Source organism: Lacerta agilis, chromosome 14 (genome assembly GCF_009819535.1).
Source record: "Lacerta agilis isolate rLacAgi1 chromosome 14, rLacAgi1.pri, whole genome shotgun sequence".
NCBI lineage: Eukaryota > Metazoa > Chordata > Lepidosauria > Squamata > Lacertidae > Lacerta > Lacerta agilis.
Window position 1 is genome coordinate 6,863,318 of NC_046325.1, and position 103,221 is coordinate 6,966,538.

Consider the following 103,221-nt stretch of genomic DNA (forward strand, 5'->3'; position numbering starts at 1 on the left):
TGAAGACCTCCATTTTCCCTATTGTCCTCTTGACTTTGGATTCTTTAATGTCTTCATTGTCACCTTCTGTTTCGGAGTAATCTCTAACCACCTGGGAGGATGTGTACTGAGAAGGAGAAAAATACTGTGCATGCTCTGATTCCAATCTTAAAGCATGTCTGGGAAGCAGAAATCCTCCCAGTGATTGCTGGACCCGCATTGGAAGGCCCCATCTGTGCTTAGCCACCCTCCTCCTCTCATGAGCTTCCAGGCGATCTTTTGTGTGTGGACATGGGAAGAAGGGATCCCAGACAATCTCTTTCACTTCTACCTTATCCCATTGGTGTGCCTTAGTCATTCTCTCGTCTAAGCTTTGAGACCCATGGAGAAATGGGGCAAAGGCATGCATGGACTTCAGCACAGAGGAGGGTAGACCCCATGTGTGTTGGAGTTTCTTCTGTCTAATATGGAATTCCAGAAGATCTTGCACTTCATCTGTGAGGAAGGCAAGCTTTGCCCCAGTCCATAAGAAAACAGTTTCTTCAAAGTTCACAGCTGTGGTTGCTCCCTGCTTTCCTTGAGGAATGCCCCATCCTTTCCCTGCTGTCCTTCTGTTGCCTATTTCCTCCTCCACTAAGTCTTCTTTGTCATCTTCAGTCTGGGAATCAGCTGTAGGCACTTGGAAGAATTTGCATGGGGGAGGCTGCACATTATCCTGTCGAGATCCGAAAGGCTGTCTGCGAAGCAGAAATCCTCCCAGTGATTGCTGAGTCCGCTTTGGAAGGCCCCACCTGTGCTGTACCACCCTCTTCCTCATGTGAGCTTCCAGGTGCTCTTTTGTGTTGAGACTCAGGAAGGAGAGACTTGGGATAATTACTTGTACCTCCACCCCATTGCATTGGGTTGCCTTTGTCATGTTCCTTCTTGTGTGTTGCATCTGCTTCTGTATCTCAAGGGGGTATGGTCCAAAAGCCTTCAGTGACTTCAACACAGATGATGGTAGACCCCATGCATGTTGGATCTTCTTATGCTGGATGTGGAATTCTAACAGGTCCTGGGTGAACCTTGTGAGAAAATTTAGGTTCCCCTCAAGGCTTGTTAAAGCAATTTCTTTAAAGTTTGATGTTACAGCTACTCCCTCCTTCCCTTGGGGAATGACCCATCCTTTTCCTGCTGTTGTTCTGTTGCCCATTTCCTCCTCCACCAAGTCTTCATTTTCATCTTCAGTCTGGGAATTAACAGAATGCTCTTGGAGAAATTTGCAATAGAAAGGTGTTAGAGAACTTGATTCACCCAACTCACATTGGGAAAAGGGTCTGTGATGCCGAAATGCCCTCATTGATTTTGAAACCTGATCTGGAAGGTGCCACCTATGGTGTGTAGTCATCCGCCTCACATGAGCATCCAGGTTCTCCTGTAAGTCTGGGCTGAGGAACGTGAGACTCCTTGAAATAATATGGGCTTCTTCTCTCTCCCATGGGTATCTCATGGTCATGCTTTGCTTGTGTTTCTCTGTCTCAAGGTGAAATGGAGCAAAGGCGTGCAGGGACTTCAGCACATTGGATGGTAGACCCCAATCATGGTGGAGTTTCTTGCGCAGGATGTGAAATTCCAGAAATTCCCAGGTCTCATTGGTTAAGAAACTAAGTTTTACTCCAGGCCACAAGAAAGCAGTTACATTGAAGTTCATAGGTGAGTCTTCTCCCTGTTTCAGTTGCTTGAAGACCTCCATTTTCCCTATTGTCCTTCTCTTGACTTTGGATTCTTTAATGTCTTCATTGTCACCTTCTGTTTCGGAGTAATCTCTAGCCACCTGGGAGGATGTGTACTGAGAAGGAGAAAAATACTGTGCATGCTCTGATTCCAATCCTAAAGCATGTCTGGGAAGCAGAAATCCTCCCAGTGATTGCTGAACCCGCATTGGAAGGCCCCATCTGTGCTTAGCTACCCTCCTCCTCTCATGAGCTTCCAGGCGATCTTTTGTGTGTGGACTTGGGAAGAAGGGATCCCAGACAATCTCTTTCACTTCTACCTTATCCCATTGGTGTGCCTTAGTCACTCTCTCGTCTAAGCTTTGAGACCCATGGAGAAATGGGGCGAAGGCATGCATGGACTTCAGCACAGAGGAGGGTAGGCCCCATGTGTGTTGGAGTTTCTTCTGTCTAATATGGAATTCCAGAAGATCTTGCACTTCATCTGTGAGGAAGGCAAGCTTTGCCCCAGGCCATAAGAAAGCAGTTTCTTCAAAGTTCACAGCTGTGGTTGCTCCCTGCTTCCCTTGGGGAAAGCCCCATCCTACTTTAAAGTTTGATGGTACTGTTCCTGTCGTTTCTTGCTTTCCTCTTACCCTTCTCTTGGCATGTTCTGGTGAGTGTTCATTGTCATCTTCAGCCTGGGAACCATAAGTTTGCGCCTGGAAAGATTTGCATTCAGATCGAGGAAGTGATCTGGGCCGTTGAATTGCCCTCAGTGATTCCTGTACCCGCTTTGGTATTTCCCACCTGTGCTTTGTAGTTATACTCCTCATGTGAGCCTCTAGTCTCTCCTTCATTTCCGAGCTGATGAACATAAGATTATTGATTATCGTTCTCACTTCTACCCTATCCCAGGGGTGAATATTTGATATGTTTTCTCCCCGATGGTTCTCTGGATCAGGGGGAAATGGGGCAAAGGCACATACGGACCTTTGGACAGTGGAGGGAATACCCCACATGTGCTGGATTTTCTTCTTTCCAATGTGGAATTCCAGAATATTCCAAGCTTCCTCTGTGAGCAAAGGTGGCTTCACCTCAGGTGATACAATTGTAGTCAGTTCCACACTTGATCCTGTGGTTGCCACTCCATGACCTTGGTGGATAGTAGCTTTTGGATGACCTCTGGCTCCTGCTTTGGGTGTGAGTAGCTTCAAAGGCTCTCTTCCCTCAGAAAGAGTAGGGATTTCATCTTGCTCGTAGGACTTACAATGATCTTCTGAGAGCTGTGTATGATGCTTTTCTTCTTTGAAATGGGACTCAAGTCGAGTGGGAGCAATTGCCCTCAAAGAATCCTGTATCAGTTTGGGAAGTCCCCACTGGTGTTCCATGGCCCAGCTCCTCATGTGGGCTTCGAGGCCATTCTTGACATCTGGACTTAAGAAATGCAGGGCCTTTGGAGGAGGGATGACCTCTGACGCAGATTGTGGTACATGGAAGGTCACCTTCTCTTGATATCCCAGTTTCTCAACAGTGACATGTGTTGATGATCCTGCTTTTTTACTCCTCTGTAGCTCAGGTGGAAGGGGGACAAAGGCATGCAAAGATTTCTGCACAAGAGATGGCATACCCCACTCATGCTGTATTCTTTTGCGCTGTGTGTGAAATTCCAGAAGATCGCAGGCTTCCTTTGTAAGAAATGTTGGCACTGGCTCTTGGAATACTTCTGGCAATTGGAATTTAGCCTCCATATTTTTTTTCTTGAGATGGTCTTCCAAAAGATTCGTATCTGAATGTTTAGGAAATCTTACATTTGAAGCAGGGGCCACTGATGTCTCTGAAGAGGGCTTGTGTGCAGTGTCCACAAACATCGGCTGAGGGGATCTAGCCATAAGCAACAACCTCACTTCATTCTGGAAGACTGGGGGCTCCAGCTCCTGGACCCTAATGTTCACTTGGCTGATTTGGAATGGGGAGCATCTTGCCTGGAACACTGTAGCCAAAGGTTCCAAGTGCATGCTGGGCAACTCCCCCAAGAAAGTGAAATCTTCCCCTGTTGAAGAGAAGCTGGCAACATTCGGAATATCTCTCAACTGCATCTCCCTGTGCTTCTTGGCCAAGTGGTGGTTCATCTTGTCCAAACCATGGGGCTTCAGCGTAGAAAGAACTTGAGCTGACTGTGGGGAGGCAGCCATCGATCCAAATGTTTTTCTGTTGCTTACTTCTTGGTGTACAGTACTCAATCCTGGGTGCTTGTATGTTATCCAATAGCAAGGGCAGCGCCAGTCTTCCACTGCTGCCCTGTCTATGGCATATTTCCTATTCAAGATTTCACTCTGTTGACTAGGTAAATGCTCTGGATACTCGTGCCTGATGTTCAGCTCCCCCTTATCCACTGCTTCACCTTCCACAAAGGGCCGAAATGTGCTTCTGGGCTTCACTTGGCTGTAAAGAGGGGCAAACTTCTGGAGAGGGTCATCAAGTGTGACCCTGGAGCTTCCCATGGGTTGGAGATCAGTTTCTGTGGACTGTCTCCTGAGGCTATGGTGATCTGTAGATGCAGCTGATGATTCAGAAAAAGCTCTTTCAGGGACTTCTCCTGCCTCTGTTTCCTGGTGTGGGCTGACCATTTGCTGTGCCCTGTAAGCCTTGGGTCCATGTGTGAAGATGTTCTCACCCACAAACGTTGCCTGCCTTGCCTCTTCCCAAGAGCACAACTCTTCTCTGGCTTCTGGGATGGCAGGGGAGAATCTGCCCAGAGAGTCACAGCTTTTATTTTGGTACTCTGCATTTTGTTGTTCCAAGGGACCTGTCCCAAATGCAGGGTTGAAATGCTTGATAGATTCCAAAACCCTCTTAGGCAGGCTCCATTGCCTCTGTAGCGTCATCCTTTGAATGTGGAATTCCAACTGACTGTAGGTGCTTTGGGGAAGGAACGATGGTTTCTGTAGTAGAATGTAGACATGGGCTTCAGCCCTTTGGAGACTGGGCAGTGGGGGAGCCTGTGACTTGAAGCCATGCAAGGATTTCTGAATAAGACTAGGCAAGCCCCATTCATGCTGTAGCTTCTTTTTTCTGATGTGCAGTTCCAGATACTCTCTGACCTGAGCATGGAGGAACTCTGTCCTCACTTCTAAGAACTCAACAGCAACTTCTCTAGCTCTAGGAAATGTGGGCAGCAGTTTGGGCTTCATTGCACTCATTGCCAAGGTGGGGAAAACGTCCAGCCGTTTTTCATCCATGTGATCCCACCTGTGGTCCCTTGGGTGCTGCACCTTCTTTTTAAGCACATGGGATTCATTAGCAGGAAGGAAAGGTGTTCCTGTGTAAACAAACTCAGTGGTGGTATGCGATCGAAGTCTCATCTCATGTCTGGCCTCAAATGACTTCTTCCCAGTTGTAGTCTGGGGTTTTGATGTGGAAGGAGGGGGAGATTTGAGGGCTGTTTCTCTGGCTGTGGATTCCAAATGTAGAACATGCCTGTGAAGTTTCCTTTCCCTGTGTGCATTTGATACCATATCTGTGGTGAGGTGAGAGTCCAGCTTCGTGTGCTTGAGGGCCTCTTGGACTTGCTTTGGCAACACCCGACACTGCATGTGAATCATCTTTTTCATGTGTTTCTCTAGGGTCCTCTTCTTTGCCACACTCATGAAAGGAAGAAGCCGAGTTCTCATCAACACAGTAAACTCCCTCTTTGGACGGCATGGGCTAGTGAAATCCATACCAAGAGGCAAAAAGGCCCTGAGAGACCTGAGGACGACTGAAGGAAGACCCAATTTGTGCTGAATACTTTTCACAACCAGATGCCACTCCAAGGTCTTTCTCACAGCCTTAGCCACAAAGGGAGTGTCCTCGGTAGCGAATTCAACCCTAGGAGACTTGATATTTGCTTGCGGGATCACTGGTAAAGAACTGGGGAAATGCCCTGTTCCTTTATGGTGGAATCCCATGCCCTGGTGTTTCTTCCTCTCACTCAGAGAGGACCCTTCATTTTTCTTATGCCTCAAAGGCATGTTGCTCTTCTTGCTGAAATTTGATAACTCGGACAGGTCAGAAGAAGGACTGTAACCTTCCCAACTATTGAAAGACAGCTCTGATGATTTGCTAGAAGAGAAGCAAACGGGATCACTCATATTCCCACTGCTGTATTCAGAGCTGTCATAACATTTATTTATACTAAACATGGAATGGCTGTCGGGACAGCTGGGACTTATGCCATACTCCCTGGAGATGGAAATATCTTTCTGTGCAGAATGGAGTGGCTTCTTCTTCTGTCTCTTGCCTTTGGGAAGGTGTTGCTCCTTTCTGGATGAAGGGGTTGTTTCTGTGCCCAATTCTGGGTGGCCACAATTTGTGGCAGGTTTACTGCTGCTCCATGGGGAAATTGTGTCATCTCTTTGAGCAGAAATGGCTGGTAGGCTGGAGCTCCCCACATAAGAGGCAATGGGAAGTGATGACATTTGCAAAGCAGGAAGCCTAGGCTTTGATCCATGGAGACGCAGCACTTCCTCAGCCTCCATGGCTGCCCTGTCACATATTGCACAGGCCATGTTGTCACATAGCAATCTGCGGATGGTGGAATGGCGACTGCCTCCATTTTGTGGGTCTATCTCCTGGTGTCTGGAACCTGTAAGACAAACGAAGGCACTGGTGAGCTTTCTTTCACCTCCAGGATGGTATGGAGCCAATTGGTATGGAGACAATTATATTTTGTCAGGAACTGGCTGGATGAGGAGGACTGGTGGGAGCCTCCCACCCAGGAGCTCCGCAGGGTAGACAGAGAAGACGAGGACTTTAGACCCTGGGTCCTGGTGGTGGGAGGTGCTGGAAGCAGGAGGGTGGAGTGATCAAGGGAGGGAGCGGGTCAGAGGAAGAAGGCCCTTCCATAATTTATGCCCCAAAATGGAAGGAAGAAACAGTTCTAACAAAGGAATGCTGGCAATTACAGCTAATGGAGTACACAGACATGGCGAAACTTACCAGAAGAACAAGAAACCAAGAAGAAAGACTTTTTAAAAATGGAATGAGGGAAAATTATTGACTATCTGAAAACACATTGTAAACAAATCAAAACATTAGCAGGACTGATATAAGCATGTGCAGTAAGAGAAAGCTAGAGAGAACATAAGGGGAAATTAGTAAATAGATATGAATTGGATGTGCAGTATTAAAAATAAATAAAACTAGAAAGGAGGGGAAGGAAGTCAAAGGGAAAGTACATTGGATTTGTAAAGTTTTTTGTTTTCGTTCCTGTTGAAAGTATTTGTGAAATGTGAAAATGAAATTTAAATTTTAAAAAATAAAGAAATAAAGCACATTCAAAGCAAGAAGAGAAAGAGGGGAGGCGAGAAGGGATGGAGGGTACACTGACCATTCCACAGCAGGACAATTCCAGTCTTGCTGGTTCTCCTCCTCTCACACCCCCTCTTGGAGTGTCCTACATGTTGTCGAGCAATGAGTCTGACAGAAGCAGAGGAGGAGCTCACTGCCACATTGCAGTCCCCATTGGTTGGGACGAGCTGTAGAGGGGAAAGGCAGATACGAAGCTCAGTTTCCTGCAACTTCTCAAGCTGAAGGAGTCGAGCAGGGAAGACTTCGCTGTGTTACTTTCTGTGAATAAAAAGCCAGTTGCATTCCAAGCTTCCTGCCTCTTTTTGACCTGTGGGGGCCTGATACTTCCCTGTCAGCACTCGTGACACATTTATATATTTATTAGAAGTATTAGAATACATATATACCAATTTGGAGACTCAAGAGGCACTGGTTTTATTTCAGAGCAGCAGTGGTGAACCTGTGGCCTTCCAAATGTTGTTGGACTTCAGTGCCCATCCACCCTAGCAAGCATGTCCAATGGTCAGGGGTAATGGGCATTGAAAGCCAACTTCTAGACTGCAATTACTAACTCAACTCTAAGTGCTTTTGTTAGACGATCCTCTGCAAGTTCTCCTGGGTGTATTTCAGTTTTAAATAAGGTTGTTGCTGTTTGAGATTTTTAATTTGGGTTATATTACCTTGCAGTTATCTTATTAAAAAAAACCCAAGCAACAAATGACAAGGGTGTGTATGTATACTTTCATAGATGCTAAGAGAAGACCATGTGAATTATCAAACGTCAGCAGTAGTTTTTATGCTCTCTCTCTCTCTCTCTCTCTCTCTCTCTCTCTCTCTCTCTCTCTCTCTCTCTCTCAAATCACCAGGATGAGATGGTTCCTGCCTCAAGGGCTTACCTTTTTCTTTTCCAACAGCTGCTTGGAGATGGCTTGTGTTCCACATGATCCTTCTAGGAAGAGAGGAGGCAGTGGAGTTATTCAAAGGGAAGAACAACCAATTGGAAATGCCACCTTACCAAACAGGGAACAGATCCATCAGGCAGAGTGAGGCACGTTCCACGTTTCATCAGGGTATCCCTAAGTAGGACCAGGAAAAATCCCATTCTGAACCCCCAGAGAGCTGCCACTGGTCTGCATTGACTTTACTAAGCTGGATGGACATACAGTCTGGATATGTATAAGGCTACCTCCTGCATTCCTGTCTCCTGGTGGCCAAAGCATGCAATACCGTCAGGTCATTTTTGACCCCTCCCATCTCACTTAGAATTTCATTCAGTATGGAAGTTTGTGTCAATGCAAGACTCAAATGGCTCGTTAAAATGCCATGGCATCACACTGCCCATTGAAGGCCCCTAAAACATGGAACCCCATCCCCATGAATGCTCAGGCAGAGTGAGGCATGTTCCAAGTTTCATCAGGGTATCCCTAAGTAAGACCAGGAAAAATCCCATTCTGAACCCCCAGAGAGCTGCCACTGGTCTGCTTCGACTGTACTAAGCTGGATGGACCAACAGTTTGGATCTGTATAAGGCTACTTCCTGCATTCCTGCATTCCTGCATTCCTGTCTCCTGGTGGCCAAAGCATGCAATACTGCCAGGTCATTTTTTACTCCTCCCATCTCACTTAGAATTTCATTCAATATCAAAGTTTGTGTCAATGCAAGATTTAAGACTGTTAAAATGCCATTTTCGTTACGATCATAGCACCACATTGGTGCTTATCTTCCCTAAAACATGGAAATCCATCTCCATGAATGCTCATTTTCTCAGCCTTGCCTTTGACAGTTGAGAAGCGTGCCATTTCTTTGAGATCATCTGTATTGTCACTTAATTGTTTTATTTTGGATTTTGATATTATTTGATTATATAGCTGTAACTGCCCTGGGAATCTTTGTGCTGAAGGAAAGGTAGGAAATCTCTTAAATAAATTTGTAAGTACATATTGCTGTTGAAAGTTGGGGGAAAAAACCAAATGTGGTGGTGGGGGGCTGAGTCAACTTCAGACATGAGCAAAGGGGTCACTGAAACTCACCATTGGTGTGCCAGTCTCAGAAGGGAACCAACTGCCCAGCTGTTGCTCCAGGGAGTGGGGATTCTCAGTGACTTCAGGTTCGACTGAAAAGGACAAGATGCTTCTCTATGCTTGGTCAAGCCTCTTGTGCTATGCAAAGGTGCTACGTTGGATCATTTGGGAGAGGCTGATGAACAGAGCCAGGGCTAGAGTAGTGTACAAGTTGAAGTAGCAGTCCAAAAGGGAAAAGCGATTGATGAGGGAAATCAACTCCATCTTTGTGAAACAGATCTCAATGTAGTCTTTGCACCCAAGAGATGGTATGTATCCCCCAGACAATGGCAGTTAGCAGTGGTTTAGAGCAGCATTCCAAAGAATATCACAAAGAACTAACAAAAGAACCTTGGGAACACCCTGGGTTTTCTCCAGCCATGGATGCTGCTGCTGCCGCCTCCTTCTTCACTGTCCTTCAGAACATGCTTTTTTCTTTTTATTCTGGAAGCTACAGTGATACACCTCCATACATGAGCCTATGGTTTTTTTTTTGGGGGGGGGGTGTTAGAGAACTAGATAGATACTTCCAGAGAGACGGAGGGACGTGGGTGGTGCTGTGGGTTAAACTACAGAGCCTAGGGCTTGCCGATCAGACAGTCGGCAGTTCGAAGACCCCGTGACGGGGTGAGCTCCCGTTGCTCGGTCCCTGCTCCTGCCAACCTAGCAGTTCGAAAGCACGTCAAAGTGCAAGTAGAGAAATAGGTATCACTCTAGCGGGAAGGTAAATGGTGTTTCCGTGAACTGCTATGGTTCACCAGAAGCAGCTTAGTCATGCTGGCCCCATGACCCAGAAGCTGTACACCGGTTCCCTTGACACCGCAACCCCAGAGTCGTCCGTGACTGGACCTAATGGTCAGGGGTCCCTTTACCTTTACTTTTACCAGAGAGATGAATAATGTTTGCATCTAAAGTTAGTTCTACTCAGAGTACACCCAATGAAATCAATAAACCTAAGTTAGTCATATCCATTAACATCAACAGCTCTGCTCTGAGTGGATTAGTATTGGACACAACCCAGAAACTTGTAATCTTAGATTAACATTTATTTACTTAGGATAGGAAAGGCTGTGTAGTGCAGTTGCATGTACTGCTGTAAAACGCTGTGGTAATTTATCTTGTTAGGGAAAATTCCAGCCACCACCTTCCCCCACCGCGCAGCCTCCTCGCGGGACTCCCGCGCTGCCAAATGCGGGACCTGGAAGCCTCTTTCTTCTCTTTGCCCCCCCGACGATGAGCGGGTACCCCTTCACCACACAAGTCGCACAAGCACCACATAAAACCCTCGCGATAAAGGGTTTCCCCTAAATGTCCCGATCTGCGCCCCCAAGCCTCAATCTGCCTTCGGAGAAGCGCTCCTGTCAAACAGCGCTCCGTACGCGCTCCATTTTCTCAATGAACGGCAAACCCACCAATCAGGAGCATGCATTCAGCTCGACCTGCAAAATGGAACGTTCAGCTCAGCTACTATGATTCAATCATCACCTTCACGCTTGACTGAACGCTAAGTGGGTATTGACAGGCTCCCTGCTGCGAGAACAATGGAACCGAAACCAAAATGTATCCAGTTTGGGAAACTATTAATTATGAACTGCAACAATGTTGCAAGTGGACTTATTTAGATTGTGGGTGGGCTGTCTGACAGCTCAGACAGTAAAATAACATAAAAATCAATATCTCAGCAATGCATTATCCGATCTGCTTGGTTCTAGTGTCTATCTGCTCCTTATGAAATAACCTTTCTAACCCCTCGGTCCCCGCCATCCTCCGATCATCAGAAGTATATTATTTCGATACTGCATAATTTTTGGACTCTCCACTCAGTGGCTTTCATAATCCCCTAAGCAGCGAGTCACGTCCTCAGGAGGAAATACACCCCTCCCGGTAATCCATTCAAGCACCCATCCATCAGTTACCATAGCAGCAGACATCCTCCTAGGAGCGTTCTATTGTCCCGACGCAGAGGAAACCTTCAATGTGTATTACACCCACCCTAGATCCATTCACCGGTTCCTGCCATCCTTCCTGATATGTAAAAACTTGTTTTTCCTATATGTAAATTTTACTGTAACCTCCTCTCCCCTCCCCATCTCTGACGTTTCTATGATGTATTTCGCTGTGTATTCTGGGCAATGGCGGGAAGTTTTAAAAGTCCGTGACACCTTTTGTTCGGGGTTCGGATCCTCCTGAACCTTGTTGCGCAATAAACCCCTTTGCTTTTGCTCCAATCTCCGGCTGGTCTCCATTGCCTCCGCAGCGAACCACGGGCTTCCTCCGTAGGACCGGGAGCTGAGCCTTCTCGACCCGGTAATTTCCGTAACAATCTTAATTTCAGGAAAGCAGTTGCTTCATACATTCATGGTTCCTGCGTGGTATTACACTGATAATAATAATAATTCTATTTAATGTCTTCATTCTGGGATAAGTGAGCAGTGACTCTCTTGCAGGATAATGTACTCAAGCATTATGTGAATGGAACAGACAAATTTGAGAAGCTGCAATGTGTGTGCAGTGGAATGACCAAGATGATCTGGAAAACAAGCCTTATGAGGAATGGTTGAGGGAATTGAGTATCCTTAGCCTGGTAAAGAACAGACTAGAAGGAGATATTATAGCTATCTGCACTTACTGTATACAAATGGCTGCCACATAGAAGATTATTTTATTATTATTTATTGGATTTATATACCCAGAGGTCTCAGGGTGGTTCACAGAATAAAATCAAAACATAAAACTACAAAATACATAATCAAAATAAAAACAACAAACCAATACCACCCCCCAAAACCCCACATTTTAAAAGGGCATAAAATGGAGCGAGCTTGTTTTCTCCTGCTCTGGAGGGTAGGACTTGAACCAATAGCGTCAAGTTATAAGAAAGGAAATTACAATGAAACCTTAGGAAGAAATTTTGATGGTAAGAGCAGTTTGACTTTGAAATTACTCCCTCGGGAGGCTGTGGACTCTCCTTCCTTGGAGGTTTTTAAGTAGAGGTTGGATGGCCATCTGTCATGGATGCCTTAGCTGAGATTCCTGTATTGCAGGACTAGATGATTCTTGGGGTTCCTTCCAACTCAACAATTCTAAGATTCTAACATGACAGCTAAAGTGCAGTAAAATATCTGCTCAGGAAAAAAAATAATCATTGTGTTCCAGAAGAGTTACCTCAAGAAATTGTGAAGGGAACTGCAACATAGTTCTTAACTTTTTCTCCTCATTAGCTGTTCTTTGCTGTTCAGCTCAGGCCTCAGCAAAATAATGTAACATTTTGGGGAAAAAATACAACCCAACAAACCAGCACTGGAGGCCAAGATGGAGAAGATCTCCACGGCCACCATATATTTCCCCTTAGTGCTCAGGTAGGCTGGAACAAACGACAACCAAACACTGCAAAACATCAACATGCTGAAGGTGATGAACTTGGCTTCGTTAAAAGTGTCTGGCAGCTTCCTAGCCAGGAATGCCACCGTGAAACTGATAATGGCTAGAAGTCCCATGTATCCCAGGACAAGATAAAACATGGTGACAGAGCCTTCATTACATTTTGATATGATCTCTTGAGTCAGTGAGTGCATGTCGAAATCTGGAAAGGAGGGAGAAGTTGACAACCACATGGCACAAATACCAACTTGAATGTGGGAGCAGGAAAACACAATGGAGTTGGTCAATCTTTTTCCTACCCACTTCCTCATGCTGGACCCTGGCCTGGTGGCCATGAAAGCAACAACCACTGTGATGGTTTTGGCCAACACACAAGAAACAGCCACTGAGAAGATGATGCCAAAAGTGGGTTGTCGGAGAAGGCAGGTCACTTTCCCAGGTTGTCCAAGGAAGAGCAAAGAAGAGAGAAAACACAGCAGGAGGGAGATGAGGAGAGTGTAGGTGAGGTCCCTATTGTTGGCTTTGACTATGGGGGTGTCTCTGTGCTTAATAAAAGTTATTAGTGCCAAAGCTGTGATCAGGGAAAAAGAAACAGTAACTGACGTTAAACTGATCCCTAAAGGTTCTTCGTAAGAAAGATAGCTGATAGTTTTAGGGATGCAATGATCTTGGTTGTTGCTTGGATACTGATGTTCCGGGCAGTTCACACAGTCAACCATGTCTGGAAGAAGAAGAAGAAGAAGAAGAAGAAGAAGAAGAAGAAGAAGAAGAAGAAGAAGAAGAAGAAGAAGAAGAAAGTCTCATTTCAACAGGAATTCACATCTGATGAGGAGTACATCATTTTGGCTTCCGGGTTTGGTACTATAGATATTTATCACTGCTGTTTCACTGTATTTTATTGTAATGTTCTGATTTAATGGTTTCTTCTTTTGCATGGTTGTTTTATTGATCCTGGGTTGTAAGCTACCCTATGTTCCAGAAGAGAAGAATGGTGGAATATAAAAAATATTTAAGACATAAATAAAATAAAAACAAATAAAATATAATATAATAAAAAATAAAATAAAACACTGCTGCTGTTGCTGCCGCTGTGAGTGTCCGGCCAACTCCATTGGGCCTAGGAGGTGGGCCTACACTCACCAACACAGCTTAAGAGGCGCCGAGAAGGGCAGCCTCGGCTCTTGCTCTGTAAATTACTATTGTTTGTATAATGTATTTTACATTGTAATGTAGCCAAAGCAAATTCCAAGTATATTGAAAAATGTACTTGGCCAATAAATTATTATTCTATTCTATTCTATTCTATTCTATTCTATTCTATTCTATTCTATTCTATTCTATTCTTCTAATAAACTTTATGTGTGGAAGCAAGATGGAAGCTGCTGCTCACATTCATTATCATCTAACTCAGGCTTCCTCAAACTTGGCCCTCCAGATGTTTTGAGACTACAATTCCCATCATCCCTGACCACTGGTCCTGCTAGCTAGGGATCATGGGAGTTGTAGGCCGAAAACATCTGGAGGGCCAAGTTTGAGGAAGCCTGATCTAATTGCTGCTTGTATATATAGGATTGCTATATTCCCGTTGAGCTTTTTACATTTTGGGGCTTTTCTTTGATTTTTTTTTTTAAAGAACCCAACTTGCCATACATGGGTTTTCCGATTAAGGATGTGTGCAATGTTGTCTGCTGAACACCTTTGTTGTGTTTTAAAGCGTCCTGTAGAACACTGCTTACATTATGGGTAGTTCCTTCCAGAAGCCTTTGGTCTACACTTCCCACCAGTCTGGCTACAATAGCCAAGGTCAGGAATGATTGGAGCCTAACATTCCTGTGCTTATTGCAGATATTGCCAGTGAATTCAGTTGCCCATTACTCCATTATTTATTCATTATTGTTGCAGGGGCAAATGACTACGGTATTTGCTGCTTGAACGAAAATTAAGTGAGGGGATAATTGCAATACATCACCTACCCTTCTGGTTTGAAATCTTCCCTTCTGGGCATGGAACACAATCATAGCAGCAAAATTTATCCTTTTCCCTCTTTTTCTTCTGATAACCAGGGCGGCAAGAGTTACTACACACAGAAAGGGGTGGGACCTTTCAGTACACATCATTGGAGTTTAGGGTAGAAGAAAGAAGAAATATTTTGTGGCTCATAAGCTGACATGCAAAATAAGTAAATAAGCAAACTGTTGACAGGCATATACCCGCCAATCTCCTGCTAATGCTTCCCAGAATATGGTATTGTTTTTGCCATCTATTGCTTGTCTGACATAGGGCCATAGGAAGTTGCTAAACATTGAGTCAAACCCTTGGTTCCTCCAGCTCAGTATTGTTCACAGTGACAGGCAACAGCTCTCCAAGATTTCAGAGAGGGATATCTCCTGACCCTACCTGGAATTGCTAGCAATTTAACTTGGGACCTGCATGCAAAGCAGATTCTCTATCACCAAACTATGCCTGGGGATACAATAAGGCAGTCATTTCCATTCCTATCCGTCTATCTCACAGTCGGCTCTATTTCCATTCCACTGCAGTTTGGTTTCCACAAAACACCATGTTATTTGGCACACTATTTAATGTAATCCACAAAATTATTGACGCTAGTTACGAATTTAACATAAGAAACACTTAGTTAATTCCACACCATTCATTTCAGTGCAAGGCAAACACAATCTAAATGGAGGCAGGCAGAAGTAATCAATCACATATTGCTTCCGAGTAGAAAACAAAACAAAAACCAGTATTATAAAAGCCTGGATTATTTTCCATTTGGATGTAGGATAAATTAGTCCAGATTGGTTATTTCCACTTCTGTTTGAATTTTCATCAGGATTCTCTTACATCTCTAGCTAAGGGCCCTACTCCAAAATGTGGGTGCCAGAGAAATTAATTTAATAACTTAATCCAGTGTCTCATTCCATAGGAAGAGGGGTGTCTACTGGTATCTCATTTTCTTTCTTTCTTTCTTTAAAAAAAAATCTGGTTCACACTCCCTTATCAAAGTTTATTGTTATAGAGGATATTATTATTTTTATTTCACTTGAACAGAATATTGCACATTTCCCACTGTTCGGTGCTTTACGGTTACAGCTCTCTTTGCTTTCCTTGATGCAATAGGGGGCATTGTCTTTATTATAGAGACAGATCATTCATTGTCAAGTGATACAGAAGAGAGAATTCTTAGGTCTTAAATCAATATCCTAGCATCCATACTTGGTTAAATACACTGGGCCACACAATTAAATCCTCATCAAGGATTAGTTCATCTCCTTCAGGAGCTCTGGACTCCACCCATCCGACTTTCACTCTCTGGAAGGAGTTGTTTGGGAAAGTGACTATGCTCATGATATCAAATCCACCTTCCATTTCTCTTTTGTCGTTAAAGGACACTGTTTCTCGAGCTGAGTTGTTAAATGTTATGTCTTGAAGAATCAGGTGGAGCTAGTTGAAAGAGAAAGAAAAATAATAGGCTGGATCCAGAGTTAGGCATGCACCGCTGGAAATTCATGACATTGAATTCATGAGTTCATCAAAATTCCCAATGATTTGAATGGGTCTGCATAGGCGTGCCTGAACAAAATTGTTTTAAGCAGGTGCTACAGTTAGCAAAGTGATGGTACCTGCCTCATGTCAATGTTATGTTGTGTCCTGATAGGGTCTCACTTCTTTTACAACCATGCTGCGGCATTCTGCAATAACTGCAGTTTCCCAACAAAAAGCAAGAGAAGCCCCACATACAGTGCATTGAAGTAACCTAATCTTGAAGTAACCAATGCTTGAACAACTGTGCTGAAGTTCTCCTGGTCTAGGAACAGTCTTAGCTGATGTACCAGTTACAGCTGGTAAAAGGTGCTTCTACCCACTGAGGTATCTGGGTCTCCAGAGACATAGCTTGATCCAGACATTCATTGCCTCTGACTGCATACCTGCTCATTCGGGGGGATTGTAACCCCATCAAGGGCAGGCAATTGACCAACTTCCCATACAGGGAAGCCTAGGGCTGCCAGACGCCAGCACAGATGTGACTTAAAAGGGCAGTGTGCAGGAAAAGAGCCGTTCCCAGGCACACCTGGGACAGGAGAAGAGCCGTTCCCAGGCACACCTACATTGGGGAAGTGCTCGGGCATGGGCGGGGCAGTGTGGGGCTCTCCTCTCATGCTCGCTCTATGCATCAAGTTTTTCATAGCAAATCATTTTAAAACTTCATTTTTCTTGGAGCTTTTGCCCACCACAAAAATCCCCAAGTGTAACAAAATAACCACCTTAACAACTTTTTTGACGGGATTTTCAATTTTTGAAATATGGCAACTGGTAGCCACTCACCCACATTGCATCCATCTCAGGGCTCTCATGACCTCTCCTTATCCATGTCATGGAGAAATCCTTATCCATGTCATGGAGTTCAGAGTCATCAGCATACTGATAGCATCTTGCCCCCAATCTCAATACCATTGAGGGTAAAACAGTGCCCCGTGCCCCCCCAAGCTTAACTGCCTTGGCCCCACAAAACACTCATGCAATGCTACTCTCTGGATTCAGTCCTATAGATAGGACCAGTAACAAAATCCCCCAAGTTCCCATTCCATGGAGCTGGTCCAAGAGGATACCCTGGTCAATGGTATCAAAAGCTGCAGAGAGATCAAGCAGCAGGAGCAAAGTCACACTCCCCTTGTCCCATCTTCCGTCAAGGTCACCCAACAGGATAACTCAGTTTGGCAAACACCTTCTCTTGTCATGCAGCAAGACCTAGCCTGAAAACGAAGCTATTTTTTTTCAGTGAGGGATGCACAAAAGTTACGGCTTCCCTTCTCCAAGCCCCAAGAAAACGTGAACCCACATATTTCCATCAATGTGCTGGTGTGTCTAACATAATTTTACCATTAGGAAAAAGGCATATTGTATTAGACTTTTCGTGGCAAATAAAAACACAATTATATAGTGTAGACATTACCTGCCAAGGGTGGAGTGCAACTCTTTCAGCCTCCACAGCTACTCTGAGTTTGGCTGTAGATGAGTCCATGGCATGCAGCGCATGTGCAGCAGCATAGATGGCATTATAGATACTGTAGCTGTGACCAGTCATGCGCATTTCAAAAAGAGGCCCAGGAAGGCTCTCCAGCCTTGCATCTCCAGTACATGGTTCATCGACCTCTTTTGGACAATGAAATGAACAGTCAAAGACCTGCTCCCATATATCCTTGATAAAACCATCTCCTTCTGCCCAACAAGGCTCTATAGTCTGAAGGAATGTCTTGAATGCTGGTGGCTCATGTGAATGAATTGTGAATGAAATAGCCCCTTGGAACACTTGCAGATCTGAGCCTCTTTGAAGGCTAGTTAATGCAAAATCTATCTGGGCTGTCAGAATCCACACCTTTTCATGAGATGTGGCATTATTACGCTCAGGATTTCCCAGAAGAATAAAATAGCTCAGCCATATAATGGACAGTGTCTCTCCATAGAGAACAAATGTGTTGACTTTGTTAAATGTGAAAGGTTTATAAATACTCTGGACCTGGCTGTTGATTTCAAGCATATCATTTAACCGGGCTTGTTGTGTAATCCTTTCTGTGAAAGCTGAACAGATTCCATGCTGGGAAAGCAATGGCTCCAGGGTCTGCAAGAAACGCTCTCCACTCTCATCGTTGACAGTGAAGAACCCAACCCACGTCCATCTGAAATGCTGAAGTAAGCGGACAATCCCAATGTACTGGCGGGCTTCATTGGGGACCATATGGTAGAAGGAAGGGGACTGCATTGCATAACTCTCCTCTGGGGCAAATGAGCCATAAGTGAGCTGAAATAAAACGTTGTGATTGAAGAGATTATTTAGGAGGAATGCCTGAATGAATCTGCATATGAGGGCTTTCAGTCTGGGCAATAAATATTTTTCCAGCTAAACCTGATATGAATTCAGAAAACCTGTATTTTAAAGACATGTTTTGTCTGGATTTTCTCAGCCTGTGAAAATGTAATTTTTTTGAACTAGTCATTGGAAAGATATCTGGTATAATTTATTGACTGTATATTACCCAGATACGTATTTTAACATGAAAATATATTTATAATAACTGATTATATGCATATTTTGGTTTTTTATCAACTAACTTTTTAAACCATTAATTCTAATGTATATTTTATCTAAACTGCATTGAGATGTTTATGAGTAAGCATACAAACTGCATTAAATAAATACATGAATTGCATTACACAAATAAATCTATTTTTCCACCCTGTTTCCTTCCTTAGGCTAAGTCCCATTTCACTTTTTAATATCAGGCAAATTAAGTGCAGCTTTCCTGCCTTTCTGAACAACAAAAACCGCTTCCAGAATAACATGAAGTGATTGCAATTTCCGTAAATCCCCATGCACAGAGCTTACCTGTGGAATCTTATACCTATCCAAGATATCTGCCATGCGGTATGAGATATCAGAGCCAAGCCCCCCTATGATGGTCATGAGGTTTTTTGGTCTGCCACATTTGTAGTTGGGAACAAATTTCTGTGATTTGAAGAGCAGGTCCAGAGTGGTGCGGTAAGTCCTCTGTGCATCGTAGTAGCTGTCACCGATGTGGAACCCCAATGTAGCATTGGGCAAGATTCTGGGATTTTCATTAATTTCTTTCACAGCAAATGCCAAGGCAAGGACATGCTGGTAGAATTTTGTTATCACACTGCCAACAGAGAGACATGCTTACTTGGAAGCAAATGTTGCAAGCTTGGCTAACATTGGCTTTAAATAAGACCATCTATTTTTGAAACAAACTCCTACAAGCGTCCCGACTAGGGAAGGGCAAACTTACTTCATTTGCACTTTCTGAAACAATATGCAAACCAAAATGCTGCTTGTGGCGTTTGCCCTTCCTAGGGAATACATATGAGCAGGAGTAAGTAAGGGGTTAAGTGGCTGACCCTAGGCAGACCAATAAACAGAGGGAGGAGGAGCCTGGGGCAGCTGTACAGAGTCAGTTAGAGTTAGAGAGAGTGGATTAAGAGGAGTTGATCGAAGGAGTTGGGTGGTGGGTGGTTGTTGATTGTGAGGGTTGGTGGTGAGGTAGAGTGGTGAGCGTAGGATTAGGACAGGGTTGTAACCAATATCTTAAGTTGTTGAAGTTTTTAAATAAACACTTATTATTTTGTTTAAAATTGCACCCTGACTGTGAAAGTTATTACCAGGGAGGGGATCCTGGTTGGTGGCAGCGAAGCGCCGTGGTGGCACAGGGATCAATAGTCCGTTAAATGACCGGGGACCCCGTGTGATCGTCACACTGCTAGCCTTTAAAATTCACACCTCTCTGAATTTTGCAATGTAATATATACAAATATGCATTTACTAGGATAAGATGTGCATGCTGTAAAAATAAGGCTTATGCACTCATAAGGATGGGTGAAGGTGTTAGTTTTGGTTTCTCTCAGTTTCTCCTTCTTCTGGTTTTAACACATTTCTCCACATTTTCACATCTGTCTGCAATATGTTTTTTTTTAAGCCATCAAGACAATTCATCAGCATTTTGGTGCAAATTTATCCAAATATACAAAAAAATTCTATGCAATTTCCCCAAATGCACACATTTTACAAATCATTTCCCCCTAACACAATACTGTACATTTTTATGCCGTTTTCATTAGCACATGTATTTTAATGCATGTTTTGGCCTACTGTATGCATGTCCATACCATACTACCTGCCAGGGGAACTGCATTGCATCATTTATTTATTTATTAAGAAAAGTGCAAATTTAAAAGAATGGCTGGGTTCACACGTTCTTGAAAGTTCAAATTAAATGTGAATGGGGGAGGTTCTAATTTCTACCACCTACCACAGCTAGGTGGTAGAACATTAGCCTTACATGCAGAAGACCTCAGGTTCAATCACTGGCATCTCCACATAGGGCTAAATCAGAATTGCCTGAAACCCTGGAAAGCTACTACTACTGGTCCTTGTAGACAATACTGAGCTGGATGGACCAGTGGTTTACTTAAACAGCTTCCTGTGTAACTATTATCTACTAGCTTCTTCTTCTACACACACACACACACACACACACACACACACACACACACACACAGCATAAGAAAGAGATGTGATGATGTGGACACCCCACACCAAAATTCTCTTTCCTTGCATTACAAACGCTTAGGTTTCAAAGCTCACATGACACAGGAAGGAAGGGATCCTTACAGTGGGACATCAGATTTCAGCTCTTGTGAAGGGTGTACCTTGAAGGAGACTGGGTTGAAAACATAAATGATCTGAGAGGAAATCCCACCGATGAGGAGGTCTCCTGGCTGGTACCACTCATGGGGAACAGGGAGGGGATCAGTTGGACGGCACTTCATAGCATTTGCTTTGCACACTAGAGGAGGAAGCAGCAGCAGCAGCACTAACCACACCATCTGATGGCAAACCAGAGCAGGTCCTTCTTTGCCCATCTACAGTGCCATTGTCGGTATCAGAAAGTTTGGAGAAAGTTACAGCCAGCCACTTCTGCCAAGATCCTTAATTAAATATATAAATATATCCAAGTGCATCAGTCTTATCTTTAAGATCAATGAGGCTAGGAAAAGATGCCTTGAATGTGCCAGTAAATGTCCACTGATTCCAAGCCAGAAATATACAAGGAAAGGGGGAAATTATCAGAGCCCAAACTGACCAAACCTCACATGCCTCTCGCCCCCCGGTCGGAATGGCACACAGTGAGATGGGTTATAAGTAAAGAACTTTCAGACTTTTTTACTGGTTGCTTTCCTAGAAGCTTCTCCTTTGAACAAGGAGTGCATTTCAGATAATTTCAGGGGAGGATAATTACTTCTGCAGGGTTTCGTCTCAGAGGATCACCCTCAGGAGCAAACAGTTTTTCCACAACTGATCACTGCTCCATGTGGGAGTTAGGGCAAAAACTACATGTGATGTTAACCATGTAGTTTGCTACTGGTGCAAGCCATCTTTCACCAATAGCCAGTGCACTCTTGACTGATGTGCCATTAGGGTATGTGTGTTTGGATAGGAAGCTTTATCCCTTTGCCCCCAATTGGCCAAATCATCTTTGTTAAAGGCCCAACATTTTAATGTACATAAAATGTGTCTTTGAATGCATTGTATTTAAAATGCTTGTAATGAGAAGTTTACATTAGGCAGGAGCTTTTTATTATAATAATAATAAATAATAATATTTATTATTTGTACCCCGCCCATCTGGCTGGATTTCCCCAGCCACTCTGGGCGGCTTCCAACAGAAACCAAATACAACAATATCAAACATTAAAAACTTCCCTAAAAAGGGCTGCCTTCAGGTTTTTTCTGAATGTCAGGTAGTTGTTTATTTCCCTGACCTGTGATGGGAGGGCGTTCCACAGGGCGGGCGCCACTACCGAGAAGGCCCTCTGCCTGGTTCCCTGTAGTTTTGCTTCTCGCAGTGAGGGAACAGACAGAAGGCCCTCGGCGCTGGATCTCAGTGTCCGGGCTGAATGATGGGGGTGGAGACGCTCCTTCAGGTATACAGGACCGAGGCCGTTTAGGGCTTTAAAGGTCAGCACCAACACTTTGAATTGTGCTCGGAAACGTACTGGGAGCCAATGCAGATCTCTCAGGACCGGTGTTATGTGGTCTCGGCGGCCACTCCCAGTCACCAGTCTAGCTGCCGCATTTTGGATTAATTGCAGTTTCCGGGTCACCTTCAAAGGCAGCCCCACATAGAGCGCATTGCAGTAGTCCAAGCGGGAGATAACCAGAGCATGCACCACTTTGGTGAGACAGTCCGCGGGCAGGTAGGGTCTCAGCCTGCGTACCAGGTGGAGCTGGTAGACAGCTGCCCTGGATACAGAATTAACCTGCGCTTCCATGGACAGCTGTGAGTCCAAAATGACTCCCAGGCTGCGCACCTGGTCCTTCAGGGGCACAGTTACCCCATTCAGGACCAGGGAATCCTCCACACCTGCCCTCCTCCTGTCCCCCAAGAACAGTACTTCTGTCTTGTCAGGATTCAACCTCAATCTGTTAGCCGCCATCCATCCTCCAACCGCCTCCAGGCACTCACACAGGACCTTCACGGCCTTCACTGGTTCTGATTTGAAAGAGAGGTAGAGCTGGGTATCATCCGCATACTGATGAACACCCAGCCCAAACCCCCTGATGATCTCTCCCAGCGGCTTCATATAGATATTAAAAAGCATGGGGGAGAGGACAGAACCCTGAGGCACCCCACAAGTGAGAGCCCAGGGGTCTGAACACTCATCCCCCACCACCACTTTCTGAACACGGCCCAGGAGGAAGGAGCGGAACCACTGTATAACAGTGCCTCCAGCTCCCAACCCCTCTAGCCGGTCTAGAAGGATGTTATGGTCGATGGTGTCAAAGGCCGCTGAGAGATCCAGCAGAACTAGGAAACAGCTCTCACCTTTGTCCCTAGCCCCTAGCCCGCCGGAGATCATCGACCAGCGCGACCAAGGCGGTTTCAGTCCCATGAATCCCGATTGGAAGGGATCCAAATGGTCCGCTTCTTCCAGGCGTGCCTGGAGTTGTTCAGCAACCACCCTCTCAATCACCTTGCCCAAGAATGGTAGATTTGAGACTGGGCGATAGTTGGCCATATTGGCCGGGTCTAAAGATGTTTTTTTAAGAAGCGGTTTAATGACCGCCTCTTTCAGCGGGGCTGGGAAGGCTCCCTCACAGAGGGAAGCATTCACCACCCCGCGCAGCCCATCGCCCAGCCCCTCCCGGCTAGCTTTTATAAGCCAGGATGGGCAAGGATCAAGGAGACAGGTGGTTGGTTTCACTCGTCCAAGCAGCCTGTCCACATCCTCGGAGGTAACAGACTGAAATTGATCCCACGCAACTGGACTAGACAGGACTCTGGCACTCTCCCGCCCTGGCCCTGCTCCCACGGTGGAGTCTATCTCTTTCCGAATCTGAGCGATTTTATCTGCAAAAAACTTTGCAAACGCATTGCAGGAGATCTTGGGGTCCCTACCAGGCCCCGATGATGAAGGTGGCTCCGATAGATTCCGAACCACCTGAAAGAGTCTCCTGCTGCTATTTTCCGCAGATGCAATAGAGGCGGTGAAGAAAGTCTTCTTCGCCGTCGCTATCGCCACTTGGTAGGCTCGACGTTGAGCTCTAACCTGTGTTCGGTCGGATTCAGAATGGGTTTTCTGCCACCGGCGCTCTAGCCGTCTCAACGATTGTTTCATCGCCCTCAGCTCCGGGGAAAACCACGGGGCTGTCCGGGCTCCATGCAACCGGAGAGGGCGCTTCGGAGCCAAACAGTCAATAGCCCTGGTTAGCTCCACATTCCAGCGGGCCACCAGGGAATCGGCTGAAAGGCCATCAACATGGGATAAAGTATCCCCTACCACTCTCTGGAAACCATTTGGATCCATTAAGTGGCGGGGGCGGACCATCCGAATTGGTCCCACCTCCCTGCAGAGGGGAAGGGTTGCGGAGAAGTCCAGTTGCACCAGGAAGTGATCTGACCATGGCACTTCTTTAGTTTCACTTTTTTTTAATGTCAGATCACCAACATCCATAGAGGTGAATACCAGGTCTAAGGCATGTCCTCGGCTATGAGTTGGACCAGACTTATTCAGGGACAGCCCCATGGAGGCCATGCTTTCCACGAAGTCCCGAGCGGCCCCTTGTAAGGTCGTGTCGGCATGGATGTTAAAATCCCCTAGGACGACCAAACTAGGTGACTCCAGGAGAACATCCGCCACGACCTGAAGCAGCTCGGGCAGGGAATCCTTGGTGCAGCGGGGAGGTCGGTACACCAAAAGGAATCCTGTACTGCCCCTATTGCCCAACTTCCAGAACATGCACTCAGAGAACTGGGTCTTCCCAATAGGACGCCTGGTGCAAACTAATGACTTCCTAAAAATCACTGCAACCCCCCCTCCCCGCCCAGATGGCCTGGGTTGCTGTGCGTAAGAGAAACCTGGTGGACAAGCAGCGGCAAGGACAGGCCCATCCGCTTCATCCAACCAAGTCTCTGTTACACATGCCAGGTCAGGTCCACCATCCACAATCAAGTCGTGGATGGCAGTGGTTTTATTCAAAATTGACCTGGCATTGCACAGCAGCATCTTCAGGTCATGTGGGTATCCCTTGCTGAATCCAGTATCCGTCCGGTCAGGACCAGACCTGGAGGCAGGAATAGTCCTCAGACAACGACTAAACCTGCCTCCTCGGCAATGACATGGTCTGGTCTTAGCGTAACTCCTCCTGCTGCCCGTGATCACTGAGATCGGTTGTCCCAGTGCATCCCACCCTGTGGAACCTGCCCCAGCCATTTTGTTGGCCGGGACCCCCTCCCAGGCAGCCCTGACCCCACCCCTTAAGAACAAAATTAAACCTATATAAAAACAGAAAACAAAACACAACAATACAAACCAAAAACTAAAAAAATTACAAGTAACCAAAATTATACAAAACTCAAAACCCCACTAAACATCTATCCCACCCCCACAACAAGAAAACTTAAAAAGATGAAAAGAAATAATAATAATAATAGAAACATTTTAAAACATTTAAGAAAAAAAAAGAAAAAAAGAAAAAAAAAACATTTAAAAAAGAGCTGGACAGCAGCAGCACTCAGGCACTCAGGCAGGGGAGTCCTCCTGGGCAGCAGCAACCAGCAGCAAAGCAGAGGCAGCAGCAGTCCTTTTGAGGCCTTACCAGGCCCCGCCCTGGGCCAGGTGGTGAGTGGCAGGAACGGGGCCCTCAGGCACTCAGGCAGGGGAGTCCTCCTGGGCAGCAGCAACCAGCAGCAAAGCAGAGGCAGCAGCAGTCCTTTTATGGCCTTACCAGGCCCCGCCCTGGGCCAGGTGGTGAGTGGCAGGAACGGGGCCCTCAGGCAATATAGCGAATACAGTAAAGCAGCTATGGTCAGCAGACAGCTGAAACCTGAGAAGTCAGATTCTCTGTGTTGTTGGAAGAGAGATTGCCAGCCCAGCATGTTGGAAGGAGCTCCCAGCATATTGCAGTCTCTCTCTGGGATCAGAGAGAGGTTCCTGAACTGTATAAAAGTAATTAAAGGACTGGACCTCATTGCCTACTACTTGATTGCAATGTGTTACTTTGTTCTTAGCAATGTTTATATGTAGATAGTTTGAAGACTGTTCTGTAGTAAAGCATTGAAACTTATTCTTGGGATGGAAAGCTCATTTATTTCTAAACAAGGTCCAGATCAAGGATTCAGCTAAACACCTTTAACAATCTGCGACTGGCGGTTGCTTGTGGCTAGCGAGGAGACGATGGGTGGCTTTGGCGAGTCGTGAGATTGGCAGTGGCAGTTAGGCGGGTGAGTGGCTTTTGGCAACCCCCCCAATAGCTCAACAACTCTGGGCAACCCCCCTCAAAAAAAACTGAATAACTCTGGGCAATCTCCTCACATTTCCTTAATTTTGAGTCCACCAAAATAGGGATCGTCTTATACATGGAAAAATATGGTAAATATAAAAGTCCCCTCTGCCATCATTTCACCTATTCAAGCCAGTTTCTACCACACTAAGGTTTTTGGTGGGTGATATATTGCTGTGGTAATGCAGGAAGCTTCTTACACAGTAATAGACAGCTGTGTCATCGGGTTTCATGTTATTCATTTGCAGTTCCAGCTTGCTTGAAGGGTTGTTCCTTGAGACAGTGAAGCGTCCTTTCACCGAGGGGGCATAAAACTGCTTGCTCCCGTCAGTGTATATTAAGGCAATCCATTCCAGTCCCTTCCTGGGAGCCTGCCTCACCCAGTGCATGGGGAAGCTGTGGAAGGTGAAGCCGGAGCCCTGGCAGGAAAGGTTAAGAGTCTCTCCGGGACTTTTTACACCCCCTCCTGACTCCATTAACTGGACCTCCAGTTGGACACCTGAAAAGAACGAGAAATTTTAAAATGTACTTCAAGTGGAATAGTACTCTATATTATATTATGTTTCTTATCTCAACTTTCTTATCTCAACTTTCCTCAGTCCTATCTCTTTCCATTTTATCCCCAAACTACCCTGTGAGGTAGATTAGGCTGAGAGGCTGTGGGTTGGTCCAGGGCCACCCAGTCAGCTTCATGGCTGAGTGTGGACTCAAACCCTGGGTCCTCCATCAATACCTTAACCACTACGCTACTCCACGCTTGCTTTCAATGGAGTGCTGTTGCACCATATCAGGAGGGAAAAAAAATACCTTTGAAGACGGCTGCAAGGATAACAAACTGTAGCCACCGTGTCATTTCAAGTCCCATAAGTTTTGACAGATTGTCTGGGAAGTGGTCACAGGCAAGCAGGGCTGTGCAGTTGTGGTGAATACAGTGGATTTAAACAGGAAGTTGTCTAGGTATTTTCATATGTCTGTGCATAAAAGAGGCTTGCAAGCCCCCTTCGGAAATTCAGATATGGAGGAGAGGGAGACGTCTTTGTGTATTGACCCCACCCCTGGTATTTTAACTGCTACTACAGCAGGCCTTCCTGGCCTGGGTGTTGTCACCTGCTCAGACTCTAAGTCTGATCTAGGGGGGAGAGATTGCTGCAGGGAGGCATTGCACTTTATCAAGGGCAAGACAACCAGAACCGTGACTGAGGAGTTGCTCTTCTGCCAGACAGGCAGAATCTACAAAGACAAAACTATCTAACAGTGTGCTTGCTTCAGACTTGTAACTCGAAGTGTGCTTCTCCCTCCTCCCTCCCAATTCTTTTCCCCTCGATGCCTAACAGTAGTTAGGCTATCTCTGTCCAGAAAGGGGTGCAGCTGGGCCATCTGGAGATGACAGGAGTTGTAATCCAAAATATCTGAAGGGCACCAGGATGGGAAAATCTGGTTTGGCTTGTGCCTAAGATTAAACATACTCGGAATAGACACAGTGATGTTAACAATGGTGATCAACTTACTGTACTTCTATAAATTTCATTGGGTACAGTTGGATGCAACCCATTTAATTGACCAAACTGGTATTTCTGATATCTTCCCAGAGAGTGCATTCTTACATTCCTGAATGGCCACCAAGGAAAACAAGATCAGCAGCAATTTCATCATGGTATTGAAGAGATGGCCCAGTTAGAAAGGGAATATGATCTTTCAACTGGGGGAAAAGTGAGGATGGAAAATGTGTGGGTTTTACTTTTATAGAAGGGATCCAACCTCCAGGAAGTGTTTGCATATGCCCTTACTTCAATAGTCAGTGAAATATAAAGCACCTCTCAGAAGGAGAGTTAGATACTATATATATATATCAAAATAAAGATCACACTCAAACCTTATAACAGCTATAAAGATTAGATGGCGTGTCCATGGTGTGGCCACTGAGACCACATAACCCCAGTCCTGAAAGACCTACACTGGTTCCCAGTACGTTTTTGAGCACAATTCCAAGTGTTGGTGGTGACCTTTATAGCCCTAAATGGCCTCGACCCAGTATACCTAAAGGAGCATCTCCACCGCCATCGTTCAGCCCAGACACTGAGGTCCAGCTCCGAGGGCCTTCTGGTGGTTCCCTCACTGAAAGAAGTGAGGTTACAGGGAACCAGGCAGAGGGCCTTCTCAGTGGTGGCACCTGCCCTGTGGAACGTCCTCACATCAGATGTCAAGGAAATAAAGAACTATCTGAAGGCAGCCCTTTTAAGGGATTTTTTAAAAAATGTCTGATGTTTTATTGTGTTTTTAATATTCTATTGGAAGCCACCCAGAGTGGCTAGGGAAACCCAGTCAGATGGGCAGGGTATAAATTATTATTATTATTATTATTATTATTATTATTATTATTATTATTAGTATTATTAGACTTCCGGTTTGGTGCCGGTCAATGGCGGACGGGAGTCCGACGGCTCCGTCCTCCGTAAGGCTTTAGGGATTACCGTGCCTGCGCCACGGGTCCCTTAAAGCCACGGGAAGAGCGTCCCGTGGACCGCCTGCCTCGTGGGTCCCAGACGCGCCGTCTTTGCTCCTGATCGACCCTCGTAAGGGGGAAAATCAGGCGAGCGAAGCTCCGGTGCGGGGCTGAAGAGGCGACTGCCTTCGGAGGATCAAAGCAGCGATCCCGCCAGACTCGAGCACCCGACACTTCCTATGAAGAAGTCTTAAAAGGAACCCTGTAAGTAAACCTCTGAACTGATCTAGAATTTTTGAAGAATAATAACTTACAGAGGAAAGTTAAAAGGAAGCCTGCTCCCTTTGAACTGTTTGCCGGAGCTTGGTAGCGTTAAAAGATCAAAGCCGCGACTAACGGAAAAGTTTTGCGAACTCTGCCAAACTTTTTAAAAGTGGATTAAAAGTTGTTCTAAGGATGTTTAAAGACCTAAAAACAAGAAATATGGCAAAAGAAGACACCGCTCTCCCTCAGGATTAGGATTCGGGGTCGGTAGCGGGCTGCAGTAATTTGTTGCCATTTTTTCTTTGTTACTGTGTCAGTGACTGTTTACCAGTGGAGACATTTTAGATACTTTGTGGCCAGTTACAACTCAATATAAAGACTTGGTGGTAACACTGCAAGGGAAATACAGTTTCTGGCTTGGACTATTTAAAAACTAACTTCTTTTTGACTGAAAATTAGTTTGAGACTTTAAAACTGTGAACTCTGTGCCTAGAAGTTTAACTACTGGACTTGTGTGGGACTCCTGGCTCAGCAGTCTCTTTGTTCTCAGGAGGGAACTGCTGGCCACCTGGTGTTTACTTTTAAGACTGTTGGCTTTCTGCTGTGAATGTCTGAGACGGTTACCACAGCAACTGGAGTGACCTTGAGATTACAATTGCAGAGCTCACAGGACATGCATGAGAGCACTAGATCCAAAACATCTAGCTCTGTACAAAGAAAAGGTTCCTTTTCCCTAACTTTACAAGAACAAATGGAGAAATTAGCTGCAAGTGTAGCAGAAATAGCAGAAGGTCTTAAATGTGTGACTGAGGGGTTGAAGCAAACACAGGCCTCAGTCAATACAATAAGCACATCAGTTAATGCTACAGTGAACTCTGCAATAGAAAAACTCCAAGTTGATTTAAAAGCGGATATAAAAAATTCCACTGATACATTGGAGAGATCAATTGGCCAAATTGAGGAGAACGTAAGAAAGAACAGAGATGAAATAAATAAAATAGCACAGGAGGTAACAACCTTGAAAAAGGACTCTGAGGAATTTAAAGTGGTTAAGGAAAAAATAAAAAAATGGAACAGAAATTGGACAATATTGACTTGGAGAATCTAGAAAGAATTGGCACACGACAGAGAACTGTAGAAGAGTCTCTTGCCTTTCTTCAACTCCACCAGAGGGAGGGGAACATTCGTCTCAGGGGTCTTCCAGAATTGGAAGGTGAAGACCTGAAAGCCTTTATTGTGAAGCAATTTTCGTCATATTGGGAATTGGAAGAAGTAAACGTCGCAGCACGCATAGTGAAGGCCTTCAGATTCGGGCCTAGAGGATCCAGAGGGAAGAAAAGCACCAAAACAGTCAGTGACTGTTTGCTTGTGTTGCACGATAGAAACGACAGGGATTTCTTTCTGGATCTACATTACAGAAATAACCTGGTGGTACAGTGGAACAAAGTCATTTTTTATAAGGATATCCCCAGATTCTTTTTGGACAAAAGAATTCCATACAACGACTTGGTTGCGGAGCTAAGAAGAAACAACATCTCCTTCAGTTGGGAATTTCCAGAAGGTCTTGCATTTACATTTGAGGGAAAAAAGATAAGAATCAAATCCCTGGCTGAAAAGCAGAAATTTTTGGACAAACACCTGGAAGAGCTTAAAGGTGCGTCACTTGATCCATCTCTACATAGACGTCCAGGAGTATTTCCACCGCCGGGGGTACCAGGACCAAGCGACAAAGACCCAGAAGAAGATAAGAAAGCAGAAGCAACTGGAGGAGAGGATTAAAGCAAAGGAACATGGCGCTCAAGCTAATGACATGGAATGTACGGGGATTGAACCAGAGACCAAAGAGACGCAGAGTATTTCATGGATTGGAAAAGAAGAATTTGGACATTATATGTCTACAGGAGACACACATAGTTCGGCGACATAGAAGATTATTACAAAACAAAAAGCTAGGCCAAGAGTTCATATCATCAGATAAGGTCAAAAAGAGAGGTGTGGTAATATACGCAAAGGAGAAATATAGCCCAAGACAGCTATTTAAAGATGAAGAAGGGAGATATATCGCAATTGAAATCAAAATACAAGGCGAAAAATTTTTGATTCTGGGACTTTATGCACCAAATGATGGAAAGTCAATTTTCTACAAAAAAAATACATGACTTGCTGTTGGACTATTTGGATTATAAACTAGTTTGCCTTGGAGATTTTAATGGTGCAGTTTCCACTTTAATGGACAGATCCCAAAGAACTAAATTAACAAATGATGGGAAACTACCTAAGACTTTCTTTGAAATGGTGGATAATTTAAATTTGGAGGATGCTTGGAGGTTGAAAAACCCCACCGATACTGAGGCAACTTATTTTAGCGAATCTCAGCAGTCATGGTCGAGGATAGATTACATTTGGATATCGAACGAATTGGCACCTAAAATACAAAAAGCAGAAATCGGCCCAAAGACCTATTCGGACCATAATCCTGTACAGGTAACTCTCAAAATGGTTTCCAAGGGCTCCTTCAGATGGAGAATGGATGACGCGTTGATGAGAGACACCAAGCTGGTAGAAAGAGCTGTGAAAAAGATGAAGGAGTATTTTCAAATCAACTGGAATTCGGAGGTAGAAAAAAGAATTGCCTGGGATGCAAGTAAAGCAGTAATGAGAGGATTCCTCATAAGTGAAAAAGCAAAAAAGAAAAAATTACAAAATGTGGAAATGGAAAGACTGTTGAAATTAATCAAAGCTAAAGAAAAAGAGTTAAGAGGGCATCCCAAATCTTTAAGAATCCAAAAGGAAATTAAATACTTACAATCCCAGTATGCTAAAATTATGAACCAAGATATAGAATGGAAATTGAAAATGATGAAACAAAGATCATTTGAATCAGCGAATAAATGTGGAAAACTACTAGCCTGGCAACTGAAGAAAAGACAAAAGGCAAATGTCATCGGCAATTTAGCAGTAAATGGGGAAATAGTGGAGAACCCGGAGGAAATCAGAAAGTGCTTTCAAAAATTTTATAAGCAACTGTACAAGGAGGAGAGGATAAAAGAAGAAGAGATAGACCGATTTCTGCAACAAAATAGTCTGCAAAAAGTCCCAGAGGATAAACTAGTAATTCTCAACCACCCAATATCGACCCAAGAGATAGAGGATGCAATTAAGAATATGCAATTAGGAAAGGCGCCAGGACCAGATGGACTAACAGCAAAGCTTTATAAGACTCTTAAAGATTGGCTCTCGCAGCCTTTGAAAGAAATCTGCAATAAAATATTAGAAGGAGATAGGGCACCAGAGACGTGGAAAGAAGCCTTTATCACACTGATCCCAAAACCAGATACAGATAGAACGCTAATGAAAAATTATCGGCCAATTTCCCTTTTGAATGTGGATTACAAAATTTTTGCAAATGTTATGGCTACTAGATTAAAAAGAGTGCTGAAAGACTATATACATAAAGATCAAGCAGGTTTCCTTCCAGGAAGACAAATAAGCAATAATACAAGAATTATTGTGGACATTTTAGAAAAACTGGAAAGAAACATAAATACAGAGGCAGCACTATTATTCATTGATGCGGAGAAAGCCTTTGACAAGGTATCTTGGATGTTTATGAAAAAGAACTTGGAAAAGATGGGAGTTGGAGAAAGATTCTTAAATGGCATCAAAGCCATTTATACAGAACAAAAAGCAAAAATAATAGTAAACAGTGTGATATCGGAGGAAATTGAAGTTGAAAAAGGAACAAGACAAGGGTGCCCTATCTCCCCTTTATTATTTATTACGGTCCTGGAGGTCCTTTTAAATATGTTACGAAAAGAGAAACAGCTAAAAGGAATTAAGGTGGGAGAGAAAGAATACAAATTACGCGCCTTCGCAGATGATTTGATGCTATCCCTGCAAGAACCGGAAAGCAGTGTCCCCAAAGCTTTGGAGTTAATTGAACAATTTGGACGTGTAGCTGGCTTCAAATTAAATAAACAGAAAACCAAGGTTTTAAGTAAAAATATGAGTGCAGAACAGGTACAAAGACTACAAGATGGCACAGGCCTCAATTTTGTCAAATCTGTAAAATATCTAGGAATCAATCTCACAGCAAAAAATGTGAACCTGTACAAAGACAATTATGAAAAACTGTGGATAGAGATAAAGAAAGATCTGGAGATATGGACAAGATTGAAACTGTCGTTAATGGGAAGAATAGCAGCGATTAAAATGAATGTCCTACCAAGGATGCTGTTTTTATTCCAAGCCATACCAATTCTGGATAAAATGGACTGTTTTAAGATATGGCAAAGGGACTTATCGAAGTTTATATGGCAGGGCAAAAAGCCGAGAATTAAGTTTAAGATTCTAACAGACTCCAAAGAGAGAGGAGGCTTTGCCCTGCCGGATTTAAGACTTTACTTTGAAGCAGCGGCCTTTTGCTGGCTGAAAGATTGGTTTAAATTAGAAAATGTAGATGTCTTGGACTTGGAAGGACACGATAATATGTTTGGTTGGCATGCATACCTTTGGTATGACAAAGTTAAAATTCACAGAACTTTTAAAAGTCATATAATTAGGAAATCTCTGTATCAGGTTTGGATTAGGTATAAGGACTTATTGGAGAGAAAGACTCCTAGATGGATATCTCCAGTGGAGGCCAAGGCCTATAAGAGACCAAACATGTCTGCAAGTTGGTTACGATATATGGACATATTGCAGCAAGAAGGGGACTCGTTTAAGTTGAAAAGTTACGATCAAGTCAAAAGCCAAGTCCCTGACTGGCTGCAATATCACCAGGTACATGAAACTTTTAAATTGGACAAAAAAAAATGGTTTTCAAGTGGAAAAATCAAAACTGGAAACAGAACTGATCGAATCGAACTCTAAAAACCTTTCCAAAATGTATAATCTGTTGCTAGAGTGGCATACGAAAGATGAATTGGTTAAATCAACAATGATAGATTGGGCAAAAGATGTGGGTCATAATATTATGATGGATGACTGGGAGAGATTGTGGCAGAAAGGTATCAATTTTACTGCATGTAACAGCTTAAGAGAAAATGTAATGAAAATGATATACAGATGGTATCTGACACCAGTTAAGTTAGCTAGAATGAATTCTAAAATGTCGGATGTGTGTTGGAAATGTAAATCCTCGAAAGGTACCTTTTATCATATGTGGTGGTCATGTTCAAGGGTGAAGGCCTTCTGGGATAAGATTTATAATGAGCTTAAGAAGGTAATGAAAATTACCTTTTGCAAGAAACCAGAAGCATTCCTTTTGAGCATGACCAATGAAGAGATACCCAGTCAGGATAGAGTATTTTTTATGTATGCCACGACAGCGGCTAGAATTTTATTGGCAAGAACTTGGAAGGGGGAAGAGCTACCGACAATTGAAGAATGGCAGATGAAGCTGATGGAGTACATGGAGCTCGCAGACCTGACCGCCAGAATCCGAGACCAGAGGGAGGAGAAGGTGTCGCAAGATTGGAAGAAATTTAAGGACTATTTAGTCAAGTATGTTAAACTGAATGTTTGAATATTTGAGCAGAAATATATAAAAGAGTCGGCTTTTAGAAGTTTAAGGTTAGTTATAATGGTTCAGAAGAAATTTTGATGTGATAGATCTATTTGCATAAGAAGGTTTCAAGATATAGAACATAAGTTAAGAAATATATTGGTTTAAATAAATTTAAAGAGCATTAGGATGTTGAGCATAAGTTAATGGGAAAAGAAATGAAGCTACCTAAAGAGTATATATGTTTTTGAAGACAGAGGAGGGACCAGGGGAAGTCCCCCCAAGAAGTTAAAAACAAGTTGAGAAACAAAAGATAAATGTTTGGTAAGGTTTGTATAAGTTTTCTTTTTTGTATGGTATTGTTGTGTTTTATATTGTTGATTGTGTATTATGTTTTTATTGTGTTTATGTATGTTTAATGATGTTTTTGTTTTGTTTTATGGTAAAATAATAAAAATCTTATTAAAAAAAAATTATTAGTATTATTAATTCATTCTCTTTATTTATATAGTCCTTCACTCAAAGGCCACTGTATGGGTTACAACATAATAAATAACATAGTAATCACACATCTCAAGACCTTCAGAACATAGGAACACAAGAAGGGCTTGCCGGATCAGGCCAATGGCCCATCTAATCCAGCAGCCTGTTCAATCAGATGCCTCTGGGAAACCCACAAACAGGATTAAACGAAGCAGTACTTCTATTTTTAACAGTTCCATTGCAGTAGCAACAAATCAAAGTCACTTATCATTTTATTTAACATCTATTATCTCCTCCCACTGTGAATATCAGGGGTGCTAAGTCCCATCAGTACTGTGGGGGTGGGGCACAGGGATGAGCTACTATGAGTATTGATTCCATCACATTGCAGAACTACAGGTTTGTGCATTTAAAATAGATCAAAGTGTTCTGCTGCCCTAGTGCAATGTATCCACTTTAAAATAAACCTGTATTGTTGGTTGTTAGGAAAGTGATAAGGAAATGAATCGAAAAGAGTGGGATCAACTAATTTTTAATGTGTAGATTTATAAGCACCATGCAAGCAAGCCAGGGTTGGGAATGGAATGATATGTTGATTTTCCCAATCTTAAATTCAGTTCTTTACATTTCTGCAGTAATTTGAAAATATTTTTTTTCTTAAAAAACTCATGAAAGTTCATCAGCATTTTAGTGCAAAATTCTCCTAATAAAATTTTCTCCTAATAAATTTGTGTGTACACATTTTGGTAAGTAATTTAGTGTGTGTTAGCTTTACTGGTCTTTCCATTTTTATACACATTTCTGCAAACCTATGCATTTTTCTGGACACTGGTTGGAGAACTGCATCAAAAGTGGGATAAATATCTGAATTTTAGGGGATGTCTGTGTTTTAGTTCTCACATTGCTTTGGAAAGTGTGGATTCGCTATATTTGCATTTAAATGGGAACTGAATCAAATTTCTTATCCATCCCAAAACAGGATGAATTCTGATTATTTTATAACTTCCGCACAGACTAATCAGGACAAATGCTCAATGAAGACCAGATACAATCTAACCTCCATGGAAGCTTGGTTTGGTGCAAGTGAATCAGGAATAAAGCTCAATAAGGATAAAATCTGTAGGGGCCTTTCAAACCTCCACAGTCCTGCTGCTCACCACACTCTTGTTGCAACTTGCACTCGCAATTCCAAATTACATGGCAAACCTTGTATCTAGTGTGGCTCATAAAACTGGAACTGGGCAGTGATCATATTTTTCTGATAATTTTCATAATTATGGAAATGTGTTTCAATAAACGATTGAACATAGCACTTCATCATGTCCGCCTGTCAAGTCAATGGCTTCCCTCTAGGGTAAGACTTTCTTGTTGGAATTTGCTCCGCCTGGAAGTCTGGGACCTGTCACCCACTTGTAGTCTCTTTGAGAAGTCTTGTGGTCAGATTCAAGTAGAGACAAACATGTTTTCTATCTAAAATGCTTCTAGCACAGTTGACTTTGCAGAGGTACGTTATCTCCCCCTGCAGCTATCCAAATTACTGTCATTAGTTCACCTGGCCAAAGCTCCAGTGGTGTTTCAGAAAATAACAACATTTAGTAAAAGCACAATCTCTATAAGTAGATATAGAAAACAAGCAAGCCCCCTGTCACTGATGAGTGACAAGATGCAGGTAAGCTTCTGCCAGTTTGAGCTGTGATGTGTGTTGCCATTTTGTAGAACAGGCTTCAGAGTCTGTATTGGTTTTCTCTACTAGCCTGCTGAGGCACACACTCGGATTCTGCTGACGCTAAAGATAAGTGTGTTGTTTTCCTTTATTGGCAGAGTCAGGCACCACCCAAAGTAAGGCATTAATGTAAGGCTGGATGCTAGAGCAAGAGAATGCTAGAGAGGATGTTTGCTATAAAGATGATGGGTCTACATGTGTTGTTGCTGCTTCTTCAGCCTCTCAAACAATGTAAAGCAGATACCAGGAAGTGCCACATGAATGATCCTCTCCCTGTTCCACATGAGTGGTACCAGCCCGGGAGCCTCATCATTGGTGGGATAACTTCTCACATCTCTTACCATTTCCACGAACTATTCTTCAATAGACTTCCCAATCATGAATTGTTCGAGGTTCCAAAGTAAGCATTCCCCTCCCCCTTTAACCTGCTTCACCTGAGATTGTTGCTCATACAAGTGATAGGATTTGATTTGGTTTTACTTTTACTTTTATATACAATCTTCCTATGGTACAAGCTGGAAAAACACAAAATATAGAAGAAAGAAACAAATATATATGAAGATATACATGTGTATATTCAGATACACATGTGTATCTGAAGAAGTGTGCATACACACGAAAGCTCATACCAAGAACAAACTCAGTTGGTCTATACAGTGCTACTGGAAAGAATTTTCTATTATGTTTCGACTATGGCAGACCAACATGGCTACCCACCTGTATAGAAGAAAGATCACACATCTGATAACCATCTGATCCAAAACAAATTAGTGATTATTAGAAAATATCACTTTAAAGGAAAGCTATATCAAACAAAATAATATTCAATGATCCATACGGAATATGATAGTATATACCATATTTTTCTGTGTATAAGATGCCCTCGACTTCCGGCGAGGTCGCCATCACGGGCGGTCGCTGGGTTGCCTTGGCTGCGAGGCGACCCAGTCCAGCCCGGGGGTTGGAGCCCCGCCACCGCTACGCGGGGCTCCGGTGAGGCGCGGGAAGAGCGTCCCGTGCCTCGGGCTCCCCGGCGGGCCCGCTAGGCTACGCACCCTTCCCTCGTTCCCCCTGTAAAGGGGGAGTGGGGGTGAAGGGAGCGCGGAGCCGGGCCATTAGGGGAAATGCCCCAACCGGGCGGAAAAGCGGCGAGTACTGGCCTTGATGAGCGACGACGTTCTCCCTGAGAGATGAAAGGAAAAGAAGCCCGGAGGTCGTGAGTAATTGATTGGATTAACTGTTGAGCTTAAAGACTTAACAACCCGGGAGGCTTTAAAGAAAGGAAGCCTGCCTTTAACCCTTCGGTGGCAAGAAAATAACGGTCTGTGATACTGTTGCTACTGGATGGCTACATTGTTAAGATTTTTTTATGAGTGAGACTTTATAGATCTCCCTTTGGGGAGGAAGAGGATGGAGAATATTCCTTTTGAAAGTTTTGGTCTTTGCGCCCCGGTTTCAGAGAAAATGGCTGCGAAAACTCTGAACCGAAGTGGAAAATTACTGCTATAAGATGGATAACATTGAAATAGAAACTGAAATTTGATGCCTATGCCTGTCCTCACCATGTTGGGCTTTGTCTTTGAAGTTGTTTTGAACTCTGGACTAACTGATGAAGAAAGGATTATTATATTGAAACTGGAACTGCTTAATCAGAAATTGAAGGTTTTGAGTGGGGATATGAAGAAAAATCTACTTCCCACAGAGGAGACCTTTCAGATATTCGATACTATGGAAGAAAGCCTTGGCAAAGAGCTGAAGGAGATGATTGAAAAACTGAGAGAGACGGCATGGCGACTCCCGGAAAAAGAAGCGTTCCTCGGTGGTGGCAGCCTGGGGACGGCGAGAAATGATATATCCAGCCCCCGAGGTGAGAGCTCGGGAGCGAAGGGCAAGAAATTAAGATATTTTCAAATAGAAGAAGAATACAGCGTTGAATGGGAGAAGCCGTTGGAAGGTGAACAGTGTATCCTGATGCTCGATGCCAGGACTGTTGGGGACTGTGTCTGGTTCTGTGGACGTACAAGAAAAGAGGACATTTGGAGCAGTGGTTCCGGTGAAAGATGGAAATGGACAATGGACAGAGGGGGAATAGGGTGAAGTGTATTAAGTGTAGAATATAAATGGTCTGTTATGGTAATCTGAAATCGGAGGGTTAAGACATTAAGTTTTATTGTATGTTTCAATAAGAATAGGGATATTTTGAATTTTATGTTATTAGCAGCAGTTAAGAGATAGAAGAATTTCGTATAGATTTGATATAAGAATAATTTGTTAAGATTTAAAGATTTGTTACTAATTATTAGGGATTAATATTATTGTCTAGATTTGAATCTTTTTAAATGAATTTAATTTTTTAGAGAGATGATGTTATTAAAGCAGATATGGATTTAAAACCGAAGGAGAGGAGGCAGGGGAAGTCAACCGTCAAGATTCGGAATTAGAATATTTTCTTATATGTGTATAAGAAGAAGAATCGTGATTATGTCTGTATTTGTTTTATATATGTAGGTGTGGGTGTGGGTTTATGTTTTGTTATGAAAATGTCAATAAATTCTTATAAAAAAAAAAGATGCCCTCATGCATAAGACGCCCCCTATTTTGGGGGACTCCAAATTAAGGAAATACACCTCAGCACTACCTGTGTATAAGACAAGCCCCAATTTTAAACCTAATTTTTTTGGTTTAAAAACCTAGTCTTATACACGAAAAACTACAGTAATAAAACAAATTTTTCAAATATCAGTAAATAATATTTGTATAGAAATCCAATCTCAGTAAATAAATAAATCACTACAAAACTGTTATCAATAATATGAAATACACAAAATATTGCAATAATGACCGTTCCCCACATTAAATGGGGAGCAACTTTTGCGTGGTTGCACGCAGCCCCCTTGGATCCCAGAGTGGCACCTGACAGTTTGGGCTGGGGTCGCCTTCCCCAGGCTGGATACCTGTGGTCTCTGCCTACCTCAGCCAGCGTCCAATCCTGCCTGGGGGAAGCGTTGCCAGGGGAATTGGCCAGGTAAAGAGAGGGATCACCCAGCCCATACAATAGAAGGCGTAGCTTACCTGGGAAATGGCAGTCGGGCTCCAGAGCTTCTCCCACCCTCCACTCCCTCAATTAACTCTTAATTTTGCAGGTTAACCTCTTCTCCACAGGTAAGCAGGTGCTGCTATGTCAAGGCCGCTGTTGAAGGGCCGGAAAGGAATTTTCCTGCATTGGCAGGTTTCGGCTTTCCCATAGCAAAATGTCACAACTTTGGCGGTTTCAGGCCTTGGGCAATATCCTTTAGTCATCTTCCTAAATGGGAGGGGGCGTGGGGCAGTGACCCCATGCCCCCAGTGCGGCGATGATACCAGGGTTCCCGTTAAAGGGGTCTAGGGGGGAGGCATTGACCATACGCCAAGAGGTTATCATTGCCCTCCCCCTCCAGCAATGGCAAATGGGGGGCGGGCTCTCTGCTTGAACATATGTTCTCCAGAGCCAGCCAAATCCCCACACATTCTGGATAACCCTGAAGTTTCCCAGATCCCTGGCTGGGGGCTGGGAAGGATAAACGCCCAATGCCTGAGCCAAGGTCTACCTACATCTGAATCTTAATAAAGTTGTGGCCAATTTTAACCCCATAGCACGTTGTCTTGTGTCATTATTCCGCTCAGGGGTCGCCTGGGTTTGGGGGACTCCACCTGTCCACGCAAAAAGATCTGCTTTAGGTACAAGGTCATGTACACCTGTATTTCTTCTTTTTAGGCTCCTTAGAGAGAGGGAAAACAATGTATTACAATGGTGTTTTCTTCAAAGAATGGCTTCTTCAGAACTATATCCAGTGCTATTTTTCCAAGTAAAAGAGGTGCCAGAACTCACATTGAACACCTCTCTTGCGCTCTTATATAGGGAATGGAGCCTACCTGAGTGGTGCTGGAACTGAGTTATGGTTGAATATATGTCGCCAGGATTAAATTTCTGAGAGAAACTTCTGGACTGGAAAGCAAGTTAGGACTTACTGTTGGTTCAAGGCAGGAAAACCTTTGTCAGTGTCATGATGCTTCACACATGTTATTTTGTCTGTAAAGGAAGAGTTTTAATATCTTAGGAACAGGGTACTCTCAGTAGAAATTCAGTATCATCATAATCACCACGACTGATGTCCCTGTGGCAAGCAATTTGGTTATAGACAGGATGGAGCAGAATTATTCTACACTGTTTTGCTGCCTTAAGTGCTTGTTTGCTGAAAGAGCACTCAAACTCTCTCTGCAGTGTGGTGCTAAAATTCTACCAGCACATCCTGGCCTTGGTGTTTGCTGTAAATGAGATCAACAAGAATCCCAGCATCTTGCCCAATGTCACCCTTGGGTTCCACATCTATGACAGCTACTACGACGCAAGGATGACTTATCGGACCACCATGGACCTGCTCTTCAAATTCAGAAGATTTGTCCCCAGTTACAAATGCAACGCCCAGAAAAACCTCATAGCTGTCATTGGGGGACTTGGTTCTGATGTCTCCTTCCATATGGCAGAACTCTTAAGCCTATACAAGTATCCACAGGTAAGATTTCTATATGGGTGAATGGGGGATAATCACTAAGTTCGTTCTTCTCCTGGAATGCTGGGAGTAATTTTGAGGGTCAGAATAAGCAGAGGAATGGATGTGAGAAAATCAGAACCTTCCCTGCTGCTTAAGTTCCCCTGAAGTTTAGTGGTGCCAATTCCCAAGTGTGTAGCAGCTGCAATATTCTTTAAAAGTGGGGTGGGGGTGGAAATGAACTGTGACTTCATTTTAAAATGAACTATGACTTTGTTTTAAAAGTAAAAGAAAATGAGAGGTGCTTATCATCAGACCTCCTCTTATTTGTTGTTGTTGTTGTTCAGTCGTTCAGCCGTGTCCGACTCTTCGTGACCCCATGGACCAGAGCACGCCAGGCACGCCTATCCTTCACTGCCTCTCGCAGTTTGGCCAAACTCATGCCAGTAGCCTCGAGAACACTGTCCAACCATCTCATCCTCTGTCGTCCCCTTCTCCTTGTGCCCTCCCTCTTTCCCAACATCAGGGTCTTTTCTAGGGAGTCTTCTCTTCTCATGAGGTGGCCAAAGTACTGGAGCCTCAACTTCAGGATCTGTCCTTCTAGTGAGCATTCAGGGCTGATTTCTTTGAGAATGGATAGGTTTGATCTTCTTGCAGTCCATGGGACTCTCAAGAGTCTCCTCCAGCACCATAATTCAAAAACATCAATTCTCTTATACCTGATACTAAATGTTACATTTCCCGAGTCTAGATTTCAGAGACCTTTAATACAATTTTGGCCTGCTCCCAAAATTGTGAAGGAGTTTTTCCACAGCTCTGATAAATATTCATGTTTTGCACAGGTCGACAGGCTCAGATGCTCCTCTTAAAATATTTGTGTTTTTCCCTTCAGCTCACTTACGGTTCATTCACCTCTCAGCAGAGTCACACAACACAGTTGCCTTCCTTTTACCATATGGTCCCAAGTGAAGCAAACCAGTACATTGGGATCATTAGCTTACTGAAGCATTTTGGTTGGGCCTGGATTGGGCTCTTTGCTGTGGACAATGACAGTGGAGAACATTTCACACAGGTCCTGGAGCCATTGCTTTCTCAGAATGGAATCTGTTCAGCCTTCACACAAATGATTCCAAACCAAAACAATGCATTTAATGTCCATGCAGTTAACGTATTAGCTTCTGTTATTTATCTAGCTTTCTCAGAGAGCAAAGCCACTACCTTTGTCATCTATGGAGATTCTATGACCATTCTATGGGTGAATACATATGTGCTCATAGGAGTTCCTAGCTACAATGAAAGCACATCACATGGAAAGGTGTGGGTTATGACAGCCCAGCTGGATTTTACATTAACAGGCCTTCAGAATGGATGGGACTTTCAATTGTTTGACGGGGCCCTGTCCTTCACAATTCACTCTGATGAGATTCTGGGATTCAAGGAATTCCTTCAGATGGTAAAACCTGGCTGGAATCAAGAAGATGGCTTTCTCAAGGACTTCTGGGAGCAAGCATTTAACTGTTTATTTCCAGAGCCCCAGGAGCTGGTCGAGGTTGGTGGATCTTGTACTGGAGAGGAGAGGTTGGAGAATCTTCCTGCAACTGTATTTGAAATGCACATGACTGGCCACAGCTACAGTATCTATAATGCTGTCTATGCTGTGGCACATGCTTTGCATGCCATAGAGTCATCCCGATACAAACACAGTCCAATGATGAGTGGCAAAAGTCTTCAAGGTCTCCAGCCCTGGAAGGTAGTGTATTCACAAAGAAACAATCTCATTTACATGAAGAGAATATAAAAAATAATGCATCTTCCAACATAATAATAATAATAATAATAATAATAATAATAATAATAATAATATTCAGCTATAACTACCATGTTATACTGGTTCTCTTGCCTTAAATATAAACTGTTTTTAGAAAGATTTTTTTGTAAGGTGAAACTACATAAGCAATGTTGTCAATGATTTTTTAAAGCATATTTACTTCAATAGGTTTTGATCCCATTCCTAACCACCCTTGTTCTTTTTCAACTAGCTGCACCCATTTCTTGAAGGCATTTTGTTTAATAACTCAGTTGGAGAAGCAATCTTTTTTCATGATAACAGGGAGAGGAGAGGTGGATTTGACATAATGAACCTGGTCACTTTCCCAAACAAATCATTCCAGAGAGTCAAAGTTGGAAGGGTGGATGCCAAGTTTCAGGAAGGAAAAGAGTTAATCATTAATACAGACATAATTGTGTGGCACAGGACATTTAACCAGGTTTGGATTATTGATAAGCTTCCAGTTTATGCCTTCTGTCATGTTGGTTGGAGATTCTTGTTTCTCAAAGGATTGGTTTTCTTAACATAGATCAGATGGATAATGAATGCCAATATGTACTGAAATGTCCCTGTAGGAAATGTTGTCTAAATTAACAGCTTATTCTGAGGGAAAAAATAATAATCATTTTTGCTGTTGTTGTAGTTGGGTGGCCTTTGGTAATCTGGTCACAGTTATATCTTATGTTTAAAGCGCAATTAGACCACTTTAATCAAAGTGGCTTTCCCCAAAGAAGCTAAGTGCTGAAGTTTGTTAAGGATGCTGAAAGTTGTTAGGATAACCCTATTATACTATTCTAAGAAGTATGGTCCTAAACAAGAGACTGCAAAAATAGTGCACAATGTGCTTGGGACAGTTTTGGCAGATTTTTGAATGCTTATATTGCATGTACCCTGTTCTGAATTCTTCCATGTTAGTTCATCATGTGCTTAAGGGGGGTAAACAGAGAGATGGCCAAATTCCCCATTCTACTAATCTCTTCTTCCCTTTTATGGGCAGGTGATGCCTGTCTCTGTGTGCAGTGACTCCTGCCATTCTGGTTATCAGAAGAAAAAGAAGGAAGGAGTGAAGTTTTGCTGCTACAGTTGCACCCTGTGTCCAGAAGGAAAGATTTCCACCCAGAAGGGTAGGTCTAAATGTCTTTGTCTTCTGGATCCTTTCAGTTAATATGTTTGGTTATGAGTGGGAATTAATCAAGTTAGGGCAGCTTAGTCCATTTTGAGCATACCACAAACCTCAGTACTGTTCAAGTTACTCCCTCTTGTTAACCTATTTTCCCCAATGCGGATTTGTTTATTTATTCATTTCACTTTCTTTTATTCTTCTTTACATTTATTTTATGTTCCCAAAGAGGTTCCCATAAAAATCCTATGAATAGAAACTCACAAAGAACAGATGAAATAAAAGAAAACGAATGATAGCCTTTAAAAGTGTGATGATGTGGCTATCTGTGCCTCCAAGGGGAGGGAGCACCAAAACTGGGGAACCACCACTAAGTTGCCCTGTGCAAGGATCTGAAACATACTACTCAGTGTGACCACGCACAGCCCTCCCCATTGATCTCAGGGCTCAGGTGGGTTGATATTGCAAAAACCATTCCGAAAAAATGGCTTACTGTCGGAACAAGGCAGAAATGGCTCCAAGCACAGTGTCTGCATGCTGAAATCTCTCTCTCTCTCTCTCTCTCTCTCTCTCTCTCTCTCTCTCTCTCTCTCTCTTTCTCTCTCTCTCCCCCCCCCCCCAGTTGCACAGGAGATATCTCTGCATATACCTGCTACAGTCTCTTATGCCACCTGAAAATTGGAATTTCCATAGTAGGAAAATACACAATAATTGATTTGGTGTTAGTCCAATGTCACATACAAAATCATAAAATGATATGACAAATAGTAATGATTTTTTGTATTATTTTATTTTGTTGACAAGTTCTTTATTTTAAAAACAAATACTGTGTTATAGTACAGGCGGAAAGGGCAGAATGGGAGCAGACTGTGGGGTGGAAGGGGGCAAGGCACGCTTATGTACACTCTGCCAACGTGTGCAGGGGTGGGGAATGCAAGTGGTGCAAAATGGTTGCTGCATGTATTTAATGTAAAGCATTTGGAGATTTTTTTTTTTTTAAATAAAGTTGACTACAAATTTGATGTGCAAAATTAGCATTGTGATGATTGCTCTTTATTGCTTCAGACATGGACGACTGTTCCAAATGCCCAGAAGATCATTATGCAAGCAAGGACAGAGATCGGTGCATCCCGAAACTGACAATCTTTCTGTCTTATGAGAAACCTCTAGGGATCAGTTTAGCCTTGGTTGCTATTTCTTTTTCCCTCATCACAGTCGCAGTGTTAGGAACTTTTATTAAGCACAAAGATACCCCCATAGTCAAAGCCAACAACCGGGACATCACCTACACTCTCCTGGTCTCCCTCCTGCTCTGCTTCCTCTCATCTTTACTTTTTATAGGAAGACCTCAGAAGTTGACTTGCTGTCTCCGACAATCTTCCTTTGGAATCATCTTCTCTGTAGCAGTTTCATGTGTATTGGCAAAAACCATCACTGTGGTTGTAGCTTTCATGGCTACCAAACCAGGGTCCAGCATGAGGAAATGGGTGGGGAAAACATTGGCCAACTCCATTGTCCTTTTCTGCTCTCTGATTCAAGCAGGCATCTGTGTAGTGTGGCTAGCAACTTCTCCCTCCTTCCCCAATTTGGACATGCAGTCAGTACCTACACAGATCATATCGGAATGCAATGAAGGGTCTGTCCTCATGTTTTATCTTGTTCTGGGCTACATGGGCCTTCTGGCCATCATCAGCTTCACCGTGGCTTTCCTGGCAAGGAAGTTGCCAGACAGTTTCAATGAAGCCAAATTCATCACCTTCAGCATGTTGATGTTTTGCAGTGTTTGGTTGTCATTTGTTCCAACCTACCTGAGCACCAAGGGAAAATACATGGTGGCTGTTGAGATCTTCTCCATCTTAGCTTCCAGTGCTGGGTTATTAGGCTGCATCTTTGCCCCTAAATGTTACATTATTGTGTTGAGGCCTGATCTCAACAGAAAGGATAAACTAATAAGGAAAAAGAATTAATCAGCTCAGCTTTTAATCAACTTGTCTGATATCACAGAATTAAATAATATTACATTCCTGTTTTGTGTATATCTTATGTAAGCAGAGTTAGTGGCATGTGTAGGGAAGTTTTTAATATTTGGTGCTTTATTCTCTTTTTAATCTGTTGTGAACCACCCAGAGTGGCTGGGGAAACCCAGTCAGATGGGTGGGGTATAAATAATAATAAATAATAACTATTATTATTAATAACTTCATATGTAGATCTCAGTTCCCAACATAACACCCCCCCCCAAACTACGCGATAAAAGTAAGAACAAAAACCAAAAAAACCCATTAAACCCTTCACTCATCCCTTCCCATTTCCATATGTTCCTGAAAATTGCTGGTGGTCTATAGCCACGTTCAATGTAGTTGCATAGGACATAAAGCTAAGCTATGTTATACAAAACTTGTCTGGTTTTTTTTGTCTATTGTTTCTTCAGTCTCAAACTTAATCAGCCCCCCCCTCCATTAACATCAAGTCCCACAGCTTCATAAACCATGTTTCAACCAACCTTCCTTGCTGACATTTGTTCCCTACGGGGGCAAGTGTTAACCATCTGCTACTTATTTCACCAAATGCAGCAGAGAAGAGTGGGAGCTGGGAGAAAAACACCCTAAACAGGGTGGGGGGAAAAATAAAACCTGAAGAACTAATTATTCCCCACTGGAATTGTCACAATCACTATAATTTGCTCACATAGTCCAAACTCCAAAGGCTTTCTAGAAAGCAATAGAAAACTATCAATACAGAAGTCTGAAAGTGAACATAAATGAACCCATTTGCCACGGACAGCTGGGAGTAGGGGCAAGAAGCAGACAAGGCTGTGTCAATTCCATTTCTGACATTGTCCTCATTTTCTATGTTATCTGCCAGACTTAAAATTGAGAGCATTGGCAACTTCCATTAATACTCATAGCATGCATTTGTTGACACTAAAAGCAAGACATTTCTCTTAAGAGGTGTCTTGGCAAAGTCAAGCACCATCCTGTTTTGTTTTGTTTTTTAACAGTTTTAAGCTATCCAGCTGGTATGAATGGGCAGGGTAGAGAGTGGGTCTAGAGATGAGCTTTGCTGCTAGGATGCTGCTACTGATGTTCCTCTTTCTGCTATCTGTCAAGGTTTGCAAAGTAGATAATATGAAGTGCCCCATTAGCAATCCCCTCCCTGTTCCTCATGAGTGGTACCAGCCAGGGGACTTTCTCATTGGTGGGATGGCTTCTCAGATCACTTACCCTGCCAGTGAAGCTTCCTTCACAGAACATCCTTCTGGGAGGCTATTTGATGTTCCAGAGTAAGAAACCATTCCCCTCCCCCCATGCATATTCTGAACTTTGCAAGAAGACAAATAATTTTTTTGTATGAGTGATGGCATGCTCAAAGAAAGCTCATGTAGGCTTATCCTACCCCAATCACTTTCTGAGAATTGTGCATATTATTAACCCCACAGTAAATATGGGGTTTGTTCTCATATAATAAGAACTCCTTTTGTTTTAGAATGTAACATCAGGCTGGGGAGAAAGATGGCATTTTCTTTAATTGGATCAAATGTATCTGGAGGCATACATGTGCAAATTCATTGCAGTGCATTCACAGGAAATTTTTCAAATAAAAAAATACACGTTAGCACTTAATTAAATTAATTGTTGTTTAGTCGTTTAGTTGTGTCCAACTCTTCGTGACCCCATGGACCAGAGCATGCCAGGCATTCCTGTCTTCCACTGTTTCTTGTTGCAGTTCATCTTTAATATTCCAGAACAACCACATTAATGTCAGTTACAGAACAACATTGGGGGCTAAAGTCCTGTCGCTCAGCTAGTTTTGGAGGTTGTCATTTGTGATGTCAGAATGGTGTACGTTAATTATTTTGTGCAGAGAAATAGAAGGACCAGTTAGAGACAGAAGTTACCACTTCAACAATTTACCGGTAATGCATTACAGAAATCTTTCCTGAAATAATAATAATAAATTGTTTCTCTTTATAGAATGGTAACAAAATTTTACCAGCACATTCTTGCCTTGGCATTTGCTGTGAATGAGGTCAACAAAAACCCCAATATCTTGCCCAATGTCACTCTTGGGTTCCACATCTATGACAGCTACTATGATGAGAGAATGACCTATCACACTACTCTGCAACTTCTCTTCAAATCACATAGATTTGTCCCCAACTACAAATGTGGCTCCCAGAAAAACCTCATAGCCATCATTGGTGGACTTGGCTCTGATACCTCCTTCCATATAGCGGACATTTTAGGATTATACAAGATTCCACAAGTAGGAATATTGCTCTGGGAAGCAGACATTTTTTTTATTTCATCATTCTGTGAATAATTTATTGCAAAATGAGAGCGAGGGAGAGGGAGAGGGAGAGGGAGAGGGAGAGGAGAGAGAGAGAGAGAGAGAGAGAGAGAGAGAGAGAGAACTAATAGAAACCCTCCCATAAATTTCATAACACCTTGCCCAAATTCCCCCCAAATCCTACAAATTCCTTCATGTAGTAGTTGATTTGACAGAGTCTGCCTAATTTTCCCGTATAATATCTGTCCTTTTCTTCTTTTTTCTTTTTAGCTCACATATGGCTCATTTTCCCCTCATGAGATTCATAGCACTCAGATCACTTCCTTCTACTGCATGGTCCCTAATGAAACCCAACAGTATGTGGGAATCATCCAGTTACTTCAGTATTTTGGTTGGCTGTGGGTTGGTATCTTTGCTCTTGATAACAACAGCGGAGAACATTTCTTGCAGACCCTGGAACTTATGCTTTCACAAAATGGAATCTGTTCGGCCTTCACCAAAAGAATCCCACAACAACCGTATTTGGACGACTTGGATGAAATTATCAATATAGCCTCAAGTATATATGTACCTTTCAGTGACAAAAAAGTCAGTGTGTTTATCATCTATGGAGAATCTTTGACAATTGCATGGCTGAGAACTGTAATCTTTTTACGAGATCCCGGAAACAAGGAAAATAAATCGTTTAGAAAGGTGTGGATTATGACAACCCAATTGGATTTACTATCTCCAGGACATCAAAGGGGGTGGGATTTTGAACTGTTCCAAGGTGCCATTTCCTTTACAGTTCACTCAAACGATCTTTTACAGTTCAGGGAATTCCTTGAGGTTGTAAAACCTTATTGGACCGATGGAGATGGCTTTCTTAAAGAATTCTGGGAGCAAGCATTTGACTGTATATACCGAAATCTGAGAGGGTCAGTGCCATTTGATGGAATGTGTACCGGGGAGGAGAAGGTTGATTATCTTATTAGACCTATTTTTGAAACGCATATGACAGGCCATAGCTACAGTATCTATAATGGTGTTTATGCAGTGGCTCATGCTTTGCATGCCATTTATTCATCTAGATCCAGCCAGAAAGCAATGTGGGGGAGTACAGTTGTTGATCTTCATCATATACAGCCATGGCAGGTAAAGTTTACACTACAAATATTCTTACTTCAATAAAAAGTACAGTCGTACCTCGGGTTACATACGCTTTGGGTTGCATACTTTTCGGGCGACGAACTCCCATAACCTGGAAGTGTTTCAAAGCATGTTTTTTTGGGTTACGGACGTTTCAGGTTACGTACAGCGACCCAGAACGAATTGAGTACGTAACCTGAGGTACCACTGTATAGGTGAGATTTTGTGCCTTGACAATTCTTCGTATAACGGGAGCCTGGAAACAGTTTGTTTTCTACAATGCAGCACGAATTCTCACTTTCCGACAGGTTTCTTAGGCAAATGTATACAGAGCAATGGATATGATTCTTATTATTGCGCAGTAGACAATGTTCCAGCCATGCAGCTATCAAAGGTGAACTTGCGTACGCAAATAATCTCTCTCCATTCTGACAAGCAAGAGGCATTATCCCAGTTTCAAGACATGTTCTGGCCAAGCAAATGCATCTAAGGAAGGCTGATGATGGGATAAGGCAGCAGTTTTCATCCTGAACTGTCTTCATTATAATCAGTGCTGTTTCCATTATAATCTGCTGCAGTTTAGTTTCCAACGAATACTGTTATTTTTCCTCATTCTCTGCTATTTGATGTAATTAAGAAAATCATTTATGCAATCTGCATCAGTTTAGAATTTAAGTAAAAGAATGGCCCATCCCCCCCCACTATTCATTTCAATGCAAAAGAAATGGAATGTAATTTTTTTTGGGGGGGGGACATTATCCATTGTGTATAACTTGCTGATTGAAAGCAACAACAAATACCAATTAATATTAACTGGATTGATTTCCATTCCAGAAAGGGGATGAATAAGTGGACAATTTCTGCTTCTGTTTTCCTCCTCCTCCTCCTCCTCCTCCTCCTCCTCCTCCTCTTCTTCTTCTTCTTCTTCTTCTTCTTCTTCTTCTTCTTCTTGTAATTCCGACATCTCTAATGAAGTCATGTTGCAGGGCCAATGAAGGATGACCATGAGAGTGTAGTCTTGGGACAATGCTGAAGACCATAGAGAGGGCTGCATTTGGACTCTGGACTTGGGGTTCCACATCCCTGAGCTAAATGATATTTTTAAAGTCACATGAAATATCCAATACAATTTTATCTCCCGTTCCTTCCCTCTCTTTTAACTTTATTTATTTCTACTTCTCTTTCAAACAGCTCCATCCGTTTCTTCAAGGAATCTCATTTAACAACTCAGCTGGAGAAACGGTGTCCTTTAACGACAAAAGGGAAGTGGGTGGTGGATTTGACATCATGAACCTGGTCACTTTTCCAAACATGTCATTCCAGAGATTGAAAATCGGAAGGGTGGGCCCCAGTGATTCCGAAGGGAAAGAATTCACTATAAATGAGAGTATGGTTGTGTGGCACAGAGGATTTAACCAGGTAACCATAGAGGTCCTTTGAATTTCTAATTTCCTTTGCTGCCTAGTATTATCTAAACTCCAAAATAAAGTCAGTGTTACATAACTCCCAAAATAAAAAAAACACTAGTTATAACATTATTTTTTTAAAAATATATTTATTAAAAAAATTCACATAACAAAAACAAAAACAACATAACAACAATAACAAACATAAAAACACAACAAAAACAACCACTTACTATTCTTCTTAACAAAATAGATTTTTCCCTACATCTTATTGGGACTTCCTCCTGTCTCCTCCTCCTGCGTCACTTATGAATACCTTTTTCATAACTTCAAAAATCTTATAATTCTATTCTAATTTCTTACAAAACTTATCCATTAATATATTCTATATCTTAACTTATCTTATAACATTATCAGATTATTTAAGTTTATCTCTTATCCTAACCTTTATCATCTTATATCAAAATCAACACTAGTTATAACATTAAAGCCCCAAACTGCAATTCTAAAAATAATATTACAAGTTCAATATGGGTGAAACGAAGTTCATAATATATGCTGCAACTTGTTTTAATATGAAATAGATTCTGGGTGATTGAGATAAGTTTTCTTTGTGGGCCAGCTCTTTTTCTGTATGGTATGCTACTGGGCTGAGTAGTGAGCTTTTTTATTTGGAGATCAATAACTGAGTTTTTAATATATCAATCAAATCTCTCATTGTAACTCAATCCATTATTATGGCTAGGTACTCCCCATTTCTTTGTGTAATGAGCACTGCCAGCCTGGTAATCAGAAGAAAAAGAAGGAAGGGGAAAAGTTTTGCTGTTACAATTGTGTTCCATGCCCAGAAGGGGAGATTTCCAACAAGACAGGTATAGTACTCCAGTTTTTCCATCAAAAGAGGGTTACTTGAGTTATGTAAGATGACTTGACTGTTCTTGAACAGGCCTTCTGTTCACAGCAGCTTTCTTTGAATGTTCAAAGCATTCATGTTCATATTCATATATCTACACACTTGGCACATGCAGCCAGAAATCAGCATGAACTACAACTTGCATATGGAGTGGAGAACAGTTTGTGACACTTGAACTGGCATTGAACTGTATTTTTTTTCTATTTTTCAGATATGGGTGACTGTTTCAAATGCGCAGAAGAACAATTTCCAAATGAAGGGAAAAATGGATGCACCTCCAAAACTACAAGCTTTCTCTCTTACGACGAGCCATTAGGGATCAGTTTAGCCACAGTTGCTGTTTCCTTTTTCCTGGTCACAGCCTTGGTGTTAGGAATCTTTGTTAAGCACAAAAATACTCCCATTGTCAAAGCCAACAACCGGGACCTCACCTACATTCTCCTTGTTTCCCTCCTGCTCTGCTTCCTTTCTTCATTGTTATTCCTTGGACAACCCGGGAAAGTGACCTGCTTTCTTCGACAAACAACTTTTGGAATCATCTTCTCAGTGGCTGTTTCTTGTGTGTTGGCAAAGACCGCCATTGTTTCTCTAGCATTTTTAGCTACAAAGCCTGGGTCTAGGATGAAGAAATGGGTGACGAAAAGACTGACCAACTCTATTGTCCTTTCCTGCTCTCTTATTCAAGCAGGTATTTGTACTGTGTGGTTGACAACCTCTCCCCCTTTCCCTGATTTAGACATGCACTCAGTAACAGAAGAGATCATTCTGCAATGTAATGAAGGGTCAGTCGCCATGTTTTATACTGTCTTGGGTTACATGGGCCTCTTGGCCATTGCCAGCTTCACTGTGGCATTCCTAGCCCGCAAGTTACCAGATAGTTTTAATGAAGCCAAATTCATTACCTTCAGCATGATGGCATTTTGTAGTGTTTGGTTGTCCTTTGTTCCAACCTACCTGAGTTCAAGAGGAAAGGACATGGTGGCTGTGGAGATTTTCTCCATCTTGGCTTCCAGTGCTGGGTTACTGGTTTGCATTTTTTCTCCTAAATGCTACATCATTGTACTGAGGCCTGAGCTGAACAACAGGGAGCAACTAAGAAAGAGAAATAATTGAAGAATACATCCCCATTATTTTGACAGGGTTAGCACTTTAGGAGAAAAGGGATTAGGGAATCTGAGATCCTCTCAGTAATAATTTATGTTGTTGTTGTTCAGTCGTTCAGTCGTGTCCGACTCTTCGTGACCCCATGGACCAGAGCACGCCAGGCACGCCTATCCTTCACTGCCTCTCGCAGTTTGGCCAAACTCATGTTAGTAGCTTCGAGAACACTGTCCAACCATCTCATCCTCTGTCGTCCCCTTCTCCTTGTGCCCTCCATCTTTCCCAACATCAGGGTCTTTTCCAGGGAGTCTTCTCTTCTCATGAGGTGGCCAAAGTACTGGAGCCTCAACTTCAGGATCTGTCCTTCTAGTGAGCACTCAGGGCTGATTTCTTTGAGAATGGATAGGTTTGATCTTCTTGCAGTCCATGGGACTCTCAAGAGTCTCCTCCAGCACCATAATTCAAAAGCATCAATTCTTCGGCGATCAGCCTTCTTTATGGTCCAGCTCTCACTTCCGTACATTACTACTGGGAAAACCATAGCTTTAACTATACGGACCTTTGTCGGCAAGGTGATGTCTTTGCTTTTTAAGATGCTGTCTAGGTTTGTCATTGCTTTTCTCCCAAGAAGCAGGCGTCTTCTAATTTCGTGACTGCTGTCACCATCTGCAGTGATCGTGGAACCCAAAAAAGTGAAATCTCTCACTGCCTCCATTTCTTCCCCTTCTATTTGCCAGGAGATGATAATAATTTAATAATTTATAGCTATAATAATTTATAGCAGTCTCAAAGTTAATTAGAGAAAGAGAGGATTTGGTGACCTTATGCCCTGATATTTTTGGGGAAAAGATGAACATTCCTCCACTCTAAGTCACTCACCCCCTTTTTACCAGGATAAACATACCAAACTCACTCAACCATTCCTCAAAATGGTGGTTTCCAGGCCCTTATCATCATGGCCACCCACCTCTGTACATTCACCAGCTTGTCAATATATTTCTGAAACTGTGGTGCCCAAAACTGGACACAGTACTCCAGGTGTAGTCTAATCAAGGCATAATTGAGCTGACCAAGGCTGATGTTTACAAAAGAATTCTCAAAATAAAGATCACACTCAAACCTGATAACAGTTATAGAAATTACTTGGTGTGCCCAAATATTTTTATTCATTTTATTTATATAGCCCTTCACCCAAAGACCACAGGATGGTTTACAACATAACAAACATAACATAATAATCACACAACTCAAGACCTTAAGAACGTAAGAACACACGAAGAGCCTGCTGGATCAGGCCAATGGTCATCTAATCCAACAGCCTGTTCTTAAATAACTGACCAGGTGCTTGTGGGAAATCCACAAGCAGGATTCAAAGCACAAGAATACTCTCCCCTCCTGGGTTTCAGAAATGTAATGCCTTCAACTGTGTACAAGCCTTATGTGGAGCCAGGACTATACATTCAAAGCACATAATTGCAGGACAGCAAGCATTCTGGCTCCATAATATTAAGGTATGGTTATATATAGTGGAAATCGTATGATGTTTGTTCATATGTGTACTTGTTTTCCTCATTCAAAAAGAGAAATAAAGTTTATTTTATCTACTTACCTACCTACCTACCTCTCTATCTATATGTAATACAGAAAAGTGTGTATCTGCTTCCCCTACCAGTGAGAATAAGAAATATGTTTCTTGATGCAAAGAAAGGAAAGTTTAAGGGCATTCCCATGCAATCCTTGCTCAGTTTCCCTTCCCTGCTGATTTCTTGCACAGAGTCCATACTACCAGTAAGTACAAGCTAAAATGAGGTAGTTATGTAATACATATATAGAGATAGAGATAATCTGCATCCTAATATGATGATCACCCCAGAGCAAACATGTCTGAAATGATTATTTGATAAGTTGAGAATCATTTATCTCTCCCCAGCCTGTCTACTTATTGAAATACTTAATGGTATTTTCAAAGTTGTTGCCACTTAAGATTAAACGAAACAGCACTTCCTCTTTTATCAGTTCCATGACAGTAGTAACAATTCAAACTCACTTGTGGTATTATAAAGAATTGCCATATTTCAAAAAAGTGAAAGTCTGGACACTTTGCTCTTGGGGGGGGGGGCAAAAATGTCGCCCAAAGTTGTTGAGCTCAAAGTTATTTTGATTCTCAAAAATAAAATAAAAGGAAAGGAAAGGAAAAAGGAAATTTGCCAAAATCTACATTCACAACATCAACATGGGTTGCCATACATCTGGATTTCAGCAATTTCCATCCGGACATTTTATGTGGGCTGAATTCCAGCTAAGTCTGGGAAATTCCAGGTGTATGGCAGCCCTGTTTAAAATAACATATACTATCTGTTCTGCATGTGTTAAAAACAACGGGGACTTTCCTCTAACTGTAAACATCAGGGGTTCGATCAAGACTGTGGTGGGGGCACAGGGTACTGTTAGTATTTACTGGGATTTATTCCACCACATAGAAGAACTTCAGGTTTGTGCATTTCAAGTAGATTAAAGTGTTCTGCTGCCCTAGTGCAACCAATCCACCCAAAGTGGACTGTTTTCTATTAGGAAAGTAATGGGGGAAAGAACTGAAAAGTATGGAATGAACTATTTTTTAATGGGTAGATGAACAGTGGACACTAGGGTTGTGAATGTGATCCTTGCGGGAGCCGCATCCGCAACCTGCAGTGCCCGCAACCCGCAGTGCCCGCAACCTGCAGCGCTGCATCTGTGCACACGCGGGTCGCAATTCGGCACTTCAGTGCATGAGTGAAGGGCGATTCAGCGCTCCTGTGCATGCAAGAGCGCAGAAACCCAGAAGTAACTCGTTCCGATACTTCCGGTTTCGGAGCAGAGCGCAACCCGAAAAAGCGTGACCCACAGCGTTCGCAACATGAGGTATGACTGTATATGCACTTTGCAAGCAAATCAGAGTTAGGAACGGAATGATCATTTCCCAACCTTAAATTCAGATCTTCACAGATTCAACAGCATTTTAGTGCAAATTTCTCCTAATAAACACATTTTTGTGCAGTTTTGAATAATGTAAACATTTTGGCCGCAATTACCCATGATATAATGCATTCATAGAATAATAAAACTGAAGAGTTGGAAGGTACCCTGAGGATCATTTAGTCTCACCCCTGTAATACAGGCATATGCAGCTGTCTCATGTGGGCATTGAACCAGCAACCTTAGCATTATCAATCTGCACCACACTCTAACCAACTGAGCCATCCAGTTGAATTTGTGTGGGTTATTTTCAATACTGTTTTCATTTTTATACACATTACTGCAAATATGTATATTTTAGGGGCTCTTGTTGGAGAACTGCATCAAAATGAGGATAATTCCATGAACTTTAAGGGAAGTCTGTGTTTTGGTTCTCCCATTGCTTCAGAAAGAGTGGATTTGATATATTTGTGTCCAAATGGGAACCGAGTCAAATTTCTCATCCATTCCAAATCAGAATGAATGCTCATTGCTGTATAATTTCCACACAAACTAATCAAAAATGAATGCTCAGTGAAGACCAGATACAATCTAATCTCCATGCCAGCTTGGTGCAGGTGAATCAATAAGAAGGAAATGTTGGGGGAAGGGGGCTTTCAAACCTCCACAGTCTTGTTGCAGCTTTCTCATAAACTAGTAACAACTATTTGTTTAACATCAAGAATACAGGAAAAAAACCAAACTACATGGCAAGTGCTTTCATTATTTCAGCACTGATGCTCTGAGATCCCTTCACAATTATGGAAATGTGTTTCAATAAATGATTGAACATAGCACTTCATCATGTCTGCCTGTCAAGCCAATGGCTTCCCTCTAGGGCAGGCACATCCAACAGGTAGATCAATGGACGTCTGTGGTAGATCACTGGTAGATCACTGGCTCCCCACAAAGATCAGCAACTTTGGCTCCCCTAAAAAAAGCTCTACATCTTTGCCCTGAAGCCCCCCAAACAGGGCTTTCCTTCCTTAAAAAAAGCTCAATTTTGACCCGAACCCCCCAAAACATGGATGGCTTTCCTTCCTAAAAAAGCTCAACAACCTCGACCTGAACCCCCCAAAAGGGGGTTGATCACAGCCAGTTTTTAACTCTGTGAGTAGATCACAGTCTTTTGGAAGGTGGCCACCCCTGCTCTAGGGTAAGACTTTCCTGTTGGAATTTGCTCCGCCTGGAAGTCTGGGACCCATCACCCACTTGTTGTCTCCTTGAGGAGCATAACAGTCTTGTGGCCAGATTCAAGTAGAGAACAAATATGTTTGCTACCTGAAGTGCTTCTGGCACAGTGACTTTGCAGAGGTAAAAGAAAATAAATAAATAAAAAAATTCCTTACAGTAGCACCTGAGAGACCAACTAAGTTTGTTCTTGGTATGAGCTTTCGTGTGCATGCACACTTCTTCAGATACAAGTGTGCATGCACACGAAAGCTCATACCAAGAACAAACTTAGTTGGTCTCTAAGTGCTACTGGAAGGATTTTGTTTTTCTTATTTTTTATTTTGTTTTGACTATGGCAGACTAACACGGCTACCAACCTATAATTGCAAAGGGAAGTTATCTCCCCCTGCAGCTATCCAAATTACTGTCATTAGTTCACCTGCCCAAAGCTCCAGTGGTGTTTCAGAAAATAACAACATGTAGTAAAAGCACTAACTCCATAAGTAGATATAGAAAACAAGCAAGCCTCCTGTCACTGATGAGTGGCAAAATGCAGGTAAGGTTCTGCCAGTTTGAGCTGTGATGTGTGTTGCCATTTTGTAGAACAGGCTTCAGAGTCTGTATTGGTTGTCTCTACTAGCCTGCTGAGGCACACACTCGAATTTTGCTGACGCTGAAGATAAGTGTGTTGTTTTCCTTTATTGGCAGAGTCAGGCACCACCCAAAGTAAGGCATTAATTGTAAGGCTGGATGCTAGAGAGGAAGTTTGCTATAAAGATGGTGGGTCTACATGTGTTGTTGCTGCTTCTTCAGCTTCCCAAACAATGTAAAGCAGATACCAGGAAGTGCCACGTGAATGATCCCCTCCCTGTTCCACATGAATGGTACCAGCCGGGGAGCCTCATCATTGGTGGGATAACTTCTCACATCTCTTACCATTTCCATGAACTATTCTTCAATAGACTTCCTAATCATGAATTGTTCGAGGTTCCAAAGTAAGCAAAAGCCCGCCCCCCCTTAATCTCCTTCATTTGAGCTTGCCTAGATCACACACTCAACCAATTGCTCATACAAATAATAGGATATAATTTCATTTTCATTTTATTTTTATATACCATATGTTTACATTGCTATACACAAGGTAGTTTCCATGCTGGAAGAACAACAAAATATACAAGAAAGGTCACACATCTTATAAAAATCTGATCCATTACAATTTAGTTATAATATAAAAGATCGCTATCAAATAAAGTAATATTCAAATATCCCTTAGAATATAGTAGTACAGTGGTACCTCGGGTTAAGAACTTAATTCGTTCCGGACGTCCGTTCTTAACCTGAAACTGTTCTTAACCTGAGGTACCACTTTAGCTGATGGGGCCTCCCGCTGCCACCGCACGATTTCTGTTCTCACCCTGAAGCAAAGTTCTTAACCCGAGGTAGTATTTCTGGGTTAGTGGAGTCTGTAACCTGAAGCGTCTGTAACCCGAGGTAACACTGTATAGAATACAATAAACTTTCAAAATGTCAGCAAATAATAGTTAAACAGAATTTTACTTTCAATAAATATAATACTATTTTCAATGAAAAATAATAGAAATACACAAAATAATGCAATGCATTTAAAAAATGTAAAAAGATTGACATGAGATAAAAGGTCAGTACATGCACACACATACAACACATACATATCACAGTTACATGTACTGTTCTCAATGCTGTAGCCTGGAAGAAACTATTGCTCAGTTGGATTCTGGGGGAGGCATTCAATTTGTTCTTTTTAGGCATATTCCAATGCACTGTTGCATAGGATTGCACTGTTAATAGCATCAAATTTACATCCATCTTCATGGGTGAATTCAGGCGGAAGTCAGGAACTCAGTTGCAGCACCTCTGAGGTGGGTACCATTGCCATTCTAAGAGAATGGGGGAGGTGGTCATGGTGAGTTCAGGCACCTTTTTTCTAGAAAAATAGCACTGGGCAAACCAGATAAAACTTGGTCAGCTGCCTGTAGAGTTTGACATAAATGGTAGATTTGAACAGTGAATAACAGGGAGATCATGCCTATTATTTCCTGAGGAGTACCTACAAGTCACCTGCTGTACAACCTTTGATCCCATGGCAAATCTTCCCCAAAAGGGAAGCTGCTTAGAGAGAGAGGAAAAGCAATATGCTATAATGATGTGTGCTTCAATCAACAGCTTCTTCAGAACTATATGCATCTGATTAATAAGGTTGGCATGCTGTAAGTTATGTACTTAAGAAACCTTTGGAAGACTGAACTGTCAGGAAATGTTCTCAGCCTTTGGGGATGCAAAGTATTTGAAATCTCCAGTCAATGGATAATTTAGATCCACTGCCAATTTGTGATGGAAGAGGTGGTTGATACTGTTTTATAAAGTGCTCTCTCTATTGTCCCCATGATTAAATTTTGGGGGAAATTGCAAGACTGGAATGCAGAGGACTAACAAAATCTTCTTGCTGATTCAAGGCAGAAACAACTGTGTTATCAGTGTTATGATGATTTAAACATATTTTGTCTACAAAGATGGGCGGGGTACAAATAATAAATATTATTATTATTATTATTATCTCAGGAACAGCAGTAACAGAGTATTTTCAGTAGAAGTGTGGTATCATCATCATTGCCACATTTGTCCCTGTGGCAAGCAATTTGGTTATAGACAGGATGGAGCAGACTCACAGCTCTCCATGGAGGCACAAGTTAATTCTGTGTTCAGGGCGGCTGTCTACCAGCTCCATCTGGTACGCAGACTGAGACCCTACCTGCCCGTGGACTGTCTCACCAGAGTGGTGCATGCTCTAGTTATATCCCACTTGGACTACTGCAACACGCTCTACGTGGGGCTACCTTTGAAGGTGACCCGGAAACTGCAATTAATCCAGAATGCGACAGCAAGACTGGTGACTGGGAGTGGCCGCTGGGACCATATAACACACTGGTCCTGAAAGACCTACATTGGCTCCACGTACATTTCTGAGCACAATTGACCTTTAAAGCCCTAAATGGCCTCAACCCAGTATACCTGAAGGAGCGTCTCCACCCCCATTGTTCAGCCCGGACACTGATGTCCAGCGCTGAGGGCCTTCAGGAGGTTCCCTCACTGAGAGAAGTGAGGTTACAGGGAACCAGACAGAGGGCCTTCTCGGTAGTGGCTCCTGCTCTGTGGAATGCCCTCCCATCAGATGTCAAGAAAATAAACATCTATCTGACTTTCAGAAGGCATCTGAAGACAGCCCTGTTGAGGGTAGTTTTTAATGTTTGGTGTTTTTAATATTCTGCTGTTAGCCACCCAGAGTGGCTGGGGAAACCTAGACAAATAGGTGGGGTATTATTATTATTATTATTATTATTATTATTATTATTATTATTAACAACAACAACAACAACAACAACAACAACAACAACAACAACAACTTTGCTAAAAGAGCACTCAAACTCTCTCTGCAGTGTAGTGCTGAAATTCTACCAGCACATCCTGGCCTTGGTGTTTGCTATAAATGAGATCAACGGGAATCCCAGCATCTTGCCCAATGTGACCCTTGGGTTCCACATCTATGACAGCTACTACGACGCAAGGATGACTTATCAGAACACTATGGACCTGCTCTTCAAATTCAGAAGATTTGTCCCCAGTTACAAATGCAACACCCAGAAAAACCTCATAGCTGTCATTGGGGGACTTGGTTCTGATGTCTCCTTCCATATGGCAGAACTCTTAAGCCTATACAAGTATCCACAGGTAAGATTTATCTATGGGTGAATGGGGGATAATCACTAAGTTCATTCTTCTCCTGGAATGCTGAGAGTAATTTTGAGGGTCAGAATAAGCAGAGGAATGGATGTGAGAAAATCAGAATCTTCCCTGCTGCTTAAGTTCCACTGAAGTTTAGTGGTGCCATTTCCCAAGTGTGTAGCAGCTGCAATATCCTTGTTTAAAAAAGGAGAGGAAATGAACCATGACGTCATTTTAAAAGATGCTAGTCCTCAGACCATCTCATAAACCAGATAATAAATAATACACCCCCCCCCCAGGTAACATTTCAGAAATCTTTCAGAGAGCTTTGGCCTGCTCCCAAAATTTATCTTATCACCTACAACAGTCTTCTTAAAGAGCTTTTCCCCTGCCCTGATAAACATTCCTATTTTGCACAGGTCAACATGCTCAGATGCTCCTCTTAAAATATTTGTGTTTTCCCCATCAGTTCACTTATGGCTCATTCACCTCTGAGCAGAGTGACACAAGACAATTGCCTTCCTTTTACCGGATGGTCCCAAGTGAAGCAAACCAGTACATTGGGATCATTAGCTTGCTGAAGCATTTTGGTTGGACCTGGATTGGGCTCTTTGCTGTGGACGATAACAGTGGAGAACAGTTCATACAGACCCTGGAGCCATTGCTTTCTCAGAATGGAATCTGTTCAGCCTTCACACAAAGAATCTCCAACCAACATGATTTAACGAATATCAATGCATTTAACATATTAGCTTCTATTATTTACCTAGCTTTCTCAGAAAGCAAAGTCAGTATCTTTGTCATCTATGGAGATTCTATGACCATTCTATGGGTGAATGCATATGTGCTCATAGGATTTCCTAGCTACAATGAAAGCACATCACTTGGAAAGGTGTGGGTTATGACAGCCCAGCTGGATTTTACATTAACAGGCGTTCAGAATGTATGGGACTTTCAATTGTTCGAAGGGGCCCTGTCCTTCACAATTCACTCTGATGAGATTCAGGGATTCAAGGAATTTCTTCAGGTGGTAAAACCTGGCTGGAATCAAGCAGATGGCTTTCTCAAGGACTTCTGGGAGCAGGCATTTAACTGTTTATTTCCAGACCCCCAGGAGCTGATCGAGGTTGGTGGATCTTGTACTGGAGAGGAGAGGTTGGAGAATCTTCCTGCAACTGTATTTGAAATGCACATGACTGGCCACAGCTACAGTATCTATAATGCTGTCTATGCTGTGGCACATGCTTTGCATGCCATAGAGTCATCTCGATACAAACACAGTCCAATGATGAGTGGCAAAAGTATTCAAGATCTCCAGCCCTGGAAGGTAGTGTATTCACAAAGAAATAATCTCATTTACATGAAGCAAATAGCACAAAATCATACAGCTTTCAATTTTCTTCTTTAAAATAATAATAACAATACCATACCTTACGTTTCCCGGGTGGGTTACCACATTAAAGCAATATTAAAAACAGTTTAAAACAAGTTACATTAACCAACAAAAGGTGGGATATATATATATATATAAAATGTGTGTGTGTATTCTCTTCATTTTACTCACCTCAATGAATTTTATTCACTGCCTCAATGAATTTGTATAACTCCACAACCACCTTTCCTGATTCAGATGGAACAAAAAAGTAGAGCTGGGTGTCACCTGACAATCCAACCCAAATCTTCTGATAAAAGCTTCTAGAGGCTTTATATAGATGTTAAATAGCATTTTTTTTCACAGGGGAGGGGGGATGGAACCTTGAGTGACACCATTGGACTGTTTTCATGGTGTTGAACAGTAGTTTTGGACACATAATTCACTGAGCTTTATAGGAGTGGCGGGGAGGTTCAACATTTCTTTCTATACTTGGAGCTTGAAACATTAAGCTGTAAATATTCAGGCTTCTTGCAACTATAAGAAGGCTATATACCATGGACTTCTCTGCTATAATATGAGAGGCCCTTATCGGTATTGGCATACCACAGATTCTGGAAGACAGACTTTCTTAGGAAGACTTTTTCCTGAACATAAATTCTGGTTTTATTTTTTTGACTTGTTTTTTTATAACTATTTTGACTGTTTTATTTCATATCTTAATGAATCATGCTCTAAACCATCAGCAGGTTTGTTATTGTACATTTATTTATTTATTTTATAATTGTGAGTTGCTCAGAAGTTTTCGGCAGAGAAGCAGAATATAAATTAATGAATAATACTATTTTTTAAAATACCTGCATTCATATTTTGTATATTTGCATTTATGTTCTACTTTTTTGTCAAACGAACACAAGGTAATGGATCCAGTTGGTCCCTGGCCCCTCAGGTTGAATCCTGATCCCCCAAGGTCTTAGTCTGACACTCTAATGTCAATACTGTATTGGTTCTCTTGCCTTAACTATAACCTGTTACAAAATCGTTGTAAGATGAAAATACATAAGCAATGTAATCAAGGAAAAATTTCAGCATATTGGCTCCAATAGGCTTTGATCCCATTCCTAACCACCCTTGTTCTTCTTCAACTAGCTGAACCCATTTCTTGAAGGCATTTTGTTTAATAACTCCATTGGAGAAGCAATCTTTTTTCAAGATAACAGGGAGAGGAGAGGTGGATTTGACATAACGAACATGGTCACTTTCCCAAACAAATCATTCAAGAGAGTCAAAGTTGGAAGGGTGGATGCCAAGTTTAAGGAAGCAAAAGAGTTCATCATTAATACAGATATAATTGTGTGGCACAGGAGTTTTAACCAGGTTTGGATTCTTGATAAGCTTTATGCCTTCTGTCACGTTGGTTGGAGATACAAAAAGATTCTTGTCTCCCAAAGAATTGGTGTTCATAACACAGATCAGATGGATAATTAATGTCAGTATGTATTGTACTGAAATGTCCCCTGGATGGGAAATATTCTTAAGAAAATGTCTAAATTAACAGCTTCTTCTGAGGAAAGAATTCATCTTGGCTGCTGCTGTCGTTGGGAGGTTTTCACCCTTTGCTAACCAAGCCACATTTACACCTTACATTTAAATCACAATTCGACCACTTTAATTAAAATGGCTTCCCCCTCAAAATCTTAAGTACTGAAGTTTGTTAAGGATGCTGAGAGTTTTTAGGAAAACCCTCTATTCCCTACTTAGCTACAATTTCCAGAGTTTCCTGGGAAGAGGGATTGGTTATTAAACCATTCTGAGAAGTGTGGTTCTAAACAATAGACTACAAAAATAATGCATTATATGCTCAGGAATGTTTGGGCACATTTCGGCATGCTTATATTGAATGTACCATGTTCTGAATTCTTCCATGTTCATCGTGTGATTATGGAGTAAACAGAGAGATTGTCAATTTCTCCCATTCTACTGATCTCTTCTTCCCTTTTATGGGCAGGTGATGCCTGTCTCTGTGTGCAGTGATTCCTGCCATTCTGGTTATCAGAAGAAAAAGAAGGAAGGAATGAAGTTTTGCTGCTACAGTTGCGCCCTGTGTCCAGAAGGAAAGATTTCCACCCAGAAGGGTAGGTTTCTCTAGATGCTTTCTGTCCATACATTTGATTATGAGTGGGAACGAGCTTTTTTGAGGGGGGGGGCATTTAAAAAAAAATTAGACAATTTTTTATTGCACTTTCTGTTATCCTTTTTGTGGTTTTTAAAAATGTCCTCAAAAAGGTTTCCATCAATCAAATTATTATAAAAAACTGACTACAACCTAATGAAATTAAACAATTTACAGCCTCCCAACCTATGATTATTTCCTACATGATACTCAGTGTGACCACACACAACCCTCCCCATGGATCTCGGGGCTCAGGCTGGTTGATATGGGGAGAATCATTCTGAAAAATGACTTAATGTAGGGACAGTAGAGGGAGTAGCTCCAAATACAGTGTCTGAAAGCTGGGTGTGAGAGACTTGCCTGGCTTTTCACAATTCAGATAGTGGATTATTTGGATTATTATTTTATGTTGACTTGTTCTTCGTGTTTGTTGAAGGGCATTTTAGTATTTATTTCAAAAATAAATGCTGTTTTACAGTATTATTTGTAAAACAGTTGAAGCATTGTTTTAAAATTAAGTTGTTTGCACATTTCATATGCAATTTTTGCATTGTGATGATTGCTCTTTATTGCTTCAGATACGGATGACTGTTCCAAATGCCCAGAAGATCAGTATGCAAGCAAGGACAGAGATCGGTGCATCCTGAAACTGACAATCTGTCTGTCTTATGAGGAACCCTTAGGGATCAGTTTAGCCTTGGTTGCTATTTCTTTTTCCCTCATCACAGTCGCAGTGTTAGGAACTTTCATTAAGCACAAAGATACCCCCATAGTCAAAGCCAACAACCGTGACATCACCTACACTCTCCTGGTCTCCCTCCTGCTCTGCTTCCTCTCATCTTTACTTTTTATAGGAAGACCTCAGAAGTTGACTTGCTGTCTCCGACAATCTTCCTTTGGAATCATCTTCTCTGTAGCAGTTTCATGTGTATTGGCAAAAACTATCATTGTTGTTGTAGCTTTCATGGCCACCAAACCAGGGTCCAGCATGAGGAAGTGGGTGGGGAAAACATTGGCCAACTCCATTGTCCTTTTCTGCTCTTTGATTCAAGCAGGCATCTGTGTAGTGTGGCTAGCAACTTCTCCCTCCTTCCCCAATTTGGACATGCAGTCAGTACCTACACAGATCATATTGGAATGCAATGAAGGGTCTGTCCTCATGTTTTATCTTGTTCTGTGCTACATGGGCCTTCTGGCCATCATCAGCTTCACTGTGGCTTTCCTGGCAAGGAAGTTGCCAGACAGTTTCAATGAAGCCAAATTCATCACCTTCAGCATGTTGACGTTTTGCAGTGTTTGGTTGTCATTTGTTCCAACCTACCTGAGCACCAAGGGGAAATACACGGTGGCTGTGGAGATCTTCTCCATCTTAGCTTCCAGTGCTGGGTTATTAGGCTGCATCTTTGCCCCTAAATGCTTCATCATTTTGCTGAGGCCTGACTTGAACAATAGGGAGCAGCTAATAAGAAAGAAAGATTAGTGACTTTTTCTCCCCCCTACTCTCATTGCAATTCGAGACCCCCCCAGCAACCCCAAAAAATGAAACACAATGACACAGGATTTTAGTTTAAGTTTTTGGGCAAAATTTAGGCCACAACTTTATTGAATACAGAATGTGAGTGTTATTGGCTTAGACATTGGAAGAATCCAAACTATATCAGACTCCCTCCCACTTTCACAGGGAATCTGATAAAGGGTGAACACTGCCAGAAGGAGCACCCCCATAGGGTCCTTACTGGCGCTCACCCCCAGTGTCCTTGTGGGGTCCTGGTCTGGCCTTAGCCCCCTCTGCGGGGTTTTGGAGAAGACCCAGGCCAACCCCTAGATTCCTTTAACAGAATACCCTTGAGCTTGGAAGGGCAGGTGATGGCCGCACCTCCCCTCCCCACATTCCTCTAAACCAATGCCTAACCACCAAACCTTACAAAGTTGTGATGGTTGCTAAGAGGTGGGCAAAAACCAAGTGGCCACAACCAATCTACCACATTGGAAAAAAATTCCTACCCAGCCCCCGTTCCAAAACAGGCAACCAACCAAAGTCCAAAGCAGGGCCAGACATGTGTGGGTTGGTGTTCGGCAGCACGAAGCAAGAGAGGGTCCTCACATCACACTGCCGAATAAATACCCCCAACCTTGCCACATTGCCTATTGGGTAAAGGCCAGAGGTTTAATTGTGGCACCACCGGCTGGAGCAATGCAAAGCCCCGCCCACAAGCTGGTTGGGGAAGAGTTCCAGCGCCGTGCACAATATGGACCCTCTGTTAGGAGGATCCAACTTGTAGGCTTTAACGTTTTGGAAAACTTACTGCTTTGGTGCAAGGAGTTTGAAGTTTCTCATCATTGAATTGCATTGGAGCCTGCCGCTTTTGGCTCAATCTCGTCGTCGTCCCGTCCCCCCCACCCCCGCTCTTTTCAGAATGGTGAGCAGGACAAGAGAGCTCAGAGATCACTCCTGCTGGACCCCTCAGAACCCAAAAAGGACATTTTGGGCTTTCTTGGTGGTGCACAGTGCGCAATGCTTCTCCCAAAACCCTCACGATGAGCAAGCCATTCACGGAGAACAGAGCACACCGTCCAACACTATTCCGTGGCAACCTTGAAGTCGTTCACATTTCTTAAAGCTACAACTTTAAGAAAGCTACAACTTTCTGAGCAGTGTCTTGATTCTCAAAGGAACACATATCCTGGGTGAGTGCCTGGGACCCCCTGGAATCTTGCCATAGCTTGGCAGGGATTCAGAGTGGCATTCAATTTGTAACAAAACTATTTGAATTACACTGCCCTTTTTACCAGCTTAACTTATGCTGGGTTGGCAGGTCACGTGACTGAGCTGAACATATTACGTAGACAGCCTAAGTCTCCCCTCTCAGGTCCCACCACACTCTCAAAAGTCCCTTCTTGGGGACTTCCCCCAGCCTGGGCTCAGTTAGCTGAGCCAAAACAGAGCCAGGCCAAACAAATGTTGTGAATTTTTGGGTGAACCAGGATTGGAGACATCTCTGAAAAGTGTTATTTTGGGGTGCTGGCTCCCGGCCTATTATGGCCATACAGAGGGCTGCGGGAAAACTCAAAACGTGTTTATTCAGAGCAAGGGCACCAAGCTGGTCATATACACAGGGTACATGATACCCCCCCTCAAATTAATATTTTGGTCATTCAGGTCCCATAGGTTCTGGGGCCACACAGTAATTGCACACTGTCAAAGGCAATTAGACAAAAATATAGAAAGGACACAATGCACCCTTAAAATATGGTTCAGTCCAGTACCTCATGATAACAGTTTTGGGGGGAATTCTAAAGTAATCTTAAAGGAGGTAGGATTTCTATTGAAACAAAGGTGTGCCCTTGCTACTTTTTCGCTTAACAAATTGAATACCCTATATTATTATTATTATTATTATTATTATTATTATTATTATTATTATTATTATTATTATGTCATAGTGTGGTATAAAGCTTATGCCATTCAAATATAATCAAAATGTTAAAAATACCGTTGTTGAACACTGTTCCTTTCTGGAGTTCAGTTCCTATGGGGATCTCTTTGCCACCTGCTACTTGTGCCACAGGGAACAGTGGAGACTTATTATCAGATCTGGAAAAGGAACTAACATGTTTACAATGGGGAGGGTGGGGGAAGGAATGCTACTCGGGACCCAAATGCTAAAACACTGATTATTGACCACTGGGATCATGGAAACCCTCATGACTTCTTCACCTGCCCAAAGGAAACTAGAAAACAATCGACAAGTAAGTCTGAAAAGGATTATAAATACTCCCTCTGTGCCATGTGCAGCTGAGAGCGGGGACAAGAGGTAGGCAGGGCTCTGTCATTTTTGTTTCAGAAGTGAAACTTCTTTATCCCAGCTTTATTCCGGTTTACATCAGCCAGACCTGAAATTTGAAAATATCTGCTAGTACTGAAGTCATGCATTTGTATCTCTATCAAACCCAAGGCTGATCTATTTCTCTTAGGACAGGTATTGCGAGAATTATCTACCAACCAATGTAGCCTGTTAAATCTGGCAGTGCCTGCTGATGAACAGAGCAGAGCCTCAATCTAGAGGGAAGCTTCGCTGATGGGATGCTTTGCCTTCTGATGCTCTTACCTTTGCTGGCTGCTATGGCGTCCAAAGTAGATACTCTGGAGTGTGTTGAATATGATCCCCACCCTGTCCCACACGAGTGGTTCCAGACAGGAGCTCTCTTCATTGGTGAAATTGCTTCTCTGGTAGTTTATCATCCAAATGAGTTTTCCTTCAAAGAAGATCCTTATCAGAATATGTTTGATGTTCCAGAGTAAGGAACTGCTTCTTTTGCTCTGCATGTTCTAAAGCTGTTTAGATCACACACACAAAAATTAATTAAGTGACAGAATGCCCCCCCCCGCAAATAAAGTGTAGGCTTAGCCAACCATATTCAGACTGTGTGTCTTTTGCATTGTCTCTCTCTCTCTCCCCCCATTCACTTTTCTATAGTGAGAACTGTTTCCATTTTTGAATGTGACAAGAGTTTTGGGAGACAGATTGCATTTTTCTTTATTTGGACCAAATTTCCATGTAGGCAGATGCATGTAACTTTTCTGTGGTACACCTAAACAGGAAAGACTGGGGGAAAGGGTGATTCAATTAAAAAAATTCAAAGTCAGTCCTGTCACACTTAAGGGGGGGATGCTTCCATGAGAACTATTCTCTTTTTACCTAAGATGTGAATGCCAAAGTTGGTTAGGTATAGATAGTTTATGTACTATTTTTTAATGCTAACAACCAGGAAATGAAAATGAGATTAAAACAAAGCCGAATTTGTTGATCAGCAAGCAAACTGCTTGAAGTTGGGCTTTCGTTGCTGTATTCACAGTAGAGCCCCAATGGTCAGATCCTGCATTTTCCTCTATTTTATTGCAGTTTTTCTGTTGCGTCATTCTACCAGGATAAATTTCTTATGTTCTTGGATTTTTGTAATAACCTGTGTACTATGTTCTTTTAATTTATCTACTTGAATCTGTCAACTGAGGATGCACAAAAAGTCTGCTGATAATACCAATTATCCTTGATAGACAAAGGGATGATTAAATTCTACCTCTGTATGCAGAACGGTGACAAAATTCTACCAGCACATCCTTGCCTTGGCATTTGCTGTGAACGAAATCAACGAAAACCCTAAGATCCTACCCAATGTCACACTTGGATTCCATATCTATGATAGCTACTATGATGCAAGGATGACTTATCGTACCACTTTGGAGGTGCTCTTCAGATCACACAGATTTGTCCCCAACTACCAGTGTGACAGACAGAAAAACCTCATGGCTATCATAGGGGCACTTGGCTCTGAGACCTCTAACTTTATGGCAGATATTATAAGTTCCTATAAGGTTCCGCAGGTAGGAATTCTCTCTCTATATATTTAAATTTGTGTGAGAGACTGATTTAGGCTCTTCTTTCTTATGCTGAACTTGATTTTGTAGTTCAATAAGAGTGAATTCACAAAAGCAGCGTTATTCCAGGTAACATCAACCTAATACCTAATCTGAGGTATTTTATTTATTCTTCTATTAGTACTTAACATTGATTATTACTTTTTTGGCATTTACTTGTCCGTGACCTCTTTGAGTTGTTGGCGTATTTTAATCCTGCCTTTAAAAAATAGTGCTGCCTTTAGATTCCCCCCCCCTTTAATACTGGTTTCAAAGTATGCCTTTGTTTAAATATTGTAAGCCACTTTGAATTACCTTGATAAGAAAGCAACCAATAAATAGTTGTAATAATAATAATAATAATAATAATAATAATAATAATAATAATATGTTCTAGATTCTTGGGGAAATTCCACCAGAAGTGTTATCTTTAACTCTAGGCTCCCAAAGATGGTTTAAAGAAATAATGGTTGTATAATCGGGAGCATAAAGTCACTCTTAACAGTTCCCTACAATATCCCTACTTTTTTCCCCCCAGCTCACATATGGCTCATTTGCCCCACAAGAGAATCATATCACACAAAAGCCATCCTTTTTTCGTCTGGTGCCAAATGAAACCCAGCTGTATATGGGGATTATCCGGTTACTCCAATATTTCAAATGGACATGGGTTGGGCTTCTTCTGGTTGATAATAGCAGTGGCGAACATTTCTTGCAGACGCTGGAACAATTGTTTTCCCAATATGGGATCTGTTCAGCATTCATAGAAAGAATACCACAAATAGCTCACTGGGATAACTTGGAGGAACTTGGTAATATAGCCAGAAATGTTTGTTTATATTTCAAGGATAAGAAAGTGATTACATTTATTATATATGGAGAATTATTGACTATACCATGGCTGAGAACTATTATATTTATACGAGACACTGGAAATGAGAAGAACACACCACTCAAAAAGGTGTGGATTATGACAACCCAGGTAGATTTACTATTAACTGGCCATCAAAAGGGCTGGGGGCTCCAGATGTTCCAAGGTGCAATTTTATTTACAATCCACTCCAAAGAGATTGTGGGGTTTAGAGAATTTATTCAGACCATGAAACCTTATGGGCCACAGACAGATGGTTTTCTGAAGGACTTTTGGGAGGAAGCTTTTGACTGTGTGCTTCCTAACCCCAATGTGGCAATGGATGTTGACCAAACATGTACTGGAGAGGAGAGTCTGGAGAGTCTTTCTGGGCCACACTTTGAGCTCCTCATGACTGGCCATAGTTATAGTATCTATAATGGTGTTTATGCCGTGGCTCATTCTTTGCACGTTATGGGCTTGTCTCGATCCAAGCAGAGAGCCAATGAGAAAGGTTTCAGTACTGATCTTCAAGATGTTCAGCCTTGGCAGGTAATGTCCCTACAATGAAGTATTTTTTTATTTCAATAAACAAATTAGTAGAAGGTGAGACTATATTCAGCTTTCTCCTGCAATAATCTCTGAGGAAATGAAGTTGGGCATTTTATTGGTAGGAAGCATTTTATAGTTTTATGTTTCTTTAGGCATCTGAAGTATGAATATACAAAGCAGGATGAATTCCACAATCCCTGGCATTTAGTCATGCTGAATGCATGGTGAGAATTGTAGTCCAACAACTTTTAGAAGTCACTATCTGACATAAGATGAACTCTCCAATTTGTTTACATGGCACATTCTTTTATTTATTCCTTCTCTCTTAGCTCCATCACTTTCTTCACAAGATTTCATTTAACAACTCAGCTGGGGAAACCATTTCCTTTAATGACAAATGGGAAATGGGAGGTGGCTTAGACATCATAAACATGGTCATATTTCCAAATAACTCTTTCCAGAGAGTGAAAGTTGGTTGGATTGACCCAGATGTTCCTGAAGGAGAAGAACTCATCATTCATGAAGATATAATTGTTTGGCACAGTGGTTTCAACCAGGTATGGATTCTGGCATGGCTGGATGATGACATGGACTGAAGCAGCTGCAGTCAATGGCATTATAGCCCAGGGCTGCCTTGCTGCATGTCCAGGCAGTATTCTGCTTGATCATGCCAAGAGAAAATAATGCAGCACTGGTTACAAGTCCCCGGGGACTACAATTCTCACCATGCATTCAGCACTTGTCTTGCCAATCACCGGAACTGATTGAAACAAAAATAACATTCTTGGTAATACATTCATTTTTATAGTCAACACTCTACCTAACAGTGAAAGTTTCATTCCCTCCCAAATTTGCAAATTTCTTTTAATATCTTCCCAGGTTTTTAACTAATTATCATTATACAGATTTATATTATTTGCTGTTAACCACACACCTAGATAATTGACCTTCCTTTCAATATTTAGAGCTGACACATTTGTAATATATTTTTACTCTCATCATTCTTTTCTTTTTTTTTTACCAAGAGTTGCTACATGTCTACATTTTTTAATCTCTTGTAATACTTACAGGATGGACTCTATTGGTTATTCTACAGATATCACCATGTCGTCTGTGGAAAATTTTAATTTACATTGTCTCTGTCCCACTCTTATGCCTTTAATTTCTTGATTCCATGTTATTCCTTGCGCCAATACTTCTAAAACTGATATAAACAATGTGGGTGACAACGGGCAGCCTTGTCTCATTCCTTTAGTTATTTTGCAATTCTCAGCCAGGACTTTATTTACTTTCAGATTTTATTCTATGCAGATCAATACCTGCTTCCTGGAGGGGACCTCCTCTTTACGGCCCTGATGTGAAGCCAGTTGATATACTCTTATTAAATATATATATATAATTTTTTTTACCTTGTCCAAATTGGTCCAAATTCCTGTTACTTTTAAAGTCACTGCTTTAATGGCAGCACTTGAGGCATCTTGCTGTGAAGTCTCGATTGCGCTGTGTGTCTGCGCTCAATCTTGGAGCTCCCATGGCTCCTTCCAGAACTTTGGTGGGCTCCTAAAGAGCATTCTCCAACACTGCTGGACACCAGATTTTCTTTTCGGGCTTTTTAGAGAAGGTGCTTTGCCCATGCTCCCTTCCGCAGAAATCGGGTCACTCAGGATGAGCGATCCCTGTCACCCACCATAGCCCACAGAAGACCTGGAAGTCCCTAAACCATGACTGAAATCTTTGACTCAACTCTGATCACAGAGATAACTGTATATCAACACATCCATTGCCTGGAGAAAGAATTCCTTGGTTCACATTGAATTATTTTTTTTATTTTCTTTCTTTCCTATTGGTTTCCCTAGTGATTAGTATGTGTGTGGGCATTGCCATTCAAATGGAGTTGTGTGGGACTTACTTACCCACCCCATATTTTATTCAAGTTGGCACCCCTGATTTGTATTATCAGAGGTGTTTTCCTGAATGTCCAATAGAGTGTCACTATATCCTTAAATTATCTGAGGTTTAGGGCAAGATCAACAACTGAAATATCTCTCTTTCTATTTTAATCTCCCTTTGTAACACCTTTCATGGTTATTGATAGGTGATGCCCATTTCTTTGTGCAATGACTACTGCCACCCTGGTAACCAGAAGAAAAGGAAGGAAGGGGAGAAGTTTTGCTGCTATGATTGCACTCCATGTCCAGAAAGGAAGATTTCCAATCAGCTGGGTAGGTTATGTAGTACCCCAATGTTTCCATCACACAGGGCAAATTTAAAGAGTTGTGTCAGATGACTATTTAAAAGTAAAAAACAACAACAACAAACTTCTGAACATTTCAAAGCAATATTCCATTCACTGGGAGCAGAAAGTCTGCAAATTCTATATACAGTCATACCTCTGTACAGGCAAGTACCTGTACAACTTTTAGAAGACATCTAAAGACAGCTGAGTATAGGGAAGGGTTAAAAAAAAACCCGCTTAATATTCTATCATGTTTTTATATATGTTGGAAGCCGCCTACATATAAGGCTGAGGTAACCCAGTCAGATGGGTGGGATTGAATTATTATTATTATTATTGAATAGGATGTCCCTAATTTCATTGGAGAAATGTTGGAGAGTATGCCTGTGGCATAGTCCTCCAAGGCCTGGGGCAAGTGTATGCAGTAGCCCTTCCCCTCTGCACAGGTCTGGTAATAAGATATCTCTATATTCTCTTGCATAGTGGAAGGGGACCAGAAAAGTGTCAAAGGTCCCAAGGAAAGACTTGCATGGGGAAAATGTCACTTGCTCAAGGAAGGAACATACAGTATTACTCCAAGGTTTCATCTTTTGAAAATATGCAGCACTAATTAAAAAACCCACAATGAGTCTACAGAATGATTTAAGACATTGAAGAGTCACTGAGCTGCCTCAAGATGTCTTCTTAACAGCATAGTGGAATTTAGGATTGCGAATGCTTTACCTGAATCGCTTCATTTGACTTGTGATTTAGGAAGTACACAGAGCTTATGCACACTCCAGATAAGCAGAATTGAGACAATATGAATTTGTGTGACGGCTGTCACACTCGAAACCATCCAACAAAGGTTATACATGTTGTAATTGATATATACTAGGTAGAGTGGAGAACAGTTCATAGGCAACAAATACTGATATGAGAAATTTCCATTTATTTATTTTTTAGATATGGATGTCTGTTTCACATGCCCAGAAGATCAATTTCCAAGTAAGGAGAAAGATGAATGTTTGCCTAAAATCATAAACTTTCTTTCTTATGAAGAACCTTTAGGAATCACTTTAGCCTTCGTTGCTGTTTCTCTTTCCATTAACGCAGCCTTGGTGTTAGCAGTTTTCATTAAGCACAAGGATACACCCATTGTCAAAGCCAACAACCGAGGCCTCACCTATACCCTCCTCATCTCCCTCCTGCTCTGCTTCCTCTCTTCATTGCTTTTCCTCGGCAAACCTGGCAAAGTGACCTGCCTTCTCCGACAAACAGTGTTTGGCATCATCTTCTCAGTGGCTGTTTCTTGTGTATTGGCCAAAACCATCACTGTAGTGATAGCTTTCATGGCCACAAAGCCAGGATCCAGCATGAGGAAGTGGATGGGGAGAAGACAGGGACAGTCTGTTGTTCTTTCCTGTTCCCTCATTCAAGCAAGTATTTGTACCTTGTGGTTGGCAACCTCTCCGCCATTCCCTGATTTAGACATGCGCTCGGTAACTGGAGAAATCCTTGTGCAATGTAATGAAGGGTCAGTCACCATGTTTTACTGTGTCTTGGGCTACATGGGCTTCTTGGCCGTTTCCAGCTTCACTGTGGCATTCCTAGCCCGCAAGTTACCAGATAGTTTTAATGAAGCCAAGTTCATTACATTCAGCATGTTGGTCTTTTGCAGCGTGTGGTTGTCCTTTGTTCCAACCTACCTGAGTACAAGAGGGAAATACATGGTAGCTGTGGAGATTTTCTCCATCTTAGCCTCCAGTGCTGGGTTACTGGGCTGCATCTTCACCCCTAAATGTTACATCATTGTGTTTAGGCCCCAACAGAACAAGAGAGAACAACTAATTAGGAGAATGTTTTAAGAATCCACCTTGTTTATTTCTGGAGCAGGTGGGACAAGATCATAAATTCCCGAATTGAAACAGTTACGAAGTCGTAAAGATTCGAACCAGAAAGAAGACTTATTTTGATGTAAAATATGGTGGGGGGGGGCCTTTACCTTTTCTTTATATATACCATGTTTGCTACATAAATGATTCGGCAATCCCCCCCCCCCTGAATGCTAATAAACTGACAAAGGGCAAGAGGAGATAAAAGAGAACGGGATTATATTTATGGATTACAATGAAAGATAGAACTGTATGGGGAAATTGAAATGGATTTAAGCACTGAACGGAATAACTTTCTCTGTATTACTATGGGAGGAGATTGCACTTTGGGCTTTGGAGACTTGCCAAGGCTTTGGTGGGATACCGGATCATTATTGAGAGAGTTGAAGGAGAAGGAGAAGCTGGAGACTTGTCAGAGTTTGGGTGGGGGACCAGATTACTCCCTTTCTAGACTTGAACAATTAAAAAAATGGCATGTGAAAGAGTTGAAATTACAGCCTCACTCTCTGGGAACAAAGGACAAGAAAGAGTGGAAGTAGCGATGCTGTGCAGGACATCATGGAGACCAGGAAGAATGAAGAAACAACATGGACCAAATAAATAAATGCAAATATAAAACAAATATCACACACAGGAATTATAAAGGAACAGAAATAAAAAATTATTAAATTTGTTAATACAAATGGAAGTCAAAAACTCTATAGCTGCTGATAAGGGACTAAGATCAAGACGGAATGTAATTGGATTAAATAAGATTTTGGTAGCAGAATGAAATAAAATAATCTTTCCTTGAAATCTAGCACGCGAGAAACCACACAAAATGTGTAATTGGCTTTTTAATTTATATAGATTTGAATTTGAATTGTAATTTGGTATTGACAGAATGTGGTTTATATTGGATTTTAGCAATTTAAAATTAATAAAAATTATTTATATTTTTAAAAAAACAGAAGTAAAATGTAGAGGGGATTTATAAGTGAGATGCTAGCTATAATGTAATTTCATTCTTTATCAATATTTCTGTGAGATCATGGGCAGCAATCCAATAATGAAGCAAAGATTAATAACCAGATATTTAAGAGCAAGTGCTCAAGGAAGGTTTATTTAAACTAAATAGAATGATATAATAGACACCAGAGCAAAGACTTATTGGATCACCATTTATTTTTCTCTAATATCCATGGCAGGGGCTTATCAGAGTTTCATGTTTCTTTGGCTACTTCAAAGATTCTACATTGATTTATACAACTACTATCCATTTAACAACTCCAGATTATGTCTTCTTGGAAAACGTTTAACTGCCTTTTCCACCTTATACTCCGCATTTCCAACTCAGCGGCTGATGAAGCAGCACCATTACTGAAAGCATATGTTTTCTATACAGTATGTATGAATGTATGTATGTGAACTTCTATAAAGTTGGTTACAAAGTGTCATTGAACAGATTCCGTTCTCTTGTTTGTGAGTTATTGCTCTCTATGAGAATCTCATTACCACCTGCCACTTTTTATGCCATAAGAACCAAATGAGTCTTGGTGCCAGATCTGGGGAAAACACAGAACTGAGATCTTTGGTATTAAAAGTGCCACTCAAAACCTGAAGAACTAATTATCTTCACCTGTAAGCATTCAAATCACTGTAATTTGTTCACCTGCCCAAAGCTTCCAAGCTTTTCTATACAACAGGAGAAAATGATCAATAAACAACTCTGGAAGTGGCTATAAATAAACCTGTGTGCCACGGAGAGTAGGAGTTAGGGCAAGAGGCAGGCAGGGGTTTGTCAGTTTCATTTAAGATATTTCCCATTTTCTTCTCCCCTTATCAACCAGACTTGGAATTTCAATGTTGGCAATCTCTGTTAGTACTCAAAGCACACATCTGTATCCTTGTTGATACTGTACTGAGAGACTAATATAGATAGCAGTTTATTGGCACCATCCAATGCACAGTCTTTAAGTCAGGAAGCTCCTATGAACTGATATAGGAGAGCATATGTCCACAAAAAGCTTTGCTACCAGGATGTTGTGGCTGTTGTTGTTCCTACTTCTGCTACCTCCCATGGTGTGCAAACTAGATATCAAGTGCTCCACGAACGATCCCATTCCTGTTCAGCATGAGTGGTACCAAACAGAAGCCCTTGTCATTGGTGGGATTGTTTCTCAGATCACTTACCCTTTGCATGAAATTTTCTTCATGGAACATCCTTCTCAAAAACTGTTTGAGGTTCCAGAGTAAGGAATTTCCCCCTCCCTACTATATGTTCCTAAATGGGCTTATATGAAGGACAGGATGCTCAAAGGAAGTTCACTTTACCTTCCTCCATCCCAATCACCTGCTGAGTCTTGTGCATGTTGTTAATTCTACAGTAAATGTGGACTTTTTGCTCACATAATGAAGGGTCCTTTGTCTTTGGAATGTGACATGGTGATGCGGAGGGCAATTTGTTTCAAAACAAAACCTCTGGCAGTATTAGAAATACGATGATTTTAATTTTCCCTGAAAAGAGGTAGGATGGAACACAATTGCATTCTGATCAGTGCCTTACAAACTACAATGACCAAACACTTTCATGACACATCACCTGAATTGTTATATAACAAGGGTTTCAATGTAGAGTGCAATCCTAAATTTCAACCCACAATACTGGAGTGGGTTAGGATAAGGCAGAGGTGACATGTCCCTGGGTTGTGCTAGTGAGGAGAATTCCAGACCTCAGCTATCCTCAGCATTGCTGGGATTTCTCCCACCAGCTGTAGCCCATAGGACAGCCCTCAAACAAGGGGCTGCCCACACTTATCTCTTTCCAGGTACAAGTCCATACTTTAAACTTCTGTGTCTGAGTGCTCCTTTTCTTTGCTCCGGAGCTTCCCCCATGAAAAACTGCTCTTTAAAGCAATCTGCAGAAAACCTTAATTGCCCTTTATTGCATTTCAGCTTTAAAGAGTGGGCTTTCATGGGAAAAGCTCTGGGGCAAAGAAAAAAGTTCTTGTGCCTAGAAAGGACAGGGCAAAAGGTATCCCAAGAGATTTTGTGATGGGGCAGGGATGGAATGTGGTACCCAGTGACCTTAGCTGTGATGGTATGTGACTGCTTTTAGAATTTCCACTCTGCATAGAGATGCTGGGGATTGAATCTGGAAACTCCTAGAGATTAAGCAGATGCTTTGACATGGAGTTGTAGCAATTCCTTTTTAGAATTTGGGATGAAGGGGAAAATTCAGAAACAGTAGTAATGAACCGAGGATTTTTTATGATCTAAATATTTGGGACCAAAAAAATCCATTGGTATTGTGATGTTACAGCTTTGTATACTATAGAATTCTCTCCTCTAATAATACAATAATTCTCTCTATTGTCAGTATGGTGACAAAATTCTACCAACATGCCCTTGCCTTGGTATTTGCTGTGAGGGAGATCAATGAGAACCCAACAGTCTTGCCCAACATCACTTTTGGATTCCACATCTATGACAGCTACTTTGATGCAAGAATGACCTATAAAAGCACTCTCAGCCTTCTCTTCAAATCACATAGGCTTGTCCTCAATTACAAATGCAACACCCAGAAAAACCTCATAGCCGTCATTGGTGGACTTAGCTCTGATACCTCTTCTCTTATGGCAGAAATTTTAGGCTTCTACAAGATCCCACAGGTAGGATTTGTGTATTGGAGAGGAGGAATTGAGGCAAACAACACTCTTATTGTGTCATTCTGTGAGTAATGTTTTTGTACAAAAAGAGAGAGGAAGACAGTAAAACACAAATCCCAGAAATGGTACCATATTCTGATAATTTCAGAAAAAATCCACTAAAAAAGCCTTTGACTGGACCTGTCACCGAGCCTATAAATTGTTTCAACAAATATTTTTGACAGTCACAAAAAGATACTTCTCCCCATGGTTCTCTTCAATATATTTTCTTTCAGGTCACCTATGGATCATTGCCTCCCCAGGAGTTTCAGACAGCTCAGGTTGCTTCCTTCTACAGTATTGTCCCTAATGAAGCCCTTCAGTATACAGGGATTGTCCGATTACTTCTGTATTTTGAATGGACATGGGTTGGGCTCTTTACTGTTGATAATAATAGCGGAGAATATTTCCTGAAGACCCTGGAGCCATTGTTTTTCCAGAATGGAATCTGTTCAGCCTTCACAAAAGTAATCCCACAACAATCCTACTTGGATGACTTGGATGGAATTATTGATATTGCCTCAAATATTTATGACGCTTTCAGGGATAACAAAGTCAGTGCATTTATCCTGTATGGACAATCGTTGACAATTGCCTGGTTGAGAACTATTATATTTATACAAGATCCTGGCATTAAGAAAAATGCATCATTAAAGAAAATGTGGATTCTGACAACTCAGATTGATTTAATTTCACCAGGCATTCAAAGGGGCTGGGATTTTCAGTTTTTCCAAGGTACCATTTCCTTCACGATTCACTCCAAGGGTGTTTTAGGATTCAAGGAATTCCTTGAGGTCATAAAACCTTCCTGGACTAAAGGAGGTGGTTTTCTCAAAGACTTCTGGGAGCAAGCATTTGACTGCATATTTCCAAATCCCCAAGAGCTGTTGGAAGTTGATGGAATGTGTAGTGGGGAGGAGAGGCTAGAAAGCCTTCCTGTGCCTCTTTTTGAAACTTACATGACTGGCCACAGCTACAGTATCTATAATGGTGTTTATGCTGTGGCTCATGCTTTGCATGCCATGTACTCATCTAAATCCCATAACAGAGCAGTGGCTAAGGGTAACAATATTGAACATTTAGATCTACAGCCTTCGCAGGTAATGTTGGCATTACAAAATCATTTTTATTTTTATTTTGTAAACTGACTGATTAGTATAACATCAAGTTGCATCTGGGTTTCTCTTCTATGTACAACAGATAAAGTTGAGCTGTACACCTTAATAATTGAGAATTCCCCATTTTCTATGTTCATACCAGGTCTATGGTACATAAAACATATAAATGACAGTAGTAAGGAAAGATGAACTCTCCAGTCTCTTGGTATTTCGTTCTATTTTTTCAACTCCTTTCAATTCCCCCCCCCCATCAATTAGCTCCACCCATTTCTTCAAGGAATTTCATTTAACAACTCAGCCGGAGAAACGGTGTCCTTTAATGAAAAAAGGGAAAGAACAGGTGGATTTGACATCATGAATATGGCCATATATCCAAACAAGTCTTTCAAGAGAGTAAAAATTGGAAGGTTAGATCCCGAGGCTCCTGAAGGAAAGGAATTGACCATCAATAAAGATATAATCATGTGGCACAGAGGCTTTAACCAGGTATAGATAGTAACAAAACCAGACTCTAAAATAAGCTCACTATTACTGTTGACCGACATTTTCAAAAACAAGGTGCAACAAATCTCAATTCAAATTTTGAAAAGACCATCTTTTCTGTGGAGGTGAAAATTTACCATGCCTTGATTAAATGTGAGATTGGCTCTAAAGGATAGAGGTAAGATTTTTTCATTTGTCACCACCTGACCCTTTTTGTTTCAATGGGGTATGTTGCTCAACTGTGTGGTCATCAACTTGTTTATTTCCAGGTCAACAATTGAAAGCTCTTCCTTAATTTTTCCAAACTTAACTCCTTTCATGTACTGGATAGGTTGTCCCACTCTCTATGTGCAATGAACACTGCCAACCTGGCAATCGGAAGAAAAGAAAGGAAGGGGGAAAATTTTGCTGCTATGATTGTGTTCCATGCCCAGGGGGGAAGTTCTCCGACAAGAAGGGTAGGTTACAAAGTACTCCAGGTTCCCATCATGAAAGGTTAATAGACATTACTTAGTCACTTGATCTTTTGCAGGTGATAAATGCTGACACTTGATATATAAATGTTTGGCTAGCCAATCATTAAGAATACACATTCATTCATTCATTCATTCATTCATTATTTGTTTTAAAATGGCCACTGTTCGGTGAATCAATATAAATGGGAATTTAAATGGATGGACACAAAACAAATATAAAGGGTTCATTAACTGCTTCATTTTTACTTGCTTATAAAGAGAAGCTACAGGCAGGGGGGGGGGGACCTGGTGTATTAAAAGCCAAAGAAATCAGGTTTTCCATTGCAATATTAGGAATTGATCCAATTTCAATGGTTGGAACCCAAAATGAATGTAATTTCATAATATAAACAAATGGAACAACCAAACAGTTTCTTCCATTGTACACCCTACAACAATGATATCCAGTGTTAAAAAGACCAAATACGTCCCTCAGCTATTTCTGGGAAGTACAGCACTTGGTAGTGATCCTCACAGAACTGGTCAGATGTACTTGTAGTTAAGAACATTACTACATTCAGAATATTACCTGCTGGATCAGGCCAGTGAAGCACTTGATTGAGCATCCTGTTTTCACATCAGATGCGCATAGGAAGCCTGTGACAAGGAAGACGTGAAAGCTACAGCAGTCTCCCCACACATGGTTCCCAGCAATTGATTTTCAGAAACATACTATCTCTGGAAGTAGAGGTAAAATATCGCCATCCTGGCTAATAGCCACTGGTGGACCAATATTGCCCGTGAATTTGTCTAGTCCTCTTTTAAATCCATTGAAGCTCATGGCCATCACTGCCGCTTGCAGGAGTGAATTCCAATGTTTGAATGTGACCAAGTGCCTACGTTTGTCTTTGCTGAACATTCCAACATTCAGTTTCATTGAATGTTTTTAGAGCATTGGCATAGCCAGTGAGGGGCAGAAGGGCAGCTGCCCCCCTAAAGCAAGTAAATAAATATAATTACTTAACTAACATACCAATTGCATCAGAGATAACACAGTTCTGCCCCTCCTAACATCAAACATGCCCCCCTAAAATAAATGCTGACTGCACCCCTGTTTCAGAGTATCATGAGAGAGGGAGAAAAACCAGTTGCATGTATGCTTAGGATATATTTAAAAAAGAAGAATGTCAGTTTAGTTTGATTAAAGGCAACCATTGTGAACAGAGCAGTCAAATGTTGATGTTAAGCATTAGCACAATTGGAGGAATATTTAAGATTGTTTCATAAAATCTTCGGCACATGCAGAAGTGAGCATGAGCAACAAATTCCACAAGAGGTGCTGAACAGTCTCATTTCTATGTTTCAGATATGGATGAATGTTTCCAATGCCCAGAGGAGAAATTTCCAAGCATGGACCAAAATGAATGCATACCCAAAACTACAAGCTTTCTATCTTACGAAGACCCTTTAGGAATCAGTTTAGCCTCAGTTGCTCTTTCTTTTTCCTTGATCACAGCCATAATGTTAGGAATTTTTATTAAGCACAAAGATACACCCATTGTCAAAGCCAATAACCGGACCGTCACCTATGCTCTCCTGGTCTCCCTCCTGCTCTGCTTCTTATCTTCTTTGCTATTCTTGGGGAAACCTGGGAAAGTGACCTGCCTTCTCCGACAACCTGCTTTTGGCATCATCTTCTCTGTCGCTGTTTCTTGTGTGTTGGCAAAAACCATCATTGTTTCCCTAGCATTCATGGCCACAAAGCCAGGGTCAAGAATGAAGAAATGGGTAGGGGGGAAAATGTCCAGCTCTATAATCCTTTCCTGCTCTCTCATTCAAGCAAGCATTTGTATTGTGTGGTTAGCAAGCTCTCCTTCATTCCCCGATTTAGACATGTACTCTGTAAAAGAAGAAATCATTGTGCAGTGCAATGAAGGCTCAGTGACCCTGTTTTACTGTGTCCTGGGCTACATGGGTCTCCTGGCCACTGTCAGCTTCCTTGTGGCATTCCTTGCTCGCAAATTACCAGACAGTTTTAATGAAGCCAAGTTCATTACCTTCAGCATGTTGGTCTTTTGCAGTGTGTGGTTGTCTTTTGTTCCAACCTACCTGAGCACAAGAGGGAATGACCTGGTAGCTGTGGAGATCTTCTCCATCTTGTCCTCCAGTGCTGGGTTACTGGGTTGCATCTTTTTTCCTAAGTGCTACATCATTGTGCTGAGGCCTGAGCTAAACAACCGGGAACACTTAATTAGGAAAAATAAAATAAAGAATCAGTCTGGTTTATAGTTGTGGTGGTAGCATAAGCTTTTGGGATCTTAGAGGTGAGGGTAAGGGTTGGCAAAACTCTTTCCAAGTCCCTTTTTAATACATTTCCTAGTGTCTGAGTTGGCAAAAACTGTCATTGATGATTGGGGGTGCTTTTGTAAAAAAGTAATTATAAACCACTAAATATTCAAAAAGTTCTCTTAAACGATGCACAACAGAAAAATTATCAGCAATATAATTAAAGCAAAGATACAACATGAAACCAGTAAAACAGTAATATAATAGCACATTAAAAGGGGGGAAAGAGGCACTCAAATAAATAAAAATAAAGACAGGGTCCAAACTTATGAGTTATTTAAAGCCTGGGCAAAAATGTCAGTGCAAGATACATGCCTGATAATATTTTGTAGGGTGTAGTAGAACACATAAAATTTCCCCATATAATCCAATGAAGCAATCCTATGAACAAGAAGCTGACATAAAGAAATCTGGTGTAAGTGAAGCCAGTGTAAAGTTATACCAGATCCATAATAAAAATACTACTGTACTACTACTACTAATACTTCATTATTTCTACCCCGCCCATCTGGTTGGGTTTCCCCTGCTACTCTGGGTGGATTTCCACAGAACATTAAAAACAGAATGAAACATCAAACATTAAAAACTTCCCTAAAGAGGGCTGCCTTCAGATGTCTTCTAAAAGCCAGATAGTTGTTTATTTCCTTGACATCTTATGGGAGGGCATTCCACAGGGCAGGCACCACTACCAAGAAGGCCCTCTGCCTGGTTCCAAACTTTGCTCAGCCTAAAACAGGACCTGTTTAAAATGTTTTGTTTTGTTTTAATAAAAACACATAACAAACTTGTGTATCAACAAAGAAACATGACCCATTAAACAAGGTTTTAAAAGTTGGTGTGTGTGTGTGTGTTGTCAGGTTGCCAGGTCACAAGGCCAAGCTGAATGGGCTTAGGATCCAGCCCAAGTCCTCCCTCTCTGGTTCCACCCTCACAACACTCTTTCTGGGGGACTTACGGGGGCCTCAACTCAGCCAGCTGAGCTCCAGCTGAACACGGATGAGCAAGTTATAGCAGTGTATCTTTAACTGAGCTGGGGTTGGGTACTTAATACTGATTGAGCTGAGAATCAGATGGCTGAGCTGGAGAACTGTGCCATCCTAAATTGCCCATCCCTGTGGGTCTTGCCATTGGATTGCACCCTCCCCCCATAAAATTAAAACTCTATACTGGGGTAGCTGTTTTTTAGGTACATAATCTGGTCCAGAGTTGTTCAGAGCTTTCTACAGTAACCACAAGACCTTGTATGATCGTGCAGCTGATTGACAGCCATTGCACTTTGTTAGAGTCGCTTCAAAATAAATTCCTGATCTGAACATTTTGTAGAGTAGAAATGAATTTGCTCTCCACCACAAGAGTGAGTTTCAAAGCTTTAATGGAATCAGTCATAAAATGGATACAAATAAATGTTAAAAATACAAAAAAATAACACATTGCTCTTAAACAAGCAAGCAATGTGGTCCAGTCTTCTTTAAGTCCTTACTGTAATACAGTCCATTAATCATCTCTCTGGTCCCAGGGAGAGACCCTAAAGCAACTTTCTTGTTAATCATTGTTGAGCTGAGCTTGTACTACTACTACTGCGGGCTGCATCTCCAGACTTAGATCCTCAGTTCTTAGGTTTCATCTCATGCTGCAAGAGATCTCGGCTTAGGTTTTCAGGATGAGTAAACAATAAATCTGAACCCTCAAATGGAAACACCCAATCTTTTCCTCGATGCATTTTCTACATACAAACCTCTCTTGCCTAATGCAAGCTTCTCAACATTGCATTTTAAATGCAATGCATTACATTTTATGCTTATTAAGCTTTTATTTTTAACAGGGAAGTTCACCTCAAACCCATGGAGCGTTTTGTTAGGGAATTCAAACAAAAAAGGCATAGAGTGTCCAAACAACCTTGGGCTAAGCTGGAAAGACCCAGGGAGATTTGAATTGTTATCTATGCTGAATTCAAAACTTGGGTGGGGCTTCGGACTTGGGTACAAACCTAATGAGGTAACAGGAACCTTTCATTTAATGCTCATCCTGTATATACTTCTAAATACAAAACCACATTAACTCCACAGCCTCTGGTGACTTTCCTGGTAAGGTAGTCAAACCAAACATAGGTGCCGGCACATGAAATCTCTTATCACGTGAAATTAGGGTGCACATAACAATATGATCTAGAAATTCCTTATGTAACACTGAAGACAAAGCAAAAATAGGCCTGAGGTATAGCTGGCAACTATAGCCTGCAATAAGAGCTATTGGGGAAATAGAGAATCCATCTTTCATACGATAAAGGTTCCCTCTCATTTCTCCCTATGTCTTAGCTCTCCTGTTATTTTTCATTGAGATCATTGTGAACCCATCTTCTGTCCGTTTTCCTGTGAGGGATTAAAGGAGTGGAAAAACATGTTTACTGATGCCATACAGAGACCAGACTATGCACAAGTAATTACTCCTGCAATTACTTCAAATAATTGATTCTCCATGACAACATCAAGCAGTTTCCCCAAATCTGAATGTGGTTATATACCTTGAATTTGTGCTAAACATCAGATCAAATCAGTACAGATCTGTTCCCCTCAAGGCTTGTTAGCTGACATGTTAAAGAAAAGTCTTATATTTATGAAACTTATTGGCGGAGTTGGCAGCCTTGTAATGCTGCTTGTTTGACTTAAATTGATGCCAGTTATAAGGAAGCTGGTGACCATCTAGAGAGATGGCAGCATGGGTGGTGGTGTTGCTAATTTTGTTATCACACATGGTGTGCAAGGCAAATACCATTACGTGCCCCATAAGTGAAGCCTTCCCAGTGCCTCATGAGTGGTATCAACCCGAAGGACTCATCATTGGTGGGATTACTTCTCAGATCCTTTTTCTTTCCTACAAAGTGTCCTTCCAGGTTCACCCTTCTGAGGAACAAGGCTTTGATGTTCCAATGTAAGAGATCCCTCCCTGCCTCCTGGTGTCATGTGAGCTTGGAAACCTATGAATTTTAATACAGGAATTAATATTCTGAAAGAGCATAATTGGTGTTCTTGTTTATGATTGGCTCCCGTCATAAGAACATGGGGAGATCATGTTCCTGATCACAACTAGAGCAGTTACAAGGATCATCTACTCCACTATCCTGTTCCCATAGCAGCTCAACAGATGCCTGAGATGATAAACTGTGAATGTTTGAAGCCTTAATAAAATGGAAGCTATGGTGGACTCTCCTTCATTAGAGGGTTTTAACAAGAGGTTTGGTTTCCATCTGTTAGGGATTCTTTAGTTGCGATTCCTGCCTTGCAGGTGGTTGGAGTAGATGGTGCCCCTTCCAAGTACAATTCTATGAGTTTGTGAAATACAATGAAATGGGATAAATTAGGAGGAAGGTAAAAATGTTCAAAAGGTTGTCACTGTGAACACTGATGAAAAGGCAAACATGTATAATGAGATTTTTTAGAAGAAGCAAATGAGGCAATGCTTAGGTTTAAAACAGAGGTGGATGTGGCTGTCAGGACTTTGGCCAAAATGATAATAAAGAAAAGTTGTCAAAAGAAGCAGTGCTGTTAAAAAGAAGTGGGTATTATAGTATGTTCTCCAGTTGCTTAGCAGAGTGCTTTTTGTGTAATCTTCTAACTGGAAAATAAACTCAGCATGGTAAGGGACAGTGGTTAAGGACTATGCAGGCTGTTAGCTGATACTTACCTAAATTTTACCAGAGTGGAACATTCAGTTAAAAAGATAAATTTAGGGGAAAACTGGATGGAACACATGTCAAACTGAAATGGATACTAGGTACAGGTCGGTAGCCATGTTTGTCTGCCGTAGTTGAAACAAAAAATAAATCCTTCCATTTGCATCTTAGAGACCAACTAAGTGTGTTATTGGTATGAGTTTTCGTGTGCATGCACAATTCTTCAGAAACACTGAAACAGAAGTCACCAGACCCTTATATATAGTGAGAGGGTGGGGAGGGGTATTACTCAGAGGGTGGTGGGAATGGGTGATCAGCTGATAGGTGTAGAAAACCTGTTGATGACTCTTAACAGCTGCAATTAGTCTTGCAGGGAAAGGCAAGGGGTGAGATGGCTAAAGATAGCTTTGTCATGTATAATGAGATAAGAATCCAATATCTTTGTTCAGACCAGGTTTCTCCATGGTTTTAAGTTTGGTGATTAGTTGCAATTCAGCCACTTCTCTTTCCAGTCTATTTCTGAAATAGGGGAGGGGAGGGGTATTACTCAGAAGGGTGGTGGGAATGGGTGATTGGCTGATAGGTATGGTAAACCTGTTGATGACTGTTAACAACTGCAATTGGTTTTACAAGAAAACGCAATGGATACTGATTTCCTCCTCTCCTTCCTTTATTTGCAGCCACTGTGACTGTTTGTCTTCTTTAATAAAATGATGGTCAAAGCTCATCGCATTATACCAGGGTCTAGTGCTGTGATAAAATTTTTCACCCTCAACGTAGAATTTAGTTGTGAAAGAATTTATGGTTTTCTTTGCAGAATGGTGACCAAGTTCTATCAGCATGTCCTGGCCTTGGTGTTTGCTATAAAAACGATAAATGAGAATCCCAAGGTCTTGCCCAATGCCACACTTGGATTCCACATCTATGACAGTTACTACATTGAGAGGATGGCCTATCGCACCATTCTGGACCTGCTCTTCAAATCACAAACGTTTCTCCCCAACTATGCATGTGGAACGCAGAAAAACCTAATAGCCATTATTGGGGGACTCGCCTCTGATATCTCCTTTCATATGGCCGACATCTTAAATCTCTACAAGATCCCACAGGTAAGATCCTTGCACAATGAACTGGGTCATTCACAAAATCAAGCATGCAATACAATATTTTATTGGTATTCATGGGGAGATTGTGCAGCTGACACAGACAGAGAAATATGACTGTTTAGAAAATAAAAGTATAATGCTTGAAAAACCCAATGAAATGGAAACTGGCTTCAAACAGGTGGGGGACAGATTTTGTAGAAGATGGCATTCTCCCACTTATCCCTGTCATAGGACTTTTCTGAGTGCCCCCCACCCACTAGATGAAGAGAGGTAGGTGTTGACCAGGGGGTGGTCCTTCTTGGTGGTGGCACCTCTTCTATAGAATGACCTCTACAGAGAAAGGAGACAGCTGCCCTTTTTTGTTTTTTATGTTCTTTTCAGCAGTGGAACTTCTAGGTGAGAAACTTTTTCTTCTCCCAGCATGATAAACATGCAATTTTATATTTTACTTATACTGTGAATTTGGATTTTATTCTCTCTGCAGTGAATGTATATGCTACAATTGTTATAACATTTTTATTACCGTTTCTCATCTTTTTATATTACTGAGACAACTATGTCATTCGCTGGCCATTATAGATACTATAAATAAAACAAATAAACTGGAATTTCCCTGGGGATGTCTGGCAGATTTATTTTCCATTTGTGTTTCCCAGGCATTGCATTATACTCCCAAATTTGAAGCAAACTCATGTTAACCAGAGCTGTAAATATTGATTGGTATTTTGCCTCCCCAAATTTTGATTACATAAAAAAGGAGCTCACATAATGGTTTGACTTAAAACATCTCTAAAGCAGCTGTGCATTCCCTTTTAGCTCACGTATGGGTCATTTGCTCCAGAGCAAAGTGTCACAACACGGGCCCGTTCCTTTTATAGCATGGTTGCAAATGAGACCCATCAATATAGAGGGATCATCTGGTTACTGCAGCATTTCAGATGGACCTGGATTGGGCTTCTTGCTGTGGATGATGAAAGCGGAGACCATTTCTTGCAGACCCTGGAGCCGTTGCTTTCTCAAAATGGAATATGCACAGCTTTTTCAGAAAGAATCCCAAACCAAGGCAATTTCCACGGCCTTGAAGTTCTTAATGATCAGGCCCAAAATATTTACAAGCCTTTCATGGATATGAAAGCGAGAACATTTATTATATATGGTGAAACAATGACTGTAATGTGGCTGATCACCTTCATGTTTTTTGTTGTTCCTGAATATAAGGAAAACACTTCAGTTGGAAAGGTGTGGATCATGACAGCCCAGATTGATTTTTCCGTAACTGGCATCATAAGGGGTTGGGATTTTGAAATGTTTGAAGGCACAATATCCTTTGCAATTCACTCAGAAGAACCTTTAGGGTTCCAGACATATCTTCAGAATGTAAGGCTTCATTGGTCACAAGGAGATGGTTTCCTCAAGGAGTTCTGGGAGCAAGCATTCAACTGTTCATTTCCAAATCCTGAAGTAACAGCAAATGTTGATAGAACATGTACTGGAGAGGAGAAGCTGGAGAGACTTCCAGGGGCTGTTTTTGAAATGCACATGACTGGCCACAGCTATGGTATCTACAATGCTGTCTATTCTGTGGCTCATGCTTTGCATGCCATGCACTCATCTAGATTCAGTCAGAGAGAAAATACAAGGGGTAAAAGAATTAAATTTCAAGATCTCCAGCCTTGGCAGGTAATGTCTCCAAAATGAAATGTCTCCATTATGAAGTTGTTGTTTTTTTATAAACCACTTTGGCATTGTTGTTTTCTTTGTCAAGCAACTCATCTATATCTATCTATCTATCATCTATCATCTTTCTCTATCATCTTTCTCTATCATCTATCTATCTAATCATCTATCATCTATCTATCTATCTATCTATCTATCTATCTATCTATCTATCATCTATCAAATCTCCTGGCCTGCAGGCATGACCATTTTTGTCTCTACCAAATGTTCAAACATCAAATAAAGCAATCCAGAACAAAAGTATACATTAAAAGCAACAGATTAATAGGAAACCAAAATATTACCTTAATGATTTCAGAAGAAAACAGTACAAAGGAGGTCAAGTGTAGAGTGTACATTGAAAGGAGCAAAGTTAACAAGAATAAAATATTAGCATGAGCCTAGAACACGTATCCTGCTGTTGCTGCCAATCCTTGCAATGTTGGTTCATGTTAGGCAGCAGTTGTGGAAGCTCAGGCGCAATGACCTAGGACTACACTAAGAGACTGCACAATGAAAACTACTCTATTCTGAACTTAAAAATGGAAAGCGTTATGCTGGTGATCAACCAAAGAGGTTTAAAGACTCTCTCAAGGCAATTCTTTAAAAAATGTGGTATAAACACTGACAACTGGGGAAAATTGGCCTCTGAGTGCTCCATTTGGAGAACAGCCTTTACCAAAGGTTTCATGGGCTTTGAGGATGCCCAAACTCAGGACAAAAGGGAGAAATGTGCTAAGAGGAAGGAACACTTGGCAAATCCACACCGTGATCAACTCCCATCCAGAAACCAATATCCCCACTGTGGAAGGACGTGTGGATCTAGAATTGGCCTCCACGTCACTTACGGACTCATTGTTAAAACCGTGTTTATGGAAGTCAATCTTACTCAGCAACGAGTGATCACCAAAGAAGAAGAAGGAGGAGGAGGAGGAGGAGGAGGAGGAGGAGGAGGAGGAGGAGGAGGAGGAGAAGAAGAAGAAGAAGAAGAAGAAGAAGAAGAAGAAGAAGAAGAAGAAGAAGAAGAAGAAGAAGAAGCAGCAGCACTAAGAGGCAGCCAATATGGTCTCAGGCCTCTTCAGCAGCCTCAGCTGTTGCAGATGCTCCAGGTGTCCCTATTTTCTAGGCACAGTCCCACATTTACAGAAGCCGTCCCGGTTTCTGATTTGATCCCAGAAGGTCCAGTTTTTCCTTAGGATGTCCCTATTTTCATTGGAGAAATGTCGGAGAGGACATCTGTATTTTCATCGGAGTAATGTTGGAGGTATGCTTTTGTAGCTGGAGTCAATTGGGACCCTGCCATCCAAGGCCTGATAGGAAAAGGTCTGCAAAGACAAGGAGCAGGTCTTCCGGGACTCAAAGTCAAAATGGTTTTAGATTTGCTCTGATCTTTGCTGATGTCTCCTGTTTTGTTTGCTGCATCACTTTTGTTTTACGACAAATTGTAAAGTTGTTTTTCTTTTCAGCTTAAGGCTATCATAGAAAGGGTATCACAGTTAAGTACTGAAGAGTACAAATAAAGTAGACAAAGTTTGAGGTTTCTGTTTTCCACTTAGATAATTGATGGCGCAGAGAAAGAGAGAGGAGGAAGAGAATCTATACTTTTTCCGTACTCTACACGTGCAAATTTCTTGCATCTTCATAAAAAATGGACAGTCTAAATTATTATTATTATTATTATTATTATTATTATTATTATTATTATTATTATTTTAAGTATATACTTTTGAATTAATTTTTCTCTGCTAACTAGCTCCACCCATTTCTTCAAGACATTTCATTTAACAACTCAGCTGGAGAACCGGTAACTTTTAATGACAAGAGGGAAATGGGAGCTGGATTTGACATCATGAACATGGTCATGTTCCCCAACAACTCCTTTGTTCAAGTGAAGATTGGAAGGGTGGATCCCAATGAAGGACACAAATTCCTTATCAGTGAAGATAGGATTGTATGGCATAGGCGGTTTAACCAGGTGTGGATCACAGGGCATTCTCTTGGGCTATAATATCGTTATCAGGGCAGATGTTCTGAGGATCAGAAACTAACCTTACACAGCAATTTATTGTGCCATGGGTAATTAGGCTCTGTTTATGTCAGATTTTTAAAAACATCAAAATGTAAATTTGAGATACTGAATATTTCTGCTCTTCCCATCAATTGAAAGCAGTTTTATGTTTACTGTAAAGTGGTAAATATTGTCTAGGCCTTAATAATTTTTGGCCAGATATCATTTCTTCATGGTCCAAACCTGAACTATACACCAATAGTTGGCCATCAAGTTTCTATGAAGCACTCAGTAGAAATGGTCATAATTTTTATCTGGTCTTCAACTTCTGATCAGTCAAGCAATTGACTGCACACATACTGTTTTCATTTAAGTGGGGGACCCCCCCTAAATCCTAGGAATTAATATATGCTAGAATATAGTTTAATTGGGATATGGATGAATGTACAAGCTGCAGAGCTGTACCAGAAAGGGAATCCTTGGGCTGGCTTATGAAAACCAGCTAAGTGAAGAGCAAACCTCTTAACATGACAAAAGGTGTTGATGGGCCATCGGAGAGGAATCCTTTGGCCTGGGGAGTCATATGTTACCAAGGTGATGGGGGGTGTTTGAGGGGACAGGAAAGGGAGTTTTCAAGCAAGGGTAGCTGGGAAGATGAAGCAGGAAGAAGAGCAGAGATCCATGTTTGGGGGAGGCTGGTTGCAAGCCTTGCTGCAAAGATGCCTTGGACTCCAAAGCTGCATTGCTGTGGGGTAAAAGCCCATCTTGTATTGACCATGCTGTAAGATGTGGACTCCCTGCATGCAGACTGAAGGTGTGAATAGGTGAATAAACCATATTTCTTAAAGCCACAACAGTCTCCGCCACATCTTCAATTCTCCAAAGGAACATAGACCCAGGGTGAGTGCCTGGGACCCCATGGGGTTTTGCCACTGCTTGGGAGAGAGAGGGGAAGGCAGCCAACCTTTGTAACAATACTGTTTGACATGCTCACTGAAAGACTGGCAGATGGTTGCCTTTTCTGTGCCTTTTCTTCAATGTCAAATCATTGTATTTCAATGTATAGTTAGCTGGTTTTTAAATCATTATTTCTTCTCCCCCTCATTCCTTTTCTATGGATAGGTGGTTCCCCTTTCTGTGTGTACTCATTCTTGCCATGCTGGGAATCAGAAGAAAGCAAAGGAAGGAGAAAAGTTCTGTTGCTTCGATTGTGGTCCATGCCCGGAAGGGAAGATTTCAGATCAACAGGGTAAGTGACATGATGCAGTGTATTCCAGCTTTGAGTATTAAAATGAAAACTTCAATTGGTCCAAAATGCAGAAGCCAGATAAGTGGCTGGGCTTTCATTTTGATGTTGTATGTCAGGGACTGGCTGGATTAGAAAGAGCAGTGGGCAACACCTGCCCAAGAGCTCCCCAAGGAAAGCGAAGAAGAGGAAGAGGAAGAGGAAGAAGGAGGAGGAGGAGGAGGAGGAGGAGGGAGGAGGAGGAGCAAGAAGACTTTAGACCCTGGATCCTGGTGGTGGGGCACTGGAGAGCAGTCTGGGGAAGGGACAAGCTGGGAGATCCTAGAAATGGGAGGTTTAAGCGATCAAGGGGGGGTAAGAAGAAGGAGCCCCCTTCTAGGACAGAGCTAACAAAAATGGATGGTAGTTTGAATGCAAAACGATGCACAATGGAAGAAAGATTACATTTCATTTATATGGCCATGTGGTGTTCTTAATGTTTTATACCTCCCTGGAATCTTTGGATAAATGGCACACACACACACACACACAACACAACGCACACACACACACACACAAACAGAGAGAGAGAAAGAGAGTATGCTTTTATGATTTTTTACAGAAGATTTAGAGCTAATGCAAGCATGGGCGGGGTACAAATAAATTATTATTATTATTATTATTATTATTATTATTATTATTATTATTATTATTATTAAAACCCACTAAAATGTTCCTAATAAAAATAATTATTCTAAGAATAATAATAAAGAGCAGCATAAATAGGTAATAATATAATATATATATTTTTGCAGTTCTCAATTAGAACTGACCGGAGAGATGGCAATATGACCTAGCTCCAAACTAAAAGACGGTTGTGGCCATTGTCTGCAATTGATACATGTGTTTTCAGTAAAATGGTAACTACTGGTTTGTTTGTTTTTTCAGATATGGATGACTGTTTCAAATGCCCAGAAAAACAATATCCAGGCAAGGAAAAAGATAAATGCATTGCCAAGTCAATAAGTTTTCTGTCCTATGAAGAGCCTTTAGGGATCAGTTTAACTTTGGTTACTCTTTCTTTCTCCTTAATTACCGCTATGGTGATTGGAATTTTTATTAAGCACAAAGATACCCCCATAGTCAAAGCCAACAACCGGGACCTCACCTACATTCTCCTTCTTTCCCTCCTGCTCTGCTTCCTCTGCTCTTTTCCTTTCATTGGGCAGCCTAAGAAGATGTCCTGCCTTTTCCGACAGTCCTCTTTTGGAATGATCTTTTCAGTGGCTGTCTCTTGCGTCTTGGCCAAAACCATCACTGTGGTTATGGCTTTCATGGCCACCAAGCCAGGCTCCAACATGAGGAAGTGGGTGGGGAAAAGGGTGACCAACTCCACTGTCATTTCCTCCTTCTTCGTTCAAGCTGCCATTTGTGCCACGTGGCTGGCAATGTCTCCTCCATTTCCAGATTGGGACATGCATTCGCTGCCAGAAGAAATTGTAGCAGAATGCAATGAAGGCTCTGTCCTCATGTTCTATCTTGTCTTGGGCTACCTTGGACTTCTGGCTACCATCAGCTTCATCATGGCCTTCCTGGCAAGGAAGCTGCCAGACACATTCAATGAAGCCAAGTTCATCACCTTCAGCATGTTGATGTTCTGCAGTGTTTGGTTGTCCTTTGTTCCGACGTACCTGAGCACCAAAGGGAAATACATGGTGGCTGTGGAGATATTCTCCATCTTGGCCTCCACTGCTGGCTTACTTGGCTGCATCTTTTCCCCCAAATGTTACATTATTCTGCTGAGGCCTGAGCTGAACAGTAGGGCACAGCTAATAAGGAGAAGAACTAGATAACTCTAACTAGATCTTATTACATCATTTGGATTAGATGAGCCAGAGTGGTGTAGTGGTTAAGTGTGGTAGACTCATAATCTGGTGAACCGGGTTCACGCCTCTGCTCCTCTACATGCAGCTGCTGGGTGACTTTGGGCTGGTCACACTTCTTTGAAAACTCTCAGCCCCACTCACATCACAGAGTGTTTGTTGTGGGGGGGGGGGGAAGGGAACGGAGAATGTTAGCTGCTTTGAGACTCCTTTGGGTAGTGATAAAGTGGGATATCAAATCCAAACTCCTCTTCTTCTTTTCTTCTTAGAAACAGAGGGCACAGTCCACAAACTGGGTTGGAATACTATCTATGGCAATCCAATCTATTCTGCTCACCTCAAAAAAGGGGATATGATTGGTATTCTGCATCAATGGAGAACAGATGATAAAACAAGTGATTATATAACTTCTTTAGTTTTTTCAAAGTACTTTTGATATATTTAACTTTTTATAATTTAGGACAATGCTCCATTGTAGCTTGTAGGTAGACAAAATGGTAGAAAGGGAGAAATATATATGTGTGGGAGAGAAAGAGAGAAGATTGATAGGCATAGGAAAGAGGGCCTTTTCTGTGGTGACTCCACACCTCTGGAACTCTCTACCTGGGGAGGGGATTGACCAAAGGGGTTAGAAGGGCAATGCAAGTTTGGTGGGGTGCAAGGATGTCTGTAATCAAAAAACCATAAAGTCATGAGAACATTGTGAGCATCATGTACTATTTATTATTATTATTATTATTATTATTATTATTATTATTATTATTATTATTTAGAAATTCTTGGTTTTAATCTTAGTCTTTTTCATTATTTAAGATATTTGGCAGGATTTCCAAATAAAGCAGTTCTTTCCCTTCCCTTAATGTCTTCATTCAATCTGGTGCAGTTAACTCAAATTAGAGAGCTGCCATGGGCAAAGGGAGGTTTTTGTCAGGCTTCAGGTTAATTGGAAATGTGTTGAGCAAACAGGGTGTGTCTCCTGATGTGGCTGGTGCAGGGAGATGTGACAACTGATATAAAGAGGAAACAGCCTTCAAATTTACATACGGCTCACCACAAAGGGGCAAAGTAACCCTTCTCTCTTTATGCATACACACTCCACTTAAGATTTGGGAGGTGGCAAACCGTTGGTCACCATATCTGTGGATAAGAATCAGGATGAGAATTATGGACACAAAGCATGGGCCAGGGATAAAATCTAAATCTAAACATATATAGCTGCTCAGCCATGGAATAAATGATTATGGAATCTGCTCCCTATAACTTATGGATAGCCTTCCTTGAGAAGGGCTGTCCCTACCACTAGGCAGAGTTAGGCAGCTGTAGGGGGAAAGGGATCAGCGGCAGATTTTGGGAAACTGGAGGTTCCTTGCACCCCTATAGCTCACCTAATCTCCTCACAGGTGGTAGGCGATGCTGTCCTTTAGCCTGTGTTGATTCAATTGCCAGTCTGGTTGATTTCTGAGCATGGAATGGAGGGAGGCCATTAGTCTGCGGAAAGGAGGTAGGTAGACAAAATAGTGGCAGGCAAAATATATTTGTGTGTTTGTGAGAAAGGGAGAAGATTGATAGGCATAAGAAAGAGGGCCTTTTCTGTGGTGACTCCACACCTCTGGAACTCTCTACCTGGGCAAGGGATTGACTATGGGGGCAGGTTTGGTGGGGAGCAAGGATGTCTGTAATTAAAAAATCATTAAGTCATGAGAACATTGTTTGAGCATCATGTACTATTTTTTACCCAACAAATTATTGGTTTTAATCTTAGTCTTTTTATTACTTAAGATGTTTGACACAATTTCCAAAGAAAGCATTTCTTTCCCTTCTCTTAATGTCTTCATTCAGTCTGGTGCAGTTAACTCAATTTAGAGAGCTGCCTTGGGCAAAGGGAGGTTTTTGTCATGCTTCAGGTTCACTCCCTCTCACTGTGTCTCTTGCACAGTAATAAACAGCTGTGTCCTCAGGTTTCAGGCTGTTCATTTGCAGATATACCATATTTGCAGGGTTGTCCTTGGAGATGGTGAAGCGCCCTTTCACTGAGTCTGCATAATATTGTGAGCTTCCACCACAATCCCTTGTAGTCCATTCCAGTCCTTTCCCTGGAGCCTGTCGTACCCAATCCATGCAGTAGCTGCTGAGGGTGAACCCAGAGGTACGACAGGAGAGGCGGAGAGACTCTCCGGGTCTTTTGACATCTCCTCCAGACTCAACAAGCTGGATGTCTGCTTGGACACCTGAAAAGAAATATGTTTTTTTAAGAGATCTGCTTCATATAACTCTGTGAATGTTATTCTGCCAATGTATCTTAAAAGAGAAAAATACCTTTGAAGGCTGCTAAAGTGAACACGAATGGAAACCAAATTATCATTTCTTTCCCTGTGTCTGGGTGGGGGAGGTTAATTGGAATTGTGTCGGGCAAACAGGGTATGTCTCCTGATGTGGCTGGTGCAGGGAGAAGTGTCAACTGATATAAAGAGGAAATAGCCTTCAAATTTACATACAGCTCAGCATAAAGGGGCAAAGCAACCCCTGAGTAACCCATATCTCTTTATGCATACACACTCCACTTAAGATTTAGTAGGTGGCAAACAGTTGGTCACCATATCTATGGATAAGAATCAGGATGAGAATTATGGACACAAAGCATGGGCCAGGGATAAAATCTAAATCTAAATAAATTATAGCTATTCAGCCATGGAATAAATGATTAGCATGGAATGGAGGGAGGCCATTTGAATTTTAAAAATATTTTAAATTTCTGCCAGATATTTTGATATTCCATCGCAGTCAAACCTCAGCTCCCGAACGGCTCCATTTCCAAACAATTCAACTCCCAAACACCGAAAACCCGGAAGTAAATGCTCTGGCTTTTGAACGTTTTCCAGAAACCGAATATCTGATGTGGCTTCCGCTGAGTGCAGGAAGCTCTTGCAACCAATTGGAAGCCACAATTCAGTTGTCAAACATTTCAGAAACTGAACTGGCTTCCAGAACGTGTTACGTCCAACAACAGATGTTTGATTGTATACTACAAAGGTGTTCCAGCTCTCCCAGAAATATCTAAGTCATGAAGCTCAATGGGTGACCTTTGGCCAGTCACCATCTCTCAGCCTAACGTACCATTTCCCATGTAGACCACCTTGAGCTATTTGGAAGAAAAGGTGGTATATAAAGGCAATAAATGCATAAATAAAATGTAAACAATTCTGTCAAAATATTTTGATATTCAAAAGGTGTCCCAACTCTCCATAAAATTCTGTCCCTTCCTTTCTCTCTCTCTTGGAATCTAAGAAAGCATCTTAGTAACTTTCTTAGTTACTAGGTGTAGTCTACCTACCTTTCAGCCAACATTATGTACAGTGGTACCTTTGGTACCTGAAGCCGAGGCTCCAGTACTTTGGCCACCTCATGAGAAGAGAAGACTCCCTAGAAAAGACCCTGATGTTGGGAAAGATGGAGGGCACAAGGAGAAGGGGACGACAGAGGATGAGATGGTTGGACAGTGTTCTCGAAGCTACTAACATGAGTTTGGCCAAACTGCGAGAGGCAGTGAAGGATAGGCGTGCCTGGCGTGCTCTGGTCCATGGGGTCACGAAGAGTCGGACACGACTGAACGACTGAACAACAACAACCTTTGGTTATGAACGATTCAGCGCTTCTGCACATGCACGTGATATCATTTTGCACGTCTGCGCATGTACGAACTGCTAAACCCGGAAGTAACCTGTTCCGGTACTTCCGGGCTCGGCGCGTTCGTAACCTGTGACAAATGCAACACGCAGCATTCTTAACACGAGGTACGGCTGTATGTATATTTCCATCCATGGGGTTAAGGGTAACCTGCCCCCCCTTTGAAAACTTGTTTGGAGCCACATATTGGATTTGTTTTTTGGGGGGAGCAGACCCCCCCAAAGTTCAGAATACATGGCAATTATAAAGTCTAGTCTGACTTTTAGAAAGCTAGATAACACTGCCTCAGTTTTCATTGGAAACCTTTTGTGGGAAAGGCTCTAGAGGATAAAGAGTCTTCCATGAACAGGTTTCAACCAAAGGACTAAGAAAATAGTCAGCATTGCAGCTGAAACCACAAAACCACCATGTTATCCACTTCCTAGGCAATGGAATAATATTTACATCTCTGCTGCCCTCTTGCGAAAGACAAGGGGAGGAAGTTTTATGAAGAGATGCAGCTAATGCAGCCGACTGCAGCTTGAGCATTGCTAGGGCAATTCACTGTTGAAAATCCTTATACTATCTGGACCAGGTGATTTGACCTTTACTGATACTGGTTCATAGACATTGATGGTAAGGTACAGCCAATTTTCTTCTGCTTCTTCCCCCCAGCTCTGTTTCTAAGGTTACATGTGATGGGGGCTTTGGAGTTCCTAGATCTAACATGGCACTGCTGCAAGATGAGCCCTCTGCTGCAGTATCGCCACACACCTTTTGCTCATGTTTTGGCTATGCCCAAATAGCACCATCATCCTTTTATAAACAGTCCATGTTGCAAGGACCTCCCCACCTCCTGCTCACTCAGTATTTTACCATATTTAGAAATCTCTGGCTTAATACAGAATCCAAAGCTTTGGGTGGCTCTGCTGGTTCCCTTTGGCTAAGCAGAATATAACATAAAGGTAAAGGTAAAGGTACCCCTGACCTTTAGGTGCAGTCGTGGCCGACTCTGGGGTTGCGTGCTCATCTTGCTCTGTAGGCCAAGGGAGCCAGCGTTTGTCCGGAGCCAGCTTCCGGCTCATGTGGCCAGCATGACTAAGCCACTTCTGGCAAACCAGAGCAGTGCACGGAAATGCTGTTTACCTTCCCACCGGAGCAGTACCTATTTATCTACTTGCACTTGACGTGCTTTTGAGCTGCTAGGTGAGCAGGAGCTGGGACTGAACAATGGGAGCTCACCCCGTTGCTGCGATTCAAACTGCCAACCTTCTGATTGGCAAGCCCTAGGCTCTGTGGTTTAGACCACAGCGCCACCCGCGTCCCTTGAAAATAGCTTACATTAAAGCATTTTCTGAAAAATGGTGTCAATAGGCAGGGCTTTTATTTTTCCTGGCTGCATCTCACCGGAAATCAGTTCTGGCACCTCTCAGGTGGGTGCCATTGCCATTATGAGAGTCCAAGAAGGATTTCATGGTGAGTTCAGGTACCTCTGTTTCTGGAAAATAGCACTGCCAATGAGCATTTGGGGGGGGGGGGAGTCCAGTGGCTCAACAACAGTCTCCTGAACTATCCGGGGAAACTAAAGCAAGGCTTTTAGCCTGGTGGCAGTAGTAACACAGCTGTTATGAAAATCAGACAGGCACCCACAATTCTGAGACCAAGATGATCTAAGACCTATCCTCTGCTTTAAAAGTGGTTTTGGAACAATCTCAATTGTGATCTTGTGGAGAACACCACACAGTCCTTATCTCATATTTCCCACTAAACCCAGCTTGAGTTCTCCAATGTTAAAGGTACCCCTGACCATTAGGTCCAGTCATGGACGACTCTGGGGTTGCAGCGCTCATCTCACTTTATTGGCCGAGGGAGCCGGCATGCAACTTCCGGGTCATGTGGCCAGCATGACTGACCCACTTCTGGTGAACCAGAGCAGCGCACGGAAACACCATTTACCTTCCCACCGGAGCAGTACCTATTTATCTACTTACACTTGACGTGCTTTCGAACTGCTAGGTTGGTAGGAGCAGGGACCGAGCAACGGGAGCTCATCCCATCACGGGGATTCGAACCGCCAACCTCCTGATCGGCAAGCCCTAGGCTCTGTGGTTTAACCCACAGCACCACCTGCATTCTGGTTATCTGCTGAATTTGTACTGGAAAACCATTCCACAGTCAATCTAATGCAGCTAAATCAATCTGGAGAGCTGCAGTGCACAAAGGAGGTTTTTAATCAGGCTTCAGATTCACTTCCTCTCACTGTGTCTACTTTCAGACAGTAATACACAGCTGCATCCTCAGGTTTCAGGCTGTTCATTTGCAGATATACCATGTTTGAAGGGTCATTCTTGGAGATGGTGAAGCGCCCTCTCACTGAGTCAGCATAATATTGTGAGCTTCCACCACAATCCCTTGCAGTCCATTCCGGTTCCTTCCCCTGAACCTGTCGTACCCAATCCATGCAGATGCCGCTGATGTTGAACCCAGAGATTTGGCCAGAGAGGCGGAGGGACTCTCCAGGTCTTTTGACATCTCCTCCAGTTTCCACCACTTGGACCTTTGCTTGGACACCTGGAAATAAATATATTTGTAAGAGATCTGCTTCATGTAACCCTGGGAATGGAACTCTAATATTTGAAAGGAAAAAAAAACACCTCTCATAGCTGCTAGAGTGAAAACAAATGGAAGCCAATGCATCATTTCCCTCCTTGCTTGTCTTGGGAGTGGGGGTTGGCTGGAAGGTTGCTGGGCACACAGCAGTTTTGTCTCCTCAGACAGCTGGGTCTGGGAGAGGCGATGACTGATAAAAAGAGGACTCTGCCCCTGTATTTACATAAAGCTCAGCATAAAAGAGCAAGACATCTCTTTGGTAACCATTATCTCTTTATCTCAATCCCATGGACTGCAAGAAGATCAAACCTATCCATTCTTAAGGAAATCAGCCCTGAGTGCTCACTGGAAGGACAGATCCTGAAGCTGAGACTCCAATACTTTGGCCACCTCATGAGAAGAGAAGACTCCCTGGAAAAGACCCTGATATTGGGAAAGATGGAGGGCACAAGGATAAGGGGATGACAGAGGACGAGATGGTTGGACAGTGTTCTCGAAGCTACCAACATGAGTCTGACCAAACTGCGGGTGGCAGTGGAAGACAGGAGTGCCTGGCGTGCTCTGGTCCATGGGGTCATGAAGAGTCGGACACGACTAAATGACTAAACAACAACAATCTTTTTGTGCATACAAACTCCACAGATTATTTGAAAGGTTGCAAACACTTGGTCACTATATCTGTTGATAAGAGTCAGGTGAGACTGTGTCCAACACCATTGTCAGAATGCGTTATGAAGACCTTTATGGAAAGACAAAATAAAATAAAAAATTCCTTCCAGTAGCACCTTAGAGACCAACTAAGTTTGTTCTTGGTATGAGCTTTTGTGTGCATGCACACTTCTTCAGATGCCAAAGATACAAAAGCTCATACCAAGAACAAACTTAGTTGGTCTCTAAGGTGCTACTGGAAGGAATTTTTTAATTTTGTTTTGTTTTGACTATGGCAGACCAACACGGCTACCTACCTGTAACTGGATTTATGGAAAGAGTTAATGTATGCATGTACAGTCGTACCTTGGATCCCGAACGCCTTGGTACTTGGACGTTTTGGCTCCTGAACACTGCAAACCAGGAAGTGAGTGTTCCGGTTTGTGAACATTCTTTGGAATCCGAATTCCGACGGGGCTTCTGCAGCTTCCCATTGGCTGCAGGAGCTTCCTGCAGCCAATCAGAAGCCATGCTTTGGTTTCAAAACATTTTGAAAGTCGAACGGACTTCCGGAACGGATTCCGTTCGACTTCCAAGGTACGACTGTAATAGATAGAACCATGCTGTCCTGTTTCCCGATTTGACTGCCAGTCTTGTTGATTTCTGGACGTGGAATGAATATTTCTTGAATTTAGAAAAAACAAATGCATGGCAAAACAAAATAAAATAAAAAATTCCTTCCAGTAGCACCTTAGAAACCAACTAACTTTGTTCTTGGTATGAGAAGAAGTGTGCATGCACACGAAAGCTCATACCAAGAACAAACTTAGTTGGTCTCTAAGGTGCTACTGGAAGGAATTTTTTATTTTATTTTGTTTTGACTATGGCAGACCAACACGGCTACCTACCTGTAAATGCATGGCAGTTATAAAGCCCAGCTTGGCCCTTAGAAAGTTTGAATAAGACTGAAACATTTTCTGGGAAAGTCTATTGAGGATGAATAGTTTCAACCAAAAGCTGGAGAACAATCAGCATCACACCTGAAAGCACAAAATAGCGGTTGACTTACCATCTTACTTCCCTCCTAGGCCAGGGGTCTGCAACCTTTGAGACGAAAAGAGCCACTTGGACCCGTTTCCAAAGGAAAAAAGAACAACTGGGAGCCGCAAAACCATTGCGACATTTAAAACAAATATAACGCTGCATATATTGTTTCTTACCTTAATGCAATAATAATAAATAACGTATAGGAGCCAATGCAAAGTATAATCAGTAAAAACAACAAGAATAAGTTCTTACTTTTTTGCATTGACTCAGGGGCGTACCCAGGATCAAAACTGGGGGGGGGGGGGGGCGCAAGCCATGGTCGTTCAGGTTGTGACATTTCAGCACGGAAAGGCGAATGAAACCAAAATATAAGGGAAATTATATATAATTATAGCAGTGCTTTATTACAATTATTTGCTTGGTTTTTTAACTCCCAAGAAACTGTGATCTACTTTCAGCAGTGATCTACCCCCGTTTTTTGGGGTTCAACTCAAAGTTGTTTTTGGGGGTGGGGTGGGAGAGAGGGCTTCCCCCTCTAAGATAGGTTGACAAGCGAACTAAGAAAGAAAGAAAAAGGGGGGGAATTTGGTTTAGAAAGGGAGAGGGAGGGACACAAAGGGA

General features: G+C 42.0%; 7 protein-coding genes across 7 annotated transcripts; 6 read left to right on the top strand and 1 right to left on the bottom strand.

Annotated features, from left to right (window-relative positions):
• Positions 1–12,262: 12,262 nt before the first annotated feature.
• Positions 12,263–20,331, bottom strand: LOC117058908 (vomeronasal type-2 receptor 26-like). The gene is made up of 5 exons (XM_033170323.1): positions 20,300–20,331; positions 18,832–19,123; positions 15,663–15,890; positions 14,417–14,543; positions 12,263–13,164 (listed from the first exon to the last, which is right to left on the bottom strand). Exons 1-5 carry the CDS (start codon positions 20,329–20,331, stop codon positions 12,263–12,265), a joined length of 1,581 nt encoding a protein of 526 aa, XP_033026214.1.
• A 15,831-nt stretch (positions 20,332–36,162) lies between these two features.
• LOC117058910 (vomeronasal type-2 receptor 26-like) lies at positions 36,163–45,666 on the top strand. Its single transcript, XM_033170324.1, has 6 exons — positions 36,163–36,168; positions 36,441–36,622; positions 40,445–40,775; positions 42,791–43,018; positions 43,577–43,703; positions 44,765–45,666. Exons 1-6 carry the CDS (start codon positions 36,163–36,165, stop codon positions 45,664–45,666), a joined length of 1,776 nt encoding a protein of 591 aa, XP_033026215.1.
• Positions 45,667–47,674: 2,008 nt separating this feature from the next.
• Positions 47,675–52,549, top strand: LOC117059345 (vomeronasal type-2 receptor 26-like). The gene is made up of 4 exons (XM_033171007.1): positions 47,675–47,965; positions 50,309–50,536; positions 51,269–51,395; positions 51,648–52,549. Exons 1-4 carry the CDS (start codon positions 47,675–47,677, stop codon positions 52,547–52,549), a joined length of 1,548 nt encoding a protein of 515 aa, XP_033026898.1.
• Positions 52,550–60,995: 8,446 nt separating this feature from the next.
• LOC117058912 (vomeronasal type-2 receptor 26-like) lies at positions 60,996–65,488 on the top strand. The gene is made up of 4 exons (XM_033170326.1): positions 60,996–61,790; positions 62,985–63,212; positions 63,844–63,970; positions 64,587–65,488. The coding sequence occupies exons 1-4, from the start codon at positions 60,996–60,998 to the stop codon at positions 65,486–65,488; spliced, it is 2,052 nt and encodes a 683-aa protein (XP_033026217.1).
• Positions 65,489–68,131: 2,643 nt separating this feature from the next.
• Positions 68,132–74,909, top strand: LOC117058913 (vomeronasal type-2 receptor 26-like). Its single transcript, XM_033170328.1, has 6 exons — positions 68,132–68,307; positions 69,100–69,391; positions 69,963–70,826; positions 71,288–71,383; positions 72,922–73,048; positions 74,008–74,909. The coding sequence occupies exons 1-6, from the start codon at positions 68,132–68,134 to the stop codon at positions 74,907–74,909; spliced, it is 2,457 nt and encodes an 818-aa protein (XP_033026219.1).
• A 3,386-nt stretch (positions 74,910–78,295) lies between these two features.
• On the top strand, positions 78,296–82,967 carry LOC117058914 (vomeronasal type-2 receptor 26-like). The gene is made up of 4 exons (XM_033170329.1): positions 78,296–78,586; positions 79,999–80,226; positions 80,555–80,681; positions 82,045–82,967. Exons 1-4 carry the CDS (start codon positions 78,296–78,298, stop codon positions 82,965–82,967), a joined length of 1,569 nt encoding a protein of 522 aa, XP_033026220.1.
• Positions 82,968–87,512: 4,545 nt separating this feature from the next.
• On the top strand, positions 87,513–94,615 carry LOC117059346 (vomeronasal type-2 receptor 26-like). Its single transcript, XM_033171008.1, has 4 exons — positions 87,513–87,803; positions 91,270–91,491; positions 92,647–92,773; positions 93,698–94,615. The coding sequence occupies exons 1-4, from the start codon at positions 87,513–87,515 to the stop codon at positions 94,600–94,602; spliced, it is 1,545 nt and encodes a 514-aa protein (XP_033026899.1). The 3' UTR covers positions 94,603–94,615.
• Positions 94,616–103,221: the final 8,606 nt, after the last annotated feature.

Excerpts from the sequence above, each read along its gene's own strand:
- LOC117058908 (XM_033170323.1), bottom strand. The coding sequence starts at position 20,331 with ATGCCAGTGATTGAACCTGAGGTCTTCTGCAT. Across the intron at positions 19,124-20,299 it reads GAACCTGAGGTCTTCTGCAT|TGTGATAACAAAATTCTACC; the intron begins GTAAGGCTAATG and ends CTCTGTTGGCAG. Across the intron at positions 13,165-14,416 it reads GAAGATTTCAAACCAGAAGG|ACATGGTTGACTGTGTGAAC; the intron begins GTAGGTGATGTA and ends TTCTTCTTCCAG.
- LOC117058910 (XM_033170324.1), top strand. Across the intron at positions 36,623-40,444 it reads GAATTGTTCGAGGTTCCAAA|TGCTTGTTTGCTGAAAGAGC; the intron begins GTAAGCATTCCC and ends TGCTGCCTTAAG. Across the intron at positions 40,776-42,790 it reads GCCTATACAAGTATCCACAG|CTGCACCCATTTCTTGAAGG; the intron begins GTAAGATTTCTA and ends TTTTTCAACTAG.
- LOC117059345 (XM_033171007.1), top strand. The coding sequence starts at position 47,675 with ATGGTAACAAAATTTTACCAGCACATTCTTGCCTTGGCATTTGCTGTG. Across the intron at positions 47,966-50,308 it reads GATTATACAAGATTCCACAA|CTCCATCCGTTTCTTCAAGG; the intron begins GTAGGAATATTG and ends TCTTTCAAACAG. Across the intron at positions 51,396-51,647 it reads GGAGATTTCCAACAAGACAG|ATATGGGTGACTGTTTCAAA; the intron begins GTATAGTACTCC and ends TCTATTTTTCAG.
- LOC117058912 (XM_033170326.1), top strand. The coding sequence starts at position 60,996 with ATGGTCCCAAGTGAAGCAAACCAGTACATTGGGATCATTAGCTTGCTG. Across the intron at positions 61,791-62,984 it reads AAGATCTCCAGCCCTGGAAG|CTGAACCCATTTCTTGAAGG; the intron begins GTAGTGTATTCA and ends TTCTTCAACTAG. Across the intron at positions 63,213-63,843 it reads GGCACAGGAGTTTTAACCAG|GTGATGCCTGTCTCTGTGTG; the intron begins GTTTGGATTCTT and ends TTTTATGGGCAG.
- LOC117058913 (XM_033170328.1), top strand. The coding sequence starts at position 68,132 with ATGGCGTCCAAAGTAGATACTCTGGAGTGTGTTGAATATGATCCCCAC. Across the intron at positions 70,827-71,287 it reads AAGATGTTCAGCCTTGGCAG|AGAGTGAAAGTTGGTTGGAT; the intron begins GTAATGTCCCTA and ends AACTCTTTCCAG. Across the intron at positions 71,384-72,921 it reads GGCACAGTGGTTTCAACCAG|GTGATGCCCATTTCTTTGTG; the intron begins GTATGGATTCTG and ends GGTTATTGATAG.
- LOC117058914 (XM_033170329.1), top strand. The coding sequence starts at position 78,296 with ATGGTGACAAAATTCTACCAACATGCCCTTGCCTTGGTATTTGCTGTG. Across the intron at positions 80,227-80,554 it reads GGCACAGAGGCTTTAACCAG|GTTGTCCCACTCTCTATGTG; the intron begins GTATAGATAGTA and ends TGTACTGGATAG. Across the intron at positions 80,682-82,044 it reads GAAGTTCTCCGACAAGAAGG|ATATGGATGAATGTTTCCAA; the intron begins GTAGGTTACAAA and ends TCTATGTTTCAG.
- LOC117059346 (XM_033171008.1), top strand. The coding sequence starts at position 87,513 with ATGGTGACCAAGTTCTATCAGCATGTCCTGGCCTTGGTGTTTGCTATA. Across the intron at positions 87,804-91,269 it reads ATCTCTACAAGATCCCACAG|CTCCACCCATTTCTTCAAGA; the intron begins GTAAGATCCTTG and ends TCTGCTAACTAG. Across the intron at positions 91,492-92,646 it reads GGCATAGGCGGTTTAACCAG|GTGGTTCCCCTTTCTGTGTG; the intron begins GTGTGGATCACA and ends TTCTATGGATAG.